We start from the raw sequence: 142,820 nt of genomic DNA, 5'->3' as shown, positions 1-142,820 counted from the left end.
ACTTCAATCAAAGATATGATTACTTACTTCCGACCGCGCTTTTTCGGGATTTTAGGTTCATCACTGATAATCTCCTCTCTCCTTTTTCTTCCAACCTTTTTCGGACTGTTTTTCGCCATAAAATCTGGATCTTCATCCGGGTCATCCTCTGAAAAGCAATCTCTTTCCTCCATTTTCGTCCTACTCTCAGACCTTTCTCTCTTCGCTTTCCTGGATTTCAAAGGTTTTTCATCGTCCGATGATTCACTCCGGCTATCATCCGAATCCAGCTGGTTCCCCGTATCATCCCACTGAGAGTACGACTCGTCCAGTTCCAGCATTTCCACCTTCGGAATCGCATCCACATCATTCCCGTTTTGCTCCTCACTGTCCTCCTCCTCCTTCACCGTAATGCCAATCATTTTGCGCAACTTCTGGTCCGATTCCTGACACAACGACCTCAAATCTTCCACCTCCTGCAACCTGTCCCGACACCGTTGGCAGCAACTTTTCGGAAGTTTCGAATCCCCGACCTGGATGGCGATTCCGGACACCTGCAGGAAGATCTCCGCCAGCGCCAGCGGCCCATCCGCGTCGTCAAACAGCCGGAACATGGCGGAGTCGTCGGCCGGGTTGGCACAAACCCGGCACAGGAGCAGGGCCTCGACGGAAGACATGGTAGCGGGCGGAGAAAGTCGGCCTCGGCAGCACGGGCTTGTCGAACGGGAGAATCTGTTTACCAACCAGCCGAGTTGGCTTTGTTTGTGCACGGTTATTGGACGTTGATCAGATTGTGACATAAATGCCAGGGTACACGTTTAAAACAAATACTCCGTTTTATAAATGTTTGTTTAGAATTTATCGTGTACGAAATGTTGAAAATTAATTTAAATTAAATGATGAAAATCCTAACATCTTAACAATAAATTAAAAAAAAGGATGATTTTGCTTAGAAAAATTAACTATATTCTTATGTGTACTAAAATTGGCCACCTGATACGAGATCTTAACTCTTTTCTTGGATCCAATTGATTTAACAGCAGAGACTAGAACTACGAGCAACAAATTAAAGATGTGAATGTAGCTATATTTGGTTCATTTATTTGACTTTTTCACTCAGAATACACTAAATCAGTCTAAAATCCATCTTATCACAATAAAAAATAAATATTAGCCTAAAAAGCGAATGAAATTGCCTACAACTTAAATATTAAATATTAAATTAAAAAATGTATAAGTTAATTAAATAAAATAAAATCCACCAAAATATGACTAGCTCTTTGAGATCAACCTACGCCAAGCGGGCCCCATCGCCTTCCGCTTCGCCTTCAACCAGAGCTCAAACGCCTCGAAGTGCTCCGGATGCTTCGCCGCCACGTGCTTCCGGTAGTGACTGTCGGCACTGTACGGAACGCCACAGTACTGGCACTGGGGCAGATCGTGCGCCCGTTCCGGGTGCCGTTGGGCAATGTGCTGCTGGAGATAGTTGTTGGACTCGTAACGCTTCGCACAGTGCGGACACTGGCTTGTTTTGATGCCTTTGTGGCGGTTTTTGTGTCGTTCCAGACAGTTTTTGGAGTAGAACGTGCGCAAGCAGATGTCACACTTGAAGGGTTGCTTCTTCTCGTGATTGATTTTAACGTGGGCGTACAGGGACGAGGCGCGTGCGTAGGCCGCGTTTGGACACAGTTTGCACTTGAAGGGACGATCTCCGACGTGTTTTATGCGAATGTGCTCCTGCAGTAGCTTGTCCGCGTGGAAGGCTTTGTCACATTCGTTGCATTTGAATTGGCCCTCGGTTTCGTGCATGTTAATATGGCGTTTGTAGTAATCACGTCGGGCGAATTCCTTCGGGCAAATGTGGCATTTCCAGGCTTTTTCTGGCGAATGAGTTGTTTCGTGTTCCTTCAGAGAGTGCAAAGATTTAAAAGTACGTCCACACGAAGCACATTGATATGTTTTGGGCAACTTGCGCTTAGTTGTCTTTTTCAAGCCATCGTTATTTGGCTCGGAGACTAGATGCTTTGGTCTAGAATAGAGTGCAAAGTTAGACGTGCTCTAAATTCTATTAATTTTGATACTTACTTTCGACCACGTTTTTTAGGTTGCGATACAGATTCTTTTCTCTTGGTTGTACTCTTTGGCTTTTCTAATATGGTTTCATGTTCTGAGTTATCATTATCCGGCTCGATACACATTACTTCATCCTCTAGATTGAGCAATACGTTTGACTCTTCGGCATTTTCATTATCGATATATTCAGGCTTTGTTTCATTTGGAATGAGTTCCTCTAATTCCTCCTCAATGTGAACCATTTCGTTTTGTTCATCATCGGAACCGGCCACGATTCCACTATCTTCCCAGCACGACTGTGAAAGCTGAAGTATTTCCAGCTTAAGAATAGTACCGGCGTCACTTCCGTCTATAATTTTTCTCAGCTTTCGATCCGACTCCTGGCACAAGTCCCGCAAATCCGCCACCTCGTGTAGCCGTTGCTTACAGCCCTGGCAGCAGCTTTCCGGAAGCTTGAAATCGACATCCCGATCCTCGATGCCGGACACCAGCCGGAAGATGTCGGCCAGTTCCGCATCGTCAAACAGCCGGAACATGGTGCAGCTTTCGAACGGGTTGGCGCAAACGCGGCATAGCTCCAGTTCCTGCTCGTCGCCCTCGGAGGACATGACCGGTGCCTGCCGGAGGATTTTGATTGGATGCTTCAGTTATGTTGAGAAAATTTTAAAGAAATAATCGACAAACAACATTTACCTTCGCAGAAATCGAAAATATTGATGTTTTACACAGTCAAATAATACTACTCAAGCTGTTTTTATGAATGAAACTGCTTAAACTCAGCGTGTTTGCTGTCAGAATCAAAGAAATTTGTTTGTAAACAGGATTAGTGGACCTGATATAAATTTGAATTTTATTTGCTCATGATATCCAGTTAGCTCACACTTTTACCAGAAAAAGGAAGTAATCACAATGCCCCTTTGCCGGGTTTGCGCCATCCCGGCCGACGACTCCGCCATGTTCCGGCTGTTTGACGATGCGGAGGGGCCGCTGGCGCTGGCCGAGATCTTCCTGCAAGTGTCTGGAATCGCCATCCAGGTTGGGGATTCTAAACTTCCCAAATGCTGCTGCCAACGATGCCGGAACCGGCTGCAAGAGGTGGAAGATTTGAGGACGTTGTGCCAGGAATCGGACCGCAAGTTACGCAAAATGATTGGCATTACGGTAAAGGAGGAGGAAGAAAGTGAGGAGCTATATGGAAATGACGGTCGTGCGATTCCGAAAGTGGAAATGCTGGAACTTGATGAATCTTACTCTCACTGGGATGACATGGGGAATCAGTTGGATTTTGACGATGGCCGGAGGGAATGTGATGATGATGATAAACCGTTTGATTTTTTACAAAACAAGAGAGACGATACAAATATGGCCACGATTGGTATTTCGGAAAATGTAGAAAAGTATTATTTCTCAGACGACAGTAAAGATGGAGATCCCGACTTTACAGCAGAGAAAACTTCTCAAAATACGGGTAGAAAGAAAAAGGAAGACCTCAAAAAGCGTGGAAGAAAGTAGGTAGTAGTTTTTTTCAGTTGGAGAACATTAATATTATATCGATTGTGTTGATTGTTTCAGACCCAAAATCCAAGATCCCGCCCAAGAAGCTCAACCAAAGGTTCTCAAAAAGCGTGGTCGAAAGTATGCTTTTCAAAATGTAACAAAAAGTTATTTGCTAATACTCTGAACTTGTATTTTAGACCCAAAATCCGGGATCCAAACGCAGACCCGAAGGAGGAAAAGCAAAGGAAAAAGGCATCAGAATCGCTTTGCTGTACTGCGTGCGGTAAAGTTTACAAATCGCTGTTCGCCCTGCGAGAACACGAGACAACTCATACATTAGAAAAGAGGTTCAAATGTGAAATTTGCGGAATGGAATTCGGCAAGCGAACCATATTTATCTTGCACGTTAAACGACATGAAACGGAGGGAAAATTCAAGTGCAGCGAATGTGAAAAGGCATTCCATACGGAAAAGCTGCTCAACCAGCACATTCAGATTAGACATCGTGGCGAACGCCCTTTCCACTGCAAGTTATGTCCAAAAACGTATCCTCGTGCATCTTCGTTGTATGTGCACGTCCAGACATTCCACGAGAAGATTAGGAAAAAGATATACAAATGTGATATTTGTACAAGATCGTTCGTGAATCGACACGGTTATGAACGTCACATGAACAGCCATCAAGGCTTGAAACTCAATCAATGCCCCCATTGTGGTAACAAGTACGAGTTTAGGGCGTATCTGCTGCAGCACATTGCCGAGAAACATCCGGAAATGGTGCCGAATCTCACCCGGTGTGAATACTGTGGCGTGGGATACAGCACGGATGGATACTACCGGAAACACATCGTCAAGAGACATCCGGAGCATTTGGCAGTGTTTGATCAGTTGATGAAGGCAAAACGAGAAGCGATACTAGCGGGAATGCCGTCGACAACTGTTACGAGTCAGGAAACCGGTGGTTCTTTCAGTTAAAGCTGTTGTCGTTATAGTGGTATACGCACTTCGGAAGGAACCGGTCAAGAAAAGAAATCAAATGGGCAGCAGCGGCAGTGAAAGCAAGCCAGAGAGGGTGAAGAAAAGCTCCAAGAAATCGTTGCCGCTCCTTGTTCTACTGTTCGTAAAGCTGTTTCTTGACCCCTTTCCTTCCGATCTGCGTACTAGCCTTATAGGTAAAACCAACAGGTTAAAATGCATTAAGCCCAAAAGTTATGCCGGTATAATCTTGAAGAAAACAATATGCTCTCTTGTTCACTTTCTTACCCAGTTTGTCTTCTGAGAAAAATTCAGTTTATAAATATTTAGATTACAATAATTTTAATTTTTATGAGTGGCTAATGTAAATTTTAAAAATTGTTCCATTGCTAGTTATGTTGAAAGGCGATTGCATTATTTGTAGATCAGATAATTCACAGTCCACTTGTTAAGGGAGCGTTCTTTTATTACGTAACGCCCCCCCCCTCCCCGCCTCTCCACCTCCCTTTGTAACAAATCGTGACAGATGAGCGATCCCCCTCTACCACCCTGTAACGCGTAACGCAAGGTCTTTTTGCATTTTTTATGCATTTTGTGAGTAAATCTTCATAAGCGTACACTTGGAAGTTTTGTTTTGAATATGATTTGTTTGCAAACAACGTTTTGAAAAAACAAAGGGACACTCTCAAACTATCAAAGTAAACCTATCCTCAACAATGTCCTCTTTCGGCGAGTCTCACGCCCTGTGCCGTGTTTGTGCCAAGCCGTTCGAAAGCAGCACCATGTTTCGACTGTTGGACGAATTAGCTGACGCTTTCTGGCGAGTGTCAGAAATCGAGATCCTGGCGCAAGATTCCGGATTTCCACAAAGTTGCTGCCTAATGTGTCGGGACCGGTTGCAGGAGGTGGGGGAATTGAGGGCGCTGTGCTTGGATTCTGACCGAAAGCTGCGTAAAATGATTGGCATTGGCTTGAGGGAGGAGGAAGAGGGCGATGGTATCGGCATGGATAGTATAGATGCGATTCCCAAGGTGGAGATGCAAGAGGTTCCCGAATCTTATTCATGCTGGGAAGACATGGAGAACAGATTTGAATCCAGCGAAGAAGATAACGACAAGGGAAATCATTTGGACTCAGTGCCAGACGTTGTGAAACAGACCCCCGGAAAGACGACTAAGGAAAATGCTGAATCTAAGGTTAAACGAAAACCTAAAGCTACGAAATCTGGGTTAATATGATTCTGATTTTTACGTTAAACAATTCTCACACTAAATTCTTTATTTCTAGATCGGATAAACCACCACCAAAAACAAAGGGACCAAAAACTCCGAAGGAACCGAAATCTTTCCAATGCACGATGTGCGGTAAAATCTACAAAACCAGCTACAATCTTAAAGAGCACGAAACGAGTCACAATTCAGACCAAAAGAACCACAAATGTCACATTTGCTTGCGAGATTTTGCACGACGGAAATACTTCTTGGAGCACCTCCGGATGCACGAAACGGAGAACCAATTCAAATGCAACGAGTGTGACAAAGCGTACAGTACTAATAGGCTGCTGCAGCAGCACATCCGAGTCAAGCACAGTGGCGAGCGTCCCTTCCAGTGCAGCATCTGTCCGAAAAACTTTGCACGTGCTTCTTCTCTTCATGTGCACGTTCAGTCAGTCCATAAAAAGATACGGAAAAAGACGTACAGATGTGATAAGTGTACGCGATGTTTTGAAGGCAAAACCGCCTTCGAGCGGCATATGAACAGCCACGAAGGAATCAAGCTGAACCAGTGTCCCCATTGTGGTAACAAGTACGAGTTTAAGGCGTACCTGCTGCAGCACATTGCCGAGAAACATCCGGAAACGGTGGAGAATCTCACTACGTGTCAGTTCTGTGGCGTGGGATACAGCACGGATGGATACTACCGGAAACACATCGTCAAGAGACATCCGGAGCATTTGGAAGTATTTGATCAGTGGATGAAGGCAAAACGTGAGGAAGCTTCAACTTCAACGTGTTGAGAAATAGTTGATTGTTTGATATGAAATTGAGTGGAATTGAAATAGTTTTCATTGGCACATTTTTATTAAACAAGTATTCTTATAGACTAGATAATTCACAGTCCACTTATGATTCACCAGGGTGAAGATCAGTTCGAAAAATTAGCTGATAATCAAAATTCGAGCCAATTTGTTTCAAGTTAATCGATCATAAAGGGTTTAAAATGATTGACTTTGAACAAAAATGACATAATCGTTTTACACTGGCCTAACTGGTCATTAAGATGAACTCTTGGAGTTCACACAAACTTTTGTTGAATCTAGAGAAAAATGCAAGAGTAACATTTCGGTAGATCTCCATAAACGTGCACAACAAAATGTTGTTTTGACAAACGATTTGTTTGCAAACAGAATTCCGGGAAGACAACCGGTAAGAAACTGATCTCCGACAATGACCTCCATCAGTGGGTTTCATTTCCTGTGCCGTGTTTGTGCCAAACCTTTCGAGAGCAGCGCCATGGTCCGGATGTTTAACGAGCGGAATAAGCCCCTCCCCCTAGCGGAAGCCTTCTGGCGTGTGTCGGAAATCGATATCCATGCGGAAAATTCCAGATTTCCACAAAGTTGCTGCGCTAGGTGCCAGGACCGGTTGCAGGAGGTTGAGGATTTGAGGGCGCTCTGTCTGGAATCGGATAGGAAATTACGCAAAATGATTGGCATTGGCTTAAAAGAGGAGGAAGAGGGCGAGGATATCGGGATGAGTAACGTAACTGCTGTTCCCAAGGTCGAGGTGCAAGAAGTTCCCGAATCGTATTCATGCTGGGAAGACATGGAAAACAGATTCAATTCAAGCGAAGAGGAAAGTGATACGGAAAAATCTCCGAAGAAAGCCAGGAAACCACGAACTAAAGAACTAAGGCTCGGAGAGAGGACGGATGATGCAGCCAAAATAGGAGCATTTCCTGCTTCGGACTTTGAACCAAACGCTGCAGAAAAGAAATCTAAAGGTAAAACCAAGACCAAACCTAAGACGAAACGACAATCTAAAACTTTAGAAGAAAGGTGAGATGGATCTTATAAAAATGAAAATTCTCTAACTCTCTACCTTACTTCCAGAACCGCGTCAAACTCAAAGGAAAAGACTGCCAAAGGACCACAGTCTTACCAGTGCACGTTGTGCGGTAAAATTTATAAATCCAGCAACAATCTGAGGGAACACGAAACAACTCACTTCCCGGACAGAAAGAACCACAAATGCCACATCTGCTCGCAAGAGTTCGCCCGGCGAAACTACTACCTCCGACACATGAAAATGCACCAAACGGAGAACCAATTCAAATGCAACGAGTGTGACAAAATCTACCCGTCGGATAAAAAGCTACAGGAGCACATCCGCATCACACACCGTGGCGAGCGTCCATTCCAGTGCAACATTTGCTCGAAAACATTCCCGCGATCATTTACGCTGAACCATCACGTGCAGGCAGTCCACGAGAAGATCAGGAAAAAGACGTTCAGATGTGAAAAATGTACGCGGACGTTTGAAAGCAAAACCGCCTACGAGCGGCACATGAACAGCCATGAAGGAATTAAGCTGAACCAATGTTCGCATTGTGGTAAAAACTACGAATTTAAAGCGTATCTGTTGCAGCACATAGCCGAGAAACATCCGGAAACGGTGGAGAATCTCAGCCGGTGTCAGTTTTGTGGGGTTGGGTACAGTACGGATGGATACTACCGAAAGCATATCGTCAAAAGGCATCTGGAGCACTTGGAAGCATTTGATAAGTGGATGAAGGCGAAACGTGAGGCGATGCTTGCGGATACGCAAACTGCAGCTACTTTGGGTCAAGGTCATAATCAAGTGCATGATACTAGTGGTCCTTTGGCATAGCTGGGATAAAAAAAATAACAGAAAGAAGCTCTTGACTGTAATAACATTGATTTGTTTAAAACATTTGTAGATCAGATAATTCACAGTCCATTGTTAAATTTAGATCTTGATAAATTTGGTTAGATTTTTTTTTTCAAGCTAGCTCAAATCGTTGAACTCAAACTAGCTTTCGAGTGAATTTTCATGAACGTGCACAATAAAGTGTTGCTTTTGACAAACCATTTGTTTACAAACATTTTTTCACGCACATCCCTATCAAATTTTTTCAGCGACATTTGAACAACTTTCTAAAGAAAAATCCTCGGAAATGTCCTCTTCCGGCAAGGTCTCCGCCCTGTGCCGTGTTTGCGTCGTTCCGTTCGAAAACTGCACCATGTTCCGGTTGTTCGACGAACGGAACGAACCGCTACCCATAGCGGAAGCCTTCTGGCGAGTGTCGGAAATCGAGATCCAGGTGGAAGATTCAAGATTCCCGCAAAGCTGTTGCCTTCGGTGCCGGGACCGGTTGCAGGAGGTTGAAGATTTAAGGGCGCTGTGCTTGGAATCGGATCGGAAGTTGCGGAAAATGATTGGCGTTGGCTTGAAGGAGGACGAAAATGTGGAGGACATAGGAATTGGTCACATTGAATCGTTTCCCAAGGTAGAAGCATTCGACATTTCCGAATCGTACTCGTGTTGGAACGATGCGGAGGGCAGACTGGATTCCAATGGAGAAGCCGACATCGAAGGATCTAGTAGGAGCGCTGATACGGTAGGAGATACGACGAATAAAAATGAGTTTCTTGATTCGATAGACGATGCCAACAAAGGGAACGATGCTGACGCAGTGAAAGAAACTCCAAAAAAGATTGTTAAGAGAAAGACTAAGCCTAAGGTGAAACGAATTCCTAAAACTCTGGAAGGGTATGGATACAATTTAAAAGAATACGACAATGATCTAAACAAGTTTTTAATTCTAGGACGGAGAACCAAACTCCAAAATCGAAGCCTTCAAGAAAACCAAAGTCATTTCAGTGCACGTTGTGCGGTAAAATCTACAAATCCATCAAAAGTCTCCGAGAGCACGAAACAAGCCACTACCCAGACAGGAAGAACCACAAATGCCCCATTTGCTCACAGGAGTTTGCACGACGGAAGTACTACTCAACGCATCTCAAAATGCACCGAACGGAAAACCAATTCAAATGCAACGAATGTGACAAAGCGTTCCACGAGGACAAGCTGCTGCAGGAGCACATCCGCACCAAGCACCGTGGCGAACGACCCTACCAGTGCAAATTGTGTCCAAAAACGTACACACGTTCTTCGTCGTTGTTCGTGCACGTTCAGATAAACCACGAAAATATCAAGAAAGCGTTGTACAGATGTGACAAATGTACAAAGTCGTTCCTAAACAGACATCACTATGAACGTCACGTGAACAGCCACGAAGGAATAAAGCTGAATCAATGTCCTCATTGCGGTACCAAGTACGAGTACAAGGCGTACCTGGTGCAGCACATAGCCGAGAAACATCCGGAAACGGTAGAGAATCTAAGCCGGTGTCAGTATTGTGGGGTAGGGTACAGTACGGATGGATACTACCGGAAACACATCGTCAAGAGACATCCGGAACATTTAAGATATTTTGACCAATGCATGAAGGAAAAACGTGATGCCATGACTGCTGGATCGCAATCTCCAATCACAGCAAATCAAGATGCTGGTGGATCTTCAAGTTAAATAATGTTTTGGCATGTTATAAATTGTTATTTGAAATTAATTTAATTCTCAGTTGCAATAAAAGAATTAGGTTCAATTTGTGCATTTTTATCTCCAACCAAATGTTAAAGGTTGAATTTTATTGTTCCGCATCGTAATAAAATACATAAAATATAAATTTACGTTTCGTATTGAAAGAATAACGTGGAACAACCCCGCTTGTTATTTATCAAAAAAGGTGCAGTACTGCAAGTTAATTTGGCTGAACTCAATTCAGTTTTTGGGTAACTCTTCATGAACGTATACGTATATATATACACATTTATTATTTTTTTGACAAATGATTTGTTTCCAAACATTTTCAAAGATACTAAAATACCCAGTTGTGAAAGCTGTCAAATCATTCTTAGTTCAACTTTTCACGAAACCAGTCGACTTTTGAACGACTTCTTATTGACAAACATCCTCAGAAATGTCCTTTTCCGGCAAGGTCCACGACCTGTGCCGTGTTTGTGCCGTTCCGTTCGAAAGCTGCACCATGATTCGGCTGTTTAACGAACGGAACGAGCCGCTACCCATAGCGGAAGCCTTCTGGCGAGTGTCGGAAATCGAGATCCAGGTGGAAGATTCAAGATTTCCGCAAAGTTGCTGCATCCGGTGCCGGGACCGGTTGCAGGAGGTGGAGGATTTGAGGGCGCTGTGTTTGGAATCGGACCGGAAGTTGCGCAAAATGATTGGCCTGGGCTTGAACGAGGAGGAAGAGGGCGAGGATGTCGGGATGGGTACGGTAGATGTCGTTCCCAAGATTGAGATACACGAAGCATCCGGATCTTACTCGTGGTGGGATGATACGGCAAACAGACATGAATCTGATGAAGAAGAAAACGGAACGGAAGAACTGCCTAAAGTCAAGCAATCCAGAAAAAGCAAAAATATAGCATCAGAAAAGTACGAGTACTTAACAATTTGGATTATGTTTAATGTTTCTTTTTTTCAGGACGTCATTTGAATCTCATGATACTCATTTTGATCCAAACACTGTAGAGCAGACACCAAAAAGGAAGAGCAAGAAACGAACTCCTAAAACTCCAGAAGCAGGGTAGGGTAACGACCTAATCTTTAGCAATTGATATCAACATTGAAATTATTACTTCTAGCAAGGATGGGGCGACACCAAAGGAAAAACCTTCCAGAGATCCTAAGACATTTCAGTGCACGCTGTGCGGCAAAATCTACAAGTCTAGCAAAAACCTGAAAGAGCATGAAACGAGCCACTTTCCGGACAGAATGAACCACAAATGCCACATTTGCTCACAGGAGTTTGCCCGACGAAACTACTATTTAGTGCACCTTAAAATGCACCAAACGGAGAACCAATTCAAATGCAACGAATGTGACAAAACCTTCAGTTTGGATAAGCTGCTGCAGGAGCACATTAGAATCAAACACCGCGGCGAGCGTCCCTTCCAGTGCAAACTGTGCCCGAAAACGTATCCCCGTGCTTCTACGCTGTTCATGCACGTCAAGACGGTCCACGAGAAGATCCGGAAAAAGTTGTACCGATGTGAGAAGTGCACGATGTCGTTCGTGAACAAAACCGCCTACGATCGCCACATGAATGGCCGCCACAGGGGAATAAAGTTGCACCAATGTCCACATTGTGGGACCGATTACGAGTTCAAGGCGTACGTGCAGCAGCACATTGCCGAGAGACACCCGGAAATGGTGGAGAATCTCAGTACGTGTCAGTACTGCGGGATGGGATACAGCACGGACGGATACTACCGGAAGCACATCATCAAGAAGCATCCGGAGCATTTGGAAGTGTTTGATCAGTGGGTAAAAGCGAAACGTGACGCGTTGCTTGGGGGAACACAGCCTGCAACTACACCGATTCCGGATGTCGGTAGATCTGACGGATTGGATATCACTGGTTAAATATCATTTTAGTATTTATAATCTCCAGCTCCAACTTAGTATATTGTTTGTTAATGGAACAAATTGAATTAAAATCTCCAAAGTAACTAACAACAACGCATATATTTTGAAGAACAGATATTTCACAGCCCGCAGAACTTTTTTTTCCAATCTAATCCTAGCGCAGCCACTCTTTCAAAGGGATCTTGGAGAAAGCCTTAATATTGGTAGGATTACGCCTAGCCTTCTTCTTGTCATTTATTAACATTTGTAGTGCGCCATTGCATTAGAATGCATTGAAACATAACAAATGTCAAAGCGGCCAGGCCTACTGCGTAAAGTTTACCGCAGCGACGATTCGTTGAAAAGGGTTAGGTTTGAGCACGGAGTGTTGTTTAAGGCAACTATTCGTTGGGAGCACTATGCTAAGATGTTTTTGTGCTTCGGGAACTTTTTTTCGTTTAAAAAAAATCTCAAACTTCACTCAACTTTCGCATTTATTTGCTGACCATTCTTGACCGATTCTCGCTTTGCCGTCAACCACTCGTCAAACTGCGCCAACCGCTCGGGGTGCTTCTTGACAACGTGCTTCCGGTAGTGGCAATCCGTTGCATATCCCAGTCCGCAGTACTCACACCGCGCGAGGTTCTCGATCTGTTCCGGATGTCGCTCGGCAATGTGCTGCTTGAGGTAGTTGTTCGACTCGTACTTGTTGTCGCAGTGCGGACAGTGGCTGAACTTTACTCCCTGGTGCTTGAGCGTGTGGCGCTCCAGGATGGTTTTCGTGAGGAAGGACTTGAAGCAGATGTCGCATTTGAATCGGAAGTTTTGCTTGTGGATCGCTTGAACGTGGGTAAACAACGAGGCAGAGGTTAGGTACGTTTTGGGACACTGCTTGCATTGGTGGGGACGTTCGCCTCGATGTTTCGTGCTGATGTGTTCCTCCAGTGTTGAGCCATTCCGGAATGATCTGTCGCATTCGGTGCATTTGAACTGTTCTTTGTGCACAACCATGTGGCGTTTGTAATTGTTGCGCCGATTGAATTCCTTCGGACACAAGGGACATTTTATAAGACGTTCTGGGTTGTGGACTGATTCATGCTCCTTCAGGTTGTATCCGGAAGCAAAAATTTGACCACATAAAGCACATTGGTATACCCGTTTTCGTTTGCCCTTGGGTTCTCCGGTCGGGTTAGGCGTTTTGTTAAATTGTGATTCGGACTTTGCCTTCTTCGATTTTTTCGAAATCGGTTCAACATAGTCTGGATCATCCTCGGATTGCTTATGGCTGGCAGGAACCTCTTTTTCTGGATCTATTTGATATGTAACATCGCTAAAAAAATTGGGCTTAGATTCATAATATGTACTCAACAACAAAGTGACAATCATTGCTCCGGCAGAAGTCTCAGCGGTTAGTCGTGTTTTTTCGCGGTGTGTTTGGTGCGTTTTTCACGGCGATTCCGAGGCGTGTGCGAGCGGACAAGCCCGTTCCGGTGGTCAGAGAAGCCACAATCTGGTCGTCGTGGACACGGCGGCGGTGCAGCAGCGGAAGAGGAACGAGTTCCTGCATCCGAGCAGCAGCAGCAAGAGGAGTGAGCAGCAGCGGCCGCGGAGGCAGCTGAGGCGAGAGACGGTCGTTGGTCGGTGGAATCGGCCCCGGAGAGTCGACTGCGGTCGGCGGACCAGTTTTCAGCCAGGCCAGGTCGGAGACAACCCCGTTGTTTACGTGGCTGGCAGCAGGCAGCACAACAACAACAACAAGCGCGCGCAAACGAGCTTCCCGCGCATCCCGCTGCGGGCGGCAGCCAGTGCGGCCAGTTCGGCGGTGAGTGCGAAAGGCGAGTTTTTTGTTTGCTTTTAGTTTTTTTTTTCTCATAGTTTTTTTTTTCCTGTTAGATTTTTTTTTTTCTCATTTCTTCTGCGTTATTTTAGTCTTATTTTTGGTTTTGATTAGTTTTCTTCCGTTTTTTCCTCAATCATGGATCCGATCGAGTCGGAACACGAGGAATCTGATTTCGATTCAACCATTGATGGTGACGAGGACGTGGAAATGGAGGACTCTGTCTCGGGAGTTCCTTCAAACACCACCAACAGGGACCACTTCCTGAAGGATAAGGATGCTGACGGTAAAGGGGGATCCACGGACGGGTCTAAGAGGAAGAAGCGAAAGCGTCCTAAATCAGATCCGAATCCGGTTCCCCCTCAACCACCGATTCCTCCCTTGACTCCAGATCCCCCCTTGACTCCAAACCCAATTCCTTCTCCCAATCCAGATCCAATTCCTCCTAAAACACCGGTGCCGAATCCGGATCCAAATCCCCCCCCCGCCCCTGAATCCTCATTCCCAAAAACCGATTCCTCGTCCTCGTCAGTATCAAGAGGGATCGCAAACGGAATGGGTGGTCTTCTTCCGGCCCAAACAGAAGCCGTTAAACTTTGTACAGATCACCAAGGATTTGCAGAAGCACTATCCTGGGGTGGTCGAATGTACCAAGCTGAACAAGAGCAAGCTCCGCGTGATCGTGAACTCCGCGGTGCAAGCTAATCAGATCGTTACTGATCTGCGGTTCAGCATTGAGTACCGTGTTTGGATTCCGGCCCACAAAGTCGAGATCGACGGCGTGGTGACCGATGACAGTCTGTCGCTTGTCGACCTCTCAAGGGCGGTGGGACGCTTCAAGAACCCTAAACTTCCAGCTGTGGAGGTACTCGAGTGCCGGCAACTGGGCAACGTCACCACCGAGGGTGGCCAGAAGAAGTTCATTCCTTCTGCCTCGTTCCGGGTGACTTTTGCAGGGTCAGCTCTGCCGGACTACATTGAGCTGTACAAGCTTCGGCTTCCAGTTCGATTGTACGTTCCGCGAGTGATGAGCTGCGAAAACTGCCAGCAGTTGGGACACACCAAGACCTACTGCAGCAACAAGAGCAAGTGCTCAAAGTGCGCCGGCCCCCACAAGGACGTGGAATGCCAAAAGCAGGCTGAAAAATGCCTGCTTTGTGGCGGGGAACCGCACAAAACTCGGCAGTGCCCAAAGTACAAGGAGCGCGAGGACAAGATGAAGCGATCCTTGAGGGAACGCTCCAAGAAGTCCTTCGCGGAAATCCTTAGTCAGGTGACCCATCCCAATCGCTTCGCTCCTTTGGCGGACGAAGATTCGGGGGACGAAGATTCCGATGTGGAGGTCCTCTTCCAGAGAGACGAGGAAAGTGACTCTTCCGGGCCAAACCCGAAGCGCAACAAGGCTTCCAAGTCCAGGAAAGCCGCTGGCGGCAAGGGTAAGGAAAGTGACTCGTTGAACTTCGAGGAGGATTTTCCTTTCGGTCCGTCGGGTAAGCCCGCTCCGAAGCCGGTACCGAAGCCAGTTCCCAAGCCGCTGAAGCCCGTTCCCAAGCTGCCAAAGATCCCCCTGAAACCGGTTCCTCAACCGAATCCGATCACCGATGCCTTCAAAGGAGTCCTTACTTTTTCCACAATCGTGGAATGGCTGTGCTCTTTTGTGAGTGAACCGACGCGTTTAATCATAAAGCGGTTTGAGCCTCTCGCTAGACACATCGGGAAACAGCTTGCTAGCACGATGCCCCTCTTGTCGTTCATTTCCTTTGATGGGTAATACACCAAAAACGAAAAACGGCATCTCCTTTCTACAATGGAATTGTAGAAGTTTAACCCCCAAGTTAAACGATTTTCAACAATTCGCATTCGAACGGGACTGTGATGTGTTTGCGTTGAGCGAAACGTTTCTTATCGGAGATGAGACGCCAGCTTTCCGGGGGTACAACATCATCACAGAGAGCAGGGCAGGGCCAAATAGAGGTGGAGGCGTACTGATTGGGGTCAGGAAATGCCACACTTTTAGAAAGGTCACGCTCCCGAAGCTAGGAGGAATCGAAGCAGTCGCAGTACAGGCCAGGATCAGAGGACTGGACATTTGCATTGTGTCCGTCTACGTTCCTCCACAGGTGTCGTTAACTCGACAAAAGTTGTGGGGTATGCTTGAGCTGTTGCAGGCACCGCGACTGGTTCTGGGTGACTTTAATCTTCACAGCACCGAGTGGGGAAGTCACAAGACAGACCCTCAAGCATATCTGATTCATGAACTGTGCGACGACTTCCAGATGACCCTCCTAAACAGGGACAACCAAGTTACGCGGATTGCAACACCACCAACGCCAACTACGTCCGGTACGAAGGCGAGTGCCATCGACTTGTCGCTCTGTTCCAACAGTCTGGCAGTTCTCTGTGACTGGAACGTGCTCCAAGATCCTCGTGGCAGTGATCATTTGCCGATCGCTATTCTGGTTAGCCATGGCCCACAGCAATCGACAACGGTGGAGATGCCTTACGATCTGACGCGAAATATCGACTGGAAACAGTACGCGGAGGCAGTATCCATTGGAGTTGAGTTGCGAGCAGGGTTGGCACCGCTTGAAGAATATGCGTTTTTGGCTAACTTGATCTATGACAGTGCGATACAAGCTCAGACGAAACCCGTCCCGGGACCATACATCCGAACGCGCCCTCCACTCCCCTGGTGGGACAAGGAGTGTACGGATCTCTCGGCGGCCAGGTCTGTAGCTTATGTGGACTTCTGCAAGTGTGGAATCCGAGCGAACTTCCAAAAGTACAGAGCTCTTGATCGCAGGTATAGTAATACTCTGAAGCGGAAGAAGCGAATGTACTGGCGGGAGTTCGTTGAAGGATTACCAGCAGATACGTCCATGAGCACTCTGTGGCGCGTTGCGAGGGCCATGCGTAGAGGTTCCGTTCCGAACGAGAGTGTGGAAAAATCGGACAAGTGGATATTGGATTTCGCCAAGAAGGTGTGCCCGGACTCGGTGCCGACACAATCATCATTCGACGTTGTTGATGGGAGCGATGCTAATCCTCCCTTCTCGATGGTAGAGCTCTCCATAGCACTATTGACGGGCAACAACACTGCTCCTGGTCCGGACAAGATCAAGTTCAGCTTGCTGAAGAATCTTCCGGACGTCGCCAAGCAGCGTCTGTTGAATCTGTTCAACACGTTCGTGGAGCAGAACGTAATTCCACACGAATGGCGACAGGTCCGGGTGGTTGCCATTCAAAAGCCCGGTAAGCCGGCGTCCGACCACAACTCGTATCGTCCAATCAGCTTGCTGTCGTGTCTACGCAAGTTGCTGGAGAAGATGATCCTCGACCGCCTCGAACCATGGATGGAACGAGAGCACTTGCTGTCAGACACGCAGTATGGCTTCCGGAGAGGCAAGGGAACAAGCGACTGTCTAGCCTTGCTGGCCACAGGGATCGACATAGCCCGTGGTAAGAAACAGCAAATGGCTTCTGTCTTCCTAGACATCAAGGGTGCATTTGATTCAGTCTCCATCGATGTGTTGGGAGTAAAGCTGCGGCGGAGCGGTCTCAATCCGACGATGTGCAACTTCCTCATCAACCTGTTGTCAGAAAAACAAATGCACTTTGTGCAAGGTGATCTGGCAATCACCCGGATAAGTTACATGGGTTTGGCACAAGGCTCACGCCTTAGTCCATCCATGTATAACTTCTACGTCAGCGACATCGATGATTGCTTGACCGGAGACTGCACCCTTATACAGTACGCAGATGACGCAGTGGTTTCAATCGCTGCCAAGAAGGAAGTCGATCTGCTAGAACCCTTGCAAGATACCCTGAACAACTTGGCCCATTGGGCAGTTGAAAAGGGTATTGAATTCTCTCCGGCGAAGACGGAACTGGTCGTTTTTACGGGGAAGCATGAACCGGCACAGCTCAATCTTTCTCTCTCGGGAAAGACTATCGAGCAGTCGGACCACTTCATGTACATGGGTACCATCTTCGATCAAAAGGGAACATGGGGGAAGCACATCAACTACCTGAAGCAAAAGTGCCTGCAAAGAACTAATTTTCTGCGCAGCGTCTCTGGCAACCGGTGGGGTGCTCATCCTTCTGACCTGCTTCGACTGTACAAGACAACGATACTCTCGGTGCTGGAATATGGCAGTTTCTGCTTCCAATCAGCTGCGAAATCACGCTTGTTGGTTCTCCAGCGGATACAGTACCGATGTCTTCGCATTGTCTTGGGATGCATGCACTCAACTCACAACATGACCCTCGAGGTCTTGGCGGGAGTGTTGCCTCTGCGAACTCGTTACTACGAACTGTCTTACCGGTTCCTGATCCGGTGTGATTACAGGAATAAACTGGTAATTGACAACTTTGAAACGTTGCTGAACCTTCACGTTGAGTCTCGGCGCATGCTTCTATATTATGACTTTATGTCATCGTGGGAGTGGAGCCCGAGCACAACGGTACAGAGCACGCCTGCGTTAACCAGCAGCACCCTGATTGGCTTCGACACGTCCATGAAATCCGATACTCGCGGTATCCCAAACCATCTTCTGCGGGGAGTTGTACCGTCGATCTTCGCATCAAAGTACAACCATGTTCCTCCAAACAACAGATTCTTCACCGATGGCTCCAAGCTTGACGGCTGTACGGGCTTCGGTGTTTATCATGAATCTTATAAGCTGTTCTTTAAGCTGAAGGACCCGAGTTCGGTTTACGTCGCAGAGTTAGCCGCGGTTTACTGCGCACTGCGAATCATCGAGACCATGCCACCTGACCACTACTTCATCTTCACCGATAGCTTTAGCTCTGTTGAGGCTATCCGGACTCTGAAGCCGACCAGGGAGTCTACGTTTTTCCTCACGGAAATACGCAAGACTTTAAACAACCTGGCGGCTCAGTCCTTCAGCATCACGGTGGCATGGGTCCGCGCTCATTGCTCGATTCCGGGTAATGAGAAAGCGGACTTGCTCGCCAAGAAGGGTGCTGAGAGTGGAGACATTTTTGAAAGGCCAATTAGCCTACAAGAATGCTACGGTTTTCCGAGGCAGCGTGCGCTTCTGGATTGGCAAAATCAATGGGACGACGACACCAAAGGACGTTGGATGTATTCCATACGACCTAAGGTGCAAAGAAAAGCCTGGTTCAAGGGAATGGACTTGACGCGTGGATTCATCAGAACGATGTCCCGCCTTATGTCGAACCATTACTCGTCCAAGGCTCATCTGTACCGTATCAACATGAGTGATACGAACCGTTGCGACTGTGGGCAGGGTTATCAGGACATCGAACATCTCGTATGGGCGTGTCCAGATCACCAGGCTCACAGAATTAAGTTGAAAGATACCCTCAGGGCCCGAGGAAGACCACCAGAAATCCCGATGCGATACGCGCTGTCTCAACTAGACCTTGATGTTCTCTATCCTATCTATCAGTTCCTCTCAGATTCCAAAATATCTATTTAGTTTTCTTCCAGTTAGTTTCCCTTCAGTTAGTTTTCCTCTAGTTAGTATAACTCGCCTTCGCACAAAGCCGTCGTTTCTGGTTGCACCGGAAGCAAAGCAAGATCGCCCCAGCAGCTGGACACCGAGTTGCGGCTGAGGACAAAACGCAAAGGCCAGCAGAGCCAACCAACCCCTACACAATCCCCCTTCCCTTCCCACGCCTTGTCTTTAACATCAATCCCTTCCCTACTAACCCCGAGTAGGCCGCGGGTAATCGGCTCCCCTCCCACTAACATTTACACACAAGATCCTCTGTAATTATTAAGTCAAATGTAATTACAAAAGCCTACTCGGTCCTAACCAGGTTCCAGTACCGAAAAGGACCTAATAAAAATAATTTTATGAAGAAAAAAAAAAAAAAAAAAAAACAAAGTGACAATCTCACCTTTTGCATTCTGTCTTAACCTTTCGATTTGAGCGTCTTTTAGCCTTCTTTTGCTCCACTAAGCTAGAATCCTTTTCATCGTCACAGGAGCTAAACCTGTGCTCCGGATCGCTCCAGCACGAGTATGATTCTGAATATTCGAATACTTCCACTTTTGGCAAAATTTCGACGCTTTCCTCCTCGTTCCTATCATCGCCAATCATTTTGCGCAACTTCCGGTCCGACTCCTGACACAACGCCCTCAAATCTTCCACTTCCTTCAGCCGGTTCTTGCAGCGCAAGCAGCAGCATTTCGGAAGTCTGGAATCTCCAACTGAAACTGCGGAGACTTGCAGGAAGATCTCTGCCAACGCCAGCGAACCATTCGCTTCGTCAAACAGCCGGATCATGGTGGAGCTTTCGAACGGGTTGGCACAAACTCGGCACAGGGCCGTTTCCGCCGTTGAAGACATTTGGACGCTTCTGACCTAAATCGTCGATTAAATTTTGTTTTGTTGAGTTTGTTTACGTTTGTCGAGGACGGCACTGATTCGAATTTACCCTACCAGTTGAGTCACTTTTCACGATCGTGTTTTTCTGACAGAAGCGATGCGAAAATTTTGTTTGCAAACAGAGTCCCGTTTAAAAATAGAAGCATCGAAATCGATCCTCACCGTTCCCCGATGTCCTCCGCCGAGGAACTGGGCCTGTGCCGTGTCTGTGCCAGCCCGTTCGAGGGCTCCGCCATGTTCCGGCTGTTTGACGAGGCGGTTGGCCCGCTGGCCTTGGCCGAGATCTTCCTGCAGGTGGCCGGAATCGTAGCGGATTCCAGACTGCCGAAAAGTTGCTGCTCTCGTTGCCGGAACCGGCTGCAGGAGGTGGAAGATTTGAGAGCGTTGTGTCAGGAATCGGACCGGAAGTTGCGCAAAATGGTTGGCATTGAGGTGAAGGAGGAAGAGCCGGATGAGGAACTCAATGGGAGTGGTATTGAGGCTATTCCCAAGGTAGAGATGATTGAACTGCCGGAAACGTACTCGTACTGGGATGATGCGGAAAACAGGTTGAGCTCCAGTGACAACGATAGTGATCCGGAGTATGTGGCAAAAGAGGGAAAAGTTCGGAAAACAAGAAGCAGAAAGCAAGTGAAGGCCGAAACAAACAGGCAAGTTTGCGCTTGGTATAAAATGAAATAAAATTAAAATAGGTTTGTTTCAGACCCAGCAAAAATCTACGGAGATCGACGCGAGAAAACCTCTCAAAACCAGAAGAATCACCAGAGAAACCAGAAAAGGAGCCCATTACTGATGGTGGGACTGAAAATCAAGAATCAGAGCACTCCTCAGATGACTCCGACGGAGACGATAGTGATCCTGATTTTCAAGAGGAGAAGCCACCGAATACCGCAAAGAAACTTAAAAAAGATAACGAAAAACCGAAAGTAGAGAGGTAAGCAGCCAAACCTTTTAATTCGAACCATCAGTTTAATCATTTCCATTGTAGAAAAAAGAGAACTTCTGAGCCCAAGCAAAAGCTGCCCAAAGAAGCGAAAATATTCCAGTGCGCATGGTGCGGCCGCTTCTTCAAAACCAATCACAACCTGAAGGAACACGAAACAACTCATTCGTCGGACAAACCTCTCAAATGCCACATTTGTCCGAAGGAATTCGCCCGACGAGATTACTACAAACGCCATATTAAAATGCACGAAACCGAGGGCAAATTCAAATGCAACGAATGTGACAAGGCGTTCCACTGCAACAAGCGGCTGGAGAACCACGTCAGCGTAAAGCATCGAGGCGAGCGGCCATTCCAGTGCACATTGTGTCCGAAAACGTACCCCAGCGCATCGTCCCTGTACGGACACGTGCAAACGTTCCACGAGAAGAAGCAACCGTTCAAGTGTGACGTCTGTTTGCGCACCTTTTACTCCAAGTACATCCTGGATCGGCACAAGATGAAGCACAAGGGCATCAAGTCCAGCCAGTGTCCGCACTGTGACAAAAAGTACGAGTCGAACAACTATCTACATCAGCACATTGCCGAGCGGCATCCGGAAAAGGCGGGAGATATCTCGCGCTGTCTGTACTGTGGGCTGGGCTACACCACCGATAGCCACTACCGGAAGCATGTGGCCAAGAAGCATCCGGAGCATTTGGCTGAGCTGGATCAGGTTTTGAAAGCGAAACGAGATGCACTGAATAATTTTAATTGAATAAACTTAGATCTGTAAGCGAGGAAGCTTTGTTTTAATATATGTAGCTTTCTGAAGCTGCCTAATCAACAATCGGGTTGCATGAGTGTTTGGGATACAGTGGTGCTATTCCACACGTTTCGCGGATTTGAATGATGGGACATTCAGTCTAAATCAGCCGGACCCTAAGTTGACAGTTTTCGTGTGTTGCGCGTATTCACCGACAGATGGCAAGTATGAATAGGTAGAATTTGGTAGCGTACTTACTTTACTTTATCAGCAACAGATTTAGCGACGCAACGTCGAAGATGTCCAAGGCGCCCGATTCTTGCCGTCCTTGACGATATCAGCATGTTTGTAGTTTTGGTACAATAAGAAATTCATGTGCCCGGTCGCTTTATATTAGCGTCCACACATCATGGCCATGTAGAGCCGCAGCAAGAGTCCTCAAACGTGCTCTTGGGTGGGTTGAAAGTAGTCTTAAAAGCTTGTCAACGTGGGATTGTAAGTTGTCTAGAAAGGTATTCGCGCATCCAAGACGAGGGACATTTTCACAAATAGCAAATAAAACGCCATCTTTTCTAAACGGCACCAGAACCGCCCACTTCTTCTTGTTTCTTTCTCTTCAACAGCTCCATCAGCTCTTCCAACCGTTCCGGGTGCTTGTGCGACACGTGCTTCCGGTAGTGCCCGTCGGCGTAGTATCCCATGCCACAGTACGCGCACCGCGCCACGTTCGGCATCGTTTCCGGGTGTCGCTCGGCAAAGTGCTGCTTGAGGTAGTTGTTCGATTCGTACTTTTTGTCGCAGTGCGGACACTGGTACAGCTTCTTACCCTCGTGGGTTAGTTTGTGGCGGGTGAGAATGTAGTTGGAGGAGAATCCGCGCGCGCACGTGTCGCATTTGAACGGCTTCCGGTTGTGGTGGAAGTCCTGCACGTGCGCCCAGAGCGTCGATCCGCGGGGGTACGATTTGGGGCAGAGTTTACACTTGAATGGGCGTTCCTTTTTGTGCACGGCCTGGAAGTGCTCCTTGCGGGCTCGGTCGGAGCTGAAGGATTTGTCACATTCTTCACAGCGGAACGAGTGGGTCTTTGGTTCGTGGGTTTGTAGGTGTCGTCGGAACGAAGTGTGCCGCGCGAATGTTTTTGGACATTTGTCGCAGTGGTGGGGCCGGTAGTGCGTTCGATGTGTGATTTCGTGCTCTTTTAAACTTCCGGCGGTGGAGGAGAAGTGACCGCAGGTGGCGCATTGGTATGTTCTCTTTTCCTTTTTGTGCTTTTTAGTTTTCTTCGACGAATTTGAGCTGAAATTAATTATATTTTTAGAGATAATTCCAACGTGTTCAAAGTTTTCTTACTCGTCCGTGGTTCTCTTTACATATTTCCTCTTCTTAGGTTTCTCCTCCACATAGTCTGAGTCGCTGTTTTCAAACGGTTCAAAATCGCACTCTTCCTCCTCAGACAGGGAGCTCGTCTCCTGTTTCACAATATCCTCCTTGGAATCCATGTCCTCAACCGGCTCATCTTGCACCATCTTCCTCAACTTCACATCCGCTTCCTGGCACAACTTCCGCAGCTCCTCGACTTCCTCCAACTTTCGCCTACATTCGGAGCAGCAGCTCCGCGGCATCCCGGCGTCCACGGTCATTATCGGGAGGTCGCTCACCCTCGCAAGGATGAAGGCCAGAGCCCGGGGATTGTCCGCGTCGTCAAACAGTGCGCACATTGACGTACCGTCCGGCGGGTTGGCACAAACGCGGCACAGGTCCGCGGCCCGGGTAGCGGTCATTCTGACCGAGTTTCAGAATCGCGAAACGGATCGCGCAAAAGTTATCAACAATTTGAACACGTTTATTTCAAGTTATACGTTTTGTAAATTTAATTTCCAAAACATACACGTTCACTCGAAACAACTGACTGAATCGCCAAACTTCGTTCCACTTTCCACCCGTTCCAACCTCGAAGCCGGCAAACGTGCATGGGTTTGTGTCTCGACTTAACTGTCATTGTCAAGGTTGCGCGTTTTGTTTTTGTTTACATGCTGATGTTTGCCGGTTGTTTTTTGCCGATGGCGATGGATCACGTTTGGCGGCGTAATTTCTGTCGAAAAACGTGTCGATTATAAAGTTATTAAAAGTGCATTGCCGTGAATACGTATAAATAGTGCGTGCTGCTGGATAAGAAATGTTCCGGCCGGCTGGATATTCCGATTCGGATTCGTATTCCGACTCGGAATATGACTTCTGCTATGGTCGCGACAAATCTGAAGTATGTTATTAAATATTTGGATCCAAACTAACAAGTCTCAAAACAAACTCTTACTGAATCTTAAGCTACAAACCTTTCTCGTACAATAGTTTCTAATATAAAATTGATAATATTACTGAAATCTGTTAACATTACTAATTGGATAGTTTTGGTATATTAGTTAATTGTTCGAAATAAGTTTTAACTATTGTCGGCAAAGTTGGGATCTCAAAAATGTCATTTAACGGTTGTAGCATATTTCCGGTAGCCACAGTGACCGAAACCGGTTTTCCAGGTCGGTCTCTAGATGTTTGAAAACACCTAGATCGTCCGCTAAAATGGAATTCGGCCAGGCCAGGCTGATCTTTGCTTCTACGTCCGGAAGACTGGAAAGTCGACGGCGTACTTTATCGTCACGAACCTCGGCGACCCAAGATCTGGGAGAAGCAGAATCTACCGGAGGTATGGATAGATGGTGTCGTATGCTCCATCCTCTTCCGTTAGCTGTCACCCCATGCAAGAAGGTTCGTGGGGCCCTACCAAGCGGGTTTCACTGGCGCACGCGCCACCACGGACCAAATATTTTGTCTTCAACAGAACCTCGAGAAATATGCAGGCCAAGGGTGCATGATACTGATGATACTCGTCGGTTGACAACACCCAGGCGAGGGACATCCCGGACATCCGTAGTTCTGTTTGGACAAAACAGCATGGCTCTGGTTCCTTGCAAGTGTCCTATTTTCTTACCTCCACGTTGGCTTGGTTTAGTCATCATGATGACAAGGTGTAACCTAGCTGGTGGCCTGTGGAAACGACTCGTAAACCTTTGATCAGCGAGGGTCAGAGTAGAGACGGCTAGAAGAAAGGGGCGCGTCAATGTGGGAAAGGGAAGTAATTTGTGATTGTAGACGGTATTGTTTTGATTCACAGTATGTTGAGTCAACTGCTGTGGATGTACTTGAAACATCGCACAACGGGGTTTCTCTTCTCTTCATTCTCAGCTACCACCTATCTTCTGTTTATTTTGTTTCACTGATTTTCTAACGCGGCTTCTGTTTACTATCCTCTAGAGGTGGGCAAAACCGTTCTTTTTTGGGAGCCGCTCATTTTCGTTCGCTCTTTAAAAAGAGCCGCTCTTTTTTGAACGGTTCTTTCGCTCTTTTTTAAAATTTGGATTAAATGGGTTTTTCAAGAATCGTGTGATTTTATAAGTTATTTCATATTGGGCTTTTATAAATTAGGCCGTACCAAACATTTTTTGAAGTTTATTATGTCCCTCAACTCTGGCCAAAATAGCAAAAAAATAACAAGCCATGGTATAAACATTTCAATGAAAAAAGAGTTTTAAAATGCATTTTACACATCCCCAGTTGCATTGCAATCATCAGATTTCAAAATATCGGAGTATTGATGAATCGTTTTTCAAGCCGAAAAAAAAACTTTTTGTATTACTGTGCAAACGGAATTTCACAAAAATTCAAAATATTTTTGATCGATCCCAAAATTTTTAATTTTTTCAGTTGATAAGACTTCTATTTCCGTTAAAATTTGGAAGTGTTTTGAAAAAAAAATATTGTTTTGCCCCCTGATGTTTTGGACCGATTTTGAAGGGGAGGGGTGACATAAACTTTAAAAAATGTTTGTAACGGCCATATTTTATGAATAAAATAAATAAATCTTAAAAAGCGAAAAAATGCCCTTGAAAACCATAGGTTTTGGTGGTCTCTATATCAAGATTTCTACTCAAAACTAAACATTCGAGTAATTGAATGGCATCCATACTGAAATCTAGGATGATGGAAAAATTGATATTGATTTTAAAAATTGCGTTTATTTCTGAAAGACTAATGCTGATATTTTATTTGGAGAAAATATTATGTGAACTTTTCTCTACATTCTAATTTAATAGATAAGGTCTATAAACGCTAAAGTTTACTCGGACAAAATGATTATTTTTTCCGAAATTTCTCAAATATTCAGTAGATTTTTGGTAATGTTTGACAAATTATGCTATTCGAAATGCTCAAATTTGTATTCCGGTATTACTTTAATGTACAATTAGTTGTACAATGAAAAGTTTACTTCATTTTGTTTAGAAAATCATTTACTTTTGGGATTAATTTTGATAAGCATTGAAAGTTTTGAAATTGCATTGTGAAGTTTCCAAAACAAATTTAATACTACATTTTTTTGGAAATTCAATAACTTATATTTATAACAAAAATCATTCCATCTTGAGCCGGTTCTTTCAAAAGACCGGAATTTGAGAAAGAACCGCGGTTCTTTTTTTGTGAGCCATGGTTCGTTCGCTCTTTTCAGTGAACCGGCTCTTTGAGCGGTTCGCTCTTTTTTTGCCCACCTCTACTATCCTCCATTTGATTTCGATTTTATTCATTTGATTCTCTTATTTCTCAACGGCCGAGTTAAAATGCGTAACCGGAAAAGAAGGTGTGCATGCCTGGCACGAAAACTCAAAGCGTGTTCTAGCGTGCTGCTCGTACTGACTCAGAGCAAGGGTGAGATGTAGGTGTAAGGGCAGTGCGTGTTCGTCGGGAACCTAGTGCATAAGATCGGTCAAGGCCCGTTCTTACACTGAAAATTGCGAATTGCGAATTCTATTGAGCATAGCAATCCCATCTAGTTTTTTGTGAACATTTGGGTTTTCCTGATAACTGTAAATATTTCTTCAATGAATATTTAATGTTGAACTTAAAACAAAAAAAAAAAACAATTAAATTTGTTGTTTTGAGTCGTTTTTGCAGATTTAGAACGCAGGGGAGTCTGGGGAAAAAGGGACGACAATCCAAAATAAAAATCATTCTATTGCTAGCAATCAACAGAAGTAGTTCGGTCTCTGGCTAATCTGCTAAAAAATATAATAAACTTTCATTTAAGACCAAGAAAGCAGGATTTGGTCAAATATGACTTTTTGACGATTTTAAATAAGATGTTTGGATCTCGAAAAACATAATTCTGTACAGAATTAAAAAATGCAGATGAGTGTCACTCAAGGATCGCTATAAAAACCTTTAAAACATATTTCCTCATTCTTACTTCATCAGCGCAAACCTGTCCCGAACACCCACTGGCTCGCCCAACCGGCCCGAGAGGACCACCATGACGCGCTGTACCGGGCCATCCTGGAGGGTAATCTGGTGGAGGTGCAACGCCTCCTCGAACTGGACCGTACGCTGGAGTTGGCCTGTCTGCGCACCGGGTGGCCATCGCTGCTGGTGGCGTCCAGCGAGGCCCGGCCGGAGATTGTGAGCTACCTGCTGGAGGTGCGCCGGATTGACGTGAACGAAACTTGGGACCTGAAGACGGCTCTGATGGTTGCGTGTGACTCGATGGTGGATGAGGAACGCGTGCTGGAGACTGTGAAATTGCTGCTGGAGTTTGGTGCGGTTATAAACTGTAAGGATCGGCAGGGGAAGACGCCGCTCATGTTTGCGGCCACGCGAGGACATACGGAGGTCGTACGGCTGCTGGTTGACCAAGCTTCGCTGGAGGCAACGGATAACGATGGGTTGACGGCGTTGTTTCACGGGGTTAACTCGAAGAACGTGGAGATTGTGGAGATGCTGTTGAAGGCGGGTAGTGCAACGGATATTATCAACCGTCGCGGGTTCACGCCCAGGCAGGAGGCCGAGTTCGAGGGCTACGCGGATATTGTGGCGCTGTTTCCGGTCGAGAATCACTTTAACATTCCGTTCAAGTACATGAGCTACGCCCGCTATCAGGACATTGCGCAGGGGGAAAGTGAAGTGGACCGACCCGGATACTATCCGGAGATCGGCTTGTTGTTGTACGGGATGTACAGCGAGCAACATTTGGAGCGGTTCGCCAAGGAGAACATTGATCTGGCGCGGTTTCTCACGCTGGACGACGACCAGTTGAAGGAGCTTGGGTTTACGTTACCCTTTGAGCGGAAGAAGATTCTGTACGGACTGCTAAAGTTCCATCGACGCGCCTGGAGCAAGCGGAGTATGTGCAAGTTCAGCAAGGACCGGCAACTCGAGTAAGTTTCTCCCCTCTTTCATCAACTAAAATGATTACTAACTACAGTTTCCCCTTTCCAGTTCCTTCGACCTGCTCGAAACGGTTTGCACCCACCTAAAACAGGTGACCGTAATGCAAGCTTCGCTGGTGTTCGTAGCCAAAATGATGCCCCCGGCGGAGATCAAGGACAAACTCACGCCCCAAATCCGGGACTGTCTGCGGAAAGCCGCCGAACTGCGGCAAGCCGTGGATGAGTTCAGCGAGGAGATCAAACGAATTCACGCGCTGACCGCGCCCCGGCCTGTGATGCACATTGATGGGAAGCGGGAGGCGCAACTCAAAGGCCGATGGTTGGTGAAGATGGTTAAGTTTTCGCTGCTTTCGGGAGTTGTTTCGTTTATGGTTTACAGGCGGCTCAAGAATTGAGGTTAAATTTGAAAACGATGATTTATATCCTCTATCGATGTTATCTTATAAAGAACTAGAATGACTAGAAGCCCTTTTTTATTGTTTTGTGAAACTTTCCATAAATGTAATTAAGCAAAAGGAACTAACAAATTATAATTCAAAGCTCTGTAACCGGTTCATCATATTCCAAATGATAAAGTGCCACTTTTGCTGCCCTCCATTCGTCAGTTGGTCGAACAAGTGAGATAATTTTCTGAAATAAATTTGAAGTACAAATAAACGCCTTAAATCACCACCATTGAATTACAAACCTCCACCAGAGACTTTTCGCTGATATCTGCAATGAGTTTGTAGATTGCCGTCAGGACCACCACCCCCATTGGCAGCAGTCCAATAATCCAACCGACAATGTCCGCCCATTCGGGGTAAGCGTACTTCCCGTACGAGACCGGTTTATACTGAATCCAGTTGAAGCAAAGGATAAACTGAAAAAAAAGAACATCCATAACCAAACTTGATTTGTAATCTAAAAATTAAACCAAAAAAAAAAAACATACCAACAGAGTTGCCGGCGTAACCACCTTCCAGAGAATGGTCCAAAAGACGACGAAGCACTTGGAGCGTCGACCAATCATCTCCTCAATATTTTGGATGAATCGCTCCGAGCCGTAAACCCACGCAACCAGGACACATTCGATGGTGGCGATCAGCAGCACAGACCAATTGGCGGCGTACTTGTCGACGAGCTGGAACCAGTACATGCCACTCTGAAAAAGAGTTTTGAGAACGGGGAAATATCAACATGTTGTCGGCCTCACGTTGTTTTCAAAAAGACGTAAGAGCCATTAATAAACAAAGCCCTTTTTGCATCTGTACTCGACTAATGGCCTATCTACAATCACTTAACTTAGAAAATTTCACTTAGCTTAGGAGTTTGAATCAATGGAAACAAGGGTCCTGATTTGATTGCTCCGGCAGAAGTCTCAGCGGTTAGTCGTGTTTTTTCGCGGTGTGTTTGGCGCGTTTTTCACGGCGATTCCGAGGCGTGTGCGAGCGGACAAGCCCGTTCCGGTGGTCAGAGAGGCCACAATCTGGTCGTCGTGGACACGGCGGCGGTGCAGCAGCGGAAGAGGAACGAGTTCCTGCATCCGAGCAGCAGCAGCAGGAGGAGTGAGCAGCAGCGGCCGCGGAGGCAGCTGAGGCGAGAGACGGTCGTTGGTCGGTGGAATCGGCCCCGGAGAGTCGACTGCGGTCGGCGGACCAGTTTTCGGCCAGGCCAGGTCGGAGACAACCCCGTTGTTTACGTGGCTGGCAGCAGGCAGCACAACAACAACAAGCGCGCGCAAACGAGCTTCCCGCGCATCCCGCTGCGGGCGGCAGCCAGTGCGGCCAGTTCGGCGGTGAGTGCGAAAGGCGAGTTTTTTGTTTGCTTTTAGTTTTTTTTTTTTTTTCTCATAGTTTTTTTTTTTCCTGTTAGATTTTTTTTTCTCATTTCTTCTGCGTTATTTTAGTCTTATTTTTGGTTTGATTAGTTTTCTTCCGTTTTTTCCTCAATCATGGATCCGACCGAGTCGGAACACGAGGAATCTGATTTCGATTCATCCATTGATGGTGACGAGGACGTGGAAATGAAGGACTCTGTCTCGGGAGTTCCTTCAAACACCACCAACAGGGACCACTTCCTGAAGGATAAGGATGCTGACGGTAAAGGGGGATCCACGGACGGGTCTAAGAGGAAGAAGCGAAAGCGTCCTAAATCAGATCCGAATCCGGTTCCCCCTCAACCACCGATTCCTCCCTTGACTCCAGACCCGATTCCCCCCTTGACTCCAAACCCAATTCCTTCTCCCAATCCAGATCCAATTCCTCCTAAAACACCGGTGCCGAATCCGGATCCAAATCCCCCACCGCTCCTGAATCCTCATTCCCAAAAACCGATTCCTCGTCCTCGTCAGTATCAAGAGGGATCGCAAACGGAATGGGTGGTCTTCTTCCGGCCCAAACAGAAGCCGTTAAACTTTGTACAGATCACCAAGGATTTGCAGAAGCACTATCCTGGGGTGGTCGAATGTACCAAGCTGAACAAGAGCAAGCTCCGCGTGATCGTGAACTCCGCGGTGCAAGCTAATCAGATCGTAACTGATCTGCGGTTCAGCATTGAGTACCGTGTTTGGATTCCGGCCCACAAAGTCGAGATCGACGGCGTGGTGACCGATGACAGTCTGTCGCTTGTCGACCTCTCAAGGGCGGTGGGACGCTTCAAGAACCCTAAACTTCCAGCTGTGGAGGTACTCGAGTGCCGGCAACTGGGCAACGTCACCACCGAGGGTGGCCAGAAGAAGTTCATTCCTTCTGCCTCGTTCCGGGTGACTTTTGCAGGGTCAGCTCTGCCGGACTACATTGAGCTGTACAAGCTTCGGCTTCCAGTTCGATTGTACGTTCCGCGAGTGATGAGCTGCGAAAACTGCCAGCAGTTGGGACACACCAAGACCTACTGCAGCAACAAGAGCAAGTGCTCAAAGTGCGCCGGCCCCCACAAGGACGTGGATTGCCAAAAGCAGGCTGAAAAATGCCTGCTTTGTGGCGGGGAACCGCACAAAACTCGACAGTGCCCAAAGTACAAGGAGCGCGAGGACAAGATGAAGCGATCCTTGAGGGAACGCTCCAAGAAGTCCTTCGCGGAAATCCTTAGTCAGGTGACCCACCCCAATCGCTTCGCTCCTTTGGCGGACGAAGATTCGGGGGACGAAGATTCCGATGTGGAGGTCCTCTTCCAGAGAGACGAGGAAAGTGACTCTTCCGGACCAAACCCGAAGCGCAACAAGGCTTCCAAGTCCAGGAAAGCCGCTGGCGGCAAGGGTAAGGAAAGTGACTCGTTGAACTTCGAGGAGGATTTTCCTTTCGGTCCGTCGGGTAAGCCCGCTCCGAAGCCGGCACCGAAGCCGACACCGAAGCCGGCACCGATTCCTCTCAAGCCGCTGAAGCCCGTTCCCAAGCTGCCAAAGATCCCCCTAAAAACGGTTCCTCAACCGAATCCGATCACCGATGCCTTCAAAGGAGTCCTTCCTTTTTCCACAATCGTGGAATGGCTGTGCTCTTTTGTGAGTGAACCGACGCGTTTAATCATAAAGCGGTTTGAGCCTCTCGCTAGACACATCGGGAAACAGCTTGCTAGCACGACGCCCCTCTTGTCGTTCATTTCCTTTGATGGGTAATACACCAAAAACGAAAAACGGCATCTCCTTTCTACAATGGAATTGCAGAAGTTTAACCCCCAAGTTAAACGATTTTCAACAATTCGCATTCGAACGAGACTGTGATGTGTTTGCGCTGAGCGAAACGTTTCTTATCGGAGATGAGACGCCAGCTTTCCGGGGGTACAACATCATCACAGAGAGCAGGGCAGGGCCAAATAGAGGTGGAGGCGTACTGATTGGGGTCAGGAAATGCCACACTTTTAGAAAGGTCACGCTCCCGAATCTAGGAGGAATCGAAGCAGTCGCAGTACAGGCCAGGATCAGAGGACTGGACATTTGCATTGTGTCCGTCTATGTTCCCCCACAGGTGTCGTTAACTCGACAAAAGTTGTGGGGTATGCTTGAGCTGTTGCAGGCACCGCGACTGGTTCTGGGTGACTTTAATCTTCACAGCACCGAGTGGGGAAGTCACAAGACAGACCCTCAAGCATATCTGATTCACGAACTGTGCGACGACTTCCAGATGACCCTCCTAAACAGGGACAAGCAAGTTACGCGGATTGCAACACCACCAACGCCAACTACGTCCGGTACGAAGGCGAGTGCCATCGACTTGTCGCTCTGTTCCAACAGTCTGGCAGTTCTCTGTGACTGGAACGTGCTTCAAGATCCTCGTGGCAGTGATCATTTGCCGATCGCTATTCTGGTTAGCCATGGCCCACAGCAATCGACAACGGTGGAGATGCCTTACGATCTGACGCGAAATATCGACTGGAAACAGTACGCGGAGGCAGTCTCCATTGGAGTTGAGTTGCGAGCAGGGTTGGCACCGCTTGAAGAATATGCGTTTCTGGCTAATTTGATCTATGACAGTGCTATACAAGCTCAGACGAAACCCGTCCCGGGACCGTACATCCGAACGCGCCCTCCACTTCCCTGGTGGGACAAGGAGTGTACGGATCTCTCGGCGGCCAGGTCTGAAGCTTATGTGGACTTCTGCAAGTGTGGAATCCGAGCGAACTTCCAAAAGTACAGAGCTCTTGATCGCAGGTACAGTAATACTCTGAAGCGGAAGAAGCGAATGTACTGGCGGGAGTTCGTTGAAGGATTACCAGCAGATACGTCCATGAGCACTCTGTGGCGCGTTGCGAGGGCCATGCGTAGAGGTTCCGTTCCGAACGAGAGTGTGGAAAAATCGGACAAGTGGATATTGGATTTCGCCAAGAAGGTGTGCCCGGACTCGGTGCCGACACAACCATCATTCGACGTTGTTGATGGGAGCGATTCTAATCCTCCCTTCTCGATGGTAGAGCTCTCCATAGCACTATTGACGGGCAACAACACTGCTCCTGGTCCGGACAAGATCAAGTTCAGCTTGCTGAAAAATCTTCCGGACGTCGCCAAGCAGCGTCTGTTGAATCTGTTCAACAAGTTCGTGGAGCAGAACATAATTCCACACGAATGGCGACAGGTCCGGGTGGTTGCCATTCAAAAGCCCGGTAAGCCGGCATCCGACCACAACTCGTATCGTCCAATCAGCTTGCTGTCGTGTCTACGCAAGTTGCTGGAGAAGATGATCCTCGACCGCCTCGAACCATGGATGGAACGAGAGCACTTGCTGTCAGACACGCAGTATGGCTTCCGGAGAGGCAAGGGAACAAGCGACTGTCTAGCCTTGCTGGCCACAGGGATCGACATAGCCCGTGGTAAAAAACAGCAAATGGCTTCTGTCTTCCTAGACATCAAGGGTGCATTCGATTCAGTCTCCATCGATGTGTTGGGAGTAAAGCTGCGGCGGAGCGGTCTCAATCCGACGATGTGCAACTTCCTCATCAACCTGTTGTCAGAAAAACACATGCACTTTGTGCAAGGTGATCTGGCAATCACCCGGATAAGTTACATGGGTTTGGCACAAGGCTCACGCCTTAGTCCATCCATGTATAACTTCTACGTCAGCGATATCGATGATTGCTTGACCGGAGACTGCACCCTTATACAGTACGCAGATGACGCAGTGGTTTCAATCGCTGCCAAGAAGGAAGTCGATCTGCTAGAACCCTTGCAAGATACCCTGAACAACTTGGCCCATTGGGCAGTTGGAAAGGGTATTGAATTCTCTCCGGAGAAGACGGAACTGGTCGTTTTTACGGGGAAGCATGAACCGCCGCAGCTCAATCTTTCTCTCTCGGGAAAGACTATCGAGCAGTCGGACCACTTCATGTACATGGGTACCATCTTTGATCAGAAGGGAACATGGGGGAAGCACATTAACTACCTGAAGCAAAAGTGCCTGCAAAGAACTAATTTTCTGCGCAGCGTCTCTGGCAACCGGTGGGGTGCTCATCCTTCTGACCTGCTTCGACTGTACAAGACAACGATACTCTCGGTGCTGGAATATGGCAGTTTCTGCTTCCAGTCAGCTGCGAAATCACGCTTGTTGGTTCTCCAGCGGATACAGTACCGAAGTCTTCGCATTGTCTTGGGATGCATGCACTCAACTCACAACATGACCCTCGAGGTCTTGGCGGGAGTGTTGCCTCTGCGAACTCGTTACTACGAACTGTCTTACCGGTTCCTGATCCGGTGTGATTACAGGAATAAACTGGTAATTGACAACTTTGAAACGTTGCTGAACCTTCACGTTGAGTCTCGGCGCATGCTTCTATATTATGACTTTATGTCATCGTGGGAGTGGAGCCCGAGCACAACGGTACAGCGCACGCCTCCGTTAACCAGCAGCACCCTGATTGGCTTCGACACGTCCATGAAAGCCGATACTCGCGGTATCCCAAACCATCTTCTGCGGGGAGTTGTACCGTCGATCTTCGCATCAAAGTACAACCATGTTCCTCCAAACAACAGATTCTTCACCGATGGCTCCAAGCTCGACGGCTGTACGGGCTTCGGTGTTTATCATGAATCTTATCAGCTGTTCTTTAAGCTGAAGGACCCGAGTTCGGTTTATGTCGCAGAGTTAGCCGCGGTTTACTGCGCACTGCGAATCATCGAGACCATGCCACCTGACCACTACTTCATCTTCACCGATAGCTTTAGCTCTGTTGAGGCTATCCGGACTCTGAAGCCGACCAGGGAGTCTACGTTTTTCCTCACGGAAATACGCAAGACTTTAAACAACCTGGCGGCTCAGTCCTTCAGCATCACGGTGGTATGGGTCCGCGCTCATTGCTCGATTCCGGGTAATGAGAAAGCGGACTTGCTCGCCAAGAAGGGTGCTGAGAGTGGAAACATTTTTGAAAGGCCAATTAGCCTACAAGAATGCTACGGTTTTCCGAGGCAGCGTGCGCTTCTGGATTGGCAAAATCAATGGGACGACGACACCAAAGGACGTTGGATGTATTCCATACGACCTAAGGTGCAAAGAAAAGCCTGGTTCAAGGGAATGGACTTGACGCGTGGATTCATCAGAACGATGTCCCGCCTTATGTCGAACCATTACTCGTCCAAGGCTCATCTGTACCGTATCAACATGAGTGATACGAACTTATGCGACTGTGGGCAGGGTTATCAGGACATCGACCATCTCGTATGGGCGTGTCCAGATCACCAGGCTCACAGAATTAAGTTGAAAGTTAACCTCAGGGCCCGAGGAAGACCACCAGAAATTCCGATGCGAGACGCGCTATCTCAGCTAGACCTTGATGTTCTCTATCCTATCTATCAGTTCCTCTTAGATTCCAATATATCTATTTAGTTTTTCTTCCAGTTAGTTTCTCTTCAGTTAGTTTTCCTTCTGTTAGTATAACTCGCCTTCGTACAAAGCCGTCGTTTCTGGTTGCACCGGAAGCAAAGCAAGAACGCCCCAGCAGCTGGACACCGAGTTGCGGCTGAGGACAAAACGCAAAGGCCAGCAGAGCCAACCAAGACCCCTACACAATCCCCCTTCCCTTCCCACGCCTTGTCTTTAACATCAATCCCTTCCCTACTAACCCCGAGTAGGCCGCGGGTAATCGGCTCCCCTCCCACTAACATTTACACACAAGATCCTCTGTAATTATTAAGTCAAATGTAATTACAAAAGCCGACTCGGTCCTAACCAGGTCCCAGTACCGAAAAGGACCTAATAAAAATAATTTTATGAAAAAAAAAAAAAAAAAGGGTCCTGATTCATTGCTTCGGCAGAAGTCTCAGCGGGTGGTCGTGTTTTTTCGCGGTGTGTTTGGCGCGTTTTTCACGGCGATTCCGAGGCGTGTGCGAGCGGACAAGCCCGTTCCGGTGGTCAGAGAGGCCACAATCTGGTCGTCGTGGACACGGCGGCGGTGCAGCAGCGGAAGAGGAACGAGTTCCTGCATCCGAGCAGCAGCAGCAGGAGGAGTGAGCAGCAGCGGCCGCGGAGGCAGCTGAGGCGAGAGACGATCGTTGGTCGGTGGAATCGGCCCCGGAGAGTCGACTGCGGTCGGCGGACCAGTTTTCGGCCAGGCCAGGTCGGAGACAACCCCGTTGTTTACGTGGCTGGCAGCAGGCAGCACAACAACAACAACAAGCGCGCGCAAACGAGCTTCCCGCGCATCCCGCTGCGGGCGGCAGCCAGTGCGGCCAGTTCGGCGGTGAGTGCGAAAGGCGAGTTTTTTGTTTGCATTTAGTTTTTTTTTTTTTCTCATAGTTTTTTTTTTTGGTTAGTTTTTTTTTTTCTTTTCTCCTTTACTTTTGCGATTAGTTTCATAATTTTCATTTTCGTTTAGTTTATCGCGTTTCTTCGCAAACATGGATCCGACCGAGTCGGACCATGAGGAATTCGACTCCGATTCAACCCTTGAGGGTGACGAGGACGTGGTAATGGAGGACTCTGTTTCGGGAGTTCCTTCAAACACTACCAACAGGGACCTCTTCCTGAAGGATAAGGATGCTGGCGGTAAAGGGGGATCCTCGGACGGGTCTAAGACGAAGAAGCGAAAGCGTCCTAAATCAGATCCGAATCCGGTTCCCCCTCAACCACCAATTCCTCCCTTGACTCCAGACCCGATTCCTCCCTTGACTCCAGACCCGATTCCTCCCTTGACTCCAGAACCGATTCCTCCCAATCCAGATCCAGTTCCTCCAAAAACACCGGTGCCGAATCCGGATCCAAATCCCCCCCCGCCCCTGAATCCTCATTCTCACAAACCGATTCCTCGTCCTCGTCAGTATCAAGAGGGATCGCAAACGGAATGGGTGGTCTTCTTCCGGCCCAAACAGAAGCCGCTAAACTTTGTACAGATCACCAAGGATTTGCAGAAGCACTATCCTGGGGTGGTCGAATGTACCAAGCTGAACAAGAGCAAGCTCCGCGTGATCGTGAACTCCGCGGTGCAAGCTAATCAGATCGTAACTGATCTGCGGTTCTGCATTGAGTACCGTGTTTGGATTCCGGCCCACAAAGTCGAAATCGACGGCGTGGTGACCGATGACAGTCTGTCGCTTGTCGACCTCTCAAGGGCGGTGGGACGCTTCAAGAACCCTAAACTTCCAGCTGTGGAGGTACTCGAGTGCCGGCAACTGGGCAACGTCACCACCGAGGGTGGCCAGAAGAAGTTCATTCCTTCTGCCTCGTTCCGGGTGACTTTTGCCGGGTCAGCTCTTCCGGACTACATTGAGTTGTACAAGCTTCGGCTTCCAGTTCGATTGTACGTTCCGCGAGTGATGAGCTGCGAAAACTGCCAGCAGTTGGGACACACCAAGACCTACTGCAGCAACAAGAGCAAGTGCTCAAAGTGCGCCGGCCCCCACAAGGACGTGGAATGCCAAAAGCAGGCTGAAAAATGCCTGCTTTGTGGCGGGGAACCGCACAAAACTCGGCAGTGCCCAAAGTACAAGGAGCGCGAGGACAAGATGAAGCGATCCTTGAGGGAACGCTCTAAGAAGTCCTTCGCGGAAATCCTTAGTCAGGTGACCCACCCCAATCGCTTCGCTCCTTTGGCGGACGAAGATTCGGGGGACGAAGATTCCGATGTGGAGGTCCTCTTCCAGAGAGACGAGGAAAGTGACTCTTCCGGGCCAAACCCGAAGCGCAACAAGGCTTCCAAGTCCAGAAAAGCCGCTGGCGGCAAGGGTAAGGAAAGTGACTCGTTGAACTTCGAGGAGGATTTTCCTTTCGGTCCGTCGGGTAAGCCCAAGCCCGCTCCGAAGCCGACACCAAAGCCGGCACCGATTCCTCTCAAGCCGCTGAAGCCCGTTCCCAAGCTGCCAAAGATCCCCCTAAATCCGGTTCCTCAACCGAATCCGATTACCGATGCCTTCAAAGGAGTCCTTCCTTTTTCCACAATCGTGGAATGGCTGTGCTCTTTTGTGAGTGAACCGACTCGTTTAATCATAAAGCGGTTTGAGCCTCTCGCTAGACACATCGGGAAACAGCTTGCTACCACGATGCCCCTCTTGTCGTTCATTTCCTTTGATGGGTAATACACCAAAAACGAAAAACGGCATCTCCTTTCTACAATGGAATTGTAGAAGTTTAACCCCCAAGTTAAACGATTTTCAACAATTCGCATTCGAACGGGACTGTGATGTGTTTGCGTTGAGCGAAACGTTTCTTATCGGAGATGAGACGCCAGCTTTCCGGGGGTACAACATCATCACAGAGAGCAGGGCAGGACCAAATAGAGGTGGAGGCGTACTGATTGGGGTCAGGAAATGCCACACTTTTAGAAAGGTCACGCTCCCGAAGCTAGGAGGAATCGAAGCAGTCGCAGTACAGGCCAGGATCAGAGGACTGGACATTTGCATTGTGTCCGTCTACGTTCCCCCACAGGTGTCGTTAACTCGACAAAAGTTGTGGGGTATGCTTGAGCTGTTGCAGGCACCGCGACTGGTTCTGGGTGACTTTAATCTTCACAGCACCGAGTGGGGAAGTCACAAGACAGACCCTCAAGCATATCTGATTCATGAACTGTGCGACGACTTCCAGATGACCCTCCTAAACAGGGACAAGCAAGTTACGCGGATTGCAACTCCACCAACGCCAACCACGTCCGGTACGAAGGCGAGTGCCATCGACTTGTCGCTCTGTTCTAACAGTCTGGCAGTTCTTTGTGACTGGAACGTGCTTCAAGATCCTCGTGGCAGTGATCATTTGCCGATCGCTATTCTGGTTAGCCATGGCCCACAGCAATCGACAACGGTGGAGATGCCTTACGATCTGACGCGAAATATCGACTGGAAACAGTACGCGGAGGCAGTCTCCATTGGAGTTGAGTTGCGAGCAGGGTTGGCACCGCTTGAAGAATATGCGTTTCTGGCTAATTTGATCTATGACAGTGCTATACAAGCTCAGACGAAACCCGTCCCGGGACCGTACATCCGAACGCGCCCTCCACTTCCCTGGTGGGACAAGGAGTGTACGGATCTCTCGGCGGCCAGGTCTGAAGCTTATGTGGACTTCTGCAAGTGTGGAATCCGAGCGAACTTCCAAAAGTACAGAGCTCTTGATCGCAGGTACAGTAATACTCTGAAGCGGAAGAAGCGAATGTACTGGCGGGAGTTCGTTGAAGGACTACCAGCAGATACGTCCATGAGCACTCTGTGGCGCGTTGCGAGGGCCATGCGTAGAGGTTCCGTTCCGAACGAGAGTGTGGAAAAATCGGACAAGTGGATATTGGATTTCGCCAAGAAGGTGTGCCCGGACTCGGTGCCGACACAACCATCATTCGACGTTGTTGATGGGAGCGATGCTAATCCTCCCTTCTCGATGGTAGAGCTCTCCATAGCACTATTGACGGGCAACAATACTGCTCCTGGTCCGGATAAGATCAAGTTCAGCTTGCTGAAGAATCTTCCGGACGTCGCCAAGCAGCGTCTGTTGAAACTGTTCAACACGTTGGTGGAGCAGAACGTAATTCCACACGAATGGCGACAGGTCCGGGTGGTTGCCATTCAAAAGCCCGGTAAGCCGGCGTCCGACCACAACTCGTATCGTCCAATCAGCTTGCTGTCGTGTCTACGCAAGTTGCTGGAGAAGATGATCCTCGACCGCCTCGAACCATGGATGGAACGAGAGCACTTGCTGTCTGACACGCAGTATGGCTTCCGGAGAGGCAAGGGAACAAGCGACTGTCTAGCCTTGCTGGCCACAGGGATCGACATAGCCCGTGGTAAGAAACAGCAAATGGCTTCTGTCTTCTTAGACATCAAGGGTGCATTCGATTCAGTCTCCATCGAGGTGTTGGGAGTAAAGCTGCGGCGGAGCGGTCTCAATCCGACGATGTGCAACTTCCTCATCAACCTGTTGTCAGAAAAACACATGCACTTTGTGCAAGGTGATCTGGCAATCACCCGGATAAGTTACATGGGTTTGGCACAAGGCTCACGCCTTAGTCCATCCATGTATAACTTCTACGTCAGCGACATCGATGATTGCTTGACCGGAGACTGCACCCTTATACAGTACGCAGATGACGCAGTGGTTTCAATCGCTGCCAAGAAGGAAGTCGATCTGCTAGAACCCTTGCAAGATACCCTGAACAACTTGGCCCATTGGGCAGTTGGAAAGGGTATTGAATTCTCTCCGGAGAAGACGGAGCTGGTCGTTTTTACGGGGAAGCATGAACCGCCGCAGCTCAATCTTTCTCTGTCGGGAAAGACTATCGAGCAGTCGGACCACTTCATGTACATGGGTACCATCTTTGATCAGAAGGGAACATGGGGGAAGCACATTAACTACCTGAAGCAAAAGTGCATGCAAAGAACTAATTTTCTGCGCAGCGTCTCTGGCAACCGGTGGGGTGCTCATCCTTCTGACCTGCTTCGACTGTACAAGACAACGATACTCTCGGTGCTGGAATATGGCAGTTTCTGCTTCCAAACAGCTGCGAAAACACGCTTGTTGGTTCTCCAGCGGATACAGTACCGATGTCTTCGCATTGTCTTGGGATGCATGCACTCAACTCACAACATGACCCTCGAGGTCTTGGCGGGAGTGTTGCCTCTGCGAACTCGTTACTACGAACTGTCTTACCGGTTCCTGATCCGGTGTGATTACAGGAATAAACTGGTAATTGACAATTTTGAAACGTTGCTGAACCTTCACGTTGAGTCTCGGCGCATGCTTTTATATTATGACTTTATGTCATCGTGGGAATGGAGCCCGAGCACAACGGTACAGCGCACGCCTCCGTTAACCAGCAGCACCCTGATTGGCTTCGACACGTCCATGAAAGCCGATACTCGCGGTATCCCAAACCATCTTCTGCGGGGAGTTGTACCGTCGATCTTCGCATCAAAGTACAGCCATGTTCCTCCAAACAACAGATTCTTCACCGATGGCTCCAAGCTCGACGGCTGTACGGGCTTCGGTGTTCATCATGAATCTCATCAGCTGTTCTTTAAGCTGAAGGACCCGAGTTCGGTTTACGTCGCAGAGTTAGCCGCGGTTTACTGCGCACTGCGAATCATCGAGACCATGCCACCTGACCACTACTTCATCTTCACCGATAGCTTTAGCTCTGTTGAGGCTATCCGGTCTCTGAAGCCGACCAGGGAGTCTGCGTTTTTCCTCACGGAAATACGCAAGACTTTAAACAACCTGGCGGCTCAGTCCTTCAGCATCACGGTGGTATGGGTCCGCGCTCATTGCTCGATTCCGGGTAATGAGAAAGCGGACTTGCTCGCCAAGAAGGGTGCTGAGAGTGGAGACATTTTTGAAAGGCCAATCAGCCTACAAGAATGCTACGGTTTTCCGAGGCAGCGTGCGCTTCTGGATTGGCAAAATCAATGGGACGACGACACCAAAGGACGTTGGATGTATTCCATACAACCTAAGGTGCAAAGAAAAGCCTGGTTCAAGGGAATGGACTTGACGCGTGGATTCATCAGAACGATGTCCCGCCTTATGTCGAACCATTACTTGTCCAAGGCTCATCTGTACCGTATCAACATGAGTGATACGAACTTATGCGACTGTGGGCAGGGTTATCAGGACATCGACCATCTCGTATGGGCGTGTCCAGATCACCAGGCTCACAGAATTAAGTTGAAAGTTACCCTCAGGGCCCGAGGAAGACCACCAGAAATTCCGATGCGAGACGCGTTATCTCAACTAGACCTTGATGTTCTCTATCCAATCTATCAGTTCCTCTTAGATTCCAATATATCTATTTAGTTTTTCTTCCAGTTAGTTTTCCTTCAGTTAGTTTTCCTTCAGTTAGTATAACTCGCCTTCACACAAAGCCGTCGTTTCTGGTTGCACCGGAAGCAAAGCAAGAACGCCCCAGCAGCTGGACACCGAGTTGTGGCTGAGGACAAAACGCAAAGGCCAGCAGAGCCAACCAAGACCCCTACACAATCCCCCTTCCCTTCCCACGCCTTGTCTTTAACATCAATCCCTTCCCTACTAACCCCGAGTAGGCCGCGGGTAATCGGCTCCCCTCCCACTAACATTTACACACAAGATCCTCTGTAATTATTAAGTCAAATGTAATTACAAAAGCCGACTCGGTCCTAACCAGGTCCCAGTACCGAAAAGGACCTAATAAAAATAATTTTATGAAAAAAAAAAAAAAAAAGGGTCCTGATTGCTCAAAATCAACCACTCCATTCGCGAGCACAAATAGCAGGCGACGCGATAGACAAATTCAGCGAAAGCTCAACGCTGCTTTTTGATGGTGAGAGATTTGACAGCTCCCATACTAAATGTCTGGATTTTCATACTTTTTGTTAATTTTCTTTTAAAATAAAATACTTAACATATGAAAACTATATATTTTTGGTGCCCAAAATTCCTGCTGAATCGAATGGTGTACTTATCTCGATTGCAAATTTTTCGAACAGTTTTTATTTTTATAATATTCTAGACACATTTTGTGCACCTAATCAATCAATACTTTTATCATAAATAATCATTTTATTGCTTAAAAATTGAGTTTTCCTGAGCTCCCATATTCAAATACATGGAAGCTGTCATTTCTAACACCATTGGCCACCTAGCGGCCATTTCAAACTGGATTCATCTATACTGCCCTGATGAATTTCTACCGTTTGTCACTCTATCACCATTCGCTCCCGAACACTCTCTTTTCTACTCTTCTCTCTCTCTCTGATCGGCTTAGTCTCCGAACGGTTCAGACAGGCCGATCGTCTCCGATCACTCTTAACTGAAAACATTTTTTCTCTGATGCGCTGCGTTATACTCATTAATTTGGGTTGCCTAAAATCAATGTTATCAATTAAATTGTGCATTTATTTTGATTTCATAACATTATAGACACCATTCAAAGAAACTTCCACCAAGAAAAAATCAAATTGATGGCAAACTGAGGGCGTTAAGACAAAAAGACTGCCGCGCTGGCATTTTGTGAGAGTGGCTCTTCGCTGAGCATGGTAGTGTGTGAGTGTCGTCGAGCGACGGAGTACACTGAAAGAATCCAACATAGTAATCTCAAGTGTTATTTCACGTGAGTGTCTCAAAAAATCAACACGATAAATTCACATGCTTTTCCTTTGACCTACACATATTATTCATGTCAGATAGATGTGGAAATCATTTGAAATCAGCTGATCGTTAGCGAAAAACCTTCCATCCTTTTTTCGCATGATGTTCACTTTAGATTCAAATGAAATGCACATCGATTTGCCCCATTCGACTCATCCTTTGATTTTCAAGTGGAGTTCACTTTAAAATTACGTGTTATGGCTTTAGACATCTTTGGCGAAAAAAATCACAAAGTAAGATGGCGACAAGCAAGAAGAACGGTCTGAGATTTCTCAGGTTCTTTTAAAATTTTGCTGTAAAGAAAGTGTTTCTACCGAAAAAAATAAAAAGAGTTCCAAAAATCATGGTAAGTATTAACTACATTGTCATCCACTAATACCAATGTTTTAACAGATAATTTCTAATATGTTTACAGGAAATCAGAAATTCACCAATGAATGCTGGATCTCAGCGCGGATTTAACTCCAGGGAAATCAAATCAAGGTCAATTGATTTGACTCCTCTGGCTGTTCGGAACGTGTCCACTATGTCCAGGTGTACTTATGCTGGGAGCTAGCAGGTGCATTACAAAGTAGACGGCAAAGCGCTAAAGGCCGGCACAATTGTCAACTTCAAGAGTGTTTTTGGATTTTTTTATTTGTGTTTTCCAAATTGTAAGTGGCTCGGAAATGTGAAATAAAACTGAATAAAAATATTTTAAAAAAAACATAATTTTGTAAACACAATTTATTAAGATTGACGAGAAAAAAAGAGACAAAAATTTCACTTAATAATGATGTGTAGGAACACGTGAAGCTAACGTGATTTTCATTACACTTGCACTGAAAGAATCCAACATAGTAATCTCAAGTGTTATTTCACGTGAGTGTCTCAAAAAATCAACACGATAAATTCACATGCTTTTCCTTTGACCTACACATATTATTCATGTCAGATAGATGTGGAAATCATTTGAAATCAGCTGATCGTTAGCGAAAAACCTTCCATCCTTTTTTCGCATGATGTTCACTTTAGATTCAAATGAAATGCACATCGATTTGCCCCATTCGACTCATCCTTTGATTTTCAAGTGGAGTTCACTTTAAAATTACGTGTTATGGCTTTAGACATCTTTGGCGAAAAAAATCACAAAGTAAGATGGCGACAAGCAAGAAGAACGGTCTGAGATTTCTCAGGTTCTTTTAAAATTTTGCTGTAAAGAAAGTGTTTCTACCGAAAAAAATAAAAAGAGTTCCAAAAATCATGGTAAGTATTAACTACATTGTCATCCACTAATACCAATGTTTTAACAGATAATTTCTAATATGTTTACAGGAAATCAGAAATTCACCAATGAATGCTGGATCTCAGCGCGGATTTAACTCCAGGGAAATCAAATCAAGGTCAATTGATTTGACTCCTCTGGCTGTTCGGAACGTGTCCACTATGTCCAGGTGTACTTATGCTGGGAGCTAGCAGGTGCATTACAAAGTAGACGGCAAAGCGCTAAAGGCCGGCACAATTGTCAACTTCAAGAGTGTTTTTGGATTTTTTTATTTGTGTTTTCCAAATTGTAAGTGGCTCGGAAATGTGAAATAAAACTGAATAAAAATATTTTAAAAAAAACATAATTTTGTAAACACAATTTATTAAGATTGACGAGAAAAAAAGAGACAAAAATTTCACTTAATAATGATGTGTAGGAACACGTGAAGCTAACGTGATTTTCATTACACTTGCACTGAAAGAATCCAACATAGTAATCTCAAGTGTTATTTCACGTGAGTGTCTCAAAAAATCAACACGATAAATTCACATGCTTTTCCTTTGACCTACACATATTATTCATGTCAGATAGATGTGGAAATCATTTGAAATCAGCTGATCGTTAGCGAAAAACCTTCCATCCTTTTTTCGCATGATGTTCACTTTAGATTCAAATGAAATGCACATCGATTTGCCCCATTCGACTCATCCTTTGATTTTCAAGTGGAGTTCACTTTAAAATTACGTGTTATGGCTTTAGACATCTTTGGCGAAAAAAATCACAAAGTAAGATGGCGACAAGCAAGAAGAACGGTCTGAGATTTCTCAGGTTCTTTTAAAATTTTGCTGTAAAGAAAGTGTTTCTACCGAAAAAAATAAAAAGAGTTCCAAAAATCATGGTAAGTATTAACTACATTGTCATCCACTAATACCAATGTTTTAACAGATAATTTCTAATATGTTTACAGGAAATCAGAAATTCACCAATGAATGCTGGATCTCAGCGCGGATTTAACTCCAGGGAAATCAAATCAAGGTCAATTGATTTGACTCCTCTGGCTGTTCGGAACGTGTCCACTATGTCCAGGTGTACTTATGCTGGGAGCTAGCAGGTGCATTACAAAGTAGACGGCAAAGCGCTAAAGGCCGGCACAATTGTCAACTTCAAGAGTGTTTTTGGATTTTTTTATTTGTGTTTTCCAAATTGTAAGTGGCTCGGAAATGTGAAATAAAACTGAATAAAAATATTTTTAAAAAAACATAATTTTGTAAACACAATTTATTAAGATTGACGAGAAAAAAAGAGACAAAAATTTCACTTAATAATGATGTGTAGGAACACGTGAAGCTAACGTGATTTTCATTACACTTGGATAAGATTTTCTTTTCATACTCATGTGTGATGACACTTGAAGTTAACGTGATTTTCATATGAATTCGCCGTGTTACGCGATGGATGTTTTCGATGTGATTCTCACGTGACGTTCATATGCCAAGTCGTATGGGGCAGATTCATGTGTAAAACATGTGATATTGCCATGTGCCTTTCTTTCAGTGTGGATAAGATTTTCTTTTCATACTCATGTGTGATGACACTTGAAGTTAACGTGATTTTCATATGAATTCGCCGTGTTACGCGATGGATGTTTTCGATGTGATTCTCACGTGACGTTCATATGCCAAGTCGTATGGGGCAGATTCATGTGTAAAACATGTGATATTGCCATGTGCCTTTCTTTCAGTGTTCACGATGTACAGTCATCCCACATATTCGGAACACCCACAAATTCGGAACACTTTTATGATAATTTGTCAATAGCATGCCAACTGTAGCATTTCTGTCGACCTTACTATTTTTAGAACCTTCATTTGGACATTATCTTGCTATTTCACTAGTAAAAGTTGTTTTTTTTTTAACAAAAAACTTCATTCCATGACTATTTTGTCCAGAGCAGCAAAACACTGCCTCCAAATGGCCTGTTTCATAATTGTGCCTCCCACAATTGGGTCCTAAAATGAAGCTTAGATTGCTGATATTATTGTTCACAGCGATAAAGCTTATTTTTCTGAGTACAATGACCCTTTGTACGACCATAAAGAGCTTAAAATGGATTTTTAAATCAATTTTGAAAAATTAACCTCGCGGTCCTTCTTGACAGAAAAGCTCCTACTTGACAGGTCGTTCCAAGGGGACCATAGTTGATCCATCGAAAAAATGTTGTCTTGTCAAAAAAAAAAATTTGCATTAAAATGAAAAAAAGTGATCAGAAATGGTTTTTAATCGTGTTTTTTACCGTTGTACATAAAAATTGGCATAGGGCTTTAGTACCCAATTGTGGAACACCTGAATTTAACTGATATTTTCACAAAAAAGTTATCAAACCATGTATAAAACATCATTAAGCTTGAGTTTCATTGGTTTCAGTGTGTGAAGTCATTATTTGGCAATAAATATGTACTCCTGGAGTGATCCAAAGTTTGTTTACATTCGTAAGAAAAAAGTGTTCCGAATTTGTGGATTTCAAAGGTCAAAGTAATTCTTCAAAAACTTCATATAAAAGTTAAAATTTGCAGATGTTCGATACAGCATTCGAAAGATCGCAAGAAAAGCTTTCAAATGAAGGCAAAAGCGAATCATTAAGTTCAATTATCGATTTGCTATGATTTTTTGAACATTGGCCGATCTGGAAACCGTTCCGAATATGTGGGATGACTGTATTTGTTCGCTGAGTGAACAGTTCGGGCCACTCGCTGGCTGCTTGCGAGACTCATTCGCTCATGAATGCTAGCGGGTTGGAATAGGCGACGAATGGATAGGCGATGAGTGAGTGGTTTCTGTTCATTGAACCGAAAATCAGGACCCTTGAATGGAAATGAATCTGATCTTCTACAATGAAAAGGAATAAAATTAGAAACTTGACGTATGGTTTGGAAAATTTCAAAATCTACGGTAAGTTGACGTTTCCATATCAAAGGTAAACAAACAACTGCATAGCAACGTATATCAGCCCAGCAAATTTTCTAAGTTGATTGTGGATGACGGCCGTAAGTTGTGTACATTTTCTAAGTTTTACTTTACATAACTTTTCTAAACTAAGTGATTGTAGATAGGCCATAATTCGTGTTTGCCATTTCATTAGGGCACATAACTTTTTTAGACAAGAGTGTGTCCCTTTCACACCTTATGTAAACTGTCATTCGAGTGAAAGGGATACACTATTGTTTACAAAAGTTATGTGCCCTTTTGAAATGTTAGGCTCCAATTTACGAAAAAAACAATTTCAAAAATGCTTTAGATTGTTCATCTACACGTCCTTCAAGTGCTCAAAATTAAAGTTAATAAATTTTTGTTTAAATTGGGAGAAAAATGAGAATTAGTGTCGGAGGTCACACTGGCTCTTACGGCTGTTTGAAAACTCACCCGAGAACTGTCCTTTATCATTTTTGGACGAATTTGACTTTTTATTCTTTTTTCTTTAGTTAAGTTTGACGTTAACTTTTCGAAAAACCCACAAAATCTTTGTTCTGAAACTCATTAAACACTACACGCAGTATGTTTGTCCCACCATTACACTTCTACGCATAATTGTCCCACCAAGTATTTTTTTTTTCGCGGAATCTTTATTTTTTAGATGAATTAACTGCCGTTCAAAGCATAATTGTCCCATGATTCTGACTTTTTGTCATTTTTTAGGGTTAGTTTTACGTTTACTTTTCGAAAAACACATAAAATCTAGTAGGTACTTTGTTCGGAAACTCATTGAAAACAACACCAAGTCTGTTTGTCCCATCGTTGTACTTCTACACATAATTGGAGCCTAACATTTCAAAATGGCACAAAACTTTTGTTAACAATAGTGTATACCCTTTCACTCAAGTGACAGTGTGACAGGTGTGAGAGGGATAGACTCTTGTTTACAAAAGTTTCGTGCCCTAATGAAATGGAAAGCACGAATTGTCCCACTAAGCATTTTCTTTCACGAAATCGCCAGTTTTACGAAGTATTGTGTTTTGTTTACCTGTTGTATAGTAATTATACATAGAACGGCAGTTAAGTCCTTGATTAAAAACAATTTTTTTGCTTCTGGTTTTTTGAGACCAATTCTGGAGTTTTTTTTTGAAAAGGTCCAATAAACCAAATTTTCAGTTTTTGCTTTTTGGGTGTTTTTTAATACCCCTGGCTCAAGGCGGTTTCAAAAACACACAAAACGCAAAAACTGGAAATTTGGTTTATTGGACCTTTTTTTAAAAAAAAGAACTCCAGAATTGAAATGAAAAATATTTAGAACCAAACTACGTACATAATTAGCTCAAAAGTGATGAAAACTCATGTTACTCAAAGTGTGCATTAGGGTGACAAAAAAATTACCTCAGGGATACCTCCTGATTGAATTCAATAGGCAAAAATAAGTCCAGTCATCCCTCATATTCGGAACAGTTTACAGATCGGCCAATGTTCGAAAAATCATAGCAAATCGATAGTTGAACATAATGATTTGCTTTTACCTTCATGTGAAAGCTTTTGTTGTGATCTTTCGGTTGATGTATTGACCGACCGTATTTTTTTTCGTTTTATAGCAAGTTTTCTAAGAAAAACATTGACCCTTGAAATCCAGACATCACAAGCGTTAAAGCGGCCAGGCCTACTGCGTAAAGCCGTATCGCAGAGATGACTCGTAATTGGGTTGAGTTTGAAATTCGGAACACTTTTTTCTTACGGATGTAAACAAACATTCCAGGGGGTTAAAAGGGTGTTAAAAGGGTTATGTACGGGAAATCTTAACTTGACTTAGCTGAAAAAAATTTCGTTCATACAACAAATCCAGTCATTTTGCCAGCTGTCTAAAGTTGAGGTACGTTGTTGGCCAAAAATGCCAAACTTTTTAATATTTTTGTTGGAATTGCTCGAAAAGTACCTAAATGATTGAAAATCTCTACTGCAAACATTTTAGCATGTCAATACGGTTCCCTCGAACAAGAAACACTGTTGGATGACTTGTTTTTAACATATCTTTGTATTTGAGCATCATTTTATTTTCATTTGACCCAATGTCCACTTAGAGGGGGTGGTGAGATTGGGTCAATTTTCAAACGATTGGCATTTAAGGTAAAGTTCATCCAATTCCACCATATTTTGGGAAAATTTTAGGAAATTATCTGAGAACAATTCTACGTTAATTTTGTTTGTGTCGTTTTTTAACCCATAGTCAACCCCACTGACGGTATATTGTGATTCTTTTTTAACTTTTCCAATGAAAATACAAAAATCTTTATTTTTAAGGACCAATTCAATTTAAAATAATCTTTGGTCAAACCAAGGATACTTTTTTGATACCTATTAGGCCGATGCAAATATTTAAAAAAGTTTTTGTCCCTCGACCCTGGCCGAGGTCAAGGGGGGAGGGCAAAAAAATAAAAAAAATATAAAAATTTAAATAATAAGCCATAGTCTTCAAATTTAAATGAAAAAAGTGTTTTAAAATGCATTTTACACTAGTTCAGTTGTTTTTAGAGCGTCCAATTTCCCGTCCCGGGAAAAAATTTCCCGGGAATTCCCGGGATTTCCCCAAAAAATATATTTCCCGTTTCCCGGGAAATTTGTAAATTTCCCGGGAATTCCCGAAATTCAAGCAAAAGTACACATTTTCTATACTTTTTGGAACAATTTTTTTAGATGCTCAGAGAAAAAAAAATGAAGATGATTTTGTTCAATTAAATTTATTTTATAGCCCATATACAATTGATCAGATTATCAGACACTTTGATATCTGATAATATTAATTTTTGAAGCCACGGGAAAATTAAGTAAGCCTTTTCAATAATATTTGGAGTTACTTCATAAAAAATATATTAATTTGAGAATTTTTACGTTTTTTTGTTTACCATGATCTAATGAGTTGAAAATTAAATTGGTATCCTAATATTTTTGAAATAGTTCTGTGCAAGAAGAATTATTTCAATCGTTAAATACCTGGTACACAGAAAAAAATCAATTCTCGAAACCGTGAAGTCAGTTCACGATTATGAGAACCACGAAGGAATATATTCACGTTTATGGTGCAAATGCACCATACTCATGAATAAATTCCTTCGTGGATCTCACATTCGTGAACTTAATTCACGATTACGGGAATTGATTTTTTTCTGTGTATAGCGGTATACGCACTTCGGAAGGAACCGGTCAAGAAAAAATCAAATGGGCAGCAGCGGCAGCTAAAGCAAGCCAGAGAGGGTGAAAAAAAGCCCCAAGAAATCGCTCCCTCTCCTTTGTTCTGCTGTTCGTAAAGCCATTTCTTGACCCCTTTCCTTCCGATCAGCGTACTAGCCTTATACAAAAAATTACAATATGTAGTAAAAGAAAAATGGAGCACTGGTGTCACAATGGGTGTTAGAAGGTTAAATATCAAAACATGTAAGACTGATTGTGACATGATGTTAATTTCAAATATTTGAAAACATTGAGTTGTTTGAAGTAAAACAAACAAGAGAAGTTTGATTTTTGCTTTGCCATGTTGTCCAAGAACTGAAACCATTATGACTTTTTTTAGAAAAGTTATTTGTCATGAAAAACATAATTTCTGCATGTTTTTTTCCAACTTTTTGTATCAAACCACGCTCTCTTTTACTGGTCACAGAGGCAAGAAAATAATTTGTATGATTGTGGAGTATGGATTCATTTTAGGGGAAATTCTCGTAGGTTTCGCAGGTTAAGCACTCGCTCCTAACTCCATCCAATTTGCTATTTTTTTCTATTTAAACAACTAATTTTGCAAAACTTTTAAAAGTAACTTGCTTGCTCACTTCTTATTGAGCTATTCATCACTCTATTTCTCTATTGAACGTCAAAGTGCTGACCTGCCAACATAAGACATGGTACGACGGAATTAGATGCTGTTCCACTACTCACTGTCTAATTACCTTGATTAAAAAAATGACATTATTTTTGATTTATTGTACTATTGGAGCTTATAAAATAAGAAAAAGATAACATTTTCTTGCAGTTTTATGATTTTTTACATGCAGTTAAGCTGTTAATTGATCTTCACACTTGTTTTAGCCTTTCAGTCGCTGTTCTAAACAACTTAGTTGCAGCAGAACCAAGATCAAAACAATTTTCAATAAATTTAAATTTCCCGGGAAATTGGTTGAAAATTTCCCGTTTCCCGGGAAATTTATAACCCCGGGAAATTGGACGCTCTAGTTGTTTTGCAATCATTAGTTTTCAAAAAATCTAAGATCTGACAAAAACAAAAATTGTATCGAAAAAAAAAGATTTTGCATCGAAAATTTTCAAAAAATCTTAAGATTTTTTAATAAACCCAAACATGCTAAAAATGATTTAAAACGCAGAAGAATGTATTTTAATTTGATTTCAGCTGGTTGCACTTGAATTTTCATTGAAATTTTGAAGTTAATTGTAAAAATATTTTTTTGCCCCTGATTTTTCGGGGCAATTTTGAAGGGTGGGGGGGGGGGGGCGTGACAAAAACTTTTAAAAATATTTGTACCAGCCTTACCAATATCTTGTAGTTGACACCACTATTTTTGATTTATTGAAAAATAAAATTATCAAGAGACCTGAACCATTTGTTGCATTTGGTTTATGAAATAGTTCTTCCACGTGATTGTCAAAGCAAATATAGCAATCGATTAGTTGATTGGAACATGGCTACAATTTTAGTTTGGCCAGCAAAAATTATATATTAGGGTGTTTCATCCAAACAAAAAAGTTCTCAGAATCAGGCAAACCGAGGTTCCCATAGTAGAGGATACCCATAGGGACTCTCATGCCAAATACCAGCCCATTTGGTTGAGAATTGGCCTGTCCCCAGCGGTTTATAGTTTACATGGAAATTACTATGGGATTTTTGTGCTTTTCGTTCAATCGTTCCTACAGGTCTGGGGACAACATGGATTCACTCGGAATAAAGACAGGTGTGTAGGGGATGGTCCAATGAACACATTCCAGAAGGAATTAGGGTTGTCCATTCTGTCCCCAAGGTGCGCATTGGATCGACGTCCGGTGTCTCCAGAATCAACGATTCATCCTTCAAAAGCATCGCATTTCCTTAGTATGCTATGACGGCTAGGAGAAAATTACGACGCCCCATGTCAGACGGTGAACACGTGGGGAAGCATCGATTGCATTATTATTACAAAATCATCATGTTACGTTATTTGAATAGTTCAAATTGTTACAGGAACATCAAAAATTATAATTTTATTATTTTAAAGTATGTTTCTGAGCCAAAACTAGAGTGAATGCTCTGCCACGTGTTCACCGTCTGACATGGGGCGTCGTAATTTTCTCCTAGCCGTCATAGCATACTAAGGAAATGCGATGCTTTTGAAGGATGAATCGATGATTCTGGAGACACCGGACGTCGATCCAATGCGCACCTTGGGGACAGAATGGACAACCCTAATTCCTTCTGGAATGTGTTCATTGGACCATCCCCTACACACCTGTCTTTATTCCGAGTGAATCCATGTTGTCCCCAGACCTGTAGGAACGATTGAACGAAAAGCATAAAAATCCCATAGTAATTTACATGTAAACTTTGAACCGCTGGGGACAGGCCAATTCTCAACCAAATGGGCTGATATTTGGCATGAGAGTCCCTATGGGTATCCTTTACAAGGGGAACCTCGGTTTGCCGTGATCTGAGAACTTTTTTGTTTGGCTGAAACACCCTATTATATATGCTTGCTAGAATTTTACTAAGTTTAAACAATCAAGTCAATTGACTGTTAGTTTTACCTTGGGCAAAGAGTAGAGATTTAGCTGAAAACTTATAAGTACTGGATTTCAAGCTGGCTTAAATCGCTTATAGCACTCAAGTATTATAAGTTATGCAAACACGGAAAAAATCAATTCTCGAAATCGTGAATTAAATTCACGAATGCGAGAACCACGAAGGAATATATTCACGTTTATAGTGCAAATGCACCATACTCATGAATAAATTCCTTAGTGGTTCTCACATTCGTGAACATAATTCACGATTACGAGAATTTATTTTTTGCTGTGAAGCTCATAATTTGGAAAAATAGCCACAACATTGTTAAACTTAGTCGATTAAGCAATTGTTACTAGAACTTTGGAACTTTGGTACAACGAAAATTAAAATTTCTTCACTTACGTTTGTAATGAACACCAATCCGCCCAGATATCCCACGGTGGCCACTCCAAACACGACCCTCAGCTTCCAGCGCCGCCACTGGGGAAAAGTGTCCAAAATTCCGGTCACAACCGTTTCCATGAGCGCAAACTGCGAATCCAAGCCAAGGGTCAACAGCATGAAGAAGAACAACACCGACCAGAACATTGGCATCTGCAACTTGGTGACCATTTCCGGAAACACCACAAACGCAAGCCCCGCTCCCTGGTCCAGCACGGTTCCCACTTCGGTGTCCAACTCGTGCGCCAGGAATCCCAAAATGGAAAATATCACAAAACCAGCGAAGAACGACGTCAGTATGTTGGTGACGGCCACGATGATGGCATCCCGGTAGCAATTGTTTTGGAACTTGTTGTAGGACGCTAGCGTGAGCAGCCCTCCCCAGGCGGGACTCAGTGCGAAGAAGATCTGGACGGCGGCATCACCCCAAATTTGGGCACTTTTCAGCTTTTCCCAGTCCGGTTCCAGATAGTACATGATTCCTGTGTAAGAACCGGGCAGTGTGATTCCCCGCACGAAAAGCATTATCAGGACCACGTACGGAAACAGGGCCGTGAAGTAGACCACCTTGCCGGAAGATTTGACTCCTCGGCAGAGGCAAAGGAAGACGATGAGCCAGGCGGCCAGCAGGCAGAAGGATAGCGTAATGCTAACGTTTCCGGTGTGCTCGATGCCACTTGAGAGCTGGAGAACGTAATTTCTGGAATGAGATTCGGATTAAATTAGTAATAATTATTTAAATTTCTCTTGAATTTTAAATATTTTCGGCGGTACGACATGGCTTTTACGGCCTTTCATCCTAATTAAACAAATGGAACGAAAAGCCATAAGAGCAGTGTCATACCGCCCCTTTCAAATGTTGCTCCAGATATGAAAGGTTTCTTGCTTGCTCAAATCTGAAATCATTGAAGTCACTCATCTTATAGCACTCTAGGTCATCGGGAAGTGGGGCAAAAAAACAAGGTTTAAAAGTTCAAAAACGTCAAAAATCTTAAAAACGCTGTAACTTAGGCAAAATTTAATTATATTTCAAATATTCAAAATGCATCTAAAAGGACTTTAAAAATGAAATAAAATGAGGGGTGAAGCATCCCAATTGGTTAAGGGAGCTATTGGCATTTTAGTGAAAAATTAGCACAATTTTCAAACTCAAATAAAAAAATTCCATCCAGATATCAACTCGATTCGACCTGGAGCTTGTAGGGGACATCTGGGACTACTGATAACGCTTTGGGTAAAGCAGTTTAACACATAGAATAGACACTTTTTATTTAAGTGAATTTTTTGGTTGTAAATTTTTGCTCGGGGGACCCCTTAGATCCCATTTTCTGGTGATAATTTTATCATATTTGTGTTTCTGAGTTATTCATTTTTAACCCTTAAAAAAAATTAAGAAGCTGCTTTTTTCTGGTGACATCTAGTGTTTGTGGTCACGAACTTGATTTTCAATAAGGCCATTGCAAATATTTTTCAAAGTTTATGTCCCCCCCCTCCTTAAAAATCGGTCTGAAAAATCAGGGGGCAAAAAAAAATATTTTTTTTAAAAACTTCAAAATTTCAAAGGAAATAAAAGTCTAACCAACTGAAAACATTTAGAAATGCATTTTCCTACATTCAAAATCATATTTAGCATGTTTTTTTTTTTTAATTTTTGTGAAAATCCAATGTACAACACCGCAATTTTTTTTTCGGCGAAAAAAAAATCTCTTCAATACTTGCATATTTTTAACACTAATCATTACAAAATAACTGGGCAGGTGTAAAATGTATTTTAAACACTTTTTTCATTCAAATGTTGAGACCATGGCTTGTAATTTCAATTTTTATATTTTTTTTTAACCCAACCTATGTGGCATCGGAAAGGGCATACCATACCCATACATCTAGGTTTTCTTTAAAACCCTCGTTTTTAAATACCTAGGTAAAAACGTTGTTATGGTTTCGTTTGAGCAACCTGCCAAAAATGTATGGAATTTCATAATTTGGTTCTCGTGAATCAAACTTACTTTTTGCCCAGGTATTTAAAAACGTAGGTTTTAAAGAAAACCTAGATGTATGGGTACAAAGACCCCCAAAACGGTGTTATACCTACTCCATAATGTTTATTTTGCAATTCTATGGTAATATATTGATATTTAATTAAATTGAATGTTTGCAAAATTAAGTTTAAATAAGTTTTATATAGAATTTCCAGAGTTTTATAAACTTTTATACTAAGTAATTAGTAAACTTTATATTCAATCCAACTTATTTTTTTAATCAGTCAAGGATGCCTATTTCGAGTTGGGAGACTGGATTTATGGTGATTTGTCAACAAATAACATTATTTTTGTTAATTTTTCGAAAGGTGTACAAACTTTTTTTTGCACCTTTTTGATTTCTGTAATAGTATTTGTTATATAACTTTTTATAGAAATCATCTTTTCATGAGCTTTTTATAGCAAAATGTTCGGCATGAGTTTCTGAACAAAACGTAGTACTAGATTTCTGTCAAACTTTAAATTGTTTACATGTTTCAACACAAATTGTACGTAGTGCCCAAGGGGTGTAAATACTTTTTTTATATACTGTAAACTTTGAAAAATATTATAAAGAAATTCCTAACTTTTTAAGAAAATGTTGTATTTTAACAATAGTTTTTCTTAATACAATAATAAAATAATGTTTGTTTTGATCAACCTAATTGCATTTTTTTTTTTAATCAAGAGTATACAAATAACTGTTTTTATGTTGAAGGTATTATAGTTGCTGATTAGATTAGATGAGTAATTAGAAGGTATTATAGTTGCTGAAACCGTAAGAATTTACAATGAATAAATGCTATAGTTTATTGTACTAACTGAAACATGACAATTGATGTTTGAAATGATATTTATAATAATGAATCAAAAACAAAACTTTTTTGTTAAAATAAAAATGTGTAGTTTTATCAGCAACTGTAAACGAATGAATTGTTTTGTATTGGTGAACTACACAGTAAAAAAATCATGGTGATATTAATTCTGGGAAGGGGTACATCTTTTGTGTCAGAAAAAATGTGTAATTTTACCTCTGAAAATGTGTAATTTTTCCACTTTTCTAGTGTAATGTCACTTTTTCAGTCTAAATTTAGGTAAAATCACATCATAAAAGAGTAGGGTAGAGTTGTCATCAATGAGACACGGGGAACATGTCGGGATCGATCTCATATTTTGGTCAATGTTTGAACACACTAAAAGAAATAAAATGCAACAAAAAGCTCATTAAAAAAAATTGATGAAAAAATTAGAAAAATCGTTGAAAGTTGAAAACCGAAAGTGTCTCATTGATGACTACCCTACCCTAATATGTATTCAATCTTTCAAAATTATACCTTCCAAATTAACACAATTTTTTACTGTGAATTTAAATAATTTGTATGGAAAAATCTAAATCAAAATTACTTTTTTTATTCATGAATATACACAGTGATTATTTAACGTATTTAAAAGTCTGTTAGGTTTTTATGTTGTTTTAAGTTTTTTTAATAAAAATTATATTATTACAAAGAAAAGTGAACAAAAGCCCTCTTTTATTCATAATATCTATTATTAGATTCACACCATGCATCAAAACATCAAATATCAGTATATGAAAAATACGATTTTCTTATTGTGGACCCGGGTCCACAATCGGATTATGAACCTGGTTCCACTATAGGGTGTCTTCTAATGGTTTAAATGCACTTTACTGTGATATTTTTTTTTAAATATTCGCAAACTAAGATTATTATACTGCTTAAAACCCTTCAAATATGCACAAATCTGCATTTTAAAGTACAGAAAAAGTTGAGTGATTTTCCACCATGTGTTTCCATTGCATGACTGTTATCAAAGCACTTTGATGGAAGCGCACGGCAGTTTATGAACGTTTCCGGATCTGAAATATATATTAGGGTGGCTTGAAGTTGCATGGGAAAATTTCAAAATGGACTAATGCAATCAGAACAGGCATTTTCCGGTTCCATTTGGGCCCCAAAACAACACCCCCAAATTTGGGAGCAATTGGATTTGACCCGTCTTTCCGCAAAGCGATGCAAATTTGTTTGGAAATTTGTATGGGAAAACTCTCTTTTTTGCATTTTTATTATCAAAATTTTCATTTTTCACTCAATTTAAAAACTAACACCGTAGAAGTATAGACCTGAATGTCCTCTTAAACTTTCCTCAAGATAGTATGGTCCTATCTTGCTTCTGGGAAAAGATACAGAGTTTTTAAAAGAGGCATTTCAAAATAAGTGCTGAAATAGTAGTTTATGCAACAAGTTGCAAAAAGAGGATTTTTTCAGCACGAGTCGTATATTTATCCAACGAGGTTCACCGAGTTGGATAAATACGAAGAGTGCTGAAAAAATCAAGTTTTGCACCGAGTTCCATTTTTGGCAATTCCAAAAAACACACACTGATTGAAATTTTAAGTCAAATTTTCATGTATTTTGTCAATAAATCGTTTAAATCAAAAAAATGTTGAAAAGTGTTACTTTTCGAAACAAGTGCTGAAAAGTTCAACTTTTCAGCATCCATTTGAGTGCTGAAAAGTAGAACTTTTCAGCATTTATTTTGAAAAGTGTTGCTATTCGATTCTGTTATTTTTGGTACAGAAAAGTAGGCTATTTCGTCTTTCAAGTATGACAGGAAAAGTGAGTAGTTTCACGACGGAATTGCAAAAATTATATTTCTTGTCTGGCAGTGTTGGCAAGAAATTCGGTAGATATTTCAAAATCTTAATTTTTAACGTTATAAGGAAGCAACCTAGCAAAATGGTGTCTTTGGAAGAGATGTTCTTTATGAAAGTGGCTTTTATTTAAAATTATTGACATGCAGGGTGACACACCTACAGGGTGTCAACCAAGCCCTAACTTCTACTGGTGACCTTTTAAAGCATTGGTGTCTTAGTAAAAGTTGTAAAGCTACTAATTTCAAGTAATTTTGACATGGTTGGAAGACAGGGTGGCACATCTACAGGGTGACAACACATTTCTAGCTTCAATTGAGGCCCGATATTAGGAAATGGAGGGTTGTTTGGGTGAGACTTAAAAAAACAATTTTCCTGTTTCTTTTTCTAAAAATTGACAATCATGACACTATTGCGGTTGGACTCGCAATCCAAAGGTCGTCAGTTCAAACACTGGGGTGGAAGGTTCCTTGGAGTAAAAAGAGGTTTGGGTGCTCTCCCCATTCAAGCCTTCGGACTCCTAGGTTCGAGTAGAAACTTGCAATAGAGACCACAAAAGACCCGGGGGTCGTTAATGTGGATGGTTTGATTTTTTTTTGACACTATTAAAAAAAGGTCACCAGTAGAATTTTTGGCTTGTTTGACACCCTGTAGGTGTGTCACTCTGCATGTCATTTTTTAAAAAATAAAAGCCTCTTTCATATAGAACAACTTTTCCTAAGACCTTATTACGTTAAAAAATTAAGATTTCGAAATATCTACCGAAGTACTGACCGTGTTGGCAAGAAATATAATTTTCAGCACTTATTTTGAAATGCCTCTTTTGAAAACTCTGCATCTTTTTCCAGAAGCAAGATAGGATCAAACTTTCTTTGGGAATGTTTTAAAGGACATTCAGGACTATACTTATACGGTGTTAGTTTTAAAATTGAGTGAAAAATGAAAATTTTAAAAATAAAAATGTAAAAAAGAGGATTTCCCATACAAATTTCTTTACAAATTTGAATCGCTTTGCGAAAAGCCGGGTCAAATCCAATCGCTCCCAAATTTTGGGGGTTGTTTGGGGGCATAATTCCAACCGGAAAATGCCTGTTCTGTAAAATCGATCATGTCGAGCCACCCTAATATATATCTTTTAACTGAAGCTATTAAGTAATCAAATGTATTTCAATAGAGATAAAAGTTTAAGACCAGTTCGCTATAACGATCGTTTAAATTAAACGATCCAATATTTGTGAACAAGTTTTCATCGTAACTTACTTGAAAAACTCCTCCGCGGGTGGTTTCTTCGCCACTTTGGTAAAGTTAGCAATCAAGCTAACGTTCGCATAACACTCCCTCATATAGTATGTCCCATTAAGATCCAGACATTTGCTCTCTTCATCGTACGAATAGCACTGCCGACTGGTCCACGCATGATGGCATCCCTTCCACGGCAACGGTTCCTCAAACGATGCCAGCATGTAAAACAGGGTCCACGCTAGAATTACGTTGTAGTACAGCATTACGACCAGGGCAACGAGGACCATTCCGAAGCCAAGTCCTTGGAGAAGCGGGGACAGTCGTTTGAACAGGACTGCTGGTCCAAGTCCGGCATACTGGGCCAGGGAGAGTTCCATGAACATTAGTGGTAGTCCGGCTATCACTAGCATCACGGTGAACGGGATTAGGAAGGCCCCTGCGGAGTTTGAATGGCTTGAATTTTTGCATTGTCAGTTGCATTGTTTCATGGAGACGCTTGGTGCATTATGTATTACAACGTACCATGCGTCTCCATTTAATAATTTTCGAATAAATTTCCATCGTAACTCAACTTACCACCTCCATTGTTGTAGCAAAGGTACGGGAATCGCCAAACATTTCCCAGTCCCACGGAGTACCCCAACAAAGATAACAGAAAATCGAACCTCCCAGTCCAGGAACCGCGCCTGGTCAGAACTTCGTCCTGCTCGTCATCCGCGACACCGGATGCAACACTCCGGTCAACCCACGTGCCGGTCAGTGTACTCACGCGGCGTAATTTCGGCTTGTACTATTGAGATAAATGATCAAATCTTGAAAACACATTTAGACAAACTAAACACAGAAGCTCTTACCTCCATGTTTGTTCCTCACCAATGTGGCCACTCGTCACGACCGCGAGAGTGCATCCACTGAGTGATGGCCACGGTCCGGATGGCCAGCTCCAATACATCGGAGGGAGGTTTGGCGCGCACATGTTAAACATCTCGCATGGGCGCATAAATTGTGGCACATCTTCAACGGTCAATGCCGCAAGGGTAGTGTGCGTCATAGAATGCAATTTATCAATATAGTGTAAATCGTACCTGATGGAAAATTTTCCAGGCAAAATTGCAATCACAAAATGTGCGAAAATTTCAAATGGAAAGTAATCTTAGGGGATGAAACGTTTTACTAATTGAGATTGCTTGGCCTCTTTGTTGATGTTGTTGTTATTTATTTAATTAGGTGGACTTCAACGACCTATTTCAATGTGCAACAACAGCGCATTCTTCTTTTAATCCTCCAAAAGGTCAAAAACACCCTTGCGCCACATTTAATTAGCATCCGTATCTATTTTGTTCGAGCACGTTCGCAACTCAAATGATGCTCCGGGTTCCGGCGTGCTAAATATTTGCCCACTTGATCCGACCGCCAACGGAGACGCTTGTCCTCCAGCTTCGGGTGCTCCCGCTCTCTTTATAATTCCGCGCAAATATTTTGCATCCGCGTGGCGGCTTAAAACCAGCCGACGAAAAGGGAGTCATTTTTAATTACTGTTTGCACCAAACAGATGAGTGCGCGAAAATAGTCCACCCAAGGGATACCAAAACACCTGACCTAACCAAACACAAGATTTGGGGCAAGTGCTTTGGCTTATCTTGTGTATGGGATGTTTGTTGTACGGGGGCAGGTCTCGCTCGAGAAGCTTCTAAATTTGCTACAAACAACAAACGACTGTATGAATAATAGTACCGTTATCCGGGGTGACATCGAGAGGTTGTGTTTGCAAAATGAATAATAAGAATCACATACCAACTTTTGATAACTTTATGGTTCGTAATATGAACTATATCCATCTGTTAAAAATAAGGACTAATTGGGAATTTATTCCTCTAAAATAGTCAACAAAAATTACAAGAATATAACAACTCCTCGAACTTCTTTTAAATTATGGAAGCAACACTATTATTTCAAAAGGGCATAATATTTAATTTGACCTTTTTAAAATGTTAATCTCAATTCCAAAATTTTAAGAAATAGTATTTTGTGAAGAGGTCAGATAATTCACAAATGTATCATTTTTAAACATTGAAAATAGGACCATAAGTTTCTTGTTTATTTTACATTAATTCGCTGTATTTCAGTAACCAGATGTCCAATCTTCAATGTCTCTTAGAAAATTTTATTTTTTTAACTATTCGAAAAAAAAAATTAGAAATGGACAATCATAAAAACTAAAAAAAACGAAAAACGGGATTTTTTCAGTTTTAATTAAACTTAAAGTGGCTATATCTTGAAAACGGTGCACTTTATAAAAATAATATTTTTTCTTAAAAAACTAAATTCAAAATTTAAAAAATCTTTTGTAAATAAAAATAATCAAAAATTGGCAAAAAAAAAATTCCGTAAGCCGATTTTTTTTAAATAGTCCTCATCAATATTTGCGACTTTGCTGGAGACTTGTTGTCAGAAAAAAAATCCTTCAAAAGATACAGATTATCGAATATTTACGTACCTACCATTTTTGTATGGACAGCTACCAAAATTCTATGGAGCCTTGTATGGGTGAATAGGCCGTCCCAAAAAAATGAAAAGTTTTCAAATCTTCGGTGCTCACCCCTAGAATGATAGATAAGGATGTCAGGAACAATGTTTTCACACAACAAAACATTCCAAAAAATGGTTTACAACTCGCGCGCGGGGCTTGAATGAAAAAAGTGCATTTTTCGAGTATTTTTCAGAAATGCGCGTAACGATCATACTAAAGTCATTCAAATTTGGTCGCCTTAGGCTTCAAGATATAGTTTAATGTCCCCTGAACAAATTCCTGTACAGACATAGTCCATAAAAGCTTGTGTTTGGGCATGGCAGGGCATTTTAGGTAGAAAAATTTGTATTTTTTAGCCAAGAAATTTCAAAAATCACTCCCCAAAACGAGCCAAAAAATTTTGCAGCCAAAACTAATGCATTCAGCTTATAGGAAATTTTACGGAGATCATTTTGCTTTGTTTAACATACAATTTATGTTCACGCAAAGCCGAGATATTTGCATTTTAGTGAACAAAAAGTGACGAATTTTCTAAATTCTTGATATTTAAGCGTTTTTAGCATAAATGGCTACTATGATTACAAACGGGAAGGCATATATTTTGGAATGTTTTTATTTGGCTCGCTTTAAAACGATATTTGTTAATAAAATTTCAGGAAAAAACATGAGATTTTCTCACAATCTGAAGTAAACGACATATTAAAGTACTGTGCACTTCTCGATATGAACCGACTAATGGGTAACTTTTTTGAAAAAATAAGTTTTTTATAAAAAAAAATTGCTTTGAGATATGAACTTTAATAAAATTAATTTTGATTTATGATTATTTGTCGTTTATCACATTGTGAGAAAATCTCATGTTTTTTCATGAAATGTTATTAACAAATATCGTTTTTGAGCGAACAAAATAAATATATCCAAAATATATGCCTTCTTGTTTGCAATCATAGTAGCTAATGTTTTATGCTAAAAACGCTTAAATATCAAGAATTTAGAAAATTCGTCACTTTTTGTTCACTAAAATGCAAATATCTCGGCTTTGCGTGAACATAAATTGTATGTTAAACAAAGCAAAATGATCTCCGTAAAATTTCCTATAAGCTGAATGCATTAGTTTTGGCTGCAAAATTTTTTGGCTCGTTTTGGGGAGTGATTTTTGAAATTTCTTGGCTAAAAAATACAAATTTTTCTACCTAAAATGCCCTGCCATGCCCAAACACAAGCTTTTATGGACTATGTCTGTACAGGAATTTGTTCACGGGACATTAAACTATATCTTGAAGCCTAAGGTGACCAAATTTGAATGACTTTAGTATGATTGTTAAGCGCATTTCTGAAAAATACTCGAAAAATGCACTTTTTTCATTCAAGCCCCGCGCGAGTTGTAGGGTAGAGTAGTCATCAATGAGACACGGGGAACAATGATAAAATGGCTCTCACAAGTCGAAGTTTCAACCAATCAGGCTCATATTTGGGGGAAAGGTGTGTCTACGGGATACACGTCTGCCATATTAGTGGCTTTGGTTATGGACGCTCCCTTGAAAAGTTATTCATAAATGTTTGATTCTGGGGTGTAAAAGTAAATTATGGACAAAAATTACTTTTTCGCTCGTAGGCTGCCATTTACACCAAAACTAATATTTCTTCAAATTTCTTTCGACGTTCCATAGGGATTAAGTTGGGCTACAATGTCCTTTCATTAGATTTGGCCAAAATTTAGAATAAACTCAGAATCCAGGGCTGTCTCATTGTTCCCCACTCATTTCAGCCCATGGGTAACAATGAGACACTTTGATTTTTCTTCAATAAACTTTTCAAAATCGATGGAAATCTTTCAAAACATGAATTAAAAGTGATTTTTGGCATATTTATAGAGTTTAAACTTCATTAAACCAAAAATACAAAGTTATTTGGTATTAATATATGGATTTTACAAAATTGAAATACTTTTTAGTGTAACTTTTGTTATTAAAAGTTTCATGTTGGCAAAATTGCTCTAAAATGTTCAAGGCAAGTCACCTGCAATGGAACAATACAAAAACATGATGTTTTGCTAGAAAAATGTTGATTTTCGTAGAGTGTCTCATTGTTCCCCACCTGTCTCATTGTTCCTGCCAAGTGCGTCTACAATGAGACAGTTGAATAACTCTGGCTGTAGATGTCGTATCGATCTCATATTTTGGTCAATGTTAGAACACATTAAAAGAATGATAATGCAACTAAGAGCTCATTAAAACATGCTGATGAAAAAATTAGAAAAATCGTTGAAAGTTGAAAACCAAAAGTGTCTCATTGATGACTACCCTACCCTATCAACTTTTGGTAACTTTATGGTTCGTAATATGAACTATATCCATCTGTTAAAAATAAGGAGAGCAATTCCAGCTCAAATCAGGATTTTTTTTATAGTAATTGTGTACCCGACTCTCTCCGATTACAATTAAACTTTGTAGACATGTTATCCTACGCCTATATAAGCCATTTTTGTGTATATGGAGCCAACAGTACTCGGTATCTCGAAGCCGTTGCGTCGTATCAAAAAGTGGTCAAAGACAAACTTGTAGGAAATTGGACGGGCTTTCTGAAAAAATACACTGGAACAAAAATACACGCCACTTCTATGAGATTTTTGGATTTTTAAGTTTAAAAGTTAAATTTCAAGGTCACGATTTTTTTTCGCTCAAATTTTTTGAGGAAATAGCCTAAAATGTGATAAAAAGACTCACGAAAAATGCAGGACGGTACACAGAAAAAAAGTTGAATTTTGGAATGTTGAAAATTTGGTAGGTTGAATATTACCTCTTTATTTGTGTAATATTAGGCCGATGCAAATATTTAAAAAAGTTTTTGTCCCTCGGCCCTGGCCGAGGTCAAGGGGGAGGGGGCAAAAAAATAAAAAAAAATAAAAATTTAAATAACAAGCCATAGTCTTCACATTTAAATGAAAAAAGTGTTTTAAAATGCATTTTACACTAGTTCAGTTGTTTTGCAATCATTAGTTTTCAATAAATCTAAGATCTGTCAAAAATAAAAATTGTATCGAAAAAAAGATTTTGCATCGAAAATTTTCAAAAAATCTTAAGATTTTTTAATAAACCCAAACATGCTAAAAATGATTTTAAACGCAGGAGAATGTATTTTAATTTGATTTCAGCGGGTTGCACTTGAATTTTCATTGAAATTTTGAAGTTTATTGTAAAAATATTTTTTTTGCCCCCTGATTTTTCGGGCCAATTTTGAAGGGGGGGGGGGGGGTGACAAAAACTTTTAAAAATATTTGTACCAGCCTTACATAAAAAATGTGTAAAAATGTGAACCTGATGAATATTCATCAAAAACTGATGAATATTCATCATTTTCTGGGGTAAAATTTATCATTTATTTTGCCACAAAATCTGTCACCATTTCCTGATGAATATTACCATCATTTTTTTTCTATGTATGTCTCTCCTAAAAAAATACAAAAATCATTTACTAAAACTGTTTTTTAGAAAAGTGGTCTAAACGTCAAAATTTTTGAAAACCGGTAGTGGGAATCGATGTCCCAGACAATTTTACATAAAAGTCTCCATATTGACCATTGTCCTAAGTCCAATCCTTGGGAAGATACAGCGGTTTTAAAAATAAAAATGATGAAAAAACTGTTTTTTTGGTGGTTTCTGGCAATTTCTATATGACAGACTTGGTTTTTTAGTCTCGTAAATATTTTTACCGGAAAGCTCGTCCAATTTTGTCTTTGACAGCTTGTCAATTTAACTCGTTTTATTATTTATGTTAGCTTATTTACTATCCAGGTTTCTACCACACTGAAAAAAAAATTCTATTTACAGTTATGAGCAATGTAATTAAACTTATATCTGTAAGGCCATACATCCAATTGAAATGCTGTCAAAGACAAACTTATGGGAAATTGGACGAGCTTTCCGGTAAAAATATTTACGAGACTAAAAAACCAAGTCTGTCATATAGAAATTGCCAGAAACCACAAAAAAAAAACAGTTTTTTCATCATTTTTATTTTTAAAACCGCTGTATCTTCCCAAGGATTGGACTTAGGACAATGGTCAATATGGAGACTTTTATGTAAAATTGTCTGGGAAATCGATTCCCACTACCGGTTTTCAAAAATTTTGACGTTAAGACCACTTTTCAAAAAAAAAAACAGTTTTAGTAAATGATTTTTGTATTTTTTTAGGAGAGACATACCATCCTGCATTTTTCGTGAGTCTTTTTGTCACATTTTAGGCTATTTCCTCAAAAATTTTGAGCGAAAAAAAATCGTGACATCACCTTGAAATTTAACTTTTAAACTTAAAAATCCAAAAATCTCATAGAAGTGGCGTGTATTTTTGTTCCAGTGTATTTTTTTCAGAAAGCCCGTCCAATTTCCTACAAGTTTGTCTTTGACCACTTTTTGATACGATGCAACGGCTTCGAGATACAGTAATTTTTAGATTTCAAAATACAAAAATATTTAAAAACCTTACGCCCTTCTCAAATGTTATCTTCGAGTACTGTTGGCTCCATATACACAAAAATGGCTTATATAGGCCTAGGATAACATGTCTACAAAGTTTCATTGAAATCGGAGAGGGTCGGGTACAAAAGTACCAGAAAAAATTCTGATTTGAGCTGGAATTGCTCAGGACTAATTGGGAATTTATTCCTCTAAAATAGTAATCAAAAATTACAAGAATATAACAACTCCTCGAACTTTTTTAAATAATGGAAGCAACTCTATTATTTCAAAAGGGCATAATATTGAAATTGACCTTTTTAAAATGTTAATCTTAATTCCAAAATTTGAAGAAAAAGTTTTTGTGAAGAGGTCAGAAAATTCACAAATGTATCATTGAAAATAGGACCATGAGTTTCTTGTTTATTTTACTTTAATTCGCTGTATTTCAGCAACCAGATGTCCAATCTTCAATGTCTTTTAAAAAAATTTATTGATTTTTTCAACTATTCGAAAAAAAATTAGGAATTGACAATCAAAAATCAAACAAAATCAAACCATCCACATTAACGACCCCCGGGTCTTTTGTGGTCTCTGTTGCAAGTTTCTGCTCGAACCTAGGAGTCCGAAGGCTTGAATGGGGAGAGCACCCAAACCTCTTTCTACTCCAAGGAACCTTCCACCCCAGTGTTTGAACTGACGACCTTTGGATTGCGAGTCCAACCGCCGCCACCGGAGTAGGCTTGGTTTGGTGTGTTGTTTGTACTTATGGCATGGAGACGACTCCTACACCTGGAATGACTTAACGGCCTAACAACCAAGGCCGGGACCGACATTTTACTTCCTCATCCGATGGAAGGTTGCAGCAGATGGGAATCGAACCCAGAATCATCCGCTTACAAAGCGGACAGCGTAACCATTCGGCCACGCACTGCCACTGGAATTGACAATCATAAAAAACCAAAAAAAAAAAAAACCAAAAACGGGAATTTTTCAGTTTTGATTAAACTTTAAGTGGCTATATCTTTAAAACGGTGCACTTTATAAAAATAACATTTTTTCCTAAAAAACTAAATTCAAAATTTAAAAAAAATATGGATTTTGGAAAATTTATCTTTTGTAAAAAAATAATCAAAAGTTGGCAAAAAAATCCGTAAGCCGATTTTTTTAAATATTCCTCATCAATATTTGCGACTTTGCTGGAGACTTGGTGTCAGAAAAAAACCCTTCAAAAGGTACAGATTATCGAATATTTACGTACCTATCATTTTTGTATGGACAGCTACCAAAATTGTATCGATCCTTGTATGGGTAAACCAATGACACAAAATGGATTCTTTGATCATAATGATAACGCAGAATAAACTGCATTTTACATAATTTTAATTTTTATCAACATAAATGTGTCAAACTATCGAGTGCAAATCGCCATTTTTATGTAAAATGGTCTGATCTTTACAATAAAAATATTTTCAGATTTTTAAAATCCTAACATTTGAAAACGGCCGAAAATGCTTTTATAGTGGAATTGGGGTTAAATAGAGCCTGAATGATTTTTGCGGTGCAAGTGATTATTTTTACTGGATTTCTGGGACATTTTCACATAAGTAAAGTGCATTTTGGATGACCGCCTAAAGCCTCCGCTCTAAATACAGACAGATTTTCAAGAAAGAATTAAAAAGAAATGAGGAATTTGGGCAAAATGGACCCTTTGCCGTTTCGAGCGGTGGATGAAACCATCACCAATCGATTTCCCACGTTCAATTAAGTCCGATTTTGGGTTCTATTTCGCCCACTGTGCACTGTGCAATGTCACCTACATAATGTATATCTGGATTTTGTTTTGAAAAGGTCCAATAAACCAAATTTTAAGTTTTTGCTTTTTGGGTGTTTTTAATACCCCTGACTCAAGGCGGTTTCAAAAACAGCCAAAATGCAAAAACTAAAAATTTGGTTTATTGGACCTTTTTTTGTTTTTAAAACAAAACTCCAGATACAGTATGTAAAAAAAGTATTTACACCCCTTGGGCACTATGTACAATTTGTGATGAAACATGTAAACAATTTAAAGTTTGACAGAAATCTAGTACTACGTTTTGTTCAGAAACTCATGCCGAACATTTTGCTACAAAAAGCTCATGAAAAGATGTTTTCTATAAAAAGTTATATAACAAATACTATTACAAAAATCAAAAAAGGTGCATAAAAAGTTTGTACACCTTTCGAAAAATTTACATTTATAAAGTTATTTGTTGACAAATCACCATAAATCCAGTCTCCCAACTCCAAATAGGCTTCCTTGACTGATTTAAAAAATAATTTGGATTAAATATAAAGTTTACCAACTACTTAGTATAAAAGTTTATATAACTCTGGAAATTCTATATAAAACTTATCTAAAATTGATTTTGCAAACTTTCAATTTAACTAAGTGTCAATATATTACCATAGAATTGCTAAATAAACATTTTGGAGTGGGTATAACACCGTTTTGGGGGTCTTTGTATCGCTAGAATAGATTTTTCGTTGGAATTTCGTACCAACCCGGAATTACGTCGTCGGAAAATCCGCTGGCATCCGAACCGGTCCACGATTCACAAGTCAACCTATGTAGCATCGGAAAGGGCATAAAATTTTCGATCTTTTGATACCCATACATCCAGGTTTTCTTTAAAACCCACTTTGTTAAATACCTGGGCAAAAAGTAAGTTTGATCTACGAGAACAAAAATTACGAAATTCCATACATTTTTGGCAGGTTGCTCAAACGAAACCATAGCAACGTTTTTGCCTAGGTATTTAAAAACGTGGGTTTTATAGAAAACCTGGATGTATGGGTATCAAAAGATCGGAAATTTTATGCCCTTTCCGATACCACATAGCTTGACTTGTGAATCGTGGACCGGTTCGGATGCCGGCGGATTTCCCGACGACGTAATTCCGGGTTAGTACGAAATTCCAACGATAAATCTATTCTATTGATTCAAAGACCCCCAAAACGGTGTTATACCCACTCCAAAATGTTTATTTAGCAATTCTATGGTAATATATTGACATTTATTTGAATTAAAAGTTTGCAAAATTAAGTTTAGATAAGTTTTATATAGAATTTCCATAGTTATATAAACTTTTATACTAAGTAGTTAGTAAACTTTATATTCAATCCAAATTATTTTAGTAATCAGTCAAGGATGCCTATTTGGAGTTGGGTGACTGGATTTATGGTGATTTGTCAACAAATAACATTATTTATGTTATTTTTTCGAAAGGTGTACAAACGTTTTAAGCACCTTTTTTATTTTTGTAGAAGTATTTGTTATATAACTTTTTATAGAAAAGATCTTTTCATGATCTTTTTGTAGCAAAATTTTCGGCATTAGTTTCTGAACAAAACGTAGTACTTGGTTTCTGTCAAACTTTAAATTGTTACATGTTTCATCACAAAATGTGCATAGTGCCCAAGGGGTGTAAATACTTTTTTACATACTGTATATAAAGCACTAGCTCTTCCCGGCAAACTTTGTCCTGCCCGTTTTTGGTTTCCTAACGTTTCTTGCTTGTTTGCTAATTCAGCCTCCTGTGATCAAAATTTGGTTTTACGCAGCTTTTCGCATACAATCCGCAGATTTTCCGGAATCGGTTCCAGAGTGGCCAAAGTTGTCATTTTTTGGCGTAAGAACCTTCCTTTGACTTTTACAAACCCAACGCAACAAAAAGCACCTCGATACGACGCACCGTATTGAACTGATTCGCGTTCGAACAAAACCGTCGAATTTTTTTTTATTTATATAAAGCATTAACAAAATAAAAATTCTTTTCTTTAAATCGTTTCGTTTATAAGCATTTTAAAATTCTTCCTGGAGATGTCATCATTCGTGTAAAACGTGAAGGCAAGACAGATTAAATTTTTCAAAATGCTAGGACTTTTTTATTTATCTTCCGCAATTTTTTTTATACAAATAAATACGTTACTCGTTCGATATATTTCATTCTTCCAAGTGTTTAAGGTAGAGTCTGCTGCTAGGTTTTTATTTAATTTGTTGTGTGATTTCTTTTCTGTTTGTGGATAAGAGCAACTTCGTCAAAGGTTATAAGGTGTGTCTGTGTGTGTATCGCTAGTTTTATTTTTCTGTTTGATTTGTTTTTCTAGGGAAAGAAAGAGCACTACGGTTTTCAACCACATTAATGCGCTATGCTGGCAAATTTCCTCAAGTGTATTGCATTTTTTTCATCAACATTTTTTAGTTTGTTTCAGAACAAGGATAAGAAATTTAGGACAATTTTTAACTGCATGCTTTCAACTTTTTTTAAATCTTACGCATTGATCGGAAAACGGGATGGCTAACTGTTAAACATGTGCAAGTTTTTGCTTGAGTTTTAAAATTAAAACGGGTTCATCACTACTGCGGCAACTATAGAGCACAATTTTGTGTTGTTGTTTTTTTCTTTTCTCTGTCTGGTTAGCTCAACAATGTACATGTCTTTGTTACAATTACCAATATATTTTTGTTTGTATTTTTTAATGCAAGGTTGTTCGATTTGTGTGCAGGTTTTTTTTTGTTATTTCTTCAAGATTACATATTTTCTTTGTTTGTGTTTGATTTAGTTGGAGTAGTTACATAGATGACTTTTTTTGTTTGTTGGCATTTTCATTTCAATTCTTTTTTGTTTATTTTAACAGTAAGATTGGATTTGTATTTTTTTACAACTTTCCGTTTTTTGTTGTTGTTGCGTGATTATGTCTATGTACTATTTTTGTTTGTTTGTTTAAAGGTAATATTAGTAAGGTATGTTCAGGTCTTTGATTCCACTGTGTTAGTAAATTACCCATTTTTAACGTCCTAACTCTTGTACAAATCCAACTAAGAACAGTATTTTTTTTTAAATGGAACAAACAAACACCACTCTTTTTAAAACCTATGCACAGAATCACCTCTTTGAACCTAATTACAAAATACACCAAACGTAATTCTAGTGATCAATTCAACTAAAAGTGCACGCACACTCAGTACGATATGTAAACCATAATACTGACGACGACAAGTTTAAGGGGTTGTTGCAGACAGAGATCAAAAGTAACGTGATTTAATAATAACATTTTCTACCTTACAAATTTGATACTTGAGCGAAATTAAGAACAGTCAAAATACGAAGGAAATTCACGTGATTCGTAAAACTACTACAGAATATCGAAACATTTTTACGAAATAGTACAGCTTTCTAGCATTATAAAAAAAACGTGTCAAGGTTGAAATGAACTAAAAAAAAGTGTTTGAATTAACGAAATTCTGTACAATGCGCGAACTCACAGCCTATTGCTAAAAGAACACGTTTTGGCCTGCAAGGTCAGACATTTGGGGCCTGGCTGGCAGGGGGACAAACAGTCAATTCTAACGCACAGCGAATCTAATTTGCTAATATTTTGGGGAAAGATGCACGTTCTTCGTTGAATGAGTCCTTTTTTTGTTCTTGGAGTTTGGTTCACTATTTAAATTTTCAGCATGAAAACAAAGTTATGGAAACTAGAGCGGAACTTTCGGTGTCAAAAAATAAAATAAAAAATAATGCTAAAAAAATGTTTCTTCATAGAAATTTGTTTCCAATTCTGCTCGGCTCTCATGTTTTTTTTTATTCGAAAGGTAACCCAAACTGTATGTTTCCACATGACTCGTTTTGAAGCGCATTTTTTTCCCATTCCCGAGCAGACGGAAATAACGTGGGAATAGAATTTTTTTGATGTTTGAAAATACTAGGCCAATAACATTTCTAGAGTTTTTTTTTGAAAAGGTCCTATAAGGCTGATACAAATATTTTTAAAAGTTTTTGTCACCCCCTCCCCCCCCCCCCCCTTCAAAACTGGTCCGAAAAATCAGGGGGCAAAAAAAATATTTTTACAATAAACTTCAAAATTTCAATGAAAATTCAAGTGCAACCAACTGAAATCAAATTAAAATACATTCTCCTGCGTTTAAAATCATTTTTAGCATGTTTAGGTTTATTAAAAAAGATTTTTTGAAAATTTTCGATGCAAAATCTTTTTTTTCGATACAATTTTTGTTTTTGTCAGATCTTAGATTTTTTGAAAACTAATGATTGCAAAACAACTGAACTAGTGTAAAATGCATTTTAAAACACTTTTTTCATTTAAATGTGAAGACTATGGCTTGTTATTTAAATTTTTATATTTTTTTATTTTTTTGCCCCCCCCCCCCTTGACCTAAATATTTGCATCGGCCTAAACAAAATGTTCAATTTTTGCTTTTTAGGTGTTTTTAGAACCGCCTTGAGTCAGGGGTAATTCAAAACACCAAAAAAGCAAAAAGTGAAAATTTTGTTTATAGGACCTTTTAAAAAAAGTTCGAGATTTTATGTTAATCATAACAAGATTTGTTATTCGTCGTTATGATTTTTTTGTTATTGGATTGTTATTGTAATAACAGACTAATAAAATTTTTAGTTATTCTTCAAACAAATCTTTGTTATTATTTTTTGTTATTTTAACAACTAATCCGATCATTCCAATAATAGTTGGAGGTATTCTTCCATAACAAAAAATGTTATTCCATAGTTGTTTTGGCTTTCAACCAATATCAGACCAATAACAAATTTTGTTATGATAACATAAACTGTTATTAAACCTTTATGCAAAAATTGATTTATCAAGAAGATTCCATAACACTTTCTGTTATTATAACAATATTTGTTAAAGAAATATTTTGATAGAAATGTAAAAAAAAACTAGAAACTCTTAATTTCTTGCTTTTTCAAGTTTTCATTTACATTTTTACATTTTTTCTTCAACAATGTCTCCAAAAAACGATGCCAATACACTTAAATTACTTTTTCAAAATGCGGTCAAATCTTCCCGATTTTCGGTAATAATGTCGTTTATCGTTCAACTTATTTTCGGTAAAATTATGTTCATTTTCATAGAATCTTTATTTGTGTTTCAATTATTTGTAATTACCAAAAATTAAAAAAAAACGATTTATTGTTTTTTTTTATCACAATCAATCTGCACATGAAGAAAATGGCGGATGAGGAATGAATTTCCACTCTTCTTCCATCCAACAGATCGAGCCAATCATTTCATTAGGGCACAAAATCAAAACTGCGATTCGAGAAAATCGCTGGCGAAAAGTGGACAACTTGTTTCAATTCCTATTTAAAAAAGAATCTTGACTGGTGCTTTTTTCACTGATCATACGAAAAAATTATGTATTATCATGCTATTATGATGCTTTTTAATTTATGTGGATTTTTTTTTAAATAAAACTCATAATTTAAAATTTCTTATCATTAGGCCCTTTTAATTTTCCAACTGTTGTCCATAATGGGCAATTTCTATATGCAATTTCGAAAAGAACTGAAAGAGCACTGAAGGAGTGGCAAACAAACAAAATCTTTGACAGTTTGCATGCCTTGTTTTTTGCCTGCATTTGTATGCAGAAACGTCACCCTGTACCCTGGCTTCGTTTGCGAATTTGGCAAACTGTCAAACACAAAAAGTGCGGATTTGTTTGTTTGTTTGCCATAGTCTAATACCTCTTTGCTTGCTTGAATGATGTTAACGGGCCCTTTCATTGTGATTTCAATGAGGAATTCAGTGGTAATTTTAATAATTGGTGAAGTTTTGTGATAGAAAAATGTAGATAAGACGAACTATTTTTTGTAGAAATCCTTGGTGAAAAGTAAACCTAACCTTGTTTTGAAGTTAATCAGCGTTAAGATTGTATGAAAATTTTACTTTATAACACAAAACGTTGCTCAACTACGAAAAACTAACGAAAAAAAGGGCACATTTGAACTTTTTTTTTTGGTTTGAAGTGAACTTTTTCTGTGCCCTTTTGTGTTTTTCATGTTTTCTATAAGAAATTGTTTGCTATCAATCAATCACAACTCGACATTTCGTCGCTAACATTTCAATAGGCGCCATAAACATAGGCTTTGTGTGAGACATAGCGCCTATTGAAATGTTAGCGACGATTTTAGAAGTTGCTGTCAGTTAACGCTTCAGTTTAGTCAAGGCTCTCTGAACGTGCTCCAATCGACAGAATTGAATTTTAGTAAATTTCCTGCCAATACATTCAAACTCCGATGGTTTGACACCAACTGTTGTCAAACGAACGGGGTCACGTCTTAGTTTGACACCCCTTTAAATGCTATGGAAACATCTTAAGTAACCATGCGCATCCACGCTTATTTGTCAGGGTAGCAAAAATAAGGGGATGCGCATGGTTAATTAAGATAATTTCTGAGCATTTAAATTTAGTATAGTTCAATTCTGTCGATTATAGCGTGTTCAGGGAGTCCAAATCTGTCATACCTTGACGAAACTGAAGCTTTTACTGACATCAACTTCAAAAATGTCAAAATGTGATTTTTTTTTTAAATAAATGATTTTATATAATATTTATTTTAAATAAATCATTTAATAAAATGTACTTACTTAAAAATCAGCTCTTCCAAAAAGTCATCATTACTAGTAACAGAAAACAGAAAAGTCCAACCGAAAAAAACAGAACAAAGTGAACATACAACTCGTCGAATCCCCACCAGACCCATTCATTGAAACGTGCACTTCCCAGATCAAAGTTCATCCCCTTTCTTGAAAAATTAAGGGATGAGCCAACTCCAACAGTCCAATCGGTTTTAAGGATGTTTCTTCTAAAAATCAATGCCGATTACAATTTTCGGGGGTTTAATTTTCAAAGGTTTTTGTTTTTGTTTTATCTCTTCTCTTCATATTAAATATATACGTTTTATAATGTATGTACCTTGGATGAAAAAAATGCTTTAGTATCACAATATCTCTCTCGCGACGACGACGACGACAAAAAACTTAAACCGAAATCGAGTAACTCTAAACGAACGAGTGCGCGCGATCGCTTTTTTGTTTTTTCTTGTGTTCCTTAAAAAGAAAACTTTGTTCTTCCAGCTGCTACGACATAATCCGAACCCCTAGCCACGACGACGACGACGATGAGAAAGAGAGATATTTTTTATTTTTCTTCACGGGTGTAAGAAGGTTGTTCAGTGCTCCTGGCAAATCTCCGCCAGGATGCGCTTGAGACTGTCCAGGCCACGCAGGAATCCACTGTCGGGGCCGTGGTGCACCTTGACGTTTGTGCTCGGGCTGCACATGGACGTGCCGCCGTTCTTGATCTCGAAGGTCGTGTGCGCAAAGTCAATCATCCGCACGTCGGCCAACCCCGAGGGGCAGACTCCGGCGGCTGGGCCACCACCGCTGCCGACGCCACCGATCGACGACGACTTGGACTTGGAGCTGAGCTTCCGTCGGAACGTTTGCTGGGGCAGGGCTGGTTTGACCTTGCTGCTGCTGCCGCCGCTGCCAGAGTCCTTGCCGCGGTGGCGCTTCGAGCTGACGATCGTTTCCTGGAGATGCTCCTCCTCGTCGTCGTCGTCGTGATCATCGTCATCAACGGCACCCTCCTCGTCGTCGTCCAGATCATCGTCCACCTCTTCGTCCTCGTGGTAGCCCGCGTCCGACTGGTCGTAAGCCTTACCTCCTCCGCAGCTACTACTACTATTGTTATTGGTATTGCTAATACTAATACTGCCTGGCGTCGTCTTGGTCGCCGTCGGCGGTGCCAACTTTGTCTCCACCTCGCTGCCGCCGCCGCTCACCGGCGGAACCCGACCGCTGAACCCACCCTCAAAGTCCGAGCTCGCCCCGGCCTCGTTCTGGACGTGCGTCGGCACCACAAAGGCCGTCGCGTAATCGTCGCTGCTGCTGTTGCTGCTGTAGTTCATCCACGAGTCCATCGAGTGCGGACTCGAGCTCGTCACCACGTTCTGCGGCGTACCCATCGGAACGGCCGGAATGGTCGCCGCAACGCCCGGGTAGACCGTCTCCTCCGAGATGGGCACGAACGGGACGGACTCGGCCGGCGTCGAAGACGCCTTCGCCTTGGCTTTGGCCGCCGCAGCGGCGACCGTGGCCATCGAGGCGTTCAACCGGTGGTGGGCCGAGGCCGCCATGTCCAGCTCGTGCTCGTGGAGGTGCGGCGCGTGCTGATCCTCGTGGGACGAGGACAGATTGAACTGCTCGATCGAGCTGTTGGACGCGTCCGCGTCGTAGCAGTACGAGTTGGACTCGGTTTCGGCGAGCAGGTGATAGTCGGAGGCGTTGTCGGACGGGACGGGGACGCTGGGCGATACCGGTTCCTCGTAGCCCTCGTAGACGATCAGAAGGGAACTGTGAGGGAAGGCAGAGAAAGAAGAAATAATGGTTAAATTTACTGTTTTGGTATGAATGCCTTGGAAAATTTTCATGACCTTGGATTTGGTCACAGGACGTTCATATGACCTTAGATAGCTCAACTTGACATTATTGAAGTTAGAGTCAGTAAACGCTTAAGTTTCGTCATGTTATGATTAATGTGGGCCTCCTGAACAAGCTCTAATCGGTAGAATTGAAATTTAGTGGATTCCCTGCCAATAAATAAAATTTTAAATTTCTGGTATAATTTAAATTCTATGGAATTATTTTAAGCAACCATGCGCACCCTTGTTGTCTTTAAAAGAAGTACATCCAAATTGTTATTGATTAGAATCCACTAAAAATCGATTTGGTCGATTAGCGCACGTTCGGGGAGCCCAAATCTATCATACCTTGACAAAACTGAAGCGTTTAGTGACATCAACTTCGATAATGTCGAGTTGTGTCTTTAAGAAATTACCCCAATAGGTTATTAATTGTAACCGATTCCTTCGTTGTGGACAAATTATGTTTGGGAACGGTAGCACGAAACGGTAAAGGGTCAAATGTTTCCCAATCCCCCATTTTTAAACATTTTTTTTTTCTTAAAAACCTCTCTGAATTTCGATTTTTACTAGTTTATTCTGCGTTTGGGAAATTGGACCTATGCTGATTCTTTAAACATTTTATTTAGTTTAATTTGTATATCAACAGTAGGGTGGTCCAAATTCAAGCTTTCTCGGGGCAACCCCCTGAAATCAAAGATTGACCGCTTGAAGTTTGTATGGGAAAAATCGTCAGAATGTATGGAGAAAAGCTACTGTTTCAGTTTTTTACCTGTGAAGGGCGCAATAGTCGTCCAATCTTCCTAATTCTCAGATGCAGGACCTTCATTAAATTTAAAACAACTTTCCCGAAAACACCATACAAAACCCAACTTCCCGAAATACGTTTTTTTTTTGATTTTTGAGATTTTTTTTATATGTTTTAAGGGACAAAAACCCGCAACTTTTAAGCCATAGAGAAGTATGATCAAAAAATCTGCCGCCGAGTAATGATTTTTTGAAAAGAATTTTTGGAAAAAATCAAAATTCCATGCAAAAAAAATGACCTTATTTTTAGATGTAAAATTGAATTTGCAATCGCAAAGTACTTTACACATTTTTTGGTAAAAGGCTCCGTTTTCAAGATATAGCCACCAAAAGTTTGATTTTAGGGATTTTAGCGAAAAATTTGCAGTTTTTCGATTTAAAAAAAAGTGACCATGAGTGCCATTTCTAAAAATATGTTTTTTTCAAAAGTTCAGAAAATTTGCTATAAAATTGTCTAAGAGACATTGAAGATTGGAAGAAGATACAGCGGCTTAAAGAAAAAGAAACACGAACATTGAAGTTTTCTAGGTCTCATCCAAACAACCCACCATTTTATAATGTCGATATCTCAGCAACTAGAGGTGGCCAAAAAAGAGCGAGCCGCTCGAAGAGCCGGTTCACTGAAAAGAGCGGACAAACACCGTGGATCACAAAAAAAGAACCGCGGTTCTTTTTTAAACTCCGGTCTTTTGAAAGAACCGTTTCATTATGGCATGATTTGTGTTTCAAATATAATTTATTGAATTTCCAAAAAAAAATGTAGCTTTAAATTTGTTTTTGAGAACTGAAAATATCATTTCAAAAACTTTAATGCTTATAAAACTTATTCCCATGAAATAAACTTTCCATTGTACAATTGATTGTACATTTTTTTTGTTCCTGGAAACTAAGTATTACCGGAATATAAATTTGAGCATTTCAAATTGCATGTTCTCGTTTTCAGTTTTTTTTTATCAAATCTAGAGTTTTTTTTTTAAAGTTCCAATAAACTGTTGTCTTTCATATGTTTATAGGACCTATAAATAAAACTTTAGAAATATTCATGAAAGTCCAATGTAAAATAACTTATAAAATCACACGATTCTTTAAAAAACATTTTCATACAAATTTTGAAAAAGAGCGAAAGAGCGGCTCTTTTTAATGAGCGAACGAAAATGAGCGGCTCCTAAAAAGAGCACCTCTATCAGCAACCAATTGTCCGATTTTCAATGTTAAAATAATGAATCATTAGTGAAATTTTCCGATCTTTGCGAAAACAATATTTTTAAATATTTTGAATCAAGACTAACATTTTAAAAGGGCCAAACATTCAATATTACCAGACTTAGAAAACATAAATTTTCCTGAATCTTTTTCTTTATCTTCAATGTCTTTTGGACAGTTTTATAGCAAATTTTCTGAACATTTGGAAAAAAATAATATAGAAATGGTCAGTCATGAACACTATTTTTAAAAATCTAAAAACTGCAAATATTTCGCTGAAATCAAACTTTCAGTGGCTATATCTTGAAAACAAAGCACTTTATCAAAAAATCTGTAAAGTGCTGTTCGATTGGAAATTCAATTTTACATTTAAAAATTAATTCTAATTTGTTTTTGCATGAAATTATGATTTTTTTCCAAAAATCACTATTTTTTCAAAAAATTATAGCTTGGCGGTAGATTTTATGACCATACGTCTCTATGTCTCAAAAGTTGCGGGTTTTTGTCCCTTAAAACATATCAAAAATCTCGAAAATCGAAAAAAATACGTATTTTGGGAAAATTAGTTTTTGTGGAAAAAAAGTTTATAAAAAAATCGGCATTTTTTTCCCTGTACCTATTTTTTCTGAATAGTCCTCCACAATACCTACAACTTTGCCGAAGAAACCAAATTGATCAGAAAATTCACTCAAAAGTTACAGCTGTTTGAAAATGAACGTACCATTTTTGTATGGACAGCTGCCAAAATTGTATGGAGGCTTGTATGGGTGAACCAATGACACAAAATAGCTTCTTTGGTCATAGAGAAGGCCCCCACAAAGTTTGAGCCAAATCAAAAAAAATACAAATAAAATCCATTTCCGGTTTTGGTAGAGAATTGCTCATTTAAATGTTAACCCATAACATGTTTGGGCTAAAGATGTTCTCATTTATTGTTGATTTTTAATCGCTTGTAGTAATTTTCTACATAGGTAAAGAAATGAATTCACCATAATTATCAATCAATTTACCAATCATCACCTCGTTACCAATATGATTCCGTATAGAATTTATAAATAAATTGATGAAAAACTGACAATTTCAAATTGAGATATCTAAAAACAGACGAGGAGATATTTTCAGGAAAGACTTGAGACTTTCTTTTTCTTTAATCCGATGTATTTCAGTAACCAGAGGCCACACGGTATGGCGGAAACAAAATATTATAAATCGAGATGATCCATAAAAGATTTACACGTAGAAAGTTGTGTTTCACCTTCCTTATTAAGAATATGCTCGATTTGAAATATTCCACTGGAGAAAATTGTGTTCTACGGGAAAAACTTTTTTCCCATGTAAGGTAGCATCGGAGGAGGTGCATGGTCGCTCAAGTAGATTTTTAATATTTTCTGAATAAGTCTTATTATATGTCGTATTTAAATATTTTTGCATTTCTTTTACTTTTGATTTGTGTAAGCTTTCAAAAAAGTATTTTGTAATATTTTTTTATATTTTTATTTAGTAGCAGGCGTCTCCATTAGTATGAACAATTTTTTTTTATTCTGAAAAACTCAATTGTAACAGAAATGGGTCATTCTTCGCCAACTCACACAGCAGTTGCCCCGACCTCTCTTCGATTTGCGTGAAACTTTGCTCTTTGCTCTGGGTAATTTTGGTCCCTGATCACGAATCCGAGGTCAATTTTTCGATATTTCGTGACGGAGGGGCGGTACGACCCCTTTAATTTTCTGGTTTTTTACTAAGACACGTTTTTTTAAACGATTTGTTGCTCGCAACCGTGAAGAGATAGAAATTTGGTGTCAAAGGGACTTTTGTGTAAAATTAGACGCCCGATATGATGACGTACTCAAAATTCAGAAAAAACGTATTTTTCATCAAAAAAGTTAAAAAATAGTATTAAAATCGCTGCCATTTCCCGTTACTCAACTGTCAAAAATCGTGAGACATGTAATTTTATGGGAAATTTACTTTTCGAATCTGAAATAACCCAGAAGGATAATTTTTTCATTTAGAACAAAAATTTTCATTACGTGTTTTTTTTAACTTTGCAGGGTTACATTTTAGAGTGTAACAATGTTCTACAAAGTAGTAGAGCAGACAAAAACAATAATTTTGATATACAGACATAAGGGGTTTGCAAGTATTCTTCACGTATTATCGGAATTTTACAAAAAAAGTTTTTTGAAAAAGTTATGATTTTGACCATTTTTGACCAGTTTTTCGAATTTTTAACTCCTAAAACTCAATCGTGTGCTTTTGACAGTATTTTTTTAGGAAAGCTCAGCAAATTTTGTATAAAAATGACCCCTTCCTTCCTCAAAAAAATCATTTGTTTATCCCAAAATATCAAGATTGATAACAACTATAAAGCACCCCGTAGCCACTCACCACGAGTAGAACCGATAGCTGGACTGCTTCTCGATCACCCGCCGCAGCTGCTCCAGCTTCTCGAGCACCCGCGCGATCACCTTCACCCGCAGCTGGAACCCGTTGTGGAAGAAGTTGTGCAGCGCGCCCTTAAACCCGTCCTCGTTGAGCTCGCGGCCCCAGTACTTGTCCTTCTTCATGTAATGGTCAATGTCCGCCTGGTAGACCTGCATGCCGCACAGGCGAACGCCCAGCGAGGCCGAAGTACTGGCCGCGCACTTGGCCATCTGCTTGGAGCGCTTCTCCGCCGACGCGTCGTCCCCGTGCTGCCGGGTGCCCATCTTCAGGTCCAGGATGCAGGGCTGCCGGTACGCGGACGTAATGTTCTCCAGCATCAGGAAGTCTGCAAAGGGAGACAAAAAAAAGAGACCAACATTTATCCGGAAATTCTTGCACGAGCAAAGTTCCAACATGGCGCGCGCGCACGCTTGATAGAGCAATGAGGAAGAGAGAGAGAGATGGAGGTGACCACACAAATCTTGACACAGAAGACGCGAGTTCACGGGGTTCTCCGGTATCGCTTCTGGTCTGGATGCCGTGTATGATCTAGTAGGCTGCTGCAGGCCACGTGGGATGCGACGTGATGCGGAGATGTGATGGATGATGATCGTCGCGCACAAAACATAAACAAAGACGGCCTTGGGAAAAGCAGCGCAGGAGGGTGTGGGTTTAATTTAGAAAACAAATTCAACACTGATAAGAGGGAGGTCGGAATAAAAAAAATGAAAAAAGCTAATATAACAGCGCGAATGCAAGAAATTTAAACGCACATGGGAAGCTAATTTGTTGCCTTTGAGGAGGAACATGGTGGAAACTCAATCCTGAGTTAGCGCAAATTCTTGCATGTTTGACTGGTTGTGATTCGATTCTATTACCATCAAATTTGCTGTTTTCTAACTATTGGAACAAATAATTTTGCAAAGCATTTGATGGAAACTTGAGCTGCCTATTACTAGATTTTTGTTGAAAAGGCCTTTTAGAAGGCTTCATTGAACGTCAAAGTGCTGATTTTTTAATGGATATGGGATTTTTATTCCTTCAAAACATAAAATTGTCGAATTATGCGTTACTTTAAAAACATAATTTTACACATCTGGAACAATATTTGAATAAGGCGCATAAGTATTTTGGCAGCTGAAACTATTTTGCAAATGCCGAGATAACTGGCAACTATTTTAAAAAAATCCACAGTGTGTGAAGGTAGCTGCATAAACCAGTTATTGTTCTTAACTTCGAGTTTTGTGAACAGGTCCACTGTTGCCTGAAATTTGCAAAATAGACAGACATTTAAAAACGTCCGAATTACAAATTTGACCCGTTGATTTCAACATTCTTTAAAAAATGTTTTGGAGATATCATCAATTGAAGCTGGATACCATTTTGCTAACTTAAAAGTTTATTTTTATGACATTGAAAATTCCAAGCTTCTCCTTTTTTTTATAATATTTACACTTTACTTACTAGTAGGTTTTCGATTTTTTTTATGTACGAGTGCTTTTGCGATATGAGTATTTGAAATTTACAAAAATTGAGCATTTTGCAAAATATTCAACCTTAAAATGCTTATGATTTGAAACTAGCGCAAATTTGATTTTGCGTCTGAAAATGATTTTTGAAATTCTTTTTGACAATAGTTAAGATTGAAAATCACAACTTTTTCAAAAATGTATAACCCCGCCTTAAAATCTGGCGCAAAATATGCAATACCGTCAGTGGGGGTGACATTGGGTCTGGGGGGTGAGATTGGGTCAAAGTGATTTTTTACGGATTTTACTATTTCTCAGGTTCTTCTCATTGAAACTGAATTCTGTTAAAAGGGTTGTGTAGGGGACATCTTAAGATGACTTCACTGAAAAAATCTCGTTCCTAGAACAAATCCTGTTATTTTGGCAGCTGTCTAAAGTCGAGGTACGTTTTTGGCCAAAAATGACCTCTCGAAAAATCATTTTTCTAATACTTTTGTTAGAATTGCTCGAAAACTACCCAAATGTTTGAAAATCTCCACTTCAAACATTGTAGCATGTCAATACGATTCCCTCAAACAAGAAACACTGTTGGATGACTTGTTTTTACCATATCGTTGTATTTGAGCATCATTTTAGTTTCATTTGACCTAATGTCACCCCCTCTAAGGGGTGAGATTGGGTCAATTTTCAAACTATTGGCATTCAAGGTAGTGTTCATCAAAATCCACCATATTTTGGGAAAATGTCAGTAAACTATCTAAGAACAAATCTACGTTGAAAGATTTTCAATGTTGTTTAAATTGTTTTTGTTATTAAGAAATTACGAGAGGTGTATCGTTTTTTGACCCATAGTCACCCCCACTGACGGTATCCAAAATCTCGAAAATGTTTGAAAAAAACACGTATTTTGCGAAAACACATATTTCCGAAAATTCCCATGACCACTTTGTATGATCAGCCTTTGTTGGAAGCCTCGAAAAACTGATGATGCAAAATGGCATCTTTTGACATAAGAAATGCGTGGACAAAGTTTCATCCCAATCAAGAGATACAACATTAAAAATGATGAAAAATATTGCAAAATTGTAGAGAATTGCTTATGTAGAAGTCATGATTGGTCGTTTCTATTTTTTTTTTAATTGTATGAATAGTTAGAAGAATGATCAAATTGTTGTTGGGTTACGCGGAAAAAAGTATTGTGCCAAAATACACGAACAAAAAGTGAAAACAGAGGATTGTTTAGTGTCAATAAGCTGTTACAATTTTTAAAACATCATTTGGATTTTTGAGTTTAATATTACCAATTTTTAATGGGTTCAATATCACCATAAAAGAGTTAAAAAAAAATGATATTATTCAATGAAACTATTTTTTTTTATTCAGAGTTGAAAAAGTTTGTCTTTTTGGCTGTAAATTTGATTTGAAAAAGACTTTTTGCCTTATATTTCTTGACGAGTCTGGGTACTTTACCCTATATTTCAAAAAGAGTGAAACGGATGGTACTTCAAAAGAAATCTAGATAATTTAACGAAGTTACAGCAAAATCGAAATATCATTTTTATCACTGTAAAAAATTACATTCTAAAAGTACGATAAATTCCTCTAAAGTGACGATATTTCATAACTGAGTTGCCAGAATATCGAATTGCTTGGCGTTTTAGTACTTTTTTAAAAAAAAAATATTTTTTTAGGAACATTTTAAGCCATTTTTCAGTAAAGAAAACCAATACATTTATTAAAGATTACGGAGTAATTGAGTTGCCACCCTGTGATGTAGAAACTAGTGATGTTTCGAGTTCTAATTCGAGGAAGGGGAAAGGGAAAAAGGGAAGCAAATGATTTGACGGAAATGGCGACGAAATTGGAGGCGCGGCGTAGCATCATGTAGGTGTAGGTGAGAGCATTTGCGGTTGATGCATGTTGTTGTTGGTGTGGCTGGCGTTTGACAGACACGGGTGACAGCAGATACTAACATTGTTTGTTGGAGTTGTCAATCTGTGAAATACTTTTTAACACTTCTGACGGTATGCCGTTCTTATGTATTTTCATCCTGCAAGTAAAGAGAGAAGAGAAGATAAAGGGGGGAAAGTAAACGATTAGTATTCGATCTGGTACAAAAGAAGGGTAGTGAGGGTGATTGCTGTTGTACTCAAGACTTTGAGATATAAGACGGAAAATCAATGTCGATTTTTTTTATTAGGATTCGATGTGGACAATCACAATGATCAATTTAAGCAAATTTGAAGTTTTTATTTTTTATTTTCAATAAAAGGAAATTTCACTCGCTGTTCAATCTAATATATGCAAAAAGAGGAACAGAACTTCTTAAGGTTTCGGGTTTTGATATTTTGTGGTAGGTAAGTGTAGTCAATTACCATATCGTCTTCACCACACACACCACTCTCTGACTCTGGGGGGGAGGGCGCGCGCCGTCGTCAGTTCAGTTGCGTGCGAGACAGCCCACGTGAGAGGAGCGCGCCACGTGTGTGCATTTGCCCTTTTGCATTTTTTAGGGGCATGTCGCACACACACACAATGTGGCGGCGCAGCAAGAGTTCGAGAGCGACAGAGAGAGCTGCAATTTGGATTACAAAAAAACACACAAAAACACAATATGGTATGGTAATGGGTCGCAAAAAAAGAGGAAGAAAACATAAAAAAAGATCAAGGAGGATCGTAAGGGTAAATGTATTTGGGAATTTTAATATGTTGATTTTTTGATGTTATTTCTACATATGAAAGGTGGGTAAAAGGGACGCTTACCGTAGCACTTCTTCCCGTTTGCGCTTGGAGGCGGCCGTCTTCCGGCCCGGATCGTCACGGAAGCTGGGCGAGTAGCGTTTTTCCAGCTTGGTTCCACCCATCGTTGTGGCCTGCATAACACCTGGAAAGACAACAAGAAGATCGGATTGGTTAGTAAATTGCAGAGATTGCATTGGTACAAAAAGATAATAATTAAATATTTTTAATTTTTTTTTAAATTTTGGAATATTTTTTAAATGTCAATTGTTTAAATTATTGAATTTGTGGATTTAAGAAATTTTATAAATAAAAGAAATTAAAAAAAAAATCAGAAACTTACGAAAATATAGAAATTTTTTAAAATTTTAGAAATTTTAAAAAATATAAATTTTAATAATTTTAGAAATAAAAAAAATAGATATTTTATTTTTTAAAGAAATTTTAAAAATTTTAATATTTTTAGAAATTTTGGAACTTAAATTTTTTCTTTGAAATTTTAAAAAATTCAAAAATGTTAGAAATTTGAAAAATAAAAAAAAAATAGAAATTTTAAAAATTTAATAAATTTAAAATTTTTTAGAAATTTTAAAAATTTTAGAAATTTAAAAAATTTGAGAAATTTTAGAAATTTTCGAAATTTTCGAAATTTTCGAAATTTTTGAAATTTTCGAAATTTTCGAAATTTTCAAAATTTTCGAAATTTTTGAAATTTTTGAAATTTTCGAAATTTTTAAAATTTTTGAAATTTTAGAAATTTTAGAAATTTTAGAAATTTTAGAAATTTTAGAAATTTTAGAAATTTTAGAAATTTTAGAAATTTTAGAAATTTTAGAAATTTTAGAAATTTTAGAAATTTTAGAAATTTTAGAAATTTTAGAAATTTTAAAAATTTTAGAAATTTTAGAAATTTTAGAAATTTTAGAAATTTTAGAAATTTTAGAAATTTTAGAAATTTTAGAAATTTTAGAAATTTTAGAAATTTTAGAAATTTTAGAAATTTTAGAAATTTTAGAAATTTTAGAAATTTTAGAAATTTTAGAAATTTTAGAAATTTTAGAAATTTTAGAAATTTTAGAAAGTTTAGAAATCTTAAAAATTTTAAATTTTTAGAAATTTTAGAAATTTTAGAAATTTTAGAAATTTTAGAAATTTTAGAAATTTTAGAAATTTTAAAAATTTTAGAAATTTTAGAAATTTTAGAAATTTCAGAAATTTTAGAAATTTTAGAAATTTTAGAAATTTTAGAAATTTTAGAAATTTTAGAAATTTTAGAAATTTTAGAAATTTTAGAAATTTTAGAAATTTTAGAAATTTTAGAAATTTTAGAAATTTTAGAAATTTTAGAAATTTTAGAAATTTTAGAAATTTTAGAAATTTTATAAAAAATTAGAAATTTTAGAAATTTTAGAAATTTTAGAAATTTTAGAAATTTTAAAAATTTTAGAAATTTTAGAAATTTTAGAAATTTTAGAAATTTTAGAAATTTTAGAAATTTTAGAAATTTTAGAAATTTTAGAAATTTTAGAAATTTTAGAAATTTTTGGAAATTTTAGAAATTTTAGAAATTTTAGAAATTTTAGAAATTTTAGAAATTTTAGAAATTTTAGAAATTTTAGAAATTTTAGAAATTTTAGAAATTTTAGAAATTTTAGAAATTTTAAAAATTTTAGAAATTTTAGAAACATGGAGATGGACGATCTGTCAGCAGTCACACTGAAAAAACCAACATAGCAAAATCAAATGTTTTTTCACGTGAGCTACTTCAAAAACCAACACGATAACTTCGCATGCTTTTCCGTTGACTCTCACGTGCTTTTCATTTCAAATGAATGTGGAATTCATTCAGCTCCAGCTGATCATTGGCAAACAAACATTCACTCATTTTTAGCATGGTGTTCACGTGAGATTCAAATGAATTTCACCTTGATTTGCCCCAATCGGCTTGTCCTTTGGTTTTGAAGTGTAAGTTACGTGAGATTCAAATGAATTTCATTTTGATTTGCTCCAATCGACTTGTCCTTTGATGTCCAAGTGAAATTCACGTTAGTTTCAAATGCTATGGATGACGAAAATTAATCCTAAAGGAAGATGGCAACTTTCATAAAGTCAGAGCTAGAGCTCTCGCTCCTAATTTCAATTTCTTCCCGAAAAAAGTGGTTTTTAATGTATAAAATATTGCTGGATTATTTTCAATAATATGGTAAGTAATTTCTAATGAATTCTTTACAATATTTAATACGAGAAAATTTCTAATATTTCTACAGGTAATCACGGATAGGATAACTTCCGGCGAAACTTTCCAAGACCCCCGTCCAGGCTTGTTCCGGTGTGTGAAAGTGTGAGAGATCCGGTATGTGGCATAGAAGTCAACTTTCGCTGATCGTCCAGAACGTGCATTTTTTTTTTAAGTGAGAATCGCTCTCGAAAAAGTGAAGTTTTCGAATAGCACCTAAACTCCCAAGCTCGAGAAAAGGGGAGAATTTCCATACAAATTCCCCCCTTTTCTCGAGCTTGGGAGTTTAGGTGTTAATCATGCAAAAGTGTTTGTTAAGTGTTGTTTATGTTACATAAATAAAGGCAAAAATCAAAAAGATATTGAACGTATTTTTATTTTACAATCACAAATATAGAATAGACAAAAATATGCTACATAAAATCTTCACTTGAAAATGAAAAGAAAATCATTTGATTTTGATTTGCAATCCATTTCTTTCTCATAAATATTTCATGCGATAATCATGTGGGATGACATGTGAGGTTAACGTGTTTTACATTTGAATTTATAGCGTCCCGCGATGACAAATTTCTAAGTGATTTGCACATGACATTCACATGTAAAGTCGTATGGGGCAAATTCACGTGTGAAACATGAGCAATTCTCTACCAAAACCGGAAATGGATTTTATTTGTATTTTTTGATTTGGCTCAAACTTTGTGGGGGCCTTCCCTATGACCAAATATGCTATTTTGTGTCATTGGTTCACCCATACAAGTCTCCATACAATTTTGGCAGCTGTCCATACAAAAATGGTATGTAAATATTCAAACAGCTGTAACTTTTGAGTGAATTTTTTGATCAATTTGGTGTCTTCGGCAAAGTTGTAGGTATTGTTGAGGACTTTTGAGAAAAAAATAGGTACACGGAAAAAAAATTTGCAGATTTTTTTATCAACTTTTTTTTCACAAAAACTCAATTTCCCAAAATACGTATTTTTTGATTTTCGAGATTTTTTGATATGTTTTAGGGGACAAAAATCCGCAACTTTTGAGCCATAGAGAAACATGGTCAAAAAATCTGCCGCCGAGTTATGAATTTTTGAAAAAATAGTGATTTTTGGAAAAAATTGAAGTTTCATGCAAAAACAAGTTTGACATTATTTTTTAATGCAAAATTGAATTTGCAATCGAAAAGTACTTTACAGATTTTTTGATTAAGGGCTCCGTTTACAAGATATAGCCACCGAAAGTTTGATTTTAGCGAAATATTTGCAGTTTTTCAATTTTTAAAAATAGTGACCATGAGTGACCATTTCTAAAAATATTTTTTTTGAAAAGTTCAGAAAATTTTCTATAAAATTGTCTAAGAGACATTGCAGATTGGACCTCTGGTTGCTGAGATACAGCGGCTTAAAGAAAAAGAAACACGAAAATTGAAGTTTTCTAAGTCTCACCCAAACAGCCCACCATTTTCTAATGACGATATCTCAGCAATTAATGGTCCGATTTTCAATGTTAATACATGAAACATTCGTGAAATTTTCCGATCTTTTCGAAAAAAATATTTTGAAATTTTTTAAATCAAGACTAACATTTGAAAAGGACCAAATATTGAATATTACGCCCATTTAAAATGCTAGTCTAGATTTAAAAATTTTCAAAATATTTTTTTCGAAAAGATCGGAAAATTTCACGAATGTTTCATGTATTAATATTGAAAATCGGACCATTAATTGCTGAGATATCGTCATTAGAAAATGGTGGGCTGTTTGGGTGAGACTTAGAAAACTTCAATTTTCGTGTTTCTTTTTCTTTAAGCCGCTATATCTCAGCAACCAGAGGTCCAATCTGCAATGTCTCTTAGACAATTTTATAGAAAATTTTCTGAACTTTTCAAAAAAAATATTTTTAGAAATGGTCACTCATGGTCACTATTTTTAAAAATTGAAAAACTGCAAATATTTCGCTAAAATCAAATTTTCGGTGGCTATATCTTGTAAACGGAGCCCTTAATCAAAAAATCTGTAAAGTACTTTTCGATTGCAAATTCAATTTTGCATTAAAAAATAATGTCAAACTTGTTTTTGCATGAAACTTCGATTTTTTCCAAAAATCACTATTTTTTCAAAAATTCATAACTCGGCGGCAGATTTTTTGACCATGTTTCTCTATGGCTCAAAAGTTGCGGATTTTTGTCCCCTAAAACATATCAAAAAATCTCGAAAATCAAAAAATACGTATTTTGGGAAATTGAGTTTTAGTGAAAAAAAAGTTGATAAAAAAATCTGCAAATTTTTTTTTCCGTGTACCTATTTTTTTCTCAAAAGTCCTCAACAATACCTACAACTTTGCCGAAGACACCAAATTGATCAGAAAATTCACTCAAAAGTTACAGCTGTTTGAATATTTACATACCATTTTTGTATGGACAGCTGCCAAAATTGTATGGAGACTTGTATGGGTGAACCAATGACGCAAAATAGCTTATTTGGTCATAGGGAAGGCCCCCACAAAGTTTGAGTCAAATAAAAAAATACAAAAAATAAAAATGGTCGAAATCGGCCGATTTCGTAGAGAGTTGCTCACATGTGATATTGCTATGTGACTTTCTTTCAGTGCAGCAACCCTACCGAATGGAGTTCAAAAGGGGAACGTGTCCATGTCCAACTTTTGAGTTTCGGAACAGATTTGGACCAAACTCAGCCAAATAGTGACAGTAATGTTTCAAAAGGGCGTAACTTTTTTGAGAGTTGAATTAGTCACTCTCAAAAAAGTTTAAATTGTGTAGGTGTGAGAAAAGCCGTTTAAAATCTGAACATTTTGAAATCATTTCGCTGAATTAATGAGAGTTGCCGATTTGTTTTCATTTACAAGTCCCAGCCGGCGCCACCAGATGGAGAATGTCTAGTTGTTGTTGAATTGCCGGTTGAGCGGCGATGAATCAAAAGGCAAAATTGTGCCAACCTTGGCGAGTTTCGTCGACTCGTAAAATAAACAGACTTGTTTGGGGCGGCTCTTTCTCTTGATTGGTCAGCAGGTCGTCAAACTTGTGAATGACCATGCGTTTCCATCCAAGAAAAAAATGCAAAAATATTCCAAGGAGTGAGAAATGATATTTACACTCGGAATTTGTGTTAACATTGGACGGTTGGATGATTTACGCTGGTGTTGTTTGCGGAAAGCCTGGTGCAAACATCTTGTTTGGGTCAGTGATCAAAGTTGAATAACTTTAATTAAGCGTTTTACAAGATTTTCGAGCGAATTGAATCATCGTTGAATTTTCTCCTCAGAAGAAATGTCAATCGCATGTCTCTTGAGAGTCGAAGTGAATCACAAATGTCAACATATTCAGGCGTACGTACTGTACGTAGTTAAATAACCGACATGTGCTGCAAACATTAGCCAGCTGAAATCACACAGACTGGGTTAACCATAAGTTGCAAATAAAAAAAGTAAAAATAAAAACAGTGCACCGCATTGTGCTACGAAAACAAATGGCTGGCGTCTAACTTTTTTTGCCTGTTTGCAAAGTTGACTCAAATGACGCGAAGAAAAACTTAATTTTCTAGCAAATTCTAAATTCAATAGCGGGGTAGGCCGGCTATGAAGTTATTTTTTTCAGCAAAAAAAAAAAACAAATCTGCAAGTCATGAAGTCATGAAACTAAACATCTTAAAAAGCTGCAGCAAATTTGTGTAACAGATGATCTAGAATCGTTGCTCGCTGAGAAAAAAAAACCGGAGGATCAAGATCAAGAAAACATGCCCTCTCTTCAATTTGCTTCGACTAATGTGTCACATTCCGTTCCCTAGGATGTCACCACACAGATACAAAAACAGTTGATGACAACAAAGTGAGGACGGGATGATAAATCACTTTCTTCGAGCGCTATTAACCGGTTTTCTGTTTGAAACTAACCAACCTCCAATCTGCCACCAGCAAAACAAAACGACAAAAGCTAGACCGAATTGTTGTGATGACTTGTTTAATTAGACTTATTTCTGGTGGTTACTAACGATCCGAACACGTGCCCTACAAATGAGATCCACGCGCTTGTTCTATACGTTGTTGCTGCTGCTAATTTGAGAGGTTGAGCCGTTAGACTTTTTTTTCAAAGATCGGTCTGATTTTCTCGGCAGCAACATTGTTAACCGGAAATTGCATTCGTCGAAATTATCGATCATGATTGCTGCACGAGGAAAATTTTGTTTTTTCTCTAAACAAATCGATGAATGGAATGCGATTTTGGCTCGGATGAAGTGAATCAAAAATGTAATTTTTGAATTCGATCTAACCTCTTTTTTTGATATAAAATTCAAAAAAAGTGGAATCGAAAACCAAGACCTTGCCAGAATTAGGTTGAAATTACGTTAAAATAATTTCGAACAAAAAACGATATTTCTAACAACACAAATTTTAGAAACAAAGGTTTCTCCAAATTTTTGATGCACAAAATCTAGTTTTTTATTCAAAATATTGTATGGTTACTTTAACCTTGTTGCTCGATGGGAACCCTGATTTGACAGTTCGATTATAATAGAATAACAGAGTAACATTTCACCTCTCCAAAAATATCATAAACTTAAAGACGTTGCTCTATTCATTCGCGCTCGCGAAGAAAGCTGAATGAAAGTCACTCAACTTTGATCGCGGTGTATATATTTTTCGGCGGAATTCATAAACATTTCGTTTTCACCATGTTTTCCACGAACAACACCAGCATAAATCATCCAAATGTCCAATACTAACACAAATTCAGAGTGTAAACATCATTTTTCACTGCGCTTGGAATTTCTTTTCCCGTTGGAAACGCACGGTCATTCACAAAGTTTGACGAACCGCTGACCAACCTGAAGAAAGTGGTGTCGTCCCCAAACACGTCTGTTTATTTTACGAGTCGGCGAAACTCGCCAAGGTTGGCACGATTTTGCACTTTGATTCATTGTCGACCAACCGGCAATTCAACAAGAAGACATTCTCCATCTGGTGGCGCCGGCTGGGACTAGCGAACCAAAACAAAACGGCAACACTCATTAATTTAGTGAGTCGTTTTCAAAAGGGCCTAAAACTTTAGTCACTCAAACCCAATTTAAACATATTTTGATGTAAAATTAGTCATTTGTTTACAAAAATGTTACGCCCTTTTGAAAAGCGTCACTGTTGACTCAGTTGGATCCGGCACTGGTCTGACGCTCTAGTGTTGGGCACGCTCCCCTTTTGACCTCCATTTGAGAGAGAGGGGTGACAGCTGACAGATCGTGCGTCTCCATCGAATGTGGGAGGGAATTGTTTTCAAAATATTTTAATAGCCTGAATATGTCGGGAGCTGTTTGAGAAGATGACTAAGGCGCAGCGATGCAACCTGTTGGAAAACTTTGAGGGATTTTCAATTGAATTGTGTATCGTCGCTACAATTTTCGTAAACCACCATGCGTTTCCTTTTCTGACTTTGGATAATTTTGTCACGATGGAGACGCATTTGATAAGCATAATTACCTTTTTAGGTAGATTTTGGAACATTTTCTAAAGAGGGAAGTCATTCTATTAGTCATTGTGTTAAAGCCTAAACAATAACAATCAAGGGACACCCTTTTCCCACTGCAAAATTGCATAACTTGGAAAAAGCCCTACCGGCATAAGATTGGCCATAAGCACTTGAAGGTATGCCACATTGAAAGCTTGCTTCTTCTTCGTCATTTTTTTTCGTTTTGTTTGCATCATCCTCGTGCGCGCACCATCATGTTGGCTGTCACGCCCACACCCACCAACCCTTAAGACACACACACGAGGGGGGTGGCATTACATAAAAAGTGGGGTAACATACACAACTATAAACATGTGGATCCTCTTTCTTCTTCATCCGTCCATCCAACAACTTGGGCTAGGTTAGGCTTGCACGAAAAAAAAAAACGGCTAGGGAAGCTCTCCAAAGTGGAATTCTATTCGTCGCTTTATTTTGTAATAATTTCCCGTGTGTAATTACGTTGTCTTCGTCGTCGTCGTCGTGGCTTTTTCGTTGATGGGGGTTTCCCGGAAAATGTGCCACTAAAGTTGTATGGCTTCCTCGTAAAAATAGACTTATTTACACTAGAGGTTAACCCTCTACTGCCCAAATTTTTTTTCGAAAATATTTATTTTTCCCGTGTTCAGGAGGTCATTTTGAGCAACTTTTGTTCTACGAAAAACTTGACTTCTCTTGTTTTATGTTTTTCTTGTTTTATTTTTAGTATTTAAATTTGCATTTATCTTGTTTAGTTTATGTTTGTTTTTGGTAGTATTTGGCCTATTCTATCACCTAATATAATTACATTTTGCCTATCTAATTTTTTCACGTTTTTACAGTCACTTTTTCAATTTTTTGTATGTTTTTCACATTTTCTGCTATAGAATGGCACCATCATCATTTAAATTGCAAAACAATGCGTCTGGGACACTACAAAAATTACTGCATATTTCTGTTTACTGAAAATATAGAAAATGTTAGTAAAAAACTCAGCCAAAGTTCACCCCTAAAAAAATGACATTTTTAAAAACATTGGCAAAGTCACATAAAACAAGTTAAACTTCCAACCCATAAATTTTCTAAAATTTTAAGAGTTCTTCTTTCCAATGCTTTTAAAAGATCAAAAATCGGTTGGAAAATTGATTTTTTTGCGATTTTTTAGATCGAAGCCCGTCTAAAGGCGGGGTTAGGTTATAGAGGGTTAAAGTAGGAATTTAAGCTTTAGTGCTTGAAACATGCTCAAAAAAATCTACAATGAATCGACTTTTAAATGTTTTCACAAATGCTTAAAAAGAATTCTTGGAACGACCAGCTGAGCAGACCCTGCTTAGTGGCTGATGCTAAAATTTCCGCACACAGCAATGTTACTTGGCCCAGAATCCGGAGAAGCTCCATGGGGAGGCACGTCGTCGGATCTGTTTCTGGCACATAATGTGGCGTAGAATTTATGTCCCCCTTGCTGGACTCGGTCGTTCCGACGCAAGGGTAAAGTGCTCTCATTTTGGAACACATTTATTTCTCGTGCCAAAAATGCCTAAATTTATTTTTTTTTATCTATATCAACAAGATTGGATTTTTTTGTGTATTTTTTTCGTTTGGCAAAACAATTCAACACTTACTCAACCTTACTCTATTATTTCAGCACACACATACAAACACACATCACATACCAGGAGCTTCCTCCTCCAAAATAATGAAGGAAAAGTTTGCATCAGAATTTATGGGACCCCAGCGGGGGAATTGTCCACGTCATTGCATAGTGGGTGCAAAAGCAATTCAAATTTGTCCAAAAAACGTTATTAATAAAATTAATAAAATATGATATCTACAAAATGTTTTTTTTGGGTTTTCACTTATTGTGATTTTTTTCATGTCAAAATAGTACTTTTTACAACAATGCAAAAAGAGAATTTTTTCAGCACGAGTCGTACATTTATCCAACGAGATTCACCGAGTTGGATAAATACGACGAGTGCTGAAAAAATCAAGTTTTGCAACGAGTTCCACACAACATTTTTTGCAATTCGGAAAAAACACCCATTGAGTGAAATTTTAAACCAAATTTTCATGTATTTTGTCAATAAATCGTTCGAATCAAAAAAATGTTGAAAAGTGTAACTTTTCGAAACAAGTGCTGAAAAGTTCAACTTGTCAGCACCCATTTCAGTGCTGAAAGGTAGAACTTTTCAGCATTTATTTTGAAAAGTGTTGCTATTCGATTCTGTAGTTTTTGGTACAGAAAAGTAGGCTATTTCGTCGTTTAAGAATGACAGGAAAAGTAAGTAGTTTCACGACGGAATTGCAAAAAAGCTTCTTTTTGCAATTTTCATGATTTTTTTGCAAGTTTGAGAAGAACTTTTTTGAAAGGTTTCACAGCAAAGTAATCGATTTGGTTGCCCCCCTCCGTGTACGCACGAGAGCAAGCAGCAGTCAAGTGCTCTGTGCTCTACAGTTTTTTCGAAATTTTTCGCCGTAGTTGATAGTGATTACCCGCGACTTTGCTTCTCCAGCATGCCAAAGGCCGGCCGTGGCCGTGGCAGTTCGAGTGCGGCCTCGAAAAACCCGCGAAGTTCGTCTACCGGCCGTGTGCAAAAAGGTAAACAAACAAACGCCGTGTCGGCCGCCATCGCGCAGGGGAGCGTGAGCGCAGATGGAATCGACAAAAAGTATCTACATCCCGGATACGTTCCGAGATCACCAGTGCGCACCCGTTCCGGTACTTCCGGTGCCACGACCAGTGGCACATCAACATCCGCCAACATCCCCATCAGGAACGAGTTCCAGATGCTGAGCGACGACGAAGAAAACAACAACACCGACGGTAGCAGCACTACCGACGACGACGACGATGACGGGCGTGCACGGAAGAAAGTGTCGACGCCAAAAAAGAACAATTCTCCAAAGGAACGTAGACCACCTCCAATTTTTGTTTTGGACACGTTGGCGGACGATGTTGAAGAGTTGCTGGAAGGCCTCGGATATTATCTGAAAATCGGTAAGTCGTCAGTGCAAGTTTACACATTTGACGAAAAGAACTTCGACCTGGTTGTGGAGAAATTGAAGCGTCAAAACTTCAAGTTTTACACATTCGACCCCTTGCAGAAGACTGTCGTTAAGGTCGTTTTGCAGGGGTACCAAGACCGCCCGATCTCCGACCTCAAGAAGGCCTCTCGGGTGCTGGCATAACGCCGCGTGACATAAAAGTCCTCTCGCGGAAGACAACAGTAACAGGTACACACACCCTGTACCTGTTGTACTTCGACCGCGGCACCGTCAAAATTCAAGACCTGCGGCGAACTAAGGCGTTGGACGGGTTTTGGGTAAACTGGCGGTTCTACTCAAAGAACCCGTCGGACGCAGCACAATGCCACCATTGCCAGAAATTCGGCCACGGCTCGCGGAACTGCAACCTCCCGCCACGCTGTGTGAAGTGCGGCGAATCACACCTCTCTGAGGCGTGTGCACTGCCGTACAGAGCGGACTTGGGGGACAAGGCAGAGCAAACGAAGGCGCGCATCAAGTGCGCCAACTGCGGAGGTAACCATACCAGCAACTACCGTGGATGCAGCGCACGGAAAAACTACCTCGAGGAGCAGGAAAAGAGGAAGAAGAAAGCAGCAGCGTCCCACCCTCCTCAGCAAAGTACGAGCGAAACCGTGCCGGCAGCTGGTCATCGTACGGGTCCAACGGACAACTCAGCGTTCCCTCCTGGATGAGGGCGATCGTTCGCCAGCGTGCTCGCTGCCGGCAGTGGCAATACGGCCCAGCAAGAAGTTACCGGAGAAGATCTCTTTACCTTGCCAGAGTTCTTTGCTCTCGCAGGGGAGATGATGACGCGGTTTCGGACCTGCCGTAACAAGGCGGAGCAATTCCTGGCCCTTGGGGAGCTGATGATCAAGCACATCTATAAAGGATAAAAAACTGTAATCTAGTTTTAAGCTTTTTCTATTTCTATCCCCTTTCCCTTGCAATTTTAGTAAGTTTTTTTTATTTTTTTCTTACTCTTGGTGACACCTTTATTTACAAGCAATAACTGTTCCAAAATGGATTATGATGTAACACACAGCTGTAAGGAACTCCAAAACTCTGTTATGTACCTCAAAAGAACTTATTGTATCTTGATTATTCACCAATAAAACCGAATTGAATTGAAAAATCGATTTGGTTGAAAAATTATGGTTTTTCAAGCACGAATCGTACATTAAAATAAATAAGACTAGTGCTGAAAAAATTGAATTTTGCAGCGCGTTGCATACAATCTTGTATGCAATTCTGTTTAAGACTTTGAATAAGATTTTTTTGAGCACTCAAATTTGTGCTAAATTGAGCTTTTCAGCATTGTTATTTTTGGTGATGATAAATAAGACATTCCGCCTTTATAGAATGACAGGAAAAGTATATCAAAACGGAATTTATTAATTTAGAATTTTTGGGAAGCAATAAACTTGTGTTGAAAAAGGTTGAATCATTCGGATGGCTTCGCACAATTTGCATTTTTTTTAATGGTGTTGCAAGTAATCTGTCAAAATTAAATCAAACTTGAAAAGGATTATTTTTGAGTAGTATAGAATTAAACTAAACACAATTAAAATTTAAAAAATCTTATTCTGAAAGCCATAAGATCAATGTACCTGGTTTGAAATATCTTAAATGTATGTTAAAACTAACTATTAATTTGTAAAAGATTAGTTTAACTTTTTTTTTAAGAACAAATGTTTCCTTGAATATAACTGCCGTTCTACGCATAATTGTCCCATGTTCAAAAAAGTGCAACTGAGAAAAACGCGGTTGAAATTTTTCCATCGATTTCTGTGTTTCTACGCATAATTGTCCCGTGGGTCTCTATTCGCCCTATATGTCCCTAATCACCCCGGTTAAAAGTTTATAACTCTTATTTATGATCCTATTGCAATACAGTATGTAAACAAGACTCAATGCTTCGTGTAACTAATGATTCCGTGAAAGAAAAATTCTTGGTGGGACAATTATGCGTAGAAGTGTAACGATATGACAAACAGACTTGGTGTTGTTTTTGATGAGTTTCCGAACAAAGTACTAGATTTTATATGTTTTTCTAAAAGTATACTACAAACTAAACTTAAAAATGTCAAAAGATCAAAATCGTCAAAAAATGACATGGGACAATTATGCTTAGAACGGCAGATAACCTCTGTAAAAAAATCTCTAAAATCAGAGAGCAAAACAAATTATTATTGTTGAATTGTTGAATTTTGCGTCCATAGATTGGAAATAGACATAAAATTTCATGAAACAAAATCATGAATTCTTCGATTTTTTCATATTTTTGGTGGTAATGCTTTAAATATTTTCTGTTATTTTCTGTCTCAATATTTAAAAAAATAGGCTTGAATTTTGAATTCATGTATTGATTTTTTCAAATTTTTATTACTCAATATGAGTTTTCAAGAACCACTGTGCGTCGCAGCGAGGCGCAAATTCTATTTATTCTAAAACTGTCACTGGCACGAGTGACCACCCGACCATACTATAATGGAATCTCCAATTTGAATTATGCACACAGGCTCTCTTTTCTAGGTCATGGAGCAAGGCGAGTCTGGGAAACTTCGACTGCAATAAATAATAAAGCAAAAATCGGCCTCCAAACAGTGCTTTTTTTGGGAGTCATTGAATGATGGTGCCAATGTTGGAATTGACTTAAATAATGAATTAATAAAAGCAAGTGCCAATTATTTGTAGGAAATTTTAAATCCCCAGAAAAATAATTAATTTTTCGAGCGATGACTTGCATGATTTCCCCCTGCTGTGAATCCACTTAAAAATTAATAATAGCACTTTTTTCAAACCCACCATTTTTTCACACTCGCACCCATTCAACAATTTTGTTTACACGCATTTTCGTGCAGAAAAAAGAAAGAAAGGAAGAAAATTTAAACAACAATAAATCCGTCGAAATTCGTTTATTTTTGCTTGTCTTTTCGAGATTTTTCGTGTTTTTTCGACGGTCTATCGTAACTCGTGATAATGAATGAAAGTGACATCAACCTTTGTACATATTCACACACACACACACGCATACAATCTCTCTGTTTTAACTGATTCACCTCATCATCGTGAACCAAATCGATGCCAAGTGTCTGTGGCCAAGTGCACCATTACGGAAAGTGACAGGTTGGAACCTTTCTGCCGAATAAATTTGTTGCACTAAAAGTCGCTTGTCGTAAAGGCCATTTTGGCACTTGATTCAGGTCAAATGACGTTTTCTGCTTTAGCAACACATGTTTTGTTGAAAAGGTAAACAATCAAAGTTGCATCATTAAACTCATAAATGTGTCATGTTTGAGCTTGAACAAAGCCTGCTACTTTGTTTATAAAAGCATAAGCATAAGCATAGGTGCCCACCCGCAGTTGCTACTCCGTTATTGACCAGGACCTCCAGAAGTTACATCCACGAGCCGTGGAAGATAAATGGGTGCTATCTTTCCTCGCTTCGCAACTTCTCAAAGGCCCCTATCATGCTGATCAATACCGGCGCCGGCCACGACCAGTGGTAGGGTCACGGGGAAGTGGATGGGAATGTTAGTCCGATACTTGAGTGATAGAGACCGCCCAATCGACTGCTTCTCCGACAAAGTATCACATGAGTTTTGAGGGGGTTAGTAGATGGGTATGAGGTCAGGATTCACGAGTGGCAGTGATGTGACCATGAGCATTTTGTTTATCGGTTGAAATTTTAAATCTTAGGCAGCCGGCTGCGGAAAGATAAATAATTGATTATTTGAAAAGTTTGTTTTAATCGAACGCGTGCCAACCGAGCGGCAGTGCTATGGGCTGGACTTATCAGTATATTTTTACTGTTGGTACAATTAAGATAACGCGAGCAAATGTCAAAAATAGTAGATGAGTTAATACTAAAGCTGCCAGTTGGAATAAATTATTACGATCAACGAATATAAACGAAAAGAAAACAGGACACCACGTAACCGATTGTAATGAAATTAAAACAATAACTTAAACGAACTTAACCGGCGGCGTGCCTTCCTATCAACAATGATAAAAGAAGGACTTATAAATTTAAAATATAAAAAGACTCCAAAAAATACGTTGCATAGTAACCGCGAAGTCCCGCTACTCACAATCGAATCCGAAAGATAGCTATCTAGAATTTTAAATATAGTATTAATTCGACCGCGATCCTCCAGAAAATCTTCGTCGGCGTGCCTTCCGATCAACGGTGATGTAAGTAGGGCTTTATTCATTAAAATGATTTTATATCATAAGCCTTAAAACATATTCGTCGGCGTGCCTTCCGATCATCGATGATATAGAAAGGACTTAATCCAGCAATACGACTTGCTTGTCTCGAAAAAAAAAAAAGAATTCGGATCGTTTCTATCGAAAACTATGTAAAGAGAACAAAAATAAACTCATTGGCCAACGAACGCGCGAACTAAAAATAAAGAAAAAAGAAGAAGAAGAAGACCAATCACCCCATGCACACAAACAACGACACAAAAGAGATGAAAACAACACGAATCAGAAGAAATCCAATCACCCCATGTACACAAATAGCGACACAAAAGAGATGGAAAATAACACGAAAAAAACAGGACTGCGCGTCCACACAGGCACCGCACTACTGATGCCATTATTTAATTATAATGACCAATCATCCCATGCACTCGAACAGCGACACAAAAGAGACGGAAAATAACACGAAAAAACAGGACTGAGCGTCCACACAGGCACCGCACTACTCCAAAGCCTGCTACTTTGTTTATGTTTACAAACTGCAGCAGTGGTGATCATTCGGAAATCACGTATCGCATTGTTTCTTTCCATTCACAATACTTACTGTGCAGAGTTCAAACAGAATAAAACGCTTCGAAATGTCGACAACGGCAAGCAAGCACAACGCAGACGAACTTTCAATAAAACAAGCCGAGATTGGTCGAAAGGGCCCCAAAAATAGAACCCACTGCGGTGGATTTCGGGAAGGGACTCAAACTGACATTTAAAAGTTAATTACCGACAGTCAAATAGCGTGTCGCCCAGAAGTAATATTGGCACTCCAGCAGTTAAAGGGGGGGGGGGGGGGCTGCTGATGGGGGCTATAAAAAGGATTTTTGGAATGGCTTATTTTTGAAAGAAATCGGTCGACAAATCTTCGCCATACAGCTATATGATGTTTTTTTTGGGGAGTCGAAAAATACCTTTCCACAGTGAAAACAATTTTCGAAACAATTTACGACATATTTTGATTGTGGGCCGCCTGGCAACAACGGTGAAAGTGTTGCAAACTTTTTTTGGAATGCGGGGGAGGATGGGAAATTACGAAACGGTCTATCTTTTAGTTCAATTTCGCTTTTTAAAATAATATTCTTAGGAAATATTGTCTAACATTTTGAACTATAATTAGCAACTCGAATTCGTAACGGAATTTGCGAACTTTCTTCTTTAAGGACTGCAGTCGTAAAAATGATGTAGCACAACAGCTGAAGTCAACAGCTCGTTGAAGTGGTGGTTTGGAATTCCGTTTCTCCGAGTTTACTTACTTGAATGTTTCGGTATTTCAAGATTTCACTGAGACGAAAGTTGCGCTCATAAACATTTTTTGAAGGTATATAAACAAGTTTCCGAGTTTCTAATATTAAAAAGTAACGCAAAAATTGTTTTAAAAAATAGCTGATTTGCATAAAAAAATCAGTTGAAATATTTTATTTGCAATTTGATTTGCAATACAACATTCCAAAGTCGATCAAACTGATTATTTTGAGTGCCCATCTCGCCATGCGGTTGCTCTTGAACGAGAGCGAGCAAAATATTCCCATAAATCTAAACTATACACTCGCACTTTGAAAAACAGAACACCGAGAAAAAAAAACATCAAGCTGTGAGCGGATTTTCCGGACTCTGAACAAGTGGCCCTGGACGTCGTCGTCGGCGACTGGCGACGGCGCCATGACGCGGCGTCGCCGTCGTGGTCAGAAATTCCACCACTTTGGCTCTCTTATGGATTAAAACACGGATCTTATTTATATAAATGCTCAACTCTACTTTCGACGAGCGATCGACGTGAAGGAAAACAAAATTGCAAGAAAAGCGGAAAATTGCGCACGGGAAAAAGGGGATCCGTCCATAAATGACGCAACGTTCGTCCAGTAGCAATCATTAAGGTTAGAGTAGAGTCGTAATTTGTGAATGATCCCTCCCCCACTCCCAATCAAAAAAATTTCATTAATTGAAACATCAGCTTAAGCTTGCAGCTTCGCTCCACCAACTGCTTATTTATTCCGGTCAAAATCCAGATTGTAAATCAGAGACCATTCCTGAGATGAAATGTACCAAAGTGGTTGTTTACAACTCTTGCTGCTTCCAAAATAAGAAGCAAAACGAAAAAAAAAAAAACGGTGGCGCTCAAGTACGCGGATGCGAAATATTTTCGGTCTGATCTTTCGATGCTTGCACGTTTGTTTATTTACGATTTTTTCGACCAAAAAGTGTGCAACTTTTTTTTTTGTGTGTGAAGTAGTAATTTGAGGCGTAGCAAGCTTTGGGCGGGTCGGCTGGCGTCGGCTCTGAATGAGATAAGAAACGTCAAGTTTAATGGCATTTTGGAGCTATTTTGAGCTGCTTGAGTTCTGGGACGGATTGCTTATTTATAGGCTTACAAAAAAGTGTAATACACGGAATGTTGATGACTGTTCAATTTTGTATTATCAGGACAGGTTATCAAAATGAGAAACGCTTGTGAAATTTCAGGTTTTTATTTAAGAACTTTTAAATCTGCTTTGAAATTATTTTTTTTCAACCAGCTGTTGATTCAATTTTTGTTGAGTTTTAGATAATTATTTTTCGTTATTTTCAATGAACCTCTTATCGCTTCACTTCTCTTAGAGACGGACACCGAAGGTAAGGAAAAGGGTTTTGAAGATGAGAAATGTTCATGCTCCACTTTTTAAGGGGACATGGGAAACTTTCCACCGTATCCTTAAATAAGTATCGCTTAGAGTTAAAAAATTTATGAGAAAATCAAAAGATATGCCCTAAGCAAGCGTTTTGACCATTGGAATAATAGAGTTATGGGTTATTTTTTTATTCTCAGGCTCCTGTCGAAACAATTCTCGTATGAATTTTAAATCAACATCCCATCACAAAAAAAACGAAAAATTAAATCTCAATCCCTACCTGTACTTTAAACTTACAACTTAGGAAATGTCAAACTTTGATCACAAACTGCAGTAAATTTTCCAACCATTTGATGTGGAATTTCAAATCCAGGAATCCTGTAACTAACAATTTCCAAAAAACATGAAGGCAAGCTGATTTGGTTTGAAAACGAAGTTGGTTATATCGAGTTGACAAATGAACGAAGAGTTTAGTAAAAGAAAGGGCAAAACTTTCTTATGAGTCATGAAACATAGGAATCATACGAAGTTTTTTTGCACAATAATTAAAATTGTTGTTTTTATCAACTAGGGGAAATCTATGTATCTTGATAGATTAAGAGCGTTTTCACAAACAGGGCATACCCCTTAGGGGCCATCTATAAACCACGTGGACACTTTTTTGAAATCTCACCAGAAGGAAACACCTTCTCAATTTTTATTCAATTTTTTCCCCAATTCAATATTTTTACTAATTTAACATTTTTTTTGCAAAATTTTCGAGATTAACCTGAGGCTTACTTCTCGTAAAGCTCATAAAGCAATTAATAACGTGATTTCAGTATCGATGACACATTTCAAAAGGGCGTAATATTGTATGTTTGGCCCTTTTGAAATGTTAGTCTTGATTTGAAAATTTTGAAAATATTGTTTTCGAAAAGATCGACAAATTTCACGAATGTTTCATATTTTAACATTGTAAATCGGACCATTAGTTGCTGAGATATCGACGTTAGAAAATGGTGGGTTGTTTGGAGAGACGTTGAAAACATCAATTTTCCTGTTTTTAAAAATTTGCATGGCAATATCTCAGCAACTAAAGGTCGAATCAATATAGTTCGAAAAAGCAAAATACAGAGAATTTTCTCAGCTTTTCGAAAATATTTTTTTCAAAAGTGGGCAAAAATGTGCACTAATTTTAAAAAAGATTAAAAACTTCGACTATTTTTAAAAAAAGTTACCTAAAAAGGGCTAAAACTTGAAAACGGTGCACTTTATCAAAATTTCACTCAGGTACTTTTTGATTGCAAATATGATTTTACATCGAAAAATGAAGTTTAAAAATTTGGCGACCAATATTTCGATTTTTTTTAAATCAGTATTGATTCAAAAATTCATAACTTGGTCAAAGACTAACTAATAGGCCGTCCCAAAAAAATGAAAAGTTGTCAAATCTTCGGTGCTCATCCCTAGAATGATAGATTAGGATGTCAGGAACAATGTTTTCATACAACAAAAAGTTCCCAAAAATGGTTTACAACACGCGCGCGGAGCTTGAATGAAAAAAGTGCATTTTTCGAGTATTTTTCAGAAATGCGCGTAACAATCATACTAAAGTCATTCAAATTTGGTCGCCTTGGGCTTCAAGTTATAGTTTAATGTCCCCTGAACAAATTCCTGTACAGACATAGTCCATAAAAGCTTGTGTTTGGGCTTGGCAGGGCGTTTTAGGGAGAAAAATTTGTACTTTTTAGCCAAAAATCACTCCCCAAAGCGAGCCAAAAAATTTTGCAGCCTAAACTAATGCATTCAGCTTATAGGAAATTTTACGGAGATCATTTGGCTTTTTTTTTACATTCAATTTATGTTCACGCAAAACCGAGATATGTGCATTTTAGTGAACAAAAAGTGACGAATTTTCAAAATTCTTGGTACATATATAACCGTTTTTAGCATAAAACATTGGCTACTATGATTACAAACGGGAAGGCATATATTTTGAATATTTTTATTTTGCTCGCTCAAAAACGATATTTGTTAATAACATTTCATGAAAAACATGAGATTTTCTCACAATGTGACGTAAACGACAAATAATCATAAATCAAAATTAATTTTATTAAAGTTCATATCTCCAAGCTGTGAACGTGATTTTTTTATGTATGTACATTCGAATGAAACAAATTCATTTATAAAAAACTTACTTTTCCAAAAAAAAGTTACCCATTAGAGCTTTATTTGTTCATATCGAGAAGAGCACAGAGCAGTACTTATAAATATGTCGTTTACGTCACATTGTGAGAAAATCTCATGTTTTTTCATGAAATGTTATTAACAAATATCGTTTTTGAGCGAGCAAAATAAAAATATTCAAAATATATGCCTTCCCGTTTGTAATCATAGTAGCCAATGTTTTATGCTAAAAACGCTTATATACCAAGAATTTTGAAAATTCGTAACTTTTTGTTCACTAAAATGCAAATATCTCGGCTTTGCGTGAACATAAATTGAATGTTAAAAAAGCAAAATGATCTCCGTAAAATTTCCTATAAGCTGAATGCAAGTTTTGGCTACAAAAATTTCTAACTCGTTTTGGGGAGTGATTTTTGAAATTTTTTGGCTAAAAGGTACAAATTTTTCTCCCTAAAACGCCCTGCAAATCCCAAACACAAGCTTTTATGGACTGTGTCTGTACAGGAATTTGTTCAGGGGACATTAAACTATAACTTGAAGCCCAAGGCGACCAAATTTGAATGACTTTAGTATGATTGTTACGCGCATTTCTGAAAAATACTCGAAAAATGCACTTTTTTCATTCAAGCTCCGCGCGCGAGTTGTAAACCATTTTTGGGATTTTATTGTTGTATGAAAACATTGTTCCTGATCCTAATCTATCATTCTAGGGGTGAGCACCGAAGATTTGACAGCTTTTCATTTTTTTGGGACGGCCTACTAACTAATGATGCAAAGTGGCTTCTTTGGAGCATACCGAAAGCACCATAAAAGTTTCAGCCGGATTAAAAAAACACTAAAATTAAAATAAATAAAAAAAATCGTACAGAACTGCTCATTTGCAACTTATTATGTCACTTTTTATCACTAAAAGTTTTTTTTTTATTTTAGAAAATTTCAAATATATTTTCGGGGACTAAAATTATTTAAAAAAACGAAAAAAAAAGAATTAAAGTTTTTTGTGGAACAAAAATTGCTCAAAACGACCTCCAAATGTGGGCAGTAAAGGGTTAAAAACGAATGACTGATTGTCGATCATTTCGTTGGACATGTTTCCCAAATTAGCCCCGTCGCGCCACGGTATGTTTGGTGACAGCTCGTGCTGTGAAAAATTTATGAAAACCCGACAAATGATGGAGGAAACTCATTAGTGCAGAAACGTGCTGTCGATTTGAGTGCGACGCTTCAATTTAATTGGAAATTTTTCGTTTCGGCTTAATATTGCAAGTCACTTTCTTTTCAAATCTTTATTTATAAATTTGAAATAAAAAAAACTGCAAACAATGCAACAAAAACGCCCCATAAATTTCCAGAACTCACTCCACTTTCCTTATCTCGTTCAATTTATTGACGTGCGATGTCGCCAACGACGCGTCTAATTGTGGTCATTGTTTGGGCCAATATTGCTTCCAACCAACCAGAACCGGTTCGGAACCGGTTTTTGTGTGGATCCCAGCAAGCGACACGCGCTACATTTGGCAGTCTTATCTCGTTTTTTTATCGGGACGTGTTGGGAAGGGGGAAAAGAGAGCAATTTGAGGAGCTTTGTTTGTTTAGGGGACAAAGCTTCAAACAGCTGATATTTTGATAATGTATTCTAGATTTGGTATTCTTCTTGCTTTCTGGGTGATTTATTAGGTTGAATCCAAATTTGATTAGTCGAGAAGTCTTATTTTACCTTTTAAACTTATCTTGATTTAAATTTGTTAGGGTTGTAAATCAACACAAGCAAAAATAAAAAAAAAATTGTCAAGATTCCAGTGTGACACTGTCCCAAGACACTGACCTACACCTTGAAAAGTGTAACTGTCGCAAACGTGTTAAGAAAACAAACAACAGTTCAACACTCTCCTTTTTATTGTATGGAAACAAGGGGTTCGTCCATAAATGATGATACCATTCACCAGTCAGAACGCTTCAATTAAATCCGACAACAATTGCTACCATCACTTCACAAACGACCACACTTTCTTGTGAAAGGAGGAGAAAGACACGACAAACAACACAATCGGTGGCGAAACGTGTCCAGAATATATCATTGTCACACCTTTTGCACCATTTGTGCTCAACACACATGAGCTTGTGAGACTTTGTATGGTGCCATGTCGGAAAATTTGCTTCCTTTTCGCAAAACTCTTAAAATAAACTTCGACATTAGTGTTGCATTGAAAAAAAACTTTCCCTGGCTGAGAACCGAACCAGAGCTCTTTGATTGACAACCTTGCTGTTGTTAAAAGTAATTCATAAAAAAAGTTCAAATAATGTGGGTAAGCAAACTTTTTTTCATAGGAAAATAACTTCTCTGTATTTCGGAGAATATCTGTCCTTTATACCAATAAAAAAAACTAACTTAGTTGACTCACTTTCCCATTTTTTCGCAATTTCCCCACGACATTTAATTAGCCTTGCCCTCTCGGTAATGCCACGTCAGCTCACCCTTCTGACACAACAAGAAGGTATTTATGGTGTAGCGCTACTGCTGCAGCTATAGAATACGGTGTGAAATTCTAGTTAACATCGACCTTGACAGTAACAAACCCGCACACACACACATGCTCAAACTTGGAGTGCTTTTTTTTGCATCACGGCGCTCGAAAGAAAAACGCTTCCCAAAATAGAAAGTGTCCCTTTTGAGGCAGCAACCACCGCCATGAGTGTCACACACGTTCGCACAGCACAAAATGCAATTTTTTGCGGCACTCACACAGAGGGAAAGAATCGTCAGTGGTGTGATCTCTTGGCGTGAAGACGGTTTGGAGTACAGTACAAGCCCGTTGGATTGGTGCATTGAAACTTAACATGCAAAAATGAGAACAAAAAGAAGTACAGTGTTGCCATTTTTGCTGTAATGTTGATTGCAGAGTTGCCAGTTTTTAGTATTTTCAAATATTTTGTTTTAACTTTATTTGTCAATTTTATTAAATGTTTCAAGTAAAAAATGTAATGAAAACATTCGTTTAAATAACAATTGCACAACACAACGTGCGTCGAGTGGGTACGACAGCAAAGCCAATGTGTACTCTCGTATGAGTGTGTGATTCTGGCACCGATTGACCTCGCACACGACGACGACAATGGTCGAATGTCAATGGCAGAACGAGGTTTCTGCACTCCGCTCTGGAAAAAAGCACTCAAGGGCAACAACTCGTGCAGTACAGATGCGATACGTTACTTGGGATTCCAATATTTGGAATGAATTTGTTCCTTTTTGAACTGAAAAGCATCGTCAATAAAAATCTGTCATTTACTCAAATAAACTGCGATCGAACTAGCAAATCCGCTCTGTTTGCGAAAAAGTTTGTCACACCCCTGAAACAATAAAATAACAGCGAACAAATCGGAACTTACCTCGATACTTGGGAACGAACTGCTGGATGTCGCTAGGAATGTTTTGGTAGAACTCTAGTTCACGCAGGTTCAACGGTTTGATGACGGTGCTCTGGTTCAACAGCAGCAGGCGCGTGTGGCCGCCGACCTGGGATGATAAGTAATTATAAGGAAAACATAAGTATTATTTTAGATTCAGGATTTTTTGTTAACTCAACCCTTTCAAGCCTAAAGCATGAACAGGGTTAAAGTAATGTTTAAGAAATTTACCAAAGTCCAAAGTCAAAGTGTCGATTTAGAACCCAATAATGTTTAAATTATTCTAATTAGCGAAAATTATTATATATTATTTATTCGAAGCAGTAATCGATAATAACGAGGATTTTCATATAATTTTAGATTCGAATTTGAATGACGATGTCAAAATTCAAAAATTTCACTTCGGATAATGATTATGATAATTTTTGATAGTTGATCTAAACTACTCTCAAGTGATTTAGAATTTTAAAATCTAAGATGGCGGCCAAAATGGCGGTAATTAAATATTGAAAAAATGCATTTTTTAATTGTATTAGGCAATCAACCATACAAATTTGAATAAAATGGGATTTTTTTTTGTCGTGATTCGGTTATTTGAAATCCCATAAAAACTTCGGATAATCGAAATTTCGTATATTCGAGGCTTCGGATAATCGAGTCTGGACTGTAACACTTTCTAAATTGGTGAGAAGTTAGTTTAAATTGCATAATTTTTGACGATGAACATCCTAAGTTTAGGTGCAAAAGACATCCTGATCCGTTTTCCCGTACATTCAATTTGATAGGATTTTTTTTGTATTTCGTAAATAAAAAAATCTGGCAACGCTCTCACGAGCTATCACCACTCATTTCAAAGAAAATTACTGTAAAATGTGCCGATGGACATAAAATCGAAAGCAAATTGATAATTTTATTAATTTCAGGCCATCAATAATTTGAAAAAAAATCCAAGGGGAAATATACCCATTTTAATCACTCTAAGCCGTTCGACTAATTCTCATCACTTTTGCCGTTTTTCGCAATTAAATCGACACTCTCGACTCACTTTTATTTGATCTATTTATTACTTTGGAACAGTCAAAAACACTTTATGAAGGCTGTAATTCATGTTCAAAGTGCTGATAGGCCGATAATAGAAATAGGCTTAAAAAGAGTAGTTCCCCTTCATTTTAGTTCGACAATGCTTTTTAAGGGTTTACATGTAGAAAATCAAAAAAAAAAATATTTTATTGAAAATTTATTGAATCCACAAACAATATGATATTTCATGATTAAACTGAGTTACAGACGATTTAAGCTCAAAATTTGTCCATGCGCAAAGCGAACTATCAAACTTTCTGAGCGTTTTTCTCTAAACACCGAGTTGATTTACGGGTGCCACGATATCTCGATATGGGATGGACCAAATTGGCTGAAATTTGGCTTGAAAACTCTTAAGACGTATCCCGTGTGCATGACGAAGCCCAATTTTGAAATTTCGTTTTTTTTAAATACATAAACCAAAAACTGGCGATTTTTTATATGAAAAACAATAAAATTTATCTTTTTTTAAAACGAACTTTTTGAAAATCGGCCTTTGTCATGGACACAGAACCATTTTAACGAGTCTTCACCAGAATTTTGATCCGATTTGGTCAAAGCAGTGTTGAGATATCATGGCACCCGTTTTTTTAAACTGCTAACTTCAAATAGCTATATCTCGGCAATGATACATCCAAATGTTTTCAAATTTGTTTTGTTAATTGATGAAAATGTATATTTTAATGCCCTGAAAACAGATCTCAAAAAAACTTTAAGGGTATGTTCACAAGTCCACTCTCTGACTTTTTTGCCGATTTATATGTATGTAACCCCTTAAGTATTCTCTCGTTCTAAAATTTGTTCAAAAAATTAGGGGGCAAAATACTAAATGTTGTAAATATTCATTTAAAAACGTTACTTAATCCACCATTAGGTGGTTGGTGCCTTCCTCACATTTTTAGTGTAATGCTAGGTAATATCTGAGATCCGGCCTCCAAAAAGTTTATGAATAACACTTAAGTGCTTATAACTTTTGAATGGGTTGTCAGATCTGCAATCTGCTGATTTCGTTGGAAAGGTATTTTAATTACTTACCCAACGACAAGTCGCATGATAGATCCGGACAATGTTTTCATCGAAATATATGAGATCCGGCCTCTAAAAAGTTCATAAATAACACTTAAGTGCTTATAACTTTTGATAGGGTTGTCAGATCTTCAATCTTTTGAACTCGTTGAAAAGGTCTTTCGAATACCACCATCTTACAAAAACCACAATTTTTACAATCTTCCGGACTTTTGTTAAATTCGTTTTTTTTAGCATAACTTTTGAAGTACTTAACTAAACTTTATCATTTTCAATAGCGACTTATGAGACACCAAGACGGATCAAATGAGACATAAACGGTCCAAATCGGGTCAGCCAGTGCCGAGATAACCCAGTGTAATTTTTTTATCAACATCCCACCACACACACAGAAATTTGCTCAAAATTTGATTCTGAGTCGATATGTATACATGAAGGTGGGTCTAGAAGGCCAAATTAGGAATTTCGTTTTTCGAGTGATTTTATAGCCTTTCCTCAGTAAGGTGAGGAAGGCAAAAACTTGTACAATTGATTTAAAATTATTTATAATGCATCGCAAAACAATTTTTGCGACCTCGACCAAGGGTTGCCAGATTGCCATATTTTCAAAATGCCCCACAGGATAAAGATAAACCAAATTCTGTTACAGATTTCGTCAAATTTTACCAGATTTTCAATTTTCTGCCGATTTTGAATAAATTTGTGAAAAAAAACGTAAAAATCACAACATTTCTTTCTCAAGGTTATGATGTTCAAAATTTATCATGTCTAAATAAATTAAATTATGGACTTAACGTGGCTAATAAAAAAAAATCTAAACAAATAAAATCCATCCGCCACTGGTGCATTTTACTTGCCTGATTTTTCCAGATTTTTTATTAGAACTTGGCCTGGCAACCCTCAAACCCTGCCTCGACCAGAGGCATCATTAAAACAAACAAAAAATGTACAATGCTTATTCACTGTCAAAAAATTACATAATTATAAAAAAGTCGTAAGCAATACAATTTTACTACTACAGTTCCAGAGTTTTTTTTAAATGTCCTATAAACATATAAAACACAATAGTATAAAGGACATAAAAAACTCTGGAGTTTAAAAGAAAATCAAACCTTTTCAAATGTCTGAAAGTGTCCGAAGTGCATAAAAAAGATTATTAAAAAAGCAATAGATTATAAGGAATTACGATGTTCGCTTTGTAACCTAATGGTCCTGGGTTCGGCTCCCATTGGCTCTCAACGAGAAAGTTTTGGACTCATAAAATTTTGAAATGAATGAAAAACATGAAGCTCACGGCGGAGTTCTCGAAATCCTGTCCTTTGGATTGGCAAGCAAAAATGCTCTCCACTTCACCGTGGAGCATTGGTAGCTTAGACTGAGCTTTAAATACACGTTTGAAAGCAAGTTGAATTTCAGGACTATACAAGATTGCAGAACCTCTCGAATTCCAAGCGAAGCTTACTTGAGGATACCGTGGAGATTTTCCCTTGTCCTGTTAAAAAAAGTAGAGCATCAACAATTCCCGTCTTCCAAATCTCATATCCTTGTCCCTATTTTTTTAAATGGACTTAATCCAGCTATATCATGTAAAATTTGCAATGCTATCACTCAGAATATGTTGTTTGATAATGTAATTCCTTTGCAAATATTTTACAACGTTTTTGTCATAATTTTTTTCAAAAAATACCGGATTTAATTTGTATGGGATTTTTAGATCTTCCCACTGACACTGCTATAGAAAATGTGACTTTTATCTCCGATAAGTGCATATTTCAAGGAATCAAAATGGTTCTAAACATTGTTGAATCTTCTTGTCATAAAGACAAAACGCTGGAAAAGATAACCCATAATCGACACTCTGATTGCAATCCTTCCACCAGACGTGCATCGGCACTCAATAGCACTTCACCACATTTTGAGATGATTGCCTTCGTAAACCGGCAGAGTGAATCTTTGCTCACTGTGCATCAAAACAAGCTTTAGTTCGATGCATTTTATAATCGTTGTTAACTATGCAATTTGGATTAGCAAAAAATTAATAGTGATTTGAATATCACACAAATTTCAAGTGCTAAATGTGCTATTTAGCACTCAAATAGCACTTAATCACTAAAACTACCGAATAAGTGAAGATAAAGATTTCGGTCGTTCAGAACCTCATAGTGCATTGAAAAAAACATACTTTAGGCACAAAACAAATTGATTTGGTGCCTTTTCCAAGCCATGGCCTTAGAAAAACTGTCAAGTGCTTTGGAGTGCCGATGCACGTCTGCCTTCCACACAACAAATTTCTACAACAACTCACCTGATTGTTGAGTGGATACAGCGCGATCTCGTCCTCGTCACTCTCCGTGTCATGTTGCTGGTGCTGATGATGGTGGTGGATACTATTGCTATTATGATGATGCGCGTGGTGATTGTGGTGCTGGTGGTGGGTCTGAAAACTCGGCGAACAACACTGCTCCGCCCCGACGCCACCTCCTTCGAGCGCACAGCTGGTCTGCACGACCCCGGAAAAGTGATGCGCGTTGGCGAGCTGCTGCTGGTGGTGATCCTTCAAGTACGGCGAGAGTTCGTTGGCGCTGCTTCGCCGTTTCGGCGTTAGGCAGAAGCTGGAAATGAGCGCCGACGAGTCAACGACAACGGGCGTCGAGCTTGGCTGTCTGAGCTGCTGCTGCTGCTGCTGCTGCTGAAGTTGTTGCTGGCCAAATTCTGCATGTTGCTGCTGCTGCTGTTGGCTACTGACGTTGTAAACAAAACTGTTTTGCTTCTGTTGCACACTATTGGAGACATGCTGAGTTGTAGTGCGTTCAGTATCTCCCATGCCCCAATGTCCCAGAAAATATACCATACCCTTGTGGCGAAATTTGTACCCTCGGTCGGCAACGTGTAACGATTTGTTGTAACGACGGTGGCGGTGGGGAAGGGTGTTTGTCTATGTCAGGCGGGGGCGTACCCGTTAGTACCACCGGCGGAAAGTGAAACCTGGCTGCTCGACTCACTAAACCACGTTGTTCGGCCTGCGGAGCCACCTTAACGAATTTTCCTATGCACTTGAGAACGAAATGTCCCGTCGGCTCTACCAGCCACTGACGATGGCACTGAACACTGTCCACCGCACTACTAGTCACGGTTAATGGTTCTGAAAAGAGAGAGAGAGAGAAAGAAAATGAAGAAGACAGTTAGTATCGAGAAGGTCATAAATATTAAAACACTCACACAGCATGCAACTAATTCAAATTTGACATTCCTTTGTGGACCATCATTCAGTGAGGTACTCCTGGATTTTAGCTCCTGAAAAGTGCTTAAAAAGTGCAAAAATGCCTCAGGGCAAGAAAAAGAGGCGGTCCTCACCAGCAGGATCGGCAGATTTGAAGAAGCTAAAGAATGCCGAAGCGCTACCTGCACAGCCAGGCAGTTTGAGCAAGGACGCTCAAAAATTGTCTGGAAACCAGTTCGCTACCCTCCCTGTGGACGTGAGCGAGAAGGAAGAATTTGAACGACGGGAAAAGTTGCCACCCATTTTTGTGAAAACATCGTCATCGGATTCGGTGCGAAAGTGGCTGACCGGATTTATCAAATCTGGTGCTTTACGAGCTTCCATTCGCTTGTGTGCTGATGGACTCAAAATTCTGCTACCTACCAGAAAGGATTACAACTACGTTCGGGATTTCCTGAACAACACAAAGATTGAATACTACAGCCATGACGATCCAGGTAAACGCCCCATGAAACAGGTCCTCCGAGGCCTGTATGACATGGATGTGAGTGTGCTGAAAGAAGAGCTCAAAACTCTTAAGTTGAACGTGATCGAAGTCTTCAAGATGACGAGACACAACAAGGACATCAAGTATCGTGATCAACTGTACCTGGTTCATCTCGAGAAAGGATCGACAACGCCGTCTGAGCTGAAAGCAGTTCGGGCAATTTTCAACATCATCGTGACTTGGGAACGTTATCGTCCAGTACACCGTGACGTGACACAGTGTTCGAATTGCTTGCAGTTTGGACATGGTGGAAGGAACTGTTTCATCAAGAGTCGTTGTGCAACCTGCGGAGGTGAGCACAAAACTCAAGCTTGCGAAACAATCAACGAGAACATCGAAGCCAAATGCTTCAATTGCGGCGGCGACCATTCGACCAAGAATCGAAGCTGCCCAAAACGTGCTGAGTTTGTAAAAATTCGGCAGCAAGCGACGACGAGGCACCAACCAAATCGCCGCAAAACACCACCAACTTTCACGGACGTGGATTTTCCTGCTTTGGCGTCACCTGGAGCGGGATCTGTTCGAGTGGTTCCAAATCTGCAGCCATTGCCGTTGAATCAGCGGCAAAGAGTTGCAGAGCATACAACACCTCCAGGCTTCAGTCAGCAACCGAGGGAAAACCAACCAACATCAACGGGTGAAGGTAGTAGTGACCTGTTTTCACCACAAGAACTTCTGAACATTTTCATCGAGATGACAACAACTCTGCGTGGGTGCAAAACTCGCCAGGAACAAGTAAGAACTCTTGGAGCATTCATCTTAAAATACAGTTCGTAGTTTACTCGTTCTAGTGATTTTGAATATTTCAATGGATTTATTTTTTTTAGTTTTAGGTTAGGATTAGTTGTTAAAGTGATTTTTTTTTCTTTTTTACCCAAATGTATTCAATTCAATGCAATAATGTAAAACAATTTGAAGCAAATAAATAAATGTGATCAGTTAATAATAAAACGAAAATACAACAAAGATGAAGAGCATTAGGCCATACCACTTATCATGTAAAAGAAATGTAATTATTATAAGAATGTTCAATAAAGACATATTTAATTAAATTAAATTAATTCAAATTTGAGTCAATCAATGCGAAACGAGACGCAACAGAACGCTTTCCGAAAGTGATCTCAGGAATGAGACCACGCACTTAACTCGGATTATGTGCCAAGATTGTCACGCAGCAGAGAGGGTAGTGAAATTTGCGGTTGGCTGATGCAATTTTCCCTTTTGGGAGATCAGAATTGTAGAATTTGATGCGATAGAAACAAAACAAAATCATTTTTTGAAACTGATTGGAGGTAGGGGGCCATCCATAAACCAAGTGATCACATTTTTGTAAATTTCACCCCCTCCTATCTCGTAGACAAAAAAAAAATCTTTTTTTTTGTATGGAGCGTGAAAACTCGCAAACCCTTTGCTGCTAGATCCTGTTTTACCTTAACCAATCTTAAAAATACCCTTATGAAGTAAAAGCACCTCAGCAAAAATATTACCTGAGAAAAATTCGCTTTTATTTGTCAACACGCGATATCTGAAACTTTTGGTTAAATTTGTCACGTTCAAAATGAAATTTTGTGAGTTGCTTTTTTAAATATTGAAATTTTGAAATCAAGACTTAGCTTCTGAAAGAACGCAAATAAAATTTACACTCAAGATTAACGTTTGAAAACGGCTTTATTTGACATATCTACAAACTAAGCCGTTTAAAAAAAAATGCAAAAATTGTCAGGAGCTTGTCAGTGATTAATTAAAAATTGTGATAATATTTTTATCGACATAAGCAAAAAATTTTACGTATTTTAAAGTTTTTGAAATTTGGAACCGGATTACTGAGATTTTGGCATTTTAATGTAGAGTACAGTGTAGAATTGAGTAATAACCAAAAAAAAACAATTTCCAATTTTCATTTCATTTTGTTGCTGTATTTGAGCAACCTGAGGTCAAATCTTCAAGGTTCGTTAGACAAATTTATAGATTTTCTGTAAAGTATTGCAGTAATTTCAAAACCAATTTTAATTTAATAACCAATTCAAATAGAAGCGAAATTTTGATCATGATTTAAAAAAAAACTGGCAACACTGCCAAATATTGTTTGGCCCTTGCTGGAATATAGCTCAAAACTTGTCTTTTTGAAATTCTTTAAAATAAGTAAAAAAAATCAAATTTTCAAAAATAATGTTTTACAGATATCGACTTTATGAGTTAAAATGTGAAAAGAAAAAAGGCATTTTATTAGAGTGCACCTTTTTATCTTCAGTTATTTATGCCTACAACTTTTGTATGGATGCTTCACAAATTATAACTTCAAGGACTGATTTCTATCTGATCTAAATACTCTTGAATTTTCCTCATCATATTATTTTAATTTTTAGAAACTTGACTTTTTTTCAGACAAATCACTCTTCACTTGTTTTAATTAACATTCTTGCCGGTCACACTATGTCACTCTAAACCATCTGCCTATTTTGGTCACTCTTCACAAATTACACATCCGAATTTCCCAACACCAACAAACAAGTCCATAAATCCTCACTAAACAGGATGCTGACCTCTGCTGTGGCGTTTTCGAGCGACGACGGGAAATGCAACACATCTGCCCCGAAAGAAAACTCAAAATCTTTGAAAAGTTTCATGTCATGCCACACTGCCACTAAAAACTGCCGACATAAATCAAAACGCCGCCAGTCGTCAGCAAAATTTTAATTGAGCCTTTGTCCAATTTACGACCTAACCGACCTCTTCCCCCTAATTTGGACAAGTTAGACTGGTTCAGACTAGCGTGTGTCTGCAAAATTGCCGACGATTCACTTTCGTTTCATGTGTCAACGCGCGCGCGCGTGCCCATGATAATTATCGCCAATGATCGTCTTCTTCTTCTGTTCTAGTTCGCGACGAGTTTCGTGTGGCACTGTTGGGTTCATGTGACTTGGCGCTGATCGGGATCACTCAGCAGGTTCCGCAGTCAAAACACAGCCGTCTTGGATGAGCCGAAAGCCAAACAAAAAACTTCTCTCTTCTATCGCCGTCGTTTTGGTTTCGAATTTCCTCCTTCTCAGGAATAAAACAGAAAAAAAGCCGCTGAAGAACTCACTTTGATAACTGGCGTAAATCCCCGACGCGGCAATCATTCGTGAGTCATGTTTCGCACGATGAACCGCGTGTTTTGAAACGACGACACAACACTACTTCTTCTTGTTCCTTCTACGGAAAAATGCACGGATCAAATTCAAGTGGACCCAGACTCGGCGACACTAGCCTTAGTAACACTCAAAAACGAAAAAAATAAATTCTCAACTCGAGAGTAAACTGCTAACTTGCACGTTTCCTTCCTTGGAGACTGCTCGCGAACGACTGAGAGCGGCCGAGCCGAAGATCGGAACTTTGAGGCGAATTTTGCGCGGCGACGACGATTCTCGCTAGAATTGGAGCGAAATGCGCAATACTCGCAGGCAACGCAGAGAGAGAGAGGGCGCGAGAGTAAGTCGCTCTCTTCTCTCTTGTTTTCGGTGGTAGAACGGGTCGAGCGCGTGTCGTCGCGCTTAGTGTCGGAGACCGACTTAAACCGCAAGTTCTGGTTTTGTTTGGATTTGCAGGAAAGTGCAATAAAATAAACAATTTACACAACCGCCGAGGCCTGGCAGCGTGCACTAGGATGGAAGTCACCTTAAACCTGGGGGGCGTTTCGGAATCCGTGTTGCCGTGCGGACACACTTCCAGGTAGTGATGGAAAGATTTGGAAATGAGTTTGTGAGCGGGAAAATGCTTGATTGTTTCCATGGAGACGCGAGGTGGTTGAGGAGGTTTTTCGGTGGGTTGGTTGAAGAACCATGCGGCTCCACATTTGCTGTCACACTTCTTTGGATTTTCTTATTTTTTTTTTTGCTATTTTTGTACATTTCGTTTAAGATGTAGGGGAAATATACCCTTTCTCATCAAACACCTATCTTCGTCATAGCTCCAAAAATACTATTTAAAATAAACTTACCAGCAACGGCACCGCCTCGAGTTAGCACGCAAATTTATGCCATTTACTGGCCCAAAAGATCAAATTTAATGCACTTTTGATCATAATTTGTATTTTGCGAGACCATTTCTCACCATTTTGGTGGCACACACATCCACACGCAAGATGAGAGGTGAACTGCTTAACGAAAGTCGCCATCAATATCTTTTCACTTGCGCTAACGATTTAAAAGCGCTAAGATATAAAATTGCTTCCAATTACCGGCAACATATTCTTTTGCACATTCTTTAGTCACTCACTGGAAAAATAATTCCGAAACATGTAAATAATTAGCAAGCGTCATCCATAAAACAAACACGTTAAGTCTTTTGACGTTTCAATTTTGACTACCCATTCCAATCGAAGGCTGAAGAAAACCGAGCGAGAAGCGAAGGCAAATAAAGAACAAAGGGTGGCCACCAACACCACCATCATGCTGGTGCAGCGCCTGTTGGAGTAAGCCAGTGATGCCAGGAAATTTTCTCTATAATTGCTACTTTTCGTGAGTGTTCGCTTAAAATTTCATCAATTTTGGCAGCACTAAGCAGACCCAAAAGAGCACTGGAAGAAAAAAAAGAACTATGCTGAAAATAGAAAAATGGGCGTGGCCCAATGCACTAGACTGATTAGAATGCATTTGGGAAATATATTTTTTTAATGCTTGTAAAAGAAAAAGCATAAATTTTAATAAAAGTGAAAATAAACAGAAATGTTCACAAAAAGTTGCTCTACTCGTTGGTGTACGTAGTTTTAGTAAATTTCAAGGAACACTCCAGATTATCCAGCATCATTCAAACACGACCGCTTATTAGGCTTAAAATGGGTATATTTCCCCTACATCGATTTCATAGGACCGTAAGTTTGCAGCTGATCAATCTATGTTTTCGTAAATCGACTTTCCACTGTATGATTTAGATGAAACTTTTTCCGTCGATTCCTTATGTCAAATAAGCCATTTTGCAACATTGGTTTCTACATAAATGTCTCTATACACACTAGGGAGCTGTCAAATGTCAAATTAGGAGGGATTCTGTTCTGTTCGATCTTGGGTAAAGTTAAAGCTTTTTATTTTATTATTAAGACTTTTCAGGACAGATTTTAGTGGATCGAAAGTTCCAACTTCTAAGCTATATTGTAAGACGGGCCTTTTTCATTTTGCACATTTAATAAAATTAAACTCGACAAGATTCTTAAAAAAATGGGAAATAAAATTAAAAAAAAGGGTATCTGAAAATATATACCTGTACATTTTTTAATAGGTGCAATAAACAAATATATTGAGTGTATCTCTTTCACCACGGGATTGAAACACGTCTGAAAAAACTGTATCATTTTCTCCTTCAATACGGTGGCACCACGTGGTGGTAGCTGCCCTGTTTATTACACTGTGAAATTATCCATGGCTAGTCCAAGGAACCAAAAGGTGACAACAACATGTTCGTCCAAAAGGGGTGCTGCAAAAAAAAAAAAAAACTTGCACGCAGAACACAGAACATATGATTTTGTATTTTTATTAATTAATGAATATTTTGAAAAAAAAAATACAGAAGAATTTCCGATACAACACATAAAGTATTTTGTGATGCCTTTGTTGAAAAAAAAAATTAATATTATGCTTGAAATACATTTTTTTGCACTTTTTTCCCCTTTTAAATTGGCAAATTCACATAAAACTAGTCAAACTTCTAACTCAAAAATTAGCATAAATTGTAAGGACTGCTTTCGGCTATCAAAAATTGATTGTAATTTTTTTATGTCGAATTCCGTTTAGAAGCTCGGGTAGGTTTAAGGGTGGATTTTCATGGATTTTTCGACGACCGACATCGAAAGTGGCTTTCGATGCTCGTGGTCAAATTTGGTCGAAAACTCATATTTTTCGACCAAGTTAAGTGGTAAAATAGTTTAGATTGATTGTTCATGGCAGTACGAACAATAAAAACAAATACTAATTGCCGGAAAGCCCCGAAAATGTGATTTTCCGACATTTGATTTTCGATGCACGAGCATCGTAAGATGACCGACATCGAAAGCATAGTCACTACCATGCTTTGCTAAAATGTCAGTGCATCGTAGTTCGATGCCTGTCCTGTCAGCCATATTGCTGCCGCGACACCATGGACACAAACCAAATAACGCTGTGAAATATTTCCGTGAATATTTCAAGCAGGCAAGCGTTTCAAGCGTTTTGTGGCAAACACATGAGATTTTTCCGATGCCAAAATGGCAACAATGGAATCGGCTGATGTTGATGTCGACAAAGTTTTGAAAAGAGGCGATAGGCTACCTCAAATTATTTTAAAGTGGGTTTTTACGTTTTCAAATAACAAGAAAGAATTTTGATTTTATTTCACAGCATGAAATGTATGTCATTCAAGGAAAATGTTGATTGCCACCTATGATACGAGTGTTTCCCATAAACATAGAACATTTTTAAACAGTACGCTAGATCAAAGTGTGTACGGTTTACCATGCACGGAAAGTTGAAAACATGGAAAAAAATAGATTTTTTTTCATATTTATTTTTATGGAATAAATATTTGATAATTGCATCATAGTTCTGGCTGAAGGTTAGAAGAGTGGGAGAAATTAAGAAGAAAAGCAAGTAAAGAAAAAAAAATAAAGAAATAAAGAAATAAAGTAATAAAGAAGTAAAGAAATAAAGAAATAAAGAAATAAAGAAATAAAGAAATAAAGAAATAAAGAAATAAAGAAATAAAGAAATAAAGAAATAAAGAAATAAAGAAATAAAGAAATAAAGAAATAAAGAAATAAAGAAATAAAGAAATAAAGAAATAAAGAAATAAAGAAATAAAGAAATAAAGAAATAAAGAAATAAAGAAATAAAGAAATAAAGAAATAAAGAAATAAAGAAATAAAGAAATAAAGAAATAAAGAAATAAAGAAATAAAGAAATAAAGAAATAAAGAAATAAAGAAATAAAGAAATAAAGAAATAAAGAAATAAAGAAATAAAGAAATAAAGAAATAAAGAAATAAAGAAATAAAGAAATAAAGAAATAAAGAAATAAAGAAATAAATAAATAAAGAAATAAAGAAATAAAGAAATAAAGAAATAAAGAAATAAAGAAATAAAGAAATAAAGAAATAAAGAAATAAAGAAATAATGAAATAAAGAAATAAAGAAATAAAGAAATAAAGAAATAAAGAAATAAAGAAATAAAGAAATAAAGAAATAAAGAAATAAAGAAATAAAGAAATAAAGAAATAAAGAAATAAAGAAATAAAGAAATAAAGAAATAAAGAAATAAAGAAATAAAGAAATAAAGAAATAAAGAAATAAAGAAATAAAGAAATAAAGAAATAAAGAAATAAAGAAATAAAGAAATAAAGAAATTAAGAAATTAAGAAATTAAGAAATTAAGAAATTAAGAAATTAAGAAATTAAGAAATTAAGAAATTAAGAAATTAAGAAATTAAGAAATTAAGAAATTAAGAAATTAAGAAATTAAGAAATTAAGAAATTAAGAAATTAAGAAATTAAAAAATTAAGAAATTAAGAAATTAAGAAATTCAGAAATTCAGAAATTCAGAAATTCAGAAATTCAGAAATTCAGAAATTCAGAAATTCAGAAATTCAGAAATTCAGAAATTCAGAAATTCAGAAATTCAGAAATTAAGAAAGAATTTCAGAATTTCTCAATTTCTAAATTTCTTAATTTCATATTTTCAGAATTTCTTAATTTCATAATTTAAGAAATTCAGAATTTCAGAATTTCAGTATTTCAGTATTTCAGAATTTCAGGATTTCTGAATTTCTGAATTTCTGAATTTCTGAATTTCTGAATTTCTGAATATCTGAATTTCTAAATTTCTAAATTTCTGAATTTCTGAATTTCTGAATTTCTGAATTTCTGAATTTCTGAATTTCTGAATGTCTGAATTTCTGAATTTCTGAATTTCTGAATTTCTGAATGTCTGAATTTCTAAATTTCTGAATTTCTGCATTTCTGAATTTCTGAATTCCTGAATTTCTGAATTTCTGAATGTCTGAATTTCTGAATTTCTGAATTTCTGAATTTCTGAATTTCTGAATTTCTGAATTTCTGAATTTCTGAATTTCTGAATTTCTGAATTTCTGAATTTCTGAATTTCTGAATTTCTGAATTTCCGAATTTCTGAATTTCTGAATTTCTGAATTTCTGAATTTCTGAATTTCTGAATTTCTGAATTTCTGAATTTCTGAATTTCTAAATTTCTGAATTTCTAAATTTCTGAATTTCTGAATTTCTGAATTTCTGAATTTCAGAATTTCTGAATTTCAGAATTTCAGAATTTCAGAATTTCAGAATTTCAGAATTTCAGAATTTCAGAATTTCAGAATTTCTGAATTTCAGAATTTCAGAATTTCATAATTTCAGAATTTCAGAATTTCATAATTTCAGAATTTCTGAATTTCAGAATTTCAGAATTTCATAATTTCAGAATTTCAGAATTTCAGAATTTCAGAATTTCGGAATTTCGGAATTTCAGAATTTCAGAATTTCAGAATTTCAGAATTTCAGAATTTCAGAATTTCAGAATTTCAGAATTTCAGAATTTCAGAATTTCAGAATTTCAGAATTTCAGAATTTCAGAATTTCAGAATTTCAGAATTTCAGAATTTCAGAATTTCTGAATTTCTGAATTTCTGAATTTCTGAATTTCTGAATTTCTGAATTTCTGTATTTCTGAATTTCTGAATTTCTGAATTTCTGAATTTCTGAATTTCTGAATTTCTGAATTTCTGAATTTCTGAATTTCTGAATTTCTGAATTTCTGAATTTCTGAATTTCTGAATTTCTGAATTTCTGAATTTCTGAATTTCTGAATTTCTGATTTTCTGAATTTCTGAATTTCTGAATTCCTGAATTTCTGAATTTTTTTGTTGTGCTCTTCTAAATGCTGCCAAACATTGTTAATATTAATATTATTTTGTTCTATCCGGAAATAAATTTTGAATGGTTCTAAATTAAAAGTTCTCCTGCATTTGTCTAAAATTTTTATCTTTGGTTTTTCCGTGCACGTGTTGCTTTGTGTTGACGTTTCCCCAAGCGTTTCTCTCCCATTTTCTACCGTTCCACAGTGGGCGAAATGGTACCCAAAATCGGACTTAATTGAACGCGGCTGGTTCCCTGGTATGAAAAATAGTGTTTCTTATGTAAAAAAATCCGCCAAACATTGTTAATATTAATATTATTTTGTTCTATCCGGAAATAAATTTTGAATGGTTCTAAATTAAAAGTTCTCCTGCATTTGTCTAAAATTTTTATCTTTGGTTTTTCCGTGCACGTGTTGCTTTGTGTTGACGTTTCCCCAAGCGTTTCTCTCCCATTTTCTACCGTTCCACAGTGGGCGAAATGGTACCCAAAATCGGACTTAATTGAACGCGGCTGGTTCCCTGGTATGAAAAATAGTGTTTCTTATGTAAAAAAATCCGGGGAATCGATTGGTGATGGTTTCATCCACCGCACGAAACGGCAAAGGGTCCATTTTGCCCCAATTCCCCATTTTTTAACATTTTTTTCTTGAAAATCGGTCTGTATTTAGAGCGAAGGCTTTATGCGGCCATCCAAAATGCACTTAACTTATGTGAAAATGTCCCAGGAATCCAGTAAAAATAACCACTTGCACCGCAAATACCATCTAGGGTCCATTTAACCCCAATTCCGCTATAAAAGCATTTTTGGCCATTTTCAAATGTTAGATCAGATTTTACAAATCTGAAAATATTTTTATCGTAAAGATCAGACAATTTTACATAAGAATGACGATTTGCACTTGATTGTTTGACACATTTATGTTGATAAAAATAAAAATTATGTAAAAGGCAGTTTATTCTGCGTTTGGGAAAATTGGCCCAAAACTGATTCTTCAATCTTTTTATTTAGTTTAATTTCTATATCAACATAAATGTGTCAAACAATCAAGTGCAAATCGTCATTCTTATGTAAAATTGTCTGATCTTTACGATAAAAATATTTTCAGATTTGTAAAATCTGACCTAACATTTGAAAATGGCCAAAAATGCTTTTATAGCGGAATTGGGGTTAAATGGACCCTAGATGGTATTTGCGGTGCAAGTGGTTATTTTCACTGGATTCCTGGGACATTTTCACATAAGTTAAGTGCATTTTGGATGGCCGCATAAAGCCTTCGCTCTAAATACAGACCGATTTTCAAGAAAAAATGTTAAAAAATGGGGAATTGGGGCAAAATGGACCCTTTGCCGTTTCGTGCGGTGGATGAAACCATCACCAATCGATTCCCCGGATTTTTTTACATAAGAAACACTATTTTTCATACCAGGGAACCAGCCGCGTTCAATTAAGTCCGATTTTGGGTACCATTTCGCCCACTGTGCGTTCCTTCTTGAAACGCTTGCGGGAAAAATGGCGGTCTGCCCGTTATTTAGGTTTGAGTCATAGCTAAGTCATAACGCCATCCAAGAGCATCGTAAAAATTTCGATGCTCGTGCTTACGATGTCGTTGCATGATCCATGAAAATCCAGCCTAAGAAAGTTGAAAATAGAAATTTAGATTGAAAAAAGTGAAGCCTATCTTTTATTGATATCTCAGTATTTTTTTTCAGATCAAGCCTAACATTCCAAAAGGGATTAAAAACAAGGATTTTCAAATGTAAGACTCGTTTAAAAAAAATGTTTTTTTGCTGGGGTGCTTTGTCTTTACGACATATGTAAAAAATGCTAATATTTCAGATTAAAAAAAATACTTTAAATGCCTAAAACTGTATTGCAAACTTGATGATGTGGCAACTTGAACTGTGTTTCATTTACTATTGAACATATCTTATTTTTTTATTCTAGTATTTGTTTACTCTAGTATCAGATTTTTGATGACTAAGGCCCCTAAATAGATAGAAAAACATATAAATAAAATTGGGTAAGACCAATGCAAATTTTATTTCATGTTTTTGTCTCTTCCCCTTTAAAATTTCATCATCAAGGGTTAAACCAAATTTTGCTCACAATTAAAAATTTAATCACAAAAACCGGTGGCAAATTATTAAAAAAAAAGAATTAAAAAAAGTTTATTTCTGTACATTGAATGTACTACATTCAATCAAATTGGGAATTCTAGGCTACCCACAATTTTTTAATTTTGGGACTCATTAATATTTTGCTAATTTGTAACAATGGCATAACTTCTATAATGTAAAAGGAATTCACCATAAATTTTGAATTTAAGGCTTGGCATAATAGCTTCTTTTGACATAGGAAATGCATGGAAAAAGTTTTATCCAAATACACAATAAAAAATCTAAAAAAAAGGTAATATTTTGCGTCGCAATTTTCACAATATGAGTTGTTTATTCGATTTTTTCAGCAACTGGGAAATACAAACCAATTTTCTATATAATGTGGTTCAGTTTACAGAAACATTTAAAAATAGTATTCATAAATAAGAATTGAAGAAATGCAGAAATTTCCAAACATGTGATATCAGAGTAGAAAAGGGTTGTTGTTAGATCACAAAATAAATAATTTCAGTTATATTAACAGTATATTAACAGTAATAACAACAATGTTTTAGTCCTTAATTTTAACAATATATAATAAAAATCAAGTTGCATTGATGTAAATACTTTTTTTGCAATTCCGTCGTGAAACTTCTTACTTTTCCTGTCATTTTGAACGACAAAATAGCCTACTTTTCTGTACCAAAAATAACAGAATCGAATAGCAACACTTTTCAAAATAAATGCTGAAAAGTTCTACTTTTCAGCACTCAAATGGGTGCTGAAAAGTTGAACTTTTCAGCACTTATTTCGAAAAGTAACACTTTTTAACATTTATTTGATTTAAACGATTGATTGACAAAATACATGAAAATTTGACATAAAATTTCACTCAGCGTGTGTTTTTCGGAATTGCAAAAAATGTTGTATGGAACTCGTTGCAAAACTTGATTTTTTCAGCACTCTTCGTATTTATCCAACTCGGTGAACCTCGTTGGATAAATGTACGACTCGTGCTGAAAAAATCCTCTTTTTGCAACTTGTTGCATAAACTACTATTTTGCGACTGTGATTGTGACAACTTGATTTTCTCTCGATAGCCAAACTTTCAGTTACATACCCACCTAAATTCAACGAGCCCAATTTATGACGGCTAAATTACCCTTATTGACTAGCTTCCCACACTGTTTTTCTTTCATCAATGCTCGACGATTTCATTGATGCACTGAGTTCACATCAACAGCAGAAATCCGTGACGTGTCCACGACTTGCCGTCAATGAACGAACGAAGTGTTCGATATACAACACACTGAAGAACCTTAGTACATCCCACGCAAACATACAGCCAGCACAACGTAGTTTAACCGAAGCACTTGAACTATTTTTGATCGACGTTTTGCTTCTTTTTTTTCTACACAAACGCAACCGCACACTTTTTAAGCTGGTGTAGGTTCACGTCGACACATTTCCCGCGTATTAATGCGCACTTTGCACTACTTTGCCAAGTCCTCGTTAGTCGCAGATAACGAAGTCAAATTCTTTCGCCTGTTATGGCATAGATAGTTGGACGCTCTATATTTGTACGTGACTTTTCCACTCGAGTACTGACACGCTGAAAGCAAAAACAAAAAAAAATCCCGAGAGCAATGATTAAGAATAGTTCCCGGTTCCGTTTGCCACAAAGTAGTACGAGTCTAATCCTTACAACTTATAGAACAAAGCGACGTCGCTGAGTTGAACTCTAACGCGTTTAATGAGCGAAAAACGGCAAACTGTCCGTATTGAATACCGCTATCTAACCTTCCTGGTGGAGACAAAGAACAGTAGTAACTCGCTACTGATTCGATTAATGGGCAGTTCAGGGTAGATTAGCAGAGCTAAAGTAGCTCAGAAAATCGCCTCATCTAAAGTGGTAGGTTAATGCTGGCTGAATCAGCAGCCGATGCCTTCCTTCCTCGGGGAAGTCATTTGAGAGTGGGAAATGTCCGTCAACAACTAGCTAATGATGCTTGGTGATGCTCGGTGATGCTGACGATGTTACTATTTGTCAGACCGAATGGCAACAGTTGCTTTAGGTTGTAGAGGTTATGACGTTACAACCCGAACTAATTTTAAATGAAAATGCTCAAACTAGGTACTGCCAAGATTCTTTACGATCAAAGCTACTTGCTGCTATCAAAGACGTATAGAGCTATCTACGTGCGTATGTATTGCGTGTACGTACACGAAAAAAAGTGAGGTTAAATTTTGTGCGTACGCGAAACGTCATAAAGCTCTATAAGTTGTAACTGTGCGAATGTCAGTTTTACGTTTAAAACTATTCTTAGAGAAATCATACATGTTATACGAGATAACCATAAATAAACAGAATAAAAGCTATACGTAGAATCTATACGTAGCTATAATTTGGTGAGTCTATCCCTCATCAAGATGTACATTATTCTTAGTAGCATCTCAAAGCTGTTCCTGATTTTTTCTTCAGCAGGCTCTAGGGGAGAGGGCATCATGTCACATGCAAAAAGAAAACCAGAAGATGTTGTAATCCCCGTCCTGCGAGATAACGATGGTAATAAAAGAGAAGCAATGTGCAATTACACAGGATTCTCTTTCATCGACCGAAAGGCTTATTGCTCAGTGCTGCTTCTTGTCAAGAAGCTAGGGAAGAGGTAGAGTCTCTTTCATTAAAAACAAACTATTTTTATGTGGAGCCTTTCATCTTAAATCAATAAAAATATAATTAATTTCTTCGAAATAGAGAAATAGATAGGCTGGAAAAAATAAGTTTCAATAAAAAGATCCTAGAGATCTCATTAAAATTACAACAACAAAATATATATAAAGTAGGTAAATAATAAATTTTAGAAAGAACACATTTTTTTTGTAAGAATAAAAATATGCTCGGTGAAAATTTTTAAAATGTTTTCAAAATTAAGCTTCTTTATTTTTTCGTTGGTTTTTATTATATTTTAAAGTTAGGGATTTTGATCAACTTTTATTAAGTATAACTTCTTTTTTGATGGCTTTATAAAAACGCTTGCTTTAAAAGCTTATCCAAAACAACTCATTCTAGAGTGTAAAAACTTAAAAAAATATGTGTACCAGCTTTAGCTGATAGTTTTTTAAACTTACATATTTTAGTCCCCTTCACGAATCTGGGGTCCATCCATAAACCACGTGGACACTTTTTTGGAAATCTCAGCCCCCTGCCCCTCTCGTGAACAATTGCTGTAAGTGAGAAAATAACCCTTCTGGATTATTGCAGATTTGCAAAAGTACCTTAAATTTCCCATGTCCCAATTTTATTTTAACAGTTGAACTACTTAAAATGGCAGATGCTTTAAAACTATGTTTGTATTTGTTTTTCAATGAAAAAATACGTATTTTTGGAATTTGAGTAAGCCATCACGTCGGGCGACCAATTTTAAATAAAAGTCCATTTGACACAAAATTTCCAAATCATCACCATTTCTAGCTGCAAATTATTTTCAAAAATGCGTATTTTTTCGAATGTTCAAAAATGAAGGGGTCGTGCCGCCCCACCGTCACAATATATCGAATAATGGACCTCGGATTCTGATTCGTGATCAGGGGCCAAAATTTGAGTTTTGATCAAAATTGCCCCTTTGGACAAAGTTTCACGCAAATCGAAGAGGGGTTGGGAAAAGGCTGTGTGAGTTGGCGGTGAATGACCCATTAGAAAAAAAATACGCACTTTTGTAAACTTTAGCTATTTTTCATTACTTTACGGTATTTTTTTAAACATCTCATTCAAAGGGAAATTTAATGGCTTTTTTCCACTCCTCAGTAACCCAGAAAGGTTAAAGTTTCATTTAAAACATTGATTTAATTTTAAAGTGACGTGTTTTTCGTAACTATGCAAAAAAAAAAAAAATTAATTTGTTAGAATGTCCAAAAAAGGTGTAGAATATGTGGCAAAATGATGATTTTTTCACACTTTCATGAAGCTTGAGAATTTGCTAAATACTTCAAACTGTCAAAATGCTTATCCGCCCTTTTCTCGCGTTACTCTAGATTCTGCTGATGCGATTCCAGCAAAAACAGTTTTAAACAGGATTTTTCAGTGAAACGTTTGTTTCCGCGCATAGGTTGGCGTCCCTGTGTTTGGTTTACTTGGTTAAGCAATGTCGAAAAGTATTACTTTTTGATACAGTTATTTACAGTGATGATAAGTATACCATTTCGTTACTATAGAATGAAAGGAATTGCAAAAAGTACATTAAATTTTCCCTTAAATAACATGGTTCACGACTTGTACACTTGAGTAACGCAAACTGGCAGAGGATTTAATACTTTTTAATTATTTTTTTTTTTTGATTTTAATATATTGAAAAGGTGAAATTCTCTTTTTTGAAAAATACCCTTCACTCGAAAGATGGACCTCGGATTTGTGATCAAGGACTAATATCAAGAGACAAGGTTTCATAACAATCGATGAGTATTTGGGGCAATTTTTTTCTGAGTTGATAACTAGATTTTCAATCATCAGGATAGTCTGAAAACTCAACGAAGTAAATAATTTTCTTCGCTAAGAAATGTAAAAAAAAACATAAATCTCAATTCTTAATGCACATCCCTCCTTCATGTTTGCAGAACAGGAGTACAGGCAACTCAAATTCGTGTGTCTCACAAATCAAGGCAAAACAGCAGCACAATTCCTGTATCATTTGGCGGCCTCTTTGCCGACTTTGCTGACTTGTGTACGTTGCCCGTGCTAATTGATTCAATTATTCAAACCCCCTTCTTCTTCTTCTTCTTTAATTTGCTTACTCGTTCTTTTTTTTTCTCGTGAGAATCGTACTTCTCAACACAGCTGATTTCAGCTGCAACACAGTTGTGGTGGTGCGACATGAATAATGATCGGTAGGAGTACCACACAAAGCTAACCTAACACACGCGCCACTAGTTTCAGCCAATTTGACTTAATTTGATTGATTGAGGTGGGTGAGCTGCGTTTGTCTAGATGTGCTCTTTGCAGTGAGTAATGCTAATGATGATGGCCGTTAAGGGGAAAATTCCGCTCGGTCTTACCGCAGTGATTAAGTGAACTTCGTTTTGGGGAGGTTTGACACTTGGACGTACCTGTAATGAGGAAAGGATAAAGAGAAAAAAAAAACACTCGATTAGTTAAAACATTTCCACGTTGCTAGAACCGGTTTAACACGTGTGTCAATTCTACACAACACAAAGAGTAACATTTTAAGCTTCCTGTTCTCGGTGTCGAACTTCGAAGCGGCAGCTGTCGGACACATCCAGCAGCTTGTCAATTAGGGGCCTTGCGCGCCCTCAAACCCTTTTGAATTGTTTGACCTTGGCGGGAGTGATACCAGTTTTGAATGGTGAGTGAAATCGAGTGTGTGTGTGTTCTATTTGCCTTTTTCGCGCCCACTTGACAGCATTCAACACGATAAGAGTGTTGAATGGTAAATTGGCAGTGTGTGTGGTGTTGAAATATGCCAACGACGACAATAGCAACCACGACGAAGAAGAAAAAACAGCTGTTATGGCGAGAGTAGTTGTCGTGTGGCAAGTGAACACATGGTTTGGGACGGTAGGGCGGTGCAAAAAATGAACTTTAGGGCGTCGAATCATCCAAGCAAAATGAAAACAAGTTTTTTACACGGAACCAACTTAGTTCAACCCGGGCGGAAAGTGAGTTGGTTGCGACAACTTTGAACTATCTTGGCTTGTTTATTTGCATCTTGTTGTAAACTCCTCGAGTTATGACGACTTTTGAAACCGACTGCGTATCATGGAAAGTATATTCCATGATCATACTGCATTATCTACAGTTGATATTGAGCTGTTAGTGGTAGTTTTTTTTAGACTTAGCAAAAATTTCGAAAATTAATTTTTTTTCAAAAATTTTACCCGAACATCATGAAATGATTATTTTGACTTTGTTTCAAATTATGCTGGACTTAGCAAAATTTGCAGTCACTGACCGAAGTTTCAATTTCCGATACTTAGAATAATTTTCATGAGCTGATATTTTAAAGTTTGATTTTATTTATGCTGGACTTTGAAATTTTTGCGTATATTTTTTAATTCTTTACTTTTTACAGAAAAAGCATTTTTCTGAGACTTAGAAAATTTTCGGGAGTTTGGAAACATGATAAATTATTTTGATATTTATTTTTGCTTTGAACCAAAATTTCGGAAAAATCGACGAAATTACAGGAAATTTTTGTCCGATTTTTACAAAAACATCAGTTTGTTCCTAAAATAATGTCCCTAACAAAACTTCTTCATTGAAATTTTGAAATTCGAAAGTTGGGTTTTAATAATTATTGATATACCCCCTACAAAAATCGTTCCGGCACTTAGAAAATTCACGGGATCCGTATCACGACAAGATTTTCGGTAGAATTTATTTGATTTTTTGGACTTAGCAAAATTTTGGCTTTTAGCCAGTAAAATTTCGGAAAAATCGTCGAAATTACAGGAAATTTTCGTCCGATTTTTACAAAAACATCAGTTTGTTCCTAAAATAATGTCCCAAACAAAACGTCTTCATTGAAATTTTGAAATTCGAAAGTTGGTTTTTAATAATTATTGATATACCCCCTACAAAAATCGTTCCGGCACTTAGAAAATTTACGGGATCCGTATCACGACAAGATTTTCGGTAGAATTTATTTGATTTTTTGGACTTAGCAAAATTTTGGCTTTTAGCCAGTAAAATTTCGGAAAAATCGTCGAAATTACAGGAAATTTTCGTCCGATTTTTACAAAAACATCAGTTTGTTCCTAAAATAATGTCCCTAACAAAACGTCTTCATTGAAATTTTGAAATTCGAAAGTTGGTTTTTAATAATTTTTGATATACCCCCTACAAAAATCGTTCCAGCACTTAGAAAATTTACGGGATCAGTATCACGATAAGATTTTTGGTAGATTTTTTTAGATTTTCAGGACATTGCGAAATTTTTGCTCACAGCCAGTTGAATATTTTTCAACATTTTGAAAAATTATTTTGATAAGAAACATTACCAGGCTTTTTGGAATTTTACTGTTGATTTTTGGACTTATGCAATTTTAGGAATATTTTTATAAACTGTTATTTTTAATTTAAAAAAAATTTAATATAGAGACTTTGGATTTTTTGTGATTTGGAAAATTATTATAACATTTTGGCAATTCAACGCTTTCTCCACAATTTTTTAATGAGTTTTTAAAGTAAAATAATTTTTCAACTTTGAAAAATCTTGTTTTGATGTAAGTGCGTATATTCCTGCAATATTACTCATATTTGTGAGGAGGAAGAAGCGGGGAGGGAGGGGGGGGGGGGTCTGAATTGTGGCGGGGTGCATTAAAAACCAATAAAATTATTTTTGGGATCAAAATCTACTTTATGAACTTGATATGATTTTTGGAAGATTTCAGTTGTTTGCTACTATAAACTCAACTTGATGTAGCATTGTTGGTCAAATAAACTCAACAAGATTTTTCGCAGATACGCCTCGAACAATTTATGTTCGTGGCCATGTTCGGTTATCTCTTAACCATACCCTGGGGTGAACTTGACTTGTTCGTGTTTTTACGAACATGGGTAGATTTTTCCAAGATGCAACTTTCTGCCCGGGTAAGTAAGATCCGGCTTCATAAAAGTAACATGTCACTTAAAAGTCCTCATAACTTGAGGCAGGGTTGCCAGATCTTCAAACATTTGGAATCGTTAGAAAGGTCTTTAAGGGTTACCTTACCATCGATAGGTCGGACGATAAATCCAAAGATAGTTTCCTGTACAGATAATTGAGATGCGGCTTCAAAAAAGAACATAAATATCATGATATCAGACAGAGTTGCTAGAATCTTCATCTTCTTTTTTAAATTTATCCTTCCAACACTTTTAGAACATCCGGATATAGGCAAAACACACATTTTATACATAACTTTTGAACTACTTATCAAAACTTCTAAAAAAATAATAGCGATGTGTGGGACCCTAAACCAAGTAAATGCCACCGAAATGACTATAAGCGGTTTAGCAAGCGCTGAGAAAACTGAGAAAAAATGGTTACACCAACATTTGTTCAGTTTTCAATTTTTGAGTCGATAAGTATATTTCGATTTATTCTCCGAGTTTCCAAAAAAATATCATTTTTTTAAGCCTTAGCTCAGTGATGAAGACAAAAATTCAAAACTATAAAATCTAAAAACTCAAAAAATTAAATTTGTTACTTAAAATCAAAAAAATCAAAAAAGTCAAAAAATAAATAAAAATTTAAAAGAAAAAAAACTCTTGGAAATAAAAAAAATCAAAAGTTCAACAAATAAAAACATCTAAAAATTAAAAAAAATATAAAAAAATTAAAAAAACAAATTTTAATTTTAAACAGTTAAAAAAATCAAAAGACAAAAAAAATACAAATAGCTTCAAAATTTTAAAAACATGGAACTCAAGATTATAAAAAAAAGAAACATAAATGAAATTCAAAAACATTAAAAATTTAAAATTCAAACCAAAAAATTGAAAAAAAATCAAATCAAAATTCAACAATTGAAATCCAAAAACATATACACTCAGGTTTGACTCCAACTGTTGTCAAACGAACGGGGTCACTTTTTAGTTCGACACCCCTTCTACACGGAGTTCACACACCCTACCAAACATTTGTTTTGATAGTGTCCGTGAGTGCCTTGTAAAAAGTGACAGTTCGTCACTTTTTAGTTTGACTTTGACAGCCCCCTGGCACTACTGTAAACGTCTAGAACGTTTGACAGTCACCAAAACCTCGAAGAGCCCACGCACTAGTATGTGTGAAGAGCCCACCATCAACAAAGCATTGGATAGAGAATTCGCGATTAAAAGCTCAAAAATTCCGACAGATGGCGCAAAGCATCGAAGAATGACGATTCAAATTTTTGCTGTTCGGTTACATAGGAATGCAAACTTAAAATTGAATTTACAGCTCTTAGAACAACTTTTGAGAAAAAATTCAAGTAGTACGAGTGTAAACTTTTTGCCCTCTATAAATTAACGCAATAAAAAAATGGAAAAAAAATAATTTTGAAAAAATTATATTGTTTAAAATGATAGAGCATCAAAAGTTAACAAAGTATCAGCTCGAATTTTTGCTCAAAAGTTGTTTTGAACGCTGGAATTTAACAAAACAGAATTCGCATACATAACCTCAAAGGGCAAAAATTTCAATCGACATTCTTCGCTCTGTTCTGCTACTCAACACTAGGTGTCGCATGTCGTTTAGCTTATGAATGCCAATGTGCATTAGTTTGTGTGAAGAGCCCATCATCAACAAAGCTTTGGATGAAGTAGTATTGGTGTCTTCTGATTGTTTACGTCAACATCAACAAATGGCGAATGCGAAAGAGGTTAAACAAAAATAATATTATGGTGTAAATTTATTACAAAATTCGGTTCAAGTGGTCACGCGACTGGTCCTGTTCACCTTGGGCCGATTTCACAACATATAATGTCTGTGTATGAGACCGGAGTCGAAGGAGCTCTTGAATCAGATGGCGGGATGAGCAGCCGGAGAAGCAGGAGTAGTTTTAAACAATTTAAAGGAAAAATCCGAATCGACCGAGGAAATCTGGGACCGGGGATCGAAAATGTCTTGGAATCTGGACATGCAGCAAGTGTAACATGTGAAAAAGAACATAGTTTAATGAACGTCTAAGCGCCTTGTTTTAATTTTCAAAATCTGACAGTAGACACCTTCGTTTTCTTCTTTGTTTTCTAAAAAAGTGTCAAACGAAAAAGAGACGAAGTCTCCGAGCTTTATAAATAAAAGTTAATTTTTCAAGCCTTACCGCAGTGAGGAAGGCAAACCACGTGGACACTTTTCTTTACAAGTTTGAAAATTTGTTAATTCAAAAACTAACAAGAATCTAAATATTTTTAATTCCATTTTCTTTAAATCAAAAATAAAATTGAATTTTTGTATTTTTTGAAGCATCGAATTTTAGGGTTTTCGAATTTTCTTTCTCAAGACAAAGATTATGAACATTTTGAATGAATAAAATTGTATGGAGTAATGAAATAAATTCGGCGAAATTGCTTTTTTGGATTCGACCGTAACATTGATCAGACACCTACATTTGGCAATAAAACTATCAACTAACAAAGGCATACAGGCAAGGTTTCTATAGTTCAAGGTGTGACTATGTCAGCAATGTGCTATTTTTTAAAAAAAAACTTCACACTGAACCACCCTAACACAACTCTTCGAGTTCAATGTTGTGTTGATATGGCGCGGGGGGGCAGCTCGTCACAACGACACAAGAACCCTGTAAAAATAGCATTATCATAACAGAGAGAGACAGTCAGTCGAGCAAGTTAAAAAAGCGCCACAAACAAAAAAAACCGCCCGACAATATTAAAACCCATCGACATCGCGTTACAACATGGCTCTTTCGACAGCAGTTTTTTTTTCTTTTTGAATTTTTATATTTCAAATCCGTTTTCGCGGACAGGCACCCAGCTGTAAAAATAGTTTGACAGGCGGTACAACAATTTACTTTGTTGTAACGTTACAACACACTTGACGCAACCGCCTACTACTAAGTTTTTTTTTACATTTGGCATTGGCATTCTCCTTCTCCTCCACTGGTATAAATGTGAAAAGTGACAGAAGAAAGGTTCTCTATTTTGGTGAAGGCTATCGCGCGTTTGAAATATGATACAAAGCGGGATTTTTTTTGTGAAATAATAAAAACACACAAGATACGGGCCACTTTCATCAGGCCAAACAACAGCTGGTGGTGCAACCAGAAACCGGTCCCGAAAAAGTGAATCTTGCCAATTGGAGGAAACGCCGCCGCCGCCGGTCGCCGCCTGGTATAAAATTAGAAAATATTTATCGTGTTTTCTGATACATTCATTTGGCCCGGCCGAAAATTTTGCTGGCAACCTGCCCCGAATGCGACAACGACGACTTGGCCCGGGTGCATCGTGAATATTTCATTACCTGTGGCCAGCAAAAGAATTACGACCAGATTTGCCGCCGCGGACCACGTGGTTCGATTTATGGGGCAGCTGGGAATTGTTTGAAGGGGGCTTAACTGCGCAAAAGGCGGCATTTTTTTGAGGTTTTGACGAATGAATCATTTAGGGGTCTAGATTTCATGCGCTTTATAAATCAGATTTGCCTTTTTGAAATTTATACCACTTGTCACCCCAAAAAAGCTGTCAAACGCAATGTTGGACCCGATCCAACTCCACCGTCAAAACCCTGTCCAAAAGAGCAGGTCATATTTTGGTGACAGTAATGTTCGTCTTCCTGCGCGGCATGGAATCTGCTTCTGAATCTGGCCACAAGCAAACTGCATTCCTGGTGAATGATGGCGGCAGCGGCATTCAAATGAGGTAAATGAAGCATTGCGCTTATTTTTAGGAAGGGCAGTTCTGGCCAAGTGCTGTCATTCAGGGTTTGTCCACTCTGGACGAAAATGGTCAATTAAGGTAACGTCCAATTAAGGGGGTGGTCACGTGATTTTCTGTGAATCATTATTGAGAATTAACTGTGTTAGTTAGTGGTGGTCAACATTGAATCACTTTGGGATTGCTTGGTGAAATTACTCTTGGAAAAATTCGACTAAAACTTGCATGCAAGTTGGTTCATTTTGCGGTTGCATCATACTTTCCGATCAACGAAAGAGAGAGAATGCCAGAAAGAGAAAAAGCGTGAGCAGCACGCGCTCGTGAGTTGCTTAGACGTCAAAAAGACGCACAATAACAGACTTGAATAAAATCGTCATTTTTGGTCAGAGATTTGTCGTTTGGGTGTAGAATTTGAGTAGATTCTTAATCCATATTCAGTGTATGGCAGTAGAAACTGACCCACTTTTCGGGGTGTATATTTCACAAAAATAAATGAGTAAGACCCACTTGCTCTCACTGTTATCAACTTCCGAAAACAACTCGAAACGAAACAATTACGTGCCGCGCAATTTTCGTGTCTGCTCGCTCCAAAGGTCACCCGCATGTATCGGAAAAAAGACGGAAGACCACACCCATTTCACCGCAGTATTTCCTCTCAAGTACGCGGGTAAACAATGACGGAAACTCACGCTGCGTGGCAGCGGTCAAGTCACGCAAATTCACACTCGGTCTGCCGTCGTGACTCATTCACGCGAGTCACGACGCTAGGGTGATTGTATGGAGGAGGTGGAATCACGAGATTAAATGCTAGAGAACTGTCAAAAACGGTCAAATTTTGGTCAAGGTCTTGAAAAATTGTTATGATTATGATTAGGCTTAGTGATTTTTCACGCTCAAAAATTGCAAATTTCACGGGGACCTCAACTTCAAAACACAAAATTTCACGCAAATTTCGCGGAATTTGAAAAATGTTAAAATAACTCTGAAAATCCTTTGTTTAAATCACAGAAACTACTTTTTATGCTTCAATATATATTATTTTTCAATAAACTAAAAAAATCTTCACTAAATTTTAATTCGACACAAAAAAAAAAACCTCTTGGTTTATGGATGGGCTCTATATATATTTTGAAACAAAATGTAGGGCACGTGTATTCTCATTTACTGAACTGCTCTTATAATATTCGACTAATAAAGCTCAAATGTTTTCTGTTATATCTTTTTACATTTTATTGAATTTCATATCAAAGCAAGAATGAGTAAATTAAATTGAATTTTCTGCGACGTTAAGCCCATTAAACATATTTTTTAAGGGTTTTAGCTCACTTTTCAAAAACTAAATTTAAAATCAATTTGCAAAAATAATATATTTTTTTTACAAAATCAAAATTTTTATTCTAAATAAGAAATGAAAAAAAAATTAATTCATTTTCTTTTAATTTCTATCAAAACTATACCTTTCAAATGAAATAGCAGTGAAATTTTTAGTACAGCGAATGAAAGTATGACTTAATTTAGTTGGATTCTAAAAAAAATCAAAACTCTGAACATTTCTTCAAATGGTTCATATCAACTTGACATACATATGACACATTCTCCGGCAATGTACACCTTAGGATGAAATTTTGAAAAGCGTGTATGAGCTATTTGGATATTTTTCCTCGATTCTAGACTACTTGAAGCTTCAAAAATCATGGTTTTCATTAATTTATCATTTGAACATCATTATGTACAGGTTGGTTAAGTTATGCATCAATTCGTGATAAAATCACCGTTTTAAAACATTTTTCTAAAAACTCCTGATTTTCAACGAAATAAAATCCAAAAATTATTCTTTTGATTGCATTTTGTAGGTTTTTAAATGTACTAAACGGAAATGTCATGGATTTGCAGTTTATCTTAAGCAAAGTATTTTTTCAAACTAGTGTAAGTTTACCATTTTATTGCGTTGCAACGTCACGAAAAAGGGACAGTTGTTTATGCCAACAGAAAACTAAACATTCAATCATTTTGATATTTCGGATGCTCTTTGTACTTGTAAAGAGCTTTCAAATGCAACCTAGAGCGACTAAATTGGTTGTCTAAATCCAAAGTTACAACAGGTTTAAGTTTGCGTTGCAACGTCACGAAATTTTAAATTATATTGGCCACATGGTAAAAAAGGTGAATGCGTAGTTGGTTAATGAAGATAAAAGGATACTAAATATTATATATTTTTTATATAATTTTTCGGAGCATATTTACAAAAGAATTGTACATGGGTCATTCACAAATTCCGTCATTTATGTTTGTATGCAACTAGAAAAAAGTAGTATTTTATGAAACTTGTTGAACAAATCAAAATATACCGATGTTCACAAGGGGGGGAAAATCTAAAACTTTCAAAAAAGTAATCACGTGGTTACTGAATGGCCCCTTTATGATTTACTGATTTACGTGAGGGTTCATTCTAATACAACGCAACGATTTTTTTATCCTACACCCTTAAGTAGGCCAAATTACAGTGAAATTCACTTAACAATGAAAATCACGTGATTCGATTGTTTTTTTTACATACTTTTGTCACTTTGTTGTTGGACGAACCCTTGCCTAAATAAGTTGTATGCAACGTTTAGTTGTTCGCAATTAAAAATGTTATGTTGCGCAGGTAAACAGTTTTATTATTTCCTCAAATTTACACAAAAGTCAACAAAAAGTTACAACAAACGTTATGGGCCCTTTATTTATAAATTTCAGCCCTCCTGAAAACTTGAAACTCCTTACCTCCCTTCTTAAACTTCCACGTGTTTTGTTAATTGCCCGAAACCATTAAAATGTTAAGGGAGCGTTCTTGCATTACGTAACAATACGTTTATATTTTTAGGCCCCCTCCAGCCCCTGGTAATATATTTCCGATACATTTTTTTTTGTATAAATCCTCGACCCCCCCCCCCTTGATATTACGCCATTACGTAATGCATGGACGTCCCATTACATAGATAGAGGAGGGGAGAGGGGGGGAGCGGTGTGTCCTTCGTGACAATGGAATAAATACAAAAAAAAATGAGAACCCTTTGGAAAACTTCGTAAATCGTACTGCTACTGTGAAAGCGGTATAGGGGGAGGGGGGGGGGTCTAAAATGGGCGGGCCAAGCAATTCACATGTCCTTGTACTGTCTATTAATGTCTTATAATAAAATCTTAACCTCCAGTTGTTCAAAGTAACAAAAACTATGATTTATTTTGAAACTAAAATTTCGTGACGTTGCAACGCAACGAAAAACCCTGTTTTCAAAAACAGAGCGTTGCAACGTCACGAAATGTAAGTGGTCTTTAAAAATCGAGGTTTAATTTTTTCGAAAAACTAATGATTGCATTCGATTTGTTGTCCAATTTTACACTAAAAATGGAAGAAGAACTCCAAATTTGCCGTTTAACAAAGCAGAGTTAGTGGCGAAACATGAATTGGGTCCGGATTGAGAAAAAGTCACGCGTTGCAACGTCACGCTACATATTCCCCTCTCAAAAATAGAATATTCGCTTAAAATAATGTTTCAATATTGTTTCTTATAGGAAATTTAATGTACTTTCCGAATCTGTAATAACATCTGTACCTTTTCAATGTTTTTTTTGAGTTACAGCCGAAATACTGAAAAAAGAAAAGTCAAAGCGTTGCAACGTCACGGCGGAATGTGTCATATACATATATTCAAGCTTTTTAATTCAAAAATAATAAAATTCAATTAAATAGTCTTTTTGGATGAAATATTTATTAAGTCGTTATTTAAAAAAAATATTTGAGACAATTGATAAATTTCACGAATTTCACGCCGTCCACGAAATCGTCAAAAATCACTAACCCTATATTAGTAATTCAACCAGGGTATTCACTCACTTAATTCTATAGTAGTTCATAAGATTATTTTAATTTCTTTTTGAGTTTGATAAATTATTTTGAGAAAAATCGTTCCATTTTCACACAAACATAAAATTTCACGGGATTTCGCGGAAAAAGCCAAATTTCGCGGATTTCACGCTGTCCGCGAAATCGTGAAATTTCACTAACCCTAATTATGATATTATTAGATAAAAACAAAACAAAATTATCATTTGTATTTTTTCACGATTTTCAGTTTTCAAAATTGATGGATTCTAACCTATGTTAGTTTTAACCTTGATCATCTTGACAATTCCTTTATTTAGGTTTGGAAAGTGACAAGCGTAAAATACTAGAGTGATAAATTAATGTCCGATGGAGGATGACATGCTATTGATTCTAGTAATGGAAGGCTTGGCACCACTTTGAGCAAGTCATTTGTTTATGGTCCTTTAATGCGGCCACACCTCCATATCATTCGAAACGGAACTTTTCTTTGACCAAATTTTAATCTTATCAGCAAAAATATAAAGCGAATATGAAAAGGAAAATCATATCTTGTTGTTAAATATGTGTTTACCAAATGAAAATTGTCAAGCTAACGAGGTTTTACTGTGATTTTTTTCCTCTCGAATGTTTGACAGCTACAAGAAATTTCGCATCACTGTTCAAAAATCGCGAAATGTCTGCCACATCAGCAGCGCATACGCGACCAACTCCATGGGGGAGGGCATCACTCCAAACCGGGGGACATTCACAAATTTTGACTGTCACACCTTTCGTTTAGTTGCAAGACACCTGTCAAATGGGGGCAAAATTGACAAATCGTCGTGAAATTTGCACACGCGAGTGTGACTAACCGTGAAAAAACGTCGTGTCTCTTGTGGTAAGCGCCCCTGAAAGAGCGTTATTTTTGACAAAAAGTTGAAAAAGTCACTTTTTGTCAACAGTTCGTTCTAATTTTGAACTGCCTTTTTTTAAACAGCCTACGTCTTAGGTAACATTTAACCTAAAATTAGCGTAACATCCTGCGAAAACTCACCATAAATTTTGTTTGAACGCCCTTGGCACTTAATGGTTCACGGTTCAACGCAAGAGCCATTGATTTGCTTTCGATTTATCAATATTCGCCCTTTGAGACCGCTCAGGTGAACGAAAGTCGAACCAATCATAATTTTCTCTTCCTTTTCGACGGAGAAAAAAAACGACTCCAATAAACTGAAGTGGCGCAGAACGAGAATGCTTCACCGAAATGGAAAGGTGCTCGATGAAAGTGTTTGGATCAAAGACAAATAGAGAAGACAATTTTACTTTCAGTTGATTAAACAATTTTTTGTTTAACATAATTGTTCTAAAGATGAATTAAAAATCATTATGAAAAATAAACATCAAAGTTCTCTTCTTTTCTGAGTCACAAACTTTGAACCACTTTCTTCCACAATCTATTGCGCTAGTTATCAAAATCAACATCAATCTCGCACACACAAATCGATTCATTGCTAGGAAGAAAAAAAAAATAAACAAAAAATAGCATCTGCTATAGATGGAAGCACCTGTGCTCTGCCTTTTTAGTGTGGAAGGGTCAAAAAACGATGAAAACTGATTGCCGGAGGGTCCTGACCATTTACCCACCTAGTGGCAGCGGGATGGCCATCGTTCGTTACCGGCGTTCTGCTGCGAGAATTGGATGAAACATTGTGCACAGACACTGCTGATCAAAACAGTTTTTACTGGTTGAAAGATTGAACAATTTTTGGTACAACTTTTTCAAGCGTTTGGTTGAAAAAATAAAAATTTCTATAAAAAAAAACAAAAATTAAAAAAAGAATTACAAAACAAGAAAATTAAATTGTCTTGACCTTATTTAATTTGATTAAAAAATATTTAAAAAATAGCATGAAAAGGTACATTTTTGCAATCCCGTCGTGAAACTATTTACTTTTCCTGTCATTCTTGAACGACGAAATAGCCTACTTTTCTGTACCAAAAATAACAGAATCGAATAGCAACACTTTTCAAAATAAATGCTGAAAAATTCAACTTTTCAGCACTCAAATGGGTGCTGAAAAGTTGAACTTTTCAGCACTTGTT

General features: G+C 39.0%; 10 protein-coding genes across 10 annotated transcripts in view; 5 read left to right on the top strand and 5 right to left on the bottom strand.

Annotated features, from left to right (window-relative positions):
• The window catches only part of LOC120415292 (zinc finger protein 226-like), a 3,907-nt gene extending 1,067 nt beyond the window's left edge, over nucleotides 1-2,840 (bottom strand). The window contains exons 1-4 of the mRNA XM_039576761.2: nucleotides 2,746-2,840; nucleotides 2,065-2,669; nucleotides 1,294-2,008; nucleotides 28-545 (exon numbers count right to left, since the gene is read on the bottom strand). Of these exons, the coding sequence (XP_039432695.1) occupies nucleotides 28-545; nucleotides 1,294-2,008; nucleotides 2,065-2,660 (1,829 nt within the window). The 5' untranslated portion in view covers nucleotides 2,661-2,669; nucleotides 2,746-2,840. The remainder of the gene's footprint in view (nucleotides 1-27; nucleotides 546-1,293; nucleotides 2,009-2,064; nucleotides 2,670-2,745) is intronic.
• LOC120415293 (zinc finger and SCAN domain-containing protein 2-like) overlaps nucleotides 1-4,928 on the top strand; it is a 7,639-nt gene extending 2,711 nt beyond the window's left edge. Inside the window, exons 4-5 of the mRNA XM_039576762.2 lie at nucleotides 3,055-3,384; nucleotides 3,919-4,928. Coding sequence (XP_039432696.1) covers nucleotides 3,055-3,384; nucleotides 3,919-4,524 — 936 coding nt within the window. The 3' untranslated portion in view covers nucleotides 4,525-4,928. The remainder of the gene's footprint in view (nucleotides 1-3,054; nucleotides 3,385-3,918) is intronic.
• Nucleotides 4,929-5,120: 192 nt separating this feature from the next.
• On the top strand, nucleotides 5,121-6,684 carry LOC120415288 (zinc finger protein 501-like). Its single transcript, XM_039576757.2, has 2 exons — nucleotides 5,121-5,752; nucleotides 5,812-6,684. The coding sequence occupies exons 1-2, from the start codon at nucleotides 5,241-5,243 to the stop codon at nucleotides 6,539-6,541; spliced, it is 1,242 nt and encodes a 413-aa protein (XP_039432691.1). The 5' UTR covers nucleotides 5,121-5,240; the 3' UTR covers nucleotides 6,542-6,684.
• A 131-nt stretch (nucleotides 6,685-6,815) lies between these two features.
• On the top strand, nucleotides 6,816-10,307 carry LOC120415290 (zinc finger protein 91-like). The gene is made up of 4 exons (XM_052708478.1): nucleotides 6,816-7,582; nucleotides 7,637-8,325; nucleotides 8,831-9,317; nucleotides 9,374-10,307. Exons 1-4 carry the CDS (start codon nucleotides 6,972-6,974, stop codon nucleotides 10,134-10,136), a joined length of 2,550 nt encoding a protein of 849 aa, XP_052564438.1. The 5' UTR covers nucleotides 6,816-6,971; the 3' UTR covers nucleotides 10,137-10,307.
• Nucleotides 10,308-10,448: 141 nt separating this feature from the next.
• On the top strand, nucleotides 10,449-21,990 carry LOC120415291 (zinc finger protein 578-like). The gene is made up of 7 exons (XM_039576760.2): nucleotides 10,449-11,063; nucleotides 11,113-11,214; nucleotides 11,273-11,967; nucleotides 19,405-19,409; nucleotides 20,535-20,902; nucleotides 20,956-21,186; nucleotides 21,241-21,990. Exons 1-7 carry the CDS (start codon nucleotides 10,588-10,590, stop codon nucleotides 21,950-21,952), a joined length of 2,589 nt encoding a protein of 862 aa, XP_039432694.1. The 5' UTR covers nucleotides 10,449-10,587; the 3' UTR covers nucleotides 21,953-21,990.
• Nucleotides 12,112-20,425, bottom strand: LOC120415287 (zinc finger protein 665-like). The gene is made up of 2 exons (XM_039576756.2): nucleotides 19,762-20,425; nucleotides 12,112-13,365 (listed from the first exon to the last, which is right to left on the bottom strand). Exons 1-2 carry the CDS (start codon nucleotides 20,211-20,213, stop codon nucleotides 12,513-12,515), a joined length of 1,305 nt encoding a protein of 434 aa, XP_039432690.1. The 5' UTR covers nucleotides 20,214-20,425; the 3' UTR covers nucleotides 12,112-12,512.
• A 316-nt stretch (nucleotides 21,991-22,306) lies between the features above and the next one.
• Nucleotides 22,307-23,790, bottom strand: LOC120415289 (zinc finger protein 595-like). The gene is made up of 2 exons (XM_039576758.2): nucleotides 23,291-23,790; nucleotides 22,307-23,236 (listed from the first exon to the last, which is right to left on the bottom strand). The coding sequence occupies exons 1-2, from the start codon at nucleotides 23,719-23,721 to the stop codon at nucleotides 22,513-22,515; spliced, it is 1,155 nt and encodes a 384-aa protein (XP_039432692.1). The 5' UTR covers nucleotides 23,722-23,790; the 3' UTR covers nucleotides 22,307-22,512.
• A 187-nt stretch (nucleotides 23,791-23,977) lies between these two features.
• On the top strand, nucleotides 23,978-28,668 carry LOC120415286 (ankyrin repeat, SAM and basic leucine zipper domain-containing protein 1). Its single transcript, XM_039576755.2, has 3 exons — nucleotides 23,978-24,200; nucleotides 27,242-28,197; nucleotides 28,259-28,668. The coding sequence occupies exons 1-3, from the start codon at nucleotides 24,117-24,119 to the stop codon at nucleotides 28,602-28,604; spliced, it is 1,386 nt and encodes a 461-aa protein (XP_039432689.1). The 5' UTR covers nucleotides 23,978-24,116; the 3' UTR covers nucleotides 28,605-28,668.
• A 67-nt stretch (nucleotides 28,669-28,735) lies between these two features.
• LOC120415283 (sodium- and chloride-dependent glycine transporter 2-like) lies at nucleotides 28,736-60,589 on the bottom strand. The gene is made up of 7 exons (XM_039576753.2): nucleotides 60,418-60,589; nucleotides 60,140-60,353; nucleotides 59,582-59,999; nucleotides 53,591-54,329; nucleotides 29,144-29,353; nucleotides 28,898-29,071; nucleotides 28,736-28,839 (listed from the first exon to the last, which is right to left on the bottom strand). The coding sequence occupies exons 1-7, from the start codon at nucleotides 60,421-60,423 to the stop codon at nucleotides 28,744-28,746; spliced, it is 1,857 nt and encodes a 618-aa protein (XP_039432687.1). The 5' UTR covers nucleotides 60,424-60,589; the 3' UTR covers nucleotides 28,736-28,743.
• Nucleotides 60,590-70,583: 9,994 nt separating this feature from the next.
• LOC120415269 (uncharacterized) lies at nucleotides 70,584-117,889 on the bottom strand. The gene is made up of 8 exons (XM_039576734.2): nucleotides 117,622-117,889; nucleotides 113,623-113,911; nucleotides 113,075-113,549; nucleotides 108,646-108,772; nucleotides 85,501-85,621; nucleotides 84,711-84,787; nucleotides 81,233-81,614; nucleotides 70,584-76,766 (listed from the first exon to the last, which is right to left on the bottom strand). The coding sequence occupies exons 1-8, from the start codon at nucleotides 117,656-117,658 to the stop codon at nucleotides 75,581-75,583; spliced, it is 2,694 nt and encodes an 897-aa protein (XP_039432668.1). The 5' UTR covers nucleotides 117,659-117,889; the 3' UTR covers nucleotides 70,584-75,580.
• Nucleotides 117,890-142,820: the final 24,931 nt, after the last annotated feature.

The sequence above is a fragment of the Culex pipiens genome, chromosome 2, assembly GCF_016801865.2.
Source record: "Culex pipiens pallens isolate TS chromosome 2, TS_CPP_V2, whole genome shotgun sequence".
Lineage (NCBI taxonomy): Eukaryota > Metazoa > Arthropoda > Insecta > Diptera > Culicidae > Culex > Culex pipiens.
The sequence above is the reverse complement of the archived record's forward strand: the minus strand, read 5'-3'. Positions and strand labels throughout refer to the sequence as shown.

Excerpts from the sequence above, each read along its gene's own strand:
- LOC120415288 (XM_039576757.2), top strand. The coding sequence starts at position 5,241 with ATGTCCTCTTTCGGCGAGTCTCACGCCCTGTGCCGTGTTTGTGCCAAG. Across the intron at positions 5,753-5,811 it reads CCTAAAGCTACGAAATCTGG|ATCGGATAAACCACCACCAA; the intron begins GTTAATATGATT and ends CTTTATTTCTAG.
- LOC120415290 (XM_052708478.1), top strand. The coding sequence starts at position 6,972 with ATGACCTCCATCAGTGGGTTTCATTTCCTGTGCCGTGTTTGTGCCAAA. Across the intron at positions 8,326-8,830 it reads TAAGTGGATGAAGGCGAAAC|CGGAAGCCTTCTGGCGAGTG; the intron begins GTGAGGCGATGC and ends CGCTACCCATAG. Across the intron at positions 9,318-9,373 it reads ATTCCTAAAACTCTGGAAGG|GACGGAGAACCAAACTCCAA; the intron begins GTATGGATACAA and ends TTTTAATTCTAG.
- LOC120415291 (XM_039576760.2), top strand. The coding sequence starts at position 10,588 with ATGTCCTTTTCCGGCAAGGTCCACGACCTGTGCCGTGTTTGTGCCGTT. Across the intron at positions 11,064-11,112 it reads AAAAATATAGCATCAGAAAA|GACGTCATTTGAATCTCATG; the intron begins GTACGAGTACTT and ends TCTTTTTTTCAG. Across the intron at positions 21,187-21,240 it reads GAAAAACCGAAAGTAGAGAG|AAAAAAGAGAACTTCTGAGC; the intron begins GTAAGCAGCCAA and ends TTTCCATTGTAG.
- LOC120415287 (XM_039576756.2), bottom strand. The coding sequence starts at position 20,213 with ATGTCTTCAACGGCGGAAACGGCCCTGTGCCGAGTTTGTGCCAACCCG. Across the intron at positions 13,366-19,761 it reads GTTAAGACAGAATGCAAAAG|CGATGTTACATATCAAATAG; the intron begins GTGAGATTGTCA and ends CAATTTTTTTAG.
- LOC120415289 (XM_039576758.2), bottom strand. The coding sequence starts at position 23,721 with ATGACCGCTACCCGGGCCGCGGACCTGTGCCGCGTTTGTGCCAACCCG. Across the intron at positions 23,237-23,290 it reads GTAAAGAGAACCACGGACGA|CTCAAATTCGTCGAAGAAAA; the intron begins GTAAGAAAACTT and ends AATTAATTTCAG.
- LOC120415286 (XM_039576755.2), top strand. The coding sequence starts at position 24,117 with ATGTTCCGGCCGGCTGGATATTCCGATTCGGATTCGTATTCCGACTCG. Across the intron at positions 24,201-27,241 it reads ATGGTCGCGACAAATCTGAA|CGCAAACCTGTCCCGAACAC; the intron begins GTATGTTATTAA and ends TTACTTCATCAG. Across the intron at positions 28,198-28,258 it reads AGCAAGGACCGGCAACTCGA|TTCCTTCGACCTGCTCGAAA; the intron begins GTAAGTTTCTCC and ends TCCCCTTTCCAG.
- LOC120415283 (XM_039576753.2), bottom strand. Across the intron at positions 60,000-60,139 it reads TTGCTACAACAATGGAGGTG|GGGCCTTCCTAATCCCGTTC; the intron begins GTAAGTTGAGTT and ends CAAACTCCGCAG. Across the intron at positions 54,330-59,581 it reads CCCGCGGAGGAGTTTTTCAA|AAATTACGTTCTCCAGCTCT; the intron begins GTAAGTTACGAT and ends ATCTCATTCCAG.
- LOC120415269 (XM_039576734.2), bottom strand. The coding sequence starts at position 117,658 with ATGATTGCCGCGTCGGGGATTTACGCCAGTTATCAAA. Across the intron at positions 108,773-113,074 it reads TGTATCCACTCAACAATCAG|GTCGGCGGCCACACGCGCCT; the intron begins GTGAGTTGTTGT and ends TTATCATCCCAG. Across the intron at positions 84,788-85,500 it reads AAACGGGAAGAAGTGCTACG|GATGAAAATACATAAGAACG; the intron begins GTAAGCGTCCCT and ends CTTTACTTGCAG.